Source organism: Cinclus cinclus, chromosome 10 (genome assembly GCF_963662255.1).
Source record: "Cinclus cinclus chromosome 10, bCinCin1.1, whole genome shotgun sequence".
Taxonomy (NCBI): domain Eukaryota; kingdom Metazoa; phylum Chordata; class Aves; order Passeriformes; family Cinclidae; genus Cinclus; species Cinclus cinclus.
Window position 1 is genome coordinate 7,009,272 of NC_085055.1, and position 143,317 is coordinate 7,152,588.

General features: G+C 40.1%; 5 protein-coding genes across 5 annotated transcripts; 3 read left to right on the plus strand and 2 right to left on the minus strand.

Moving 5' to 3' along the window:
- The first annotated feature begins 2,194 nt into the window (after positions 1-2,194).
- Positions 2,195-11,501, plus strand: ACTL6A (actin like 6A). Its single transcript, XM_062499038.1, has 14 exons — positions 2,195-2,219; positions 2,983-3,059; positions 3,254-3,428; positions 3,783-3,883; positions 5,148-5,245; positions 5,902-5,996; positions 6,215-6,321; positions 6,407-6,496; positions 6,682-6,743; positions 7,047-7,161; positions 7,507-7,587; positions 8,531-8,626; positions 9,637-9,723; positions 10,347-11,501. The coding sequence occupies exons 1-14, from the start codon at positions 2,195-2,197 to the stop codon at positions 10,425-10,427; spliced, it is 1,290 nt and encodes a 429-aa protein (XP_062355022.1). The 3' UTR covers positions 10,428-11,501.
- A 1,271-nt stretch (positions 11,502-12,772) lies between these two features.
- MRPL47 (mitochondrial ribosomal protein L47) lies at positions 12,773-16,940 on the minus strand. The gene is made up of 7 exons (XM_062499240.1): positions 16,836-16,940; positions 15,927-16,072; positions 15,318-15,378; positions 14,578-14,674; positions 13,864-13,994; positions 13,494-13,589; positions 12,773-13,070 (listed from the first exon to the last, which is right to left on the minus strand). Exons 1-7 carry the CDS (start codon positions 16,919-16,921, stop codon positions 12,953-12,955), a joined length of 735 nt encoding a protein of 244 aa, XP_062355224.1. The 5' UTR covers positions 16,922-16,940; the 3' UTR covers positions 12,773-12,952.
- Positions 16,941-17,202: 262 nt separating this feature from the next.
- On the plus strand, positions 17,203-21,415 carry NDUFB5 (NADH:ubiquinone oxidoreductase subunit B5). The gene is made up of 6 exons (XM_062499123.1): positions 17,203-17,326; positions 17,797-17,885; positions 18,755-18,821; positions 19,521-19,582; positions 20,527-20,633; positions 21,179-21,415. Exons 1-6 carry the CDS (start codon positions 17,203-17,205, stop codon positions 21,297-21,299), a joined length of 570 nt encoding a protein of 189 aa, XP_062355107.1. The 3' UTR covers positions 21,300-21,415.
- Positions 21,416-23,865: 2,450 nt separating this feature from the next.
- USP13 (ubiquitin specific peptidase 13) lies at positions 23,866-69,561 on the plus strand. Its single transcript, XM_062499099.1, has 21 exons — positions 23,866-24,018; positions 33,484-33,609; positions 37,640-37,700; positions 46,556-46,677; positions 47,096-47,238; positions 47,447-47,631; positions 52,098-52,192; positions 53,815-54,002; positions 55,505-55,576; positions 55,840-55,933; positions 59,093-59,218; positions 60,487-60,640; positions 61,918-62,092; positions 62,475-62,563; positions 62,917-63,039; positions 64,483-64,509; positions 65,223-65,366; positions 66,341-66,507; positions 67,012-67,174; positions 68,758-68,842; positions 69,468-69,561. Exons 1-21 carry the CDS (start codon positions 23,866-23,868, stop codon positions 69,559-69,561), a joined length of 2,586 nt encoding a protein of 861 aa, XP_062355083.1.
- Positions 69,562-81,663: 12,102 nt separating this feature from the next.
- Positions 81,664-117,812, minus strand: PEX5L (peroxisomal biogenesis factor 5 like). Its single transcript, XM_062498889.1, has 14 exons — positions 117,750-117,812; positions 115,842-115,946; positions 103,868-103,979; positions 101,827-102,036; positions 100,631-100,757; positions 100,028-100,124; positions 93,895-93,990; positions 87,367-87,483; positions 86,305-86,448; positions 85,409-85,479; positions 84,447-84,644; positions 83,014-83,179; positions 82,488-82,645; positions 81,664-81,868 (listed from the first exon to the last, which is right to left on the minus strand). Exons 2-14 carry the CDS (start codon positions 115,908-115,910, stop codon positions 81,664-81,666), a joined length of 1,770 nt encoding a protein of 589 aa, XP_062354873.1. The 5' UTR covers positions 115,911-115,946; positions 117,750-117,812.
- Between the last annotated feature and the right edge of the window lie 25,505 nt (positions 117,813-143,317).

Below are 143,317 nucleotides of genomic sequence, written 5' to 3' on the forward strand. Positions count from 1 at the left end.
CAAATACACACATCTAGGCTGCTTTTCCTCTTCACCAGCATGAAATTTGCTGAGATTTGTAGTGATTCATTTGATTTTCAACAGTTTTACCAAGCTTATTTATTCAGCTTCCAGAACAAAACTACTGGGTACACCAAATGTCAGTTTTATCTCTTTTCTTGCCTCCCTGATTAAATTAGTGTAAGTAGGGAGGTATAACTTGAAACTTAAGTCACAAGTTAGGAAGAAACTTCAAAGTTTTGTAGGAAGTTCTGATATCCCTATTCAAGTAAGACAAAGTGAGCTCACACCATTCATTTTTGTTTTATGGTGAAAATACAAGAAACACTTCTTTTTATCACTTATAGTCCAGTAATCAGGTGCTATTAAGATGGCTCATTATGCTACCAAAAACTTTATAGTCAAATGTAAATATAAGAAAATAATCCATTAAGCTGGCTAAATCTAATCACTTGAAGACCCTTGCTACAGTATTACAAAAATAAGCTACATATCTTACCTAAACTTTAAAGGAACACACAGCTGCCTATCCACTAAAAAAATTCACTATCCACTCACCTAAAAATTCAAAAAGGTGGACACCGGGAACACTTGCCTTTTAAGCCAAATTCCCCTGTTTTCCAGTTAAAATTTTAGTCTTCTCTAATGCTAAATGCTGGATAGGCCTGAGGTCTTTCTTTCGTTTTCTTTAGTTCCGACAGCTTTATAGTTACCCATCTCTGGCTGTTCTGGCTGAACACCAGGTTTGGCTGAGTGCTCCAACACCAAACAAGGCGATGTGAAATCCTAACTAGAAGTTCAGCCGTAAAAGTGGCAGCTGAACTGCCCAGCTCTGCAGACACACCAGCCTCTGGGACCACGGGCTCTGCCCCAAGCAAGAAACGAACCACACAAGATGGGGCTATCAAAACAGGCTTCAAAATCTTTTTATTCTCAGTGACAGAGCCCAACAGAGCAGTGACAGCAGCAGGGGAATCACAGTTAGGTTGGAAAAGATCTCTGAGATCACCGAGTCTGACCTGTGCCTTGTCCTGTTGCTGTTTGCCCAGAAGAGCCTGATCCCACCTGGTCACAGCCTCCTGTCAGGTACAACTTGGGGAGGGCCTAGGAGCAGCAGCTCCTTTCCACTGTCCTGACGCTCTGGAGTAATCCCACTCCTCATGTGGCAGCAAGTTAATCCTGGAGCCCTCAGTATTCACAAGCCCCTACTTGAATTCCTCAGGATTCACCTCTCCCCACTCCAGCAAACGCAGCAACCTTCCCCATGTCCACCTCTGGGCTCCTCAACACAAGAGGACACGGAGCTCCTGGGGCTGGTCAGTGAACGACAACGAGGATGACTAAGGGACTGGAGTGTTTAATGAGGAAAAGCTGAGGGAGCAGAGCCTCTTCAGCCTCGAGGAGAGGTGACCTCAACCACGTCTGCAAGGAGGTGTCAGAGGATGGATCAGGCCCTTCTCGGTGGTGCTGAGCAATAGAACAAGAGACAACTGGCAGAAACTGATGTACAGGAAGTTCCCGTTTCAATAAGGAAGAACTTTCCTGTGCGATGACCGCTCACTAGAACGGATTGCTCATAGAAGATGTGGAGTCGCCCTTGCTGGAGATACCCCACAACTCTCCGGACGCAATCCTGTGCCACGTGCTCTTGGACGACCTGCTGGCGTTGGGAAGTCCGACCAGAGGATCCACTGTGGTCCCTTCCCGCCTGAACCATTCTACGATTCCTCTCACGATCCCCACCTCACCTGCCCCGCTCCTCTCACGCCCCGCATCCTCTGCCTCCACCCCGGCCCGCCCCGTCCAGTTCCGCCGCCGTTCCCCTCACAACGCCCCCCCCCCCCCCCCCCCCCACCGCCCTGCACTCCCAGGCGCAGGAGGCCCGCCCGCCCTCCGCGGGATTGGCTGTCCGCGACAAGGCCCCGCCTCCCGCCGGTCGCGATTGGTCGGCTCTGCCCGCGCGGCGCTGCCATTGGCGGGCGGGCGACGGCGCTTCGGGTCGGGCCGCGCCGCGGGCGGGGAGCGTGGCCGAGGCGCTTTTGTTGCTGGGTCGTCAGCGGCGGCGGCGGCGGGAGGAGCGGGTGGGGAACGCGGGGCCCGCAGACACCGGGGCCGGCGGGGAGCGGGGCCGGGCGGCGCGGCGCGGGCGCGGCGGACGGCGGGCCCAGGCCCAGGCCCGGGCCCAGCGGCAGCCATGAGCGGCGGCGTGTACGGGGGAGGTGAGTCCGGCGCCGCCCTCCCCTCCCCCGCCCCGCGAGGCGGCGCGTGCGGCCCCGGCGGGCGCTTCCCGCCTCCCTCAGTCCGGCCCGGCGTTGCCGCGGCCCCTCCGCGTCCCACGCGTGAGGGGGAACTGGCGCCGGGCCTTGTTTATGTCCTTCGCGGCCCCGAGGTGCCCCCGCCGCGGACCGCTCGCACTGAGGCCTTGGGCAGGATCCGCGGTGCCGAGGTCCGGAGAAAGTCCCCGCACTTTGGGAGCCGGGTGTGGTTCTCCCGATCCCCTTTGCACACTCATCGTTACCACCGACAGGTTTCCTTTAGGACGTGCATCGGGCCAGTGGGGATGGGCGCTTCGTGCTTTGGCCTCTTCCCTTACACAGTCGATGTTTTCAGTCCCACCTTCCTCCTCCTCACCACCCACGGGGGCTCTGGGCTCCCCTGCCTTCGTGTGACTGTTTAATTAGAACTTTTTCAAAGCTTTATCTTGCGATCCGTTTAGCTGCTACTACGTTTTCCCTCTTCGGCTGAAATTCTTTCTTGGACCAAACGGAGGGATTGCAATGCCCCAGCTAAAGCCTGTCTGCAGTTTTCCAATAGCTCTCTGGTACCAGGAGTTCTGAGTAGAGAAGTTTGTCCTTGCTTCGTAAAAAAAAATCCCTTGATTTGCTTGTCTTCCTTTGCCAGTAAAGCAGGCAGTGGGTAGAGAAAGGTAAGGGTTGCAGAAGAGCTTAATAACCAACCGTTCTTTATTAACTCTTTTTTCAGATGAAGTCGGGGCTCTGGTTTTTGACATTGGCTCATACACAGTGAGAGCAGGCTATGCAGGCGAGGACTGCCCAAAGGTAAGAGATTCTGTGCCTCATGGAAATGGAACATGAATTTATGCCTTAGGTCTTCTTTGAGAGTTACAACCCTTCTGAATACATTGGGGTTTGTTCTGACTGTATTGTATAAATAAATTTCTGAATTTATGAGAAAAACACCAACTTCCAAAACATTACTAATCCATATGTACTGCTTGCCTCTTGCATTGCAGGTTGATTTTCCAACAGCTATTGGTGTGGTGCTAGAAAGGGACAATGGCAGCACTCTGATGGAGATAGATGGTGACAAAGGCAAACAAGGGGGCCCGACTTACTACATAGACACTAATGCCCTGAGAGTTCCAAGGGAGAATATGGAAGCCATTTCACCTTTAAAAAATGGAATGAGTATGGTGCTCTGTCTTTTTCTACCTGATTTTAAATAGCATTGCCAGGGTGCAGGAAGTCATAGTTGTGTTGACAGATGCTACAACAGTGGGCTGTAAGAACAGATTCTTGGTTTACAGGTTACATGGAGATGTGGTTGGTTTTCACTGTTAGTGGACTTATAGCATAATTGTTGAATTCATGGTGGTTGTGGAGGAAGACAATTCTGCAGAGCTGTTAGAGGAGGTGTGTGTCTGCTGAGGACAGCTTTTGACTGAAGAGTTCTATGCAAAAAATAAATTGGAAAGCGTTTATGTGTTTATGAAATGAAACAAAACTTAGAAGTAATTAATGTCTGTCTCACTGTTGTTGCAGTTGAAGATTGGGATAGTTTCCAGGCAATTCTGGATCACACTTACAAGATGCATATTAAATCTGAAGCAAGTTTGCATCCTGTCCTTATGTCTGAAGCACCAGTGAGTAAAAGCAGCTGTGCATTTTGATAAGTCTTCTTGCTGACTCTGCAAACATTAGTCCTGGATAAGTCTGACAATGGCTTGTAGGTGGCAAGTGCTAAAACTTAGCTACAGAAATGAGGACTTTAAAATACTTGGACAGGTTCTGGAAAACGTTTAAAACAACCCCTCAATTTGAAATAGTTGTGTGAGTTTTAACAATAAAGTATTTACAATATGCTGTTGTTTTTAAACTACTGAAAATAAGCCAGAAATTAAAAAAAGAAAATTTTCTGCTTAGAATAAAAAGAAAATGATGTTTGGATGTCTTGCATATTAAGTTACACTAAATAAAATTTCATCAAAAATCTTCCTTCATTCAGCCTTACAAGTAATATTATGTGACACAAAATAATATTTGTATTGGAGAAGTTTTAATTTTTCTGTCTTTGTTTCTCTAAGAGGTCCTGTAAGGCAGCTGAAGTGGTTGTATACAAATTTCTGGGAAAATCTAGAAAAGGTTTCTGTAATTTTAAAATACTCAGCATTTGAAGGGCAGATCTTGAAGTCAGAGTAGAAAAGGCAGACATGCCATACACAAGTACCTGTCTTTTAATAAAACCTTATGAAAAGGATTTCCTTGAATTTCATTATTCCCTTGTGTTGAATCACACCTTGTGGAGTGTGGATGAATTTGCAATGGCTGTTTGATGTTTGATGGCTCAGTGGGTGTCTCAATAGAGACTTTCCCATTGACATTCTCCTTACAAACTTCATCCTACTTCGTTGTATTGGCTTGGAAAAAAACTTCACATTTCCAGTAATGTGTTGAATATTTGAGATATATCCTGGCTTAATCACAACTACATTTGAACTGTAGAAAGATACTTTGGGAACTGGAAAGTCTGGATTTATTTTTCTTCCCACTGGGCAAGTTCCTTCATGTATCTTTCCCCTTGTAAAAGGCAGGGTGCTTGCTTTAGGAAGTTTTTTGGGAACCTGACACTGGAAGAGCTTTAGGAGGGTAAAGAAATCTGTTGTTACACAAAAGGTGTGTAGCACTTTTGTGTGACAGATAAGCATTGATGTACTGTAGTATAAATGGAATGAAAAGTGTTCTAAAGAAGTAAATTACTAGAAATCCATTTCTGTAGAATTTTGATATGATTTGAAACTCTGGGTGTAATTTTTCTAATCACTTCTTTATTGTGTTAGCAATCTGTTAGTGTGCAGACACAGATTCCTTTTGGTCACTTACTTGTGGTTTGGATTTATTATTTTTTAGTGGAATACCAGGGCAAAGCGTGAAAAACTGACGGAACTGATGTTTGAGCACTACAACATCCCAGCTTTTTTCTTGTGTAAAACTGCTGTTCTGACAGCGTATCCTTCAAAATGTTTCACTGCTGGTTTTATTTTCCTCCACTCCAGGAAATTATGGTGAACTTTTTCCAGGCAATTCCAAGTATAACAGCATACCTAATTTTCTTCAAATTGATTCTTACCATAGATATCCAGGGAGAAAGTAAACAAATTCAGTTTCTGAACTTTAAGGCATTAGAGCTCATTTTTTAAGTTCTCCCAGTCTGACTCTGTCCTTGGGGTCCAAGACTTTTTTTAATTTTTTTTTTCATTGTATATTATGGATAAGAATATTACAGGCCTGAAATGGCAGTGTCCACACTACGAAGTATGGTAATTAGAACCTGAAGTTTCCATAGCCTTAAGAAGAATATTTGTAATTACTTTAATAATATGTTTCCAGCTTCAAGTCTAAATGAGTTGGATGTACATAGTGGCACGAAGTCTCACCCTTGTATATGTAAAGCTTGAGTTAATTCACAGATGGAAGTTAAATGTTGCTCTTTCTACAATGTTGCACACTCCACAGAAGGATGATACACACTGGAAAATGACAAATCCCTTTGTAGAGGAATAACATGTTGGAGTCCTCATTCCTAGTCATGATCTAATTGTATGGCAGCACATTTTTTTTCTAAAATGAAAATTACGACGTTTTCCTTAATCATTTTGACTAGTTTTGCCAACGGGAGATCTACAGGTCTCATCTTGGATAGTGGAGCAACACACACCACTGCTATTCCAGTGCATGATGGATATGTACTTCAGCAAGGTATAAATTTTCATGCATGACAGCACTGCAGTATCAAGGTCGAGTTAGTGTGATTCCTGCTTGTACAGTGCTGTTACTGCTTTTACATCTGTGTGCCCCCTTAAAAAGAAAAAAAACCCTAATAGTGTTCACTGACAAATAGTTGGGAGAGTCTGTTCATGATTTGGATACTTTAGTTTGCTGTGGTATTTATTTTGGATCCCCTCTTTGCCTTCTAGGTATTGTAAAATCACCACTTGCAGGAGACTTTATCACTATGCAGTGCCGGGAACTGTTTCAGGAAATGAACATAGAGATAATTCCTCCATATATGATTGCTTCAAAGGTAGGAAAGTAACTTTGTTTAGTAAGTGTTGTCTTGAGGAGCGGCTTAAATGTTTACCTGATGACTTTGTACCCTACAATCTCAGGAGGCAGTTCGTGAGGGGTCGCCAGCAAATTGGAAGAGAAAAGAGAAGTTGCCCCAGGTTACCAGGTCTTGGCACAACTACATGTGTAATGTAAGTAGGTTGTTCCTCCTGCTCTCACCTCTCCAAGTGTTCCATAAATAAGTTTTGTTTGCAAGTATGCTGGCGTTTCCTCTTAAGGAACAAGAAAATCTTTGAAAAGTTAGTACCAATTCTACAAATCTTATAAAATTTAAGACTAAAATTCATACAAATTCATGTTATTTTTAACTCCACAGTGTGTCATTCAGGACTTCCAGGCTTCTGTCCTTCAAGTATCAGATTCAACCTATGATGAACAGTATGTTACTTTCTTCTTTCTTGTAAAATCAATTACTAGTTGTGCATGTGGTGCTCAGCCTGTTCATTGCTGTTGACTGGTTTTGTTATGGAAGAAGGATGATTTATGAAAGTAGGAGTACTGCACATACCCAATGATAGGTTTTTGTTCAATATTCCAAGATGAGATCATAATAAAATTGAAAGTGTAAGTCTTACGAATCACAGTATTCCCATTGGAACTGTAGTTTATAACACTGCTTAGATGACTTGACATCCTGTTTAGGGAGCACTTCAATGTGTTGCTTTCTGTCTGATGCTCCAGGGTGGCAGCACAGATGCCAACAGTTCATTATGAGTTCCCCAATGGCTACAACTGTGACTTCGGAGCTGAGCGTCTGAAAATTCCTGAGGGACTGTTTGACCCTTCCAATGTAAAGGTAAAACCACTATGATAGCTGTGATTGGAAGGACTCTGCATGACTAGGCTGTCACTAGGCTTTCTTTTGTATAACACCTTTAATTTTGTGATTTGGATGTATTTGTACTGGGGGGTTCTCCTGGGGGTAAAAATTTGCCTGTCTTGAATTAAGGCTGGGGAAGGGAAGGATGAAATGTTCAAATTGGGTGGTGATGAGCTGACTGGAAAAATAGGGCTATTTTTATTCCTTCCTTAACAAAATACTCTATCTCCAGTAATACTTGTAAAATTCAACTCATTCAGGGCTTTTCTATGCCTTTCTCTCTTGCATCAATGATAGGCAGATTTCTGATTTTCCCTGCAGGGTTTATCTGGTAACACGATGTTGGGTGTGAGCCACGTTGTCACAACAAGTGTTGGAATGTGTGATATAGATATCAGGCCGGTAAGTGTTAGTCATCCAGGCAGTATTTTAAGGCAAAGATATTTTTGTGCTGATACATGTTTTTGGGACTAGAAGAGCAACAGTGAAGAAATTTCCTAGGATTTCCTAGGATAATGATAAACATGTTAGAATAATTCTGTAAGTATTATGTATTTGTATATAGTGACATGTATCATCAGTTTTTAGTCTTGCAAAATGCTAAATCGGGACCTTTTACTTAGTGTTTCTACCTGTGTTTAAAGATCTGATATACAGATTTTGTGGGTGGTACTGCATAATTTGGATTGGACTGGCTTCAGATAAGCATTTATGTTTGTAACTTTGACTGTTACCTTCAGATTTGTAGGCATTGTTATGTTAGACCATACATGGAATTCATAAAGAGTAGAAGGAAGAGAACAAGTTCTACAGGAAAACATTATTTTAGAAATTAATATGCTGTCTTTTTCAGGTGTCAATTTGATGCAGATTGCATGAGAGTTCTTTCAAAAATTTTTTCTGTTAACCGATGTGTGAGGAGGCCCTGGCTGTGTGTTCACCAACTGCAGCAGCAGTGGGTTAGAAAACTGCTGCAGTGCTGTGGGGTTTTCTTTTGAGGTTGCATTCAGCTGTAAAAACCCAGCAATCTGGATAGAGGGGAGATCTGCAGCTTGAGGGTTCTCCATAGCAGAAATTGTTTGTGGAATCATATAGAACATATGGCTTCTGCCTTCCTTTTATAGTTTAATATCAAGCTGCCTTGCAATGTTTTTAAGTGATTAAATAATTAATTTAATTGGGAGAGGTAATACTGTTGGCATCAAGTGATGTATTATTATTGCTGTTGACTATGCATAGTCATGCCACCCTTCTACATTGTGAGAAAGCTGTTTTCAAAATGATTTCTGAGGTAAAGCTCCAGGTTTTGTTTTGTTTTGTTTGTTTGTTTGTTTTCTCTTTTTAGGGTCTCTATGGCAGTGTGATTGTAGCAGGAGGGAACACTCTAATACAGAGTTTCACAGACAGATTGAACAGGGAACTGTCCCAGAAAACCCCACCGGTAAAACAACTCTTTCTATTACTGCATTGAGTACTAAACATTTTACTTTTCTGCTCTATAAGTGCAGAAGGATATTGGGTGTACTGTGCTTTCACTTTTGTAGTAACCTGACAGCTGAATAGATTTCTGCAGGGTTAAGAAGCCTCCCTCTCTAATGAAAAGAAAGAATTCTTGAAGAGTTTTATACAGAATAAATTCCAATATTCCTTGAGTATTTTCCTGCTCTCCACTCTTGCTTTCAGACTGTGATCCTAAATTCTTTAATTGTTCCCATGCAACAGCAAGTATTTCTCTTGATGGTCTCTCTTTTGAAGTATTGATGACTAACTTGAGGCCCATTCAGTCATTCTGCCTGAGGTTACTTTAAATTGTGGAAATTGTTTTTCCTTGATTCTGCAGACAACCTAAAACACCAGGTTTTGTCTATGAGTAACATATTTACGTATTTTTTAATCACTTGATGTCAAAGAAAGTACAATACCTTGCATCTGAGAGTAGATATAGATTATAATAATTCTTGAATTTTAGTATTCAAGCAAAAATGTTCTGCTTGTAACAACTCTGAAATGATGAATGTTAGGAGAAACTGAAAAATGTATTCACTTGTAATAGCTGAGGAGGAGCCCATTGAAATTCAAACATTTTATTGCTATAAGGCATTTTGAATGCAAAAAGAGTGAGTGGGTCCACAAAAGACTAGAGGACTGGAGTCTAGCAACATAAGTAATTTTAGTCCCACTGCAGTGTTGGAGATAACACACTGTGATAATATTGCTCTCCACCTGCCCCATTCCTTGCCTTAACCATTTGCTGTTGGGAGACAAAACCACATTTCCTGCTCCGGTGGTTGAATTGTAAATGCAGGGCAGATGAGCAGTATTGCAGGTGTACTAATGGACCTTTTTCAGCTGCATATTGGTATAGACACCAGGTGCCTTGTGCTGCTTGTCTCTAAAGGTCACCAGCTTACAGTTTGTGTGACGTTTGGCTTTGGCTCCTTTTCTGTGCAGAGCATGCGCCTGAAGTTGATAGCTAACAACACCACTGTGGAGCGGAGGTTCAGCTCGTGGATCGGGGGCTCCATTTTGGCTTCTTTGGTTAGTAAATCTGTGTTGCTGTGCTGAACAGCACTGCCACCCAGAAATCTGATTACCCAGAAGTGTGCATTGCAGAGTCTGTGCTACACAATCATAATCTTGGCTATCCTCATGGTAAGGGGAAGAGAATTTGTTTTTTTAAAAAGAGGTGTGAGCATTTCCAGTGACAAAGTACCCTGCCGTGTTCTCCTATTTTAATGACGAGGTGTAACTTTGAAATACATGCACTTTCTCTAGACAGTATCTAGTAGACCATGAAAGTAGCAAACCTGTTTCTGCATCATCTTCCTGAGGTAAATTATGCAAGTTATATATTATATATTTATATATTATTTTTATGTAATTATACTGAGAACTGAAATGGTTTGTGGGGGTTAATTCATCATCGTGGGACAGGGAGACTGGAATCAGCATTTGGTGCTGCACTTCCCGTCTTGAGTTTAATCCCTTAGCAATAAAATTCAAGGAAGAGACAATTAAGCAGGTCAAGTCCTAATATTTCATTAAATGCAAGGACTTGCTTGTCTTCCCTCCTAGGAAAAGCTAATCATGTTTCAATTAACCATCATTTGTATTCTGATATTTTTTCATTGTGTGTTGCTTTTGTTCCTTTATTTTTGTAGGGTACTTTCCAGCAGATGTGGATTTCTAAACAAGAATATGAAGAAGGAGGGAAACAGTGTGTAGAAAGAAAATGTCCTTAGACCTCTTTACTGTGAAAACTGCTGCCTGCTCGGTGCTCCTTCTGTTTTATAGCTTTAGCATACTCAGGAATGGGATGGACTCTTTTTGTAGAAAGTTTATATTGGGTTTTTTGCATAATTCAAGCTCCATTTTAACAAACCTTAGAAATTTTGAGAGACCTAATTGGTACTATAATAGAAAAAGGATGTTTATGTCCCTTGTAAAGCAATAATTCATGTAACAAGCATTTTATAATTTTGTATAAATGTCTATTTTCTCTAGTATCTTTTCCTGGGAACAGCTTTACAGGTTAGCTAATAGATAGAGGCACAACCTTGCAAATGTCTGTGCTTATTTATTAATTATTTCTTGTCTATTTTCACATACTAGTCTTCCTTGCTGGTACTTTGGCCTTAAATTTCTCTTATTTTTCTCTTAAAAAAATAAAATTTGGTGTTTTGTATTTGAGCAAGCTTGTGAGTACTTCTAGAGAAAGTTGAAAGTCTGTATTCAGTGATCTATTTTAGTGTAAACTTTTACTGTCTCACAGAAGTGTTACATTCCATGGAGTGAATGTTATATTAGGCACTGGTTTGTTAATTTTTTTATTATGGAGCAGTTTCATTTCAGTAAGCAAGCAATGCTTTCCACCTGATATCTAAGAATGTATTTAATGCCTTTGTGATATTGGTGAGAAGCAAAACCTGTTGGAGACAGGGAAATTGAGACAAAGAATTGCCTTTCCAAGACTGGGAGCAGAGTCAGAAGCTTTCAGTGTGTGTGGCTCTACCCTGCTGCAGGGAGCTGTAAGTGCTGTGTGCTCATGGCTGGTGTGGCTCCCCCTGTGCCTCCCAGCAGGGTCTGTAAGTGCCTGTGTTTGCAGGGGGAAGGTGCACTCAGGGTCACGGGGATGGGGATGACTTATTTTTTCAGCAGGAATTGGCTGTCAAGATGCAGCTTGATGTTGCTTTTAAGCTTAATTTACAATGGTGTGATGGTTCAGTTTTGGGACACAATGAAGTTTTGCTCCTTATCTCAAAAGCTGTGGAAAACCAAATAGCATTTAGCTGATCTAAAAAAAAAACTAAACAGTACTGCTACATTTTTGTATCCTAAAAGATCTTGTGGGTAAATAATGATGAGGCCTCTATTTGAAAAGTTTCACATTACCTCCAATTAATAAAGTAATTTATCAAACCAATCTGCTTTTGTCTTATCGTGAGAATCCTGAGTTGCTCTTTTGGCAAAGTTGCTTCATCAGATTTTCAAAGCTATTGACAAACTGTATTTCTCTTGCAAAATTAGGAAAACTGCAAAGCTGTACCAAGTGCTCCAAGGCAGCAGCTCTTGTCATTGTCCAGTTTCCACTCAAGGGGAACACAGAACATAACTGAACTGCTACCTCTGTGCACTGCAGTGAGTGGTGTTTTTTTTTTTTCCTTCTGTTACATGCTTAGATTTCATTATGCCAAATCAGTTTTTATCTTCTTTTTCTCAAAAGAATTGCAATATAGTAGTAATACCTGTTAATATCCCAGCAGCACAGGGAGAGCAAAACACTACTGGAGGTTTTCTCACCACTGTAAGATTGTGAACAGTGGCAATTCTGTGTGATACAGAGTAAGTAAAGGTCCAAATAATGGAGATAGATACAGGAAATAGTACTGGTTCCCTTGCAGTGTTTTACCGGATCATACTGCTGAGCAAATTTGCTTCCTGAAAGACTGGTATTGTGACTTTAATCTAGATTTCTTGACTACCACCTATGGAGGTTAAAAGCTTTCATGAAGTGAAAGGTGAAGGTGTTTCCATCAGCTGAGAGCAACAGCAGTATACCTACTTGAATTTCACAGAAAACTTTCAGTCTTCTTTCAAACATTTTGCACTCTGCAAAAAACCATTGTTCAAGTGTTTGAATTTGTCATAGAAATCAAGGCAGGACAACTGTATTATAAGTTCCTAGGCTGAGTATTTCATACTTTCTAAGAAGCCAGACTTAAAGCAGTGGAAAAAAATCGCTCATAGAAGACCAAAAAGTCCATTTTCCTGTGCACTGATGGAGAAAGCAAATACACCTTGCATAGCTTATCTGTAACTTAGGGAAAATTTCAGAAAAATATATCAGAAAAATATATCAGAAAAACAGCAGGAAATACATGATCAGGAAAAAGGCTCACGTGTGAGCTTTAGCTGGTTTTAATGCATATTTGCAAAACTAAACCAGATAAATATTACCCCTACACTTGTTAGTATCAGCTGGCATTCTGTGGCTGCTTTTCACTGTTCCTAATCCATGTATCACTCTTGTAACAGCTAGCCAGCACAACATTTATTCCTGGAAACATGAGAAATTATGTCATTTGAGTTAGGCACCCAAGCTGCTTTTTAATTCCAGATCACAAGTTTAATTAAAGTCAAATGTGGTATTAAAAACAAACAAAAAAGGATGGAGACTCTCTGGAATGCTCAGTGGAGTTTGTGGTTCTGGAACATGATTCATGTTCCACAGACACTCAACCTTGCAGTGTTCTTCCAGTGCCTGCAGTTACTGGCTCTGAGATTTCAGAGCAATGTTGGGAAACTTCCTTTCCAAGACCTTCTGTCTTGTCCTCTCCAGGCTTTGCTGCCTTGCCCTTTTCCTCAAGGATTTTTCAAGTCTGAGTCTGAAACAGAGAAGGTGGTGTTCATTTCCAGCCAGCCTGTGACCACTCTGATGAGCTTGCCCCCCCAACCAGATAGAGGCCCTCAGTGATTAACAACTTCAGTATTCATTTACTTTTGGTATGTAAAAAAAGCCTGAAAAGTAGTATTTTTACTCTGCTTCTGAATTCTACAGAAGTGCAGCCTCTGGAAGGATTTTTGATAGCCTGCATTTGAAATTACTTTTACAGTGCCACTGCATAACCATGTGCCTTAGTAACTAGGGTAGGAACAGAAAAAAAGAAACGGAGCAAGCTGTAATTTTAAAAAGCCCAATTTTCAGTCTAGTAGCTGAAAAACAAAAGATTACAGCTATTTTTTTCCTTTTAAAGTGGAATAAGGACACAAACAGATCAGAAGATAACTTTCAATGTCAATCTTTTTACCTGATGAAGTGATTCACATGAGGTAGGTAATAGAATCTCTTCTTTTTGTGTTTTTTGTTCAAATGCCAGGGTATTGGCCATTCCTTGTAACTGTACCTGTTGGAGACAGGTAAAAATGATTACAGAATGTACACAATGTCTTTAATTCTAGGATTATACCAGTTTCTCTTGGTTTCAAGTACAACAATAAAGTGGTCTGGGAGATGGCAGAATTTATATGTGGGTATTTATTTCCAGCTCTTGCTGGCTTGGTTTGTATCTCCTGTGTTCTGTACGGTCGATGCATCATTCCTACATTAGGTAAGGATTTTCTGGGACAGAGACACACCACAAGGAAAATGCACACATTAAAAAAGAAGGTTTTCCATACCAGAAGGTGCGTCCCAGGAAGTCGTGTCTCCACTCACCGGGGACTGGCTTTTCATGGCCTGTTTGTAAAATCCTCAAAGCAATTTCTCTTTCTCTGACAACCAAGTCTATATTTTTCATAGACTTTTCTACCTGGAAATGGTAAAAAGTTTCAGGATGCACCAACAAAAAACAATGCTGAAAATTTAAAAGATCTCAAAGACTTAGGACAAAATTTAAAGGGAAAACAAAGGTAAAACATGCTGGAGTTTGATCATGAGTTCTCTCAGCAGGCCTTATGTACTAGAACAGTAAGGAATGGGTGCTTCAAAAACCTAATTTGAGAGCAGGACAGGTATGAACTGACAGTTTGATATCTAATTGAAGACCAGCTGGGTAATGCATAAAGCCAGATTAAATGCTGATGCTGAAATACAGGAAGCTCTGAGGCAGGGGTCAGAAGGAAGCTGGAGAAGCAAACAGAAACCATTTGCTTATGGTTTGTAGTGGCTGTTGGTTGTTTTAGTTTTCACTGGAGTTTGGTCATAGCCCCAGTAATGCCCACTGGGTAATGAGAAAGCTGCCTTGACCAAATTATGACTTGAGCAGTTATTGCATACTCTGAAATCAGGGAAATATTTTTTTAAAAAAAAGGTCTTTAACAAGTTTAAGAACACTTGATCTTTCAGCAAACTTACTGAAGAGTTTTAATTTTCATGTAGTATGAAAATGTTACCTTTTCTAAGCGTTCTGGACTTGGCATAGGCTTGCGCTGTCGTTTGGATTCTTGTTCTAAAGTTAAGAGCATGTTCTTTTCTTTCAGCAAGACATACCTAGAGCAGAAAGCACAGCAATTCAAAAATAACTTTGGGATAGCTAAGCAGTTATTCACTTACTACCTGCTGGTTTCATATAAAGAAACAGGAGAATGAGTGAGACAGGTTTACTTAGTCTGGAATAAAGAAGGCTTAGGAGGGAAGGGTTTAACACTTTCTTCCACTACCTGAACAGAGCCAGATTCTTCTTATGTGTACACAGAAAAAGCACAAGACAAAGCAAGGAAAAAGCTGTTCACAGTAATGGTTAAGTTCAGCCTGAAGTGGCAATGCAACCTCCAGTATCAGAAACTTCCAAAGTAAGAATAAATGCAGACCTGAGCACCCTGATGGATTAAGTGCCCACCCCACCAGAAGGCACTGACAACCAAGTCTGTCCAACTCAAACAGTCCCCAGAGTGTTTGTACCAAACCTGAGCCCTCTGAACAAGATATAAGTGTCCAACAGCCATCTGCAGTGCAGCTTCTGTGTTCTGAGCAGGGCCAGGACCGGGGCTGTTCCAAGCCCAAAGCTGGCTGGAGCCTGTAGAGCTCTGTGCCAGACTAAAGTTACTGGATCATAAGTCCATCAGCCACATTTTATTAAAAAGTGCAGAGATGCTCTGAAAGAAGAGAAGCTTCTTCACTAAAACTTACTTACCAAAGTTTGTGCAAGTCTTCACTACTCTTGCCCCTTAGCTGCTTTATATTCCATGAATCCCCTGTAAAAGAAAGAAACCCTACCATTAATTTAATGGAAAAAAGCTCTCTCATTCTGGAAAAAAACAAAGTGCTTCTACTAGGATTAGCTAACAAAACAGCATAAAGACCACTTTTAAAGCACTACTGCTTGACAGCCATCCTTCAAGATACTCAACTTCACTTTTAAAACACCATACAGAAAAGCAATTACACATTGTGTTTGTAAAAGATTGGGAATACAGAAAGCTGTCAGGTGAATCTTTACACTGAACTACTTTTATTCCATAGTACTTAAATTTCATCAAAGCACATCTCTTCTGTGATACCCTCTCACTTCAGAGCAAAGCAGAGGATTTACAGCAAAACATTTGCAAAACAACTATTTGCTTGCATAAACACTGAATATACACAGCAAAAATTAACAGGCATAAAGATGCACAAGTGGATGTGTGTACATATACATAGAAAAGTAAGTTTTATGTAACTATGAATGCTTCCTGTGATGCAAAAAAACCCAGGTCAGATTTCTGCTCAAAGATCCGTATAAGAAATGCTAAATAAAACTCACCAGACTTTACACTTTTTTCCCCCCAGTTTCCTGGATCATCAAAAAACTCCTCCAGGCCTCTCTGAGACAAAGTTGTGTGCAGGAACTTCACCTGATGGACGGTCTCAAATTTTGGTAGGTTCTTGTGGTACAGATTCAGTGCCATCCTGCATAAAGGTTAGAAGGAAAGTTACGTATGGTAAGAAAAAAATAATCTGAGAATATTTGTTTCATTTGCAAAGGCACAGGTCTGACAGATGGACCATGGCCTGAGGGGAAAAAGCAGGGGTTTGGTTAGTCACAAAAATGTCACCTTGGTGTTTTAAATGTCATCTTGGTGTTTTCTCCTCCCCCTCATCTAATTATCAGTATTTTATTAAATTTATATTATTAGATATTATTAAACATTAATACATTTATTATATTCTATTAAATTTATCTTAAAGATAAATAACAATAAAAAATTAAGGAATAAATTTGAGCTATGCTGTACAGGAGTACAGAATCACAGAACTTTTAGCATTGGAAAGGACCTCTGGAGATCACCCCTGCCAAAGCAGGGTCACCTGTAGAAGGTGCCATAGGAACGCATCCAGGTGGGTTTGGGGCGTCTCCAGAGGGAGAATCCACGGCCTCCCCCGTGGCCTGAGGGCAAAAGCTGAGGGCACACGGGAAAGCACAAAACCCACCCGTGCTGGAAGCACCAGCACAATGACTGCAAGATTCTGCAGGCACAGGGAATCGCCCCGTGCTGCCCTTACACGATGCCTGCAGCCACGCACCACCCTGCAGCCCTCCGGCTGACGGAGCCGGGACACACGGACAGCGGGACACACGGACACGCGCCTCCCGCCATACGCTCTCCTGCCTCTCGGGAACCGCGCCCGCCCCTCCGTGCCTGAGCCCGAGTGCCCCCGGCGCAGTGCGTACCCGGGCAGTCCCGGCCGAGCCCGGGGCAGCCGGAGCGCGGCCTTGAGGCTCCGGCCGAGCGCGGCCATGGCCCCGGCCGCCGCCATCGCCCCGCGCCCTCCCACAGCGCCGGGGGCACGGGGCGGGAGCTGCCCTTTTCCAAGATGGCGCCCGCCCGCCCGGCCTCACCCCGGGCTCTCTGCTCTACATGGAGCACAGGGAATGCTCTGCCCTTTTCCAAAATGGCGTCCGCGTGACTTCACCTCCACGCCCTCCCTTTTCGCCGGGGACACTGGGAAGGCTTTGCCCTTTCCCAACATGGCGGCCGCCAGCTTCACCCCACGGCGGGAAGGGGCGCCGTCGGCTCCGCCTCGTGCCAGTCCCAGCCATGGCGGCCATGAGCCGGGTGCTGCGGACGGCCGCGGCCTGGGCGGCGCGGCGGGCGGGCGGCACCGGCACCACCGGGATCACCGGGATCACCGGCATCGCCCCCCGCCTCCCCGGCATCCTCGGTATGGCCCCGGCGGGGGAGCGGCGGGGCGGGGGCGGTGGGGGCGCGGTGACCTTGCGGAGCGGGGCAGAGGTGCCCTCCCGGAGGCCGCGGGAGGGCCGGGGGCTCAGCAGGAGCAGCGTTGTGTTCCCGTTCCTATGAAAAACTTCGGGATCTGGGTAAAAAGTGGATCGAAACGGGCGAGAGACCGACCCTCCTGGCATTCTAATTGTCCGTTTGCTTGGCCCCGTATGGTGACACTTAATGATTCACGTGTTGGTGCTTACAGGTAGACACAGAAGTCTGTCTGTAGTTAGAAGAAAAACAGGTTCATGCTAACAAAATACGAAATAACTTCAGGCCAACTGCAGAAGACTCAGCCACTGTTGCATGCTCTTCTTTTTTTTTTTTTCTGCCCCACCTATGTTTGACCTTGTCCTGGCATAGGCACCAATGAGGTACAAAACCATAATACTCTGGTTCAATTTTCAGTTCCTGTACGACACAGTGGTGACCATGGGAAGAGAATGTTTATCATCAAGGCAACAAGTTTTTATGATTCTCGATTTCTGAGCTTGTTGGTGAGTTAAAAATCAAATATATTGCATTCAGCATTACACATCACTTGCAAATGGTGTAAGAGTGTCTAAAATACAATTTACTCTCTTTATGCAATAGCATCTAAAACGTGGCTGGCACTATTTACATAAGCAAGAATTTCTGTTTCTCTCTAAGAATATTTTGGTCGTACGCTGTGAAATCAGGGCCAGGTGAAATTCAAAGACTGGCTATATAGCAAAGGTTGTAATAGGTGCTTAAATTACATTTCTATGTTCATATATGCATGACCCACAAATGCTTTCTACTCCATCCTTTTTGAAACATACTAGTTACTCTTCTGCAGGGTTTACCTTCACTTACCTACACCACTAACAACAGAGGTAAGATTTAGGATGCCTGACCTGAGTTTGACCCCTCCAGAGTCAGGTTTTGGATAAATCCTATTATAAGCAGCAACAGCTAATTTGATACAATCCCTTCATGTGATCAGGACTGCTTTATCTGCCTTCAGCAGCTACAGAGCCCACAGTGGTTGCACTGGTGTTGGATTATTGCTTTGCTGTCAGTGCCTCATTGCAGCTGAGTGCTGGAGCCAGATGCCGAGGCAGATTTCAGGGAGATGTTTACTGCTGAGCAGACTGACCTCACTGGGAGATGGGAGCTGACCTCAACGGGCTCATGGGCTGACACAGCATCACTTTTGTGTGTTCTGATTCATTAATTAACTCATTGCAATCAGTAGTGTTTACATACAACATCCCTTTCCAACCTAGGAATGCAAATCTAAGAGTTATTGGCTGTTCCACTATTTTCAGATATTTTCAGATTTCATGTAAATTTTGTCAGGGTTCTGAATTTCTCACACTGACTGTTTTTATCCCCTCTACAGAGATTCTATATACTCCTGACGGGAATACCAGTGGCCGTGGTCCTAACATATATCAACATCTTCATTGGTGAGTGGTCTGTCAGGGCTAAGCAATGTACAGTCAAAGTTATTAAATGGGAATTAAGCATGCTGGATAGAGAAAAAGGACTCTTCTAAGGCTCTCTCTTTGAAGACCATGGAATAGGCCTAACATATACAGTGATATTGTATAATTACATAGAAAATGTTCCCAGTATATTTGCTTTAGTTGTTGCTTTTAAAAAAAAAGTTTCTCACATTGAAAAAAAAACAACAAAACATTCCCTCTTTTGGCAGTTTTTCAAACATAGTGAAGTTTAGTAGCTTGCTTTAACAAGACTGCAACTCTGGCTTTTTATCTAGCAAAGATGCCAAAATTCTGCTTGGTAATATATGTATTAAATCTACTGCTGTGATGATATGTAAGTAACTCAGTAGAGAAATCAGTAAAAGTCCTTACTTTCAGCTCCCTTTAAAGGGCATTTCTGCGGACTTGATCTAAGTTTCTTCTGTATAGCTGCTAATTTTAGCCTTTTGGTGTGTAACTTAAAATCTGTGAGTCGATACTTACAGCCTGATGTGTTTGCAAAAACTGCAAGTTCAATTTTTCTGAACAGAGCTCACACTGAGGGGTTTAGTACTGTCTGTGTGGAATAATGGTCTTTTCCTTACCTGAAAGGCAGAATATAAGGTAACTTTGGAAAATAATCACAGAGTTAAAATATTCCTCCCCTTCTTTCCTTGTCAGGTGAAGCTGAACTTGCAGAGATTCCTGAAGGTTATGTTCCGGAGCACTGGGAATACTACAAAGTGAGTATAACATGTAAAAGGGTGGGCGTGCTATGAACAGCCTTTCTCTTGATACTTTCAGGAGTAAAATGCATGAAGTATGATGATGTCTGTCAAACAGTGCCGTTCTGATTTTGGTAAACTTTTTTGTGGCTTTATGGAACATGTAAAAGGCTGTAGGAAATTTGTTTATTAACATGAGCAGATGCAAATGCTCTGTATGCAGTGAACTGCTGAATTCTTGCTGTATGCCAAGAATGTTTCTATAATGTTCACAAATAGTAAGAAAAGTCCTCTGCATTCATAGCATGCAGGTTTTGTCTTTATTTTTTTCTACAATGTCTTAAGAAACTGGGGTTTAAAGTTGTGTTGCTTTTTTTGTGTGGTTTGCCAGTATTGTTTTATATCACACACTTTTGGACCTAGAAAAACTCAGGGTTGTATTGTTTCAATTTAATTGTATTTTCTTAAAATTAGTCACTGGCTTCTTGCTGCAACCACTGTTTTGTTTCTGATAGGAAGTAACTTAACTCAGCAATATTATTGTGACTGTTTCAACTCATTTAGACTTTTGTTCCTAGTGAAATGCCCTCTAGGTGGAAGCAAAATTTTGAAATATTGCTGAGTAAGGTTTGGAGTCCACTTCTGTGATTACTGTGGCAGTTTAAGGAACTGAACTTTAACATGAAGAAAATAAATTATAACTTCTGTTAAATTTTAATTTTTCTACAGGACAGTCATCTGCAGATTATCTTGGCATTAAGAATTGCAAAAGAAATATGACTTTTTAGGGTTCTGATCTCACATGTAGTTGTGCATATTTGTAACTTTACTGTTAATGATCTGAATGGCAGCACTCATGGTGTCTATGACATATTTTCAGGACTGTGGATATACAAAGTGATTCAGTTATGATGACAATTCTACTTGGAAATAGCACAAATAATCTCTGCTATGTTTTTCAGCACCCCATAAGCCGCTGGATAGCTCGTTACATACTTGACCCCCCTGAGAAGAACTATGAGAAGGACATGGCCCTGCTTGATAGGGAAGCCAGGAAATGTGAACTGAGGTATGTTCTGTAGTTGCGAGTTAAAATCCTGATCCATACTGTAGCTGACTCTTTGATTTTGCATGATATACCGAGCTGGATGGTGATATAAAGTGATTTCATGTATCCCCTGAGTGCTGCCTGCACTGGCTGCTGCCAGAGTGGGACTCACAGTATCTATTGTCGCTGCCCTCTCAGGATTCAGGTTACCAGAACAATCCAAGGGCAGGGGATCTTCAAAACACTTGGTATTTATAGAGGTGTAGCTCTGTCTTCCTGAGTCAGCAAGTGGAGCTCTTTTTGCCCCTGCTAATGCTCACAGCTTAGAGAAGAACGTGTGATAAAACTGCCAGTATTTTTATTACTCCTCTGTGAAATGACTTGCTGAAAAAAATAAAAACAAAATAAAGATTTAATTGCTCATGTCTTAGTTAAGCCCTTCATATTTTGATCCTATCTATGTTCCACCAGTATTTATAAACCATTGATGCTAAAGTAATTGCTTTGTCAGTAATGCTTAACATCAACAAACTTCATGTTGAATGTGTCTGTTGCCTTTTCTTTAGGTTGCTGGAGTTGGAGGCACGCAGGCTGATGAGACACCGGGGAGATGGACCTTGGTACCATTATGAAACACCAGACAAAAATCTTGTTGACAATTCTATGAAATCCACACCTGACAATTGAACAATTTTAGGACAGTGTGCAAGGTCTTAAATGCATACTGACAAATTGTGACTGTGCTGTGCAACAGACATCCTGCTGTTTGCTGATGGAAATGAATAAACAGTGTTTGTGTTGATTCCAGTATCTTGAAAGAAACTGTGTGGCAGTTAAGCTCATGCAGCTATTAAAGATGTTAATCAGTGAAAATGCTTTATGTCAATTGCCAACAATCTCTCATTTCTCTCAGAACATACGTACATGAAATAAGTTGGTAATAATAGTTTTCATTCTGTGATTTCTAGCATTTATAGTTTTAAGTGAAATGTACAAGAGGCTAAGGGATTTTTCTTTCTCAGTGCTTTGTGTCAGGTAATTGGTGGGAGATGAACTAAGTAAGAAAAGTATCTTCACACATACCTGCTATGCATTTTCAGAAGTGTACAGCTGTTCTTCTACACCACTTGGCAACTCTTTAGGGAACACGAAGAGTTCTCTCATCACCTGGCAAGTTTTTGCCGCTAGAGGGATGTGTTTCCTCAGGTGCTGCAGGCCTGATACTCTCAGTTTTAAATTTCTGGAGTGATGGAAAGTGCCTCTTACAGTTTGTGACTCTAAATTATCTGTCCATATTCAAAATCCTTGCTTTTTAAAGGAAATAAACCCAAACCCTTTACTAAACCCATATTATTTAGTGATTTGAAACTTAAATGCTTTTTTTTTTTTTTTTTTTTACATTAGACAACACTGCATGGATTATTTTAAGCAAAATCTGCCTTACTTGCTGTTTCCTGGCCACTACCAAACAACAGAAAGACATTGATTTTCTATCAGTGCTTTGCTTGTCCTTTTTCTTAGAATCAATCTTTCAAGTTAGATGGCTTATATGTCTTACTATGGCTCTCATTGTTTATAAATGCTGAGTTGTTCATAAGAGAAGCTATTAAAAAAGCACAAAGTCTCCTCAGGTAAAATAAATCTGTCTGACCCTGTATTAGTGTTTTATCCAGCATCCAATGATGTTCACAAGTCTGATGTAATGTCTGTTTCCCAGTAAGTCTAAAACCACTCCATGGACAACACATTCTGCCCTCGGTGTTTCGCATTGTTCCCAACACTTGATTTTTCAGTAGTAAAAAATGTTGAGAACAGACTGTGCTACTCTGCTCACCTTCACAGCCTGCTTGCAGCTGGGTACAAACATTTTTCAATTCTGCTTTTGAGATTTTCCTAGGACTACCTTTTGCAACTTTTAATTTTGAGGTAAAAGGTGGTTCTAGCAAAGGTCACATCACCTCCTTGGGAGTGGTCAGTGAATCCTTAGATGTATTGTGGACGATGGGTAGAAGGCAATTTATTTTCTCTATGCATCTTCCTTTTACATGGACTGGTCATTTCTTTAATGCTGTTGCTGCCAGGCATAGGTAGTAATTATTAGATACTGCTTGAAAACAATAGCAGTATTTTTTTTCCCACAAAGTTCACTCTTATTTCTCCTTCCTCTGATATTATTGTTTCAAAGTGAAGAGCAGAGAGAAACACAGCAAAGGCCAAAAAAGGGCATTTTAAAGTCAAGAAGACATGAAATTGGGGGTAGGCTCCTGGCACTGCCACAGTCTTCTCGGGCATTCGAGGCTGGGCATTCCTGCCCTGTATCCACCCACACCGACCTGCTCCTCTTGAGAGGTGGGGACATCCCACCTGTCAGTGACAGAGCCACCTGAGACACCTGTACTGTGGTACTGGCAATGAGGGGCTGAGACTGAAAATCTCTGAAAAGAGATATTTTTTTACTGTATTTTATACAAACATATATACATACAAAGATACATACATATATATTTATACTTAAATATATATACACTGTGGTGGTTTTTAAAGGTTTTTCTGAAATTTTATGTGTGTGTATATATACACACGCATATACATATATATTTACACACGCATATACATACATAATTACTTACGTATACATATACATATACATTATACATATATACATAGACATTATACATTATACACATATCCATATCCATATACCCACACAAACATATACATATACATATATACATATACATATACATATACATATACACATACACATATACACATACACATACACATACACATATACATATACATATACATATACATATACATATACACATATACTCTTTAAAAGCTTGAAAATGTCTAACAGAGCGTATGAAAGAGTATTACCGGTCAGAGGGAAACCTGCCCCGGGCTACCGGGGGACACCAGGAGCGGAGTGTCCGTTCTCCCCCGCTGGGCACGGAGGTTTTCGGGTGAAACGCGGGGCCCCGGCGGGAGCCCTGCCCGGCCGCCCTGCCCCAGGCCCGTCCCCGCCGGGACCCCCGAGTGCCGCCGCCGCAGCTGGTGCCGCTGCCGCTGCCATTGGATTAAAAATAGCATCTTCCCTCCCCCTGCCCTCCCTCGGGCCCGGCTCCCGCCGCCGCCCTGCCCCGGGCCCGGCTGCCCGCCGCCTCCATCGCCCGCGCAGAGCGGCTCGGCAGGGAGAGAGGGAAGGAGGGAAGGGAAGGAAGGAGGGAAGGGAGGGAAGGGAAGGAGGATGCAGCGGGCCGCGCTCTTCCGCGGCGGCGATGCGCAGATGGCCGCCGGGGACCTGGGCGAGCTGCTCGTCCCCTACATGCCCACGATCCGGGTGCCCAAGTCAGGGGACCGGGTCTACAAGACGGAGTGTGCCTTCTCCTACGACTCTCCCGTGAGTGCAGCGAACCATCCCCGGCTGCCTCCGCGCCCCCGCCCGCCGCGGCCCCTTCCCCTCCCCGCCGCAGCCCCTCGCACCCTCCCCGGGCCGCTGGCTCCCCCTCAGCCTTCAGAACCCCCGAGCCCTTCCCGCAGCTGCCGCTGCCCCCCGGCCCTGCCGATCTCCCCACGCCGGCTCCGGCTGCGCTCCCCTCACACCGCTCCGCTCCTTCCTGCGCTCTCTTGTTTATTTTCCTCCTTCGAGGCGCTCTGAAGTGGTTGCTTGGACGCGGGGATTTTGTGGTTTTGGGGAAACTCTCCTGCTTGCTCTGGTGGTCGGGGTCTGCCTGCTCCACCCGGAGCCCTGCTTTTGCCTTCACACCGAGGTAGTAAAAAAAGCAGATTAATGGCCTTCTCGTCGGTATATTTTGGCGAGCAGATGTCAATTATTTTGCTTTCCGACTGCCTCGTGCTCATTCTATTCAAAACCTTCAGAGGAGGCTTCCGAAGTAAAGGCTTATCCTGAAAATCAGCGTGAAAGTTGTCCTGGAACAATTTCTCCCCCAGGGTTACATCACTGAACTTCGATGAACTTGTAGTGTTTCCCCACGAGTTTGGTTCTTTTGCTGTTAGATGAATGTTTCATGTGCAGTAAACTTTCTGTGGTGCTATTTCCATGGTGTCTTACAAAACATCCATCAGCTCCACAGATTGCACGTGTTCCATGGCAGATTTGGGGCCTGACTGAATTTTTAACTTCACTGCTAATACTGGAAACCTTTGTAAATGGGCAGTGCTTAGTAAGAAACAGGTGCTTAGAAATTAGACTTTTTCAAAAGAGGTTGAAAATTTTATTAAAAGTTACTTCTCCGCAGGAAACGGAGGTTTCCCAAAGGTGACTGAGCACTATATGCTGATGTTAATGTCAGTGGCAGCAATCAGAAGGAAGCTCATTACATTACAGAATACTCATTGAAAGATACATTTCCGACACATTTTTGGAATCCTTTATCCCCTTCTACTTGATAATTCCCCCTCTCTTTGATAATTCCTTTTAATACAGAAAATCAGACTTTGGTTTTAAAGGTGACTCAGCTGTCTGGGTTTGTCATGTTGAACAGAGGTTATTTTTACCCACCCTCTTCAGATCTCAAGTGTCACCCAGCAGCCCTGACTGTACTGGGAGCTGGGCTGATTAGAACTGCCAAATCGGACTCCACAGCAGGGGCGATAATTGCATTATATACTTAAGAAGGTTTTGGCGGGGGAAAATCAATATACCACATTCTTTCCTTCAGATTTCTGCTTTAGTGAACACATGGTTGATGTTTTTAGTAACACTTTCAGGCTTCGTTGATATTATGGTTTATAAAAAGTTTCTGTTAACAAGTAGGAAGGAATATAAAATACTGCCACAGATTAAAAAACAATCACCACCCCCTGCAACAAGCCTCAACTGAGCACAGCAAAAGCTGTGTTTAGCTAAACAATATGTTTGAACAAAACATAAAACATTTGAGCCAAACTTAACAGAAACTATGGATAAAAGTAGCAAAAGGAGTGGGAAGCAGCATGTATGATGCTGATTTTTTTAGCTAAATTTTTTTTTCATCCTTTTGACATTATCGGGAAGAGATTTCAGATTTAGGAAAGTGTTGCCCTCCAATGTAAAAACTTCTTGTTTCAATTGTGTTACGGGCATTCACCGGGCAAATGGCTTGGCTGAACCTATGCAGTACCAGTGAAAATAAAAGCAGTCTCAGTTTCTATTGTTCCTCACAGCTTTTCAGCCCATACTGCTCCTCTGCTTAGCTGAGTGAAAGATTTGACTCAGATTTTATTTTAAATTCCCATATAATCTAGTAGATCCTTGGATGTTGTTTGTAGGATGGAGATTCTAAGGGGCGTATGTAATGTGTGCTTTCTAGGGTAAAACACTGTCATTTACAAATGGAAAATGGCAAAGCTGTGTTTTTGCAGTTTTTCATTCAGAAGGAAAGTGAAAGGATACAGACAGGTTGTTTCTTGGCTAAAGGGAGATGTTTATGTTTTGTAGTAAGTTGATATTGTGGCTTATTTTCTTAGGCTATAGATGTATTACCTAAGTGAGCCTTTTCCTCTTGAGGAACCCGCCTCTTTTTGAAAGAAGATACATTCTTGGCCCTGTTATAATGTTCAAGAATTTAAAAAACCCACACTCTTGGTTTTGTTAGCCATGCTAAAATTCCAGATTGCTTTTTTTGCTGGAGGAAGTTTTTTCCTTTGTAAGAAAATTTCTCAGTATTTCCTCACTTCTTCTCATTTTACCATTTTAAAATATGCTCCTTGCTACGGTTTAGCTTCAGCATGTCATGTCATACCTGGTCATGCAGCAGCTCCACAGTCAAGTGTCTTCAGCTGTATTCATTGTGTCTTAATCCTTTTCCTGTAAGGATTTGTTGTGGTCTTTAAAATACACTGATAACCATCAGACCTGCGAGCGCTGAGGGACAGAGTAATGTTAGCATTGTAGAGAAAGATGTGATGCTGCAGCAAATTTGCAAGGACCAAGCCGAGTGGAATTGTCAAAATCAGAGTTTTTCCTGTCAGGGGGTGCCAAAGAAAGTGGGGTACTGGGAGTGAGTAGTTCCCTCTTCTACTTCCAGCTGTGCAAGGCTTAACGTGGCAGTGAGACGTGGCTTTTGCAGCCCTGTTTGTCACTCTGTCAGTTGTGTCATCTTGTCTGGGTTTGAGTAGTGCATGTTCCAGTGGATATAGGCAGTTTCACTGATTGTTCTCAAAACTGGTTGTTTTGAGATTTAAAACTTCCTTGGATGAAGATCTGAGAACAATGTCACCTTTGTGCTACAGTGAGAGTCATTAGCTGAGACTCCAGAAGTGAGAGCTAGAAGTACAATTGGCTGTTTAGTGTATTTTTTCTACCTGGATTAACTGTATCATGGTGATCTTGTCAGAAAGGTGGGATTGTTAGAAAGATAAACAGATGAGAAATTAGTATCCATAGATTTGGCGAACTTCCAACAGAACATACTAGGGTTGGTCCCTGGAAAGTTGGCAAGAACAGGAGGCAAATTTCTTTGCACTTAAGAGACCTAGTGACACTTTTTGGTTTGCTAGGCTCATAGGATGAGAAAATATGCTGTCTATTATTTACATTTTGATTGCTTTTCTGAGATTTTTTTATGTCCTCTAGGAAAACTTGTGTTTCTCTGATGAGGGCTCCTGCTCCAGCTAGCCATTCCTTTGTACAGGAATTGAGGAGGGAAGGCAGGCTGCTTACAAAACACAAGCCTGGCCTAGTGTTGAGTATTTCTTCCTCCAGGATGTGACCCAGCAGCTATGGGAGCCAACCACTTCCCTGCAAGTTGGCTGACAAAGTCCTGCACCTCTCATTATCCAGACCTGAGGTGCAGTCATGCCTCCTGGTGACTTTTTCCACATCTCCAACACTGTGCTGTAGGTTTCTTCTCTCCTATTTTGTACACTGTGACTTCTCTTCCTCTTTTGGTGGATGAGCCTGACTTTGTGGTCAGTAGAAAGCAGAAGATAGGAAGGTTGTATTAAATAATATTTTGTTGTACTACTATTTTTTTAGAAGGATAATACTCAGCTTTGGAAATTCCACCTTTTAATGTGATCCTGGTCTCAAAAACCTCTGATCATTTATTACAGAATTGCAGATTTGTAGAATGTGCTGAGTTGGAAGAGGCCCATATGGATCACTGAGACCAACTCCTGGCCCTGCATAGGACACCCGAAAAATCCCACCAGGTGCCTGAGAGTGTTGTCCACACACTTGATCTCTGTCAAATTTGGGGCTCTGACCAGTTGCCTGGGGAGCCTGTTCAAGTGTGCAACCACCCTCTGGGTGAAAAACCTTTCTCTAATATCTAACCTAAAGGTCTCATGACACAGCTCCATGCCATTCCCTCAGGTCCTGTCACTGGTCATGAGACTGACACATCTGGGGCAGAGACAACAGCTGGAAAGGAGATACAAACTGAAGTATAAAAAGGGCTTATATGTGAGCTATGGATGCTGCACATGGATGTGTTCTGAAACCTCCTCCATGAAGGGCATTGGTGACAACCCCAGCACAACTCATGAGCCTGACATGGTGAGAAGGACCAGGCAGGCTGGCTCTGTGGAGTGTAGGACTGTGTTTGTTTGAGCAGCTGAAAGTTTGGCTTTGCTCTGCTGGAAAACCTTGCTGCTGACAACAGCTTCCTTTGAGAATCTTGCTGACCTCATTTTTGTGGCTCGGGAACTCTGTAATGGTTATGTTGGGAGAATTCCCAATCTCTGAGCTGAGCTGATGCTCTGTTGTTGTGCAGTTGAGACTGAAATCCTTGAGAGTCTGGAGTGTGTAATGGATATTGGTGATCATGTTGCATATAACATTCTAGATATAAACACCTCCTGTCTGGTGGTTCCTTTGGTCAATATTCCTTGAGGAAAATCAGAAAGTCACAGAGGCCCATGTCTGTGAGGGGTAGGCTTGGATCTTGCTTCTCTTGATGGAATGAGAGCAGGAGAGAAGAAACAAGAGGACTGAACACACCAAGACAAAGGGAATACTCAAGATGAGGATTTTGGCCTAGCTGCAAAATGACCTCCAATTACTGAGGCAGTAAATTTCTTGGTGGTGGGTGGTCACCTGAAAAGTCAGAGCAGCGTAGTACTGTTGCTTGACAGAGACATGCCAAAGCTGTCGCATGAGCAGGTGTTTTGCTGGCTGGAAGTGCACCAGGACACTGAACAGGTTCACATCAGTTAACTCACAGGTCTTCTGAAGTTGGAGAATGGTAGCATCAGCAGAAGTTGTGCCTGCAGTGCTTGACACACGAGAAGTAAGTTTGGGAGATCAACCAGCGCGCATGTGCACTGTGCTTTTCCTTGGGGTTGATTTAAATTTGGATCTTATTAGGCTTTTCCTCTTTATGTGTCACTGACCATCCTGTTAGCCAGAGTGGTGGTGGACTGGAGTATTTTGAGTAGCAGAGAGATCTGAATTCTGAGGTACCCAGAGTGTCAGAGGATAAATACAGAGATGCAGATAAATGGACAATGCTGGAGCTCCCTCTCAGCTCTTCTCCCCAGCTTTTCTGTTCTGGAAGCTCAGCACTGTTTTTGTGACCAACAGAGCTGTAGAGCCTGGGCTCTCTGCACAAAGCAAACTCCCCATGTCTCAGGTGCTGTGGAAGCAGTGCAGGTGGCACTGCTGGGGCTGCAGTATTGGGCTGGAGCTTGACTGGAGCCCTGGTGGAGCCAGAGGCTTACACAGTCTGCACCTGGATAAACTGACCCCAAACAGTGGTGATGGGTGGGTGGAAGTTCTCTATTCCTGGTTGCATGTTAGAAGGACTCCTGACCCAGCATTAGTTTTGCCATTGTGTTTGCTCACTAACTGTGAAGCCTTGATCCTGCCTGTGTGTGTGACTTGTCCAAGACTCTGCTTTGGAATTCATTTGTGCTGCTCTGGAGTCCACCTGTGATTTAGAGGTGGTAGTGCGCAGTCAATCCACCTCTTGGAGTGGAGGTTTGGTTTTGGTAAATTTAGTGGATGACTGGCCCACACATCTTCCTTCTTCTCAGGAAATGTTTGAAGTGCTGTGCTGGATTGGCCTTGTCCATGTGCCCATTTAGGAGCTACAACAGAGCTTCCAGGAATCTTTGTTAAATAATTGTGAATTAATTTGCTTGTAGGGAAATATCCAGTGCTATGCAGTGCTTTTGTACAGTGCTTTTGTAAAGGAAAAGCAGGGGAAAAAATTCTTTTGCACTTCAAGTTAACAGTGCAGTTACTGGAAGCCCTGTAATTTATTTCCTATTTCCACGTCCTTTGTCCTTTCTTCCTCTGCCCAACCCAGCTCTTTTTTTTCCCCCATCTCTCTTCTTTCAACACTTCCAGTAGTACATGGCTCCTCTTCACTGCTTGTATGTATTTTGACATCAATGTTTGTATATGTCAGTGTCTTTCTATTCCTTATTCTGATTCTGTTGCTTCTCCCCCTGATCCCTTTTTTTACCTGATGCCCAATTTTACCCTCTTATTATTAATTTTCTGCTTTCCTTTAGTCACCATTACTTTTTTGTCACCTTTGGGTGACAAAGGGCAGTTGTCTAAAAGGCAGACTTACACCACTGTTCATAGCCCATGATTCTATTGAATATGACTATTGAATATTCTTGGTCTTAGCACAGATTTTTCATGTTGGTTCCCCCACCCCACCCCAGAAGTAACTACATTTACTGCAGTGAAAACTTAAAAATGAACTTTTTGTTTGCTGGAGCTCTCTCTATGTCCTGTTGTTCAGCTGATTGTCTGTGGTTTGCTGCGGTTTTTTTTCTTCTTGTTTCAGTGTAGGCAGTACTGGTACCTGACAGGAAGACAGGCTTTCTTTTTGTTCCTCATTGTTAATTATTATGTGTTGCTGAGATGAATATTAAGTGCCAAAACATCTGTTGTTCTTTTTAGGCCTGTCCTGAAATAAAATATGTGTCATTTAGTTAGACTGTTGTTGGATTTAGTGCAATGTGTGTATCTTAGGGATGGTCCTGTAGCTTTTCCAAATATATTGAAGATTGGATTGCAGTTATGCAGCAAGACTCTTGTGACCACAGCCAGATTAATTAATGGTGATTCCTGATGAACAGACACCCTGAGCAGAGCCTGCAGCTATTCTATGTGGGCATGAACTTTGTAGGGAAACGCTCTCGTGACAGAATGCACAATGACCCTGTGTGTCACAACATTTTACTTTATATATGACAGGATGGACGAGCTTTTCATTCTTCATGTCTGGGTGTGGACACTCAAGGTGCCATTTTATTCTCTTGTGATACTGTCTTAGAAAATTTTGTTGTCATTCCAGAGGATCTAAAGCAAACACCTGTGCATGAGACACTGTCCCTGGGTCTGCGAGTTAGGAATCACCACAGCTCTTGTGTTTGTACAAAGTCACTGTTGTCTGAGCCACCTCAGGAGCTGAGATTGCTGAACCCTGAATTTCCCTGAGGGATCTAAATGGTCTGTGAGGGTTGGTAATGGGATGGAGGTCATTAGTTCAGATGCTGATCAGGTTAGTGGTGTTTGAAAGCAGTTGGTGTCTGGTGCCACGAGCAGTGTGGAATGATGGGGTGATCTCTTTCTCTCTGTCCTTGTAGCCTGGTGCTTGTGTTTGTCAGTCCTCTCACCCACCAGCTTCCTTGCTCTGCTTTTGAGTCTGAGAGGGAGCAACTGTGCATTTTACCTCTCTTTCCCTGTGGATTTTCTGCCTCTTTCCTTCCTCCAAATGTGAATTGGTGACTAAATGAGTAAGAGAAGCTTTTATTTTATTTTTTTAAATACTCTTCTTGGTATGGACTATGTTTCCCTCTCTGAATTAAGCACCTGGCATATAATTACCACCTAAGCAGCAAAGAACAGGTAGAAATACAGTGAGGAGCAATCCCTTTTCCTTCTGCTCAGAAGGTGAGAAGACTAATCTATTCTTGGGTGGCCTTCTGGGCAGTGATGGAGCCTGAGCACGTACAAGCTTCTGCCTCAACGATGTCTTTAGATTGGAGTGATAAGGGAAGACAATGTTCATGCATTACTTTATCCTAAACTTCACACTACAGGTCTGCTGCATCCTCAAGCAAGTGGGTGGGAGGAGGGGGGGGCAAGTACCCAGCTAAAGGCTAAAGTTCCTGGTTTTGTCTGTCAGGACAAGTTATACACTTCTAGTGTAAGATAAGCTGCCTTCCTCCAGCATAAACTTTCATACATATTTAAAATGAATGTCAAATACAAAGATTCACATTCTTCCAAAACTGTTTGTCTGCTCAGTGGGGTTAAATTAACCAGCACAAAGTTTGTCTTAGATCACAGTCAAGTGTTTTTTGAGCACCACACAGGGGTCTAATCCTTTACTCAGCCATCTCCAAAGGTGTCTTTTTCACACTCTGTTTTACTGTGACCTTTTTGGCTTTTGAACAGTCTGTCCACTTCTTCCCAAGCTGTGGGAGAGAACACTCTGCCTGTGGTCTCTTGGAGAAACAACTGTTTTGCTAGTAACCACAACCAACTTACTCAGACTCTACATTTAGCTCCTATAAAGAAAGTGTCAGGTTGTTGTCATAGGCTGCCTCAGAAATGGTTCAGTGGTCTCTTGGATTTCCTCCAGAAAAAGAGAGAATGATCTCCAAGAAAACAAAACTTTAAACAAAGTTCCTGAGACCCTAGAGTTACAACACTGTGTATTTTTATTTAGACTGGGTACCTCTAGGATCCTCTTGTAGAGGACACATCCATGACTTTCTCACAGAAAGAGGTAACACAGAAGGATTTGCAATGCAGGATAGAGGAGCAGGCAGCATGTATGTGGCTAATATGACTTGTTTCTGGAGATAGTGATCCTTGCTTTCATAGACATATTTATAATTTTCTTCTGAGGTGCCTGTGAATGTGTGTAGTTCATGCTGTTCTTTGGGGTATTGAACACAAGATGTTCTGTGCTATCCAATAGCACAAATATGCTCACAATAGAAGGAAGGTCACAGAGCTTCTGAAAGGCTCAATCTTTGTCATGCACCACCTACTCAAAACAATACATGTTAGAAGGCTTGGAAAAATTGATCCAACACCAATGAGCAGATGACTGAAAGTCCTCCTGGCAGCTTGATGTAGGAGAGATCTTAGAGTGGTGTTAAAATTCAAGAAGACCCTGGTAACAGCCAGCATCATTACCCAATTTTAGGGAGAGAAAAATGTGATGCCAGGTTATGTTACTGAAGTATCAGCATTTGTGATCAGGACCAGGAGTATATATCTTTATATTCCCCTTGTAATGCCCTTGTCTCCAAGTTCTGTAGTTGCATGAATGGAGAGGGTCCCTGATAGGTACTGAAGAATGCACACAAAGCATTTGCCAAGTTTTTGTCAGCCAGTTTTAAGGGCTGTGAGGTCACTTGAGATCTTTTTTTTCCCAGACAAGATTGTGATCAATTGTAGAAGTTGTGGCAGAGTCCCTGGACCATCACCACTGCTGTGCTTCTGGTTTGGAATGATGTTTTTGCAATCAAATGCCCACAAGAAATTCTGCTATTTCAAATAAACGCTCATGCTTATTTCTATGCTTTACAAATTTTTGTGCCTATGAACCTCTGTGGGTTGGGCACTCAAGTGGAATTTTTCAAGACTAACTTCTAGACTTCCAGTCTGGACACTCACTAATCTGTGATTGCAAGGTAACGTGTTTCAAAGAGTTTCTGTAGGCTGTGGGATGATGTGTTATTATATGTGATATGATGGGGAGGTTTCTTAGAGGACTGATAGTGTAAACACCATAATATGCTATGAAAGCTGTATTTTAAGTATGTTCCTGATAGCAGAAAGGGTCTGCAATTCTTTTTGAAGGGTTTTTTTTATTGTGTGCTGGGTCCTTCCTGTCCTGTTCAGTTCCTTCCCTGCTGTAACTATTTGTGTCATTGCTTGTAGGATTCAGAAGGAGGTCTCTATGTGTGCATGAACACGTTTCTGGGATTTGGAAGGGAGCACATCGAGAGGCATTACCGGAAAACAGGACAGTGTGTCTATCTGCACCTGAAACGACACGTGATAGAGGTGAGACTTGTGGCTTCCCAAACAACTGCCCCATCAGTTCTGTGTCAGTTGTGCTCATTTGGGTAATGCATTTCAGACACAAACCCAGTCCTGAGTGGCTGAAATGCACATGTTCAGATTTGGGGCTGGCTATCAAATCCAAGTGCTTGGATCCCAACCAATCCTATAGCTTCAGTTCTGAGATGAATCAAAAGCCCTGAAGAGTCAGACCTTAAAGGCAGCTTCTTCCTGACTTTCACTGATGTTATTCACTTCCTATTTTTGTGTATCCCATACATATTGTCTGCCTGTTATGTACACACTGTATATTGCTAAATACTTTTCTGAAACCTGCCTTTCAAGTGTACAGTTACTGAGTTTAGCTCAGATTTGGCTGGAAGCTGCTGAGATCTGTTTTTCATATGAGGTTTCATCTCAGGGTGACAGGACTCCTTTTCATCCTGAGATTCCTGTACAGTTAAACTCTCACTTGGCCTGGGATCTTAAGCTTAGCTTAAATTGATGCTGGATTCCAGTGACACACACTGCCCCTCATTTAGCCTTTTCCCACACATGGGTGTGCACATGCAGCCTCATGTTCACTGCTCTTCCATACCATCACTGCAATCAGCAGTCACTTAAAACCTGTGCTTTCTAACCTCTGTTTGTGGTTTGTCTGGCATCTTTGAAAGAGTCTTAATTACTTGTGACCTGAGCTATATGGAGGACCCTGGGTTTGCTTATAGCTCACTGTCCCACAAGCTCTGTCTCTACTGACAAGTTGGAGGGCTTAAAAAAGCTGCTTGGAGTGGGTTAGAGTCCTTGTATCTCATTCTGTAGCAATGCTTCCCCTGGGTCATGAAGGCCTTGAGTTATGTAAAGTGCCCTGACCACTTACCTTATTTCCAGTAGAAGATTGTTCATATTTTACCAGAATTACAGTAAGGTGGATTGCATGTCTTCCAGGGTGAGATGGTAAATGATGTTTGTTATACGTTATAATTGTCTTTCCTTCTAAAGGCAATGCCAACATTTTCCTTCACTGTGTTAACTGAGGTTTTGCAGAACTTACTCTGGTTTAGCAATGGTTCCTCTGACTGAATTTAACACCTGAAAGATGCTATCTAGAGACAGGTGGGCAGAAATCCTGTCAGCTTTCCTTGTATATAACTTTATTCCATTAAGTTAAGGTAAACTGGGGGTTAAATGAGGCCTCAGAAATTCCTTTTTTGATAAAGATTAAGCTGAAGAACTCCAAAATGGAGAAACAAATATTCCAACTGTTGTTTGGTGTTGCAAACCCCTTTGATTGAAGAAGTTCAGTGGTTCCTGTTTTTCTCTGGTTGACTCATGATGTAGCAGAGAGGCTGGCTCTGTGCTGGAAGGTGGCAGCGCTCTGGTTCTCTGGGTCATGTGGCAGGAAACAGGGTTTGACTACACCGTGCAGGTGAATATTGCATCATCTACTAGGGCTCATAGCCAGGATTCCTCATATATTAGCTGTGGATTTCTTTTTTGTGCCATGACTATTTACTTCTGAAGTGCTATCCATGTTTTCCTTTGAGCAATGTGAAACATCAAGTGTTTTATGAAGTGTCTGGCACATGCTCCATTGTGGTTTTGGTTTTGGAAGCCAAGCTTTTAATGGTGTATGATGCAGTAAAGCCAAAGGCATTGGATATGCTATCTTAAGATTCTTATAGTGAGGCTGCTATTCCTGCCCGTGGTTCCCTTGGCATCATCCTTGCAGAATGCACTGCATTGCTGCAGAAATCCCAGGTTGCTTCCTAAGATGTTTGGAATAAATGTCAGTTGTGTATCTTGTCACAATTCAATTAGAAAATAAGGGTCACATCTTCAGCCTGCTGGCTCAAGTGGAGCTGGAGCACTTACCCGAGGCAGCTCAGCACCAGAGGCATCTGCTGAATCACCAGAGGTGGGCACAAGTGCAAGTTATGGAGCACCCTCTGGTAAAATTCTCTGGTAAAATAAAGGATATTTATCTTTATTTTTCTTTTCCCACAGATTTGCATTCTTCAGAATTTTTAAATCAGCGTCTTTCCTGTACTGTATGACTTTTATACAATTGCCTGAGTGCTGTTCACTTCCAGGCAGAGCTTTAGCTGGGTGCTGTAGTGATACCCCTCAGCCCTGTTGAAAACACTGCGCAGAGAAGCACGAAGAATTCCTACAGGGATAGGTTTCTGGATGTTATCCAGGGATGATGGTGTTATAAAAAGTGGGAGACAGCAGAACAGGCTGCACTGTCTCCTTGTCCAAGGAGCATCACAAATGGAATTTAATGTCACTGCTGATGCCTTGTGTCACTCCCATTTGTTTGGGTGTGTCATGTCTGTTAGGAACAAAAATGTTTCTAACATTTGTGAATGTGAGAATGTTTTCAGTGATTTCTCACAAGGTAAAAAAAGACTCTCAGGTTGTGGGTGTTTCAGAAACATTGAGCATCTTCAATTCTGATGTATTTGTATTTGGAAAAATCAAACTGAAATCATTGCCAGCCTGAGTTAAATATAAACACTTCATGTGAATCCTTTCTCTTTGAAATCTCCAGTCTTAATGATTTTCACAGTATCACACTTGGTGACATCAGAATTCTATTGGAACTTCCTAGTATTGGAAAAAAAACATTTTTTTTCATTCTGGAAATACAGTCCTTGGAGAATATGTAATTTATTCATAATGTATTTGCAACTGGGTTATGTTGTTTCTTGCTACTGCTTTTTAAAAAAGATTTAAAATACATTAAAAATAGATTCCTGGCTACTTCCTTCTCACTTGTTAAATTCCAGTAACATTAAAGAAAGAAATGTTCTGCATGTTATTTTCAGTTCATTGAGGAATTTTTTTATTTTAAGTGCTGGAGTTGCAACCTTGACTTTTCCCTAGGGCTTTTCTATGTGGATAATGGATTCTGTTCTTAAATGCAGCCAAGAGCTGTTTGTCAGCATCTGCTCTTTCTAAGAATGGAAAATTTTCCTATGATGTATAAGACCTCACTGATGACTGAAGCAGTTTGCTTAGGCCAAAGCTTTATTTACATGGTGAAGGGAACCACCCAAAATATGTGGCCCTTTTGCCTGTGAGGGGGCAGAGGGGAATATGAACTTTCCCTGTAGGCTGACAGGTTCTTGGCTGGTTTCTCTCCACCTGTTGTATCCCAATATTATTATTTAAAAAAAAAAAAAGTTGCCTAACAACCTTGCCAGTTACACTAACATTACACACTACATCATGCATCATGTTGGCACCAAATAGCCACAGAGGCTTTTTTGATTTAATTTGATTTAATGGTGCCATTTAATAAACAGCCTAAGGATTAAGTGCATTGACTTTGACATTTCCTCAGTTGTGTTTTCCCTTGCAGTCTGAGGTATTCTGGACTGGAAAAGTAGTGAAACTTAATCTCATTTGGAAGTTGCTGTTTTCTGTATGGTACTTAAATTAAAAAATACAGTAAAATCCCCCACTAAACAATTGCTTGGGTGTTGTCAAGTTTCCTCCATAGTTTCTAATATTTAGAAAACATGGTGTTAATTTGGATTAATGGATGCAGGTATAGATCCTGATGGAAAGGACATTTTTTTCTGGATAAAGGAAAATGCACCGAACTAACAGATCAAAGCAAAGTGGCCCTACTGGAATTAGTTATGAAGAGTTGAATCCTTTATGCAGATAATAGCCTTTTCTTCTCTTTAATTCAGGTTTTAGTCATTAAGAAAAATCTGTTGGGGATCTAGTGGAGAGAGGTTTGAGCGGTGCTGGGTGTCTCAGTCTGGGTGACAGAACAGCTGTCACCCATGGTGGCTGTGAGACACCCTCTGATCAGTTGCTAGCAAGCCAAGAGGGAAGGACTCAGGTGGAGGCTCCCTGTCTCCTTGGGGGTGGGCAGTGATGAGCCCCAGTGTTAGAGGTGAGCAAAAAGCATGTACATTCTTGCTCATCAAGGACTGTGATTTGATAGGAGGGGTTAATGCAGATTTACTGTTGTCTCACTTGATGGATTTTTAATTGTTTTTTTCTCTCTTTCCAGAAGGTACCAGGAGCATCTGGTGGAGCTTTACCAAAAAGGAGGAATGCCAAGCTATATTTAGGTATTGTGAGCAGCTGCTTTCACACAGTCCTTTTCTGACTCTGTCTGCATATGGACTTGGGTTCTGCCCACCATTGTGTCTGGCATTGGGGCTCCTTTTGGGTTGTCTCTTCCTGCTGTTTGTTTTGGTTTTCTTATAACTTTTGGTTCTGAATTTTAAAGTTTTCCCAGGCAAATAAGTAGTTCTTAACCATTTTTGAGCATATTGGGAGAAGTGTGTATATACATGAAACATTTTAATGTAAAATAGATTCTCGACTACTCTGAAACAGCCTAGGCTTTGAATGGTACTTTTTTTACTGTTTCTGTCCATTCTCTCTCTGTAATTTCCACAAAGCACTCTTTTATCAGAATGTTGATCCATACTAAATATTTAGATATATTAGGGCCTCAGTGTGGCTCTGTTCTGCTCAGTAGCTGGTCATAGGAAGGGTTGTTACCTTTTAAAAGTTATTACACAGGTAAATGTTCTTCAGTGATGTTGTGGTCTCTCCTGTAATGAATGCAACTGCACATACATCGTGAGCATCTGTAATTCTGTTATGTCCGCAGTTCTATTCCCTTGCTTCATGGAAAGCAGTTTTCTTACTATGCCCATATAATCCAAAATCCATTTATTCAGATTACCCAGAAAACCTGAGGGACTCATAAATATGGATGAGGAGAAGGTGATGAAAAGCCTGTAATCTCTCTTCTCCCAAGATTGTGGTATTTCTCCAATTCATCTATTATGTATTGTCTCTGTATTAATAGTGAATAGTGAATTTTTCTCCAGGTAAAGAGAAGGTGAAATGTTTTCTTTACAATTTCCAGCTCTTAAGGCTAAAGAGAAACAGTAGAATGACCTTCTGTTGGAATTGCTTTGATCTACGGAATGTGTCCCTAGCATTGCAGGTTGTGATTGATTAAATTGTTCTTGTTAATGTAAGTGAGTCTTGCAAGGAGGACTGAGAAAGAAAAAAGACTAAAAAGTCAGTTAAACTTGTAGGAAGAGACTGTTACATCACAGATGCTGTTGTAAGTGCCATTTACTGCCAGTTTACGTTGAAAATCATGATTATCACTGGATGCTTATAAAATAGTTGGTTCAGAAACAAAGCTGGCTGCAGTGCAGCTGTGTTTGTGCAGCATTAGCAATGTGAGTGCAAATACAAAGTACAAAAACACTTTCTAATTTTTTTCTTGCTGGTCTTCTGCATGCACCTGAAAGCTCCTGTCACTGAGGTGTGCCAGCATGCAGAGTGCTGGCAGAGTGTCTCTGATGTGCCACATGGAAATCCTCAAATTCCACCCTTGTGCATGAGCATTTTGTTCCCTCTGAGTAGGTCTTGAGCATCAGTTCCAAGGGAACTCCTGAGGGCAGTGCAGTTTCACTGGGGTGGGTTTAGGACATGGATCTATCACCATTTAATCCAGCACTTCTGGAATCTAATGCTCTTTTGAAAATGTATCTCATCTGGTCTATTGTTCTACTGCAGTCTTCATTGCAGCCCCTGCTTGCTGGGACTAAACTAGTATCAAGTCTGCTCTGTTCCTGGGGTTAGTACTTCCATGCTTCCAAATGCTCTGTGTCCACTTCTTTGGATCAGCAGATATTACTGGTTTTGGTCATGCTTGAAGGAAAGAACAAAGAATTATCCCTGTCCTTGTTCATAGCTGAGGTAATGAAAGCACAGAGAGGTAGCTGATTTGGTCATTTTGCATGTGACAGCAGCAAAGGTGGTTAGCAAAATTTCATGTCTTATCTCTTAATCCAGCATATTTTTCATTGGTTCAGAACTGCTGATCTCATCTAAACAGGTTGTTTTAATTTTGTCTTTCTTGTTGTGACCTTGGGAACCTATCACAGGATGGTTGATGATCTGGAGATCATCAAGTCCAGTCCCCTGCTGGACCAGGTTCATGTAGAACAGGCTGCACATGATCCTATCCAGGCATATTTTTCATATCTCCAGAGAAGGACACTCCATGAGCTTTCCTGACATCCTGTTCCAGTGCTCTGTCACCCTCAAAGTAAGGAAGCTTTTCCTGATATTTAGATGTAATTTTCTGTGTTTCAATTTGTGCCTGTTGTGCCTTTTTCTGTCACTGGGCACTGCTGGAGAGAATCTGGCCCCATCCTCTTGACACCTGCCCTTAAGATATTTGTGTGCACTTATAAGATCCCCTCTCAGTCTGTTTTCCAGGCTGAACAGGCCCAGCTCAGTCCCCTAATTATCTTTGTACCCTCCAGTGGACCGTCCCCATCAGTTCCTTGTCTTTCTTGGACTGGGGAGCCCAGGACTGGAGGCAGTACTCCAGGTGCAGCCCCACCAGGGCAGAGTAGAGGAGGAGGATGATCTCCCTTGATCTGCTGGCTGCACTGCTCTTAATGCCCCTAGGATACCACTTGCAGTTCTTAGAGGACACAAAGACACATTGCTGGCTCATGGTTAATTTATCCTGGCTGTTACAGCCCAGGTATGTGACCTGCCAGGTAGGGCTTGCCCTGGAAGACAAAACCAGACAAGGATCAGTGGCTAACTCCAGCATCCCTGTGTTTCTACATGTCCATCAATAATTCCCTGAAGGCTCAGAGATTTAAACTTTGTGTACAAAGTCAATCCAGTTTGGGCATTTGTTGCGTCGCTTGTTATAATCCTCTTTGATTTAAAACTATTAAAGATACTAAACCCTTTTCAATCTCCTTAGTATTAGGAAAACATCATTTGGGTGCACAGTGATTTACTTTCTAGCACTGCTGCTGTCTAGTAAATGCAATAGAAACACAGGCTGCTTGGGCCAGTCAACTGCAGTATTTGTGTTTCACTAAACATGGAAAGATTCTCAGCAAAGTGTGTGTGCACGTGCATCAGGTTCTGGGCACGTTTTGGTTTGGTTTTCTTTGGAGAAGGATGAAGGGTGTTGCCAGACAATGTGAACATGACAACTTCAGCTCAGACTGTGCAATGTTTCAGGGAATTTATTTAAAGTAGCCTGTCTGTCTTACTCAGTGTCTTATGTGTGAATAAGAAAAACTTGGTTAGTGGGGTGTACTATGATCATCCTTATGAACTTCTGGTCAAAAGGCGTAGCAGAATTAGTGGGAAGAGTTTTGTGCTGAAGGGATTGGAATTCCAGTTTTTACCATAGTTACCAGCAGAGTCCCCCTGAGCATGTTATCTCAGGAGTTACCAGCAGAGTCTTTCAGAATGTTCTAATTATGAAGAATTAATGCAATGTAAGTGGTCTGAAAAGAGATTGAAAACTGAAGAAATTGATTTAAAATTGCCTAAGTGATTAAATCTAAAAGTGATTTTTAGGTGTTACTGAGTAACTAAACAACAGATCAAGTAGCTGAAAGATGCAAAGAACACAAGAGAGGTGCTTGGGCTGTGTGTGCACAGGGATGTGGTCCAAGTTACCTGTTGCTGCTCGGAGAGGTGGTTCTTAGAGAGAGATGGGGTGAATGGTTCTCTGAAATGTCAGCTCAGTTGTCAGCAGCAGTCGGAGATTTAAGTGGAACACCGGTAAAGCAACACTTTATATTTTGTTCTGTGTCGTTTTGCTTTATAATTTGGAAGTTAACCTCTCTTTTGAATAGCGAAACTGTATCTAGACATGGTATGTCCCCATATTTCTTTCTCCAAAACTGACTAGCAAACACCATTCCCCCTCACCCCCAGCAAACAGAGCACCTCAGGTAGATATTTGAACTCTGCGTTGAGGGAGAAATCACCCCATTTTTACCTGGTTCTGGTGCCCTCTTCCTGAGCATCTGTTGATCCATGCCAGAGCTTGGACTCTTGGCTATACGGAGTTGTCAGAGTGAGTGTCGTAGAACTTGTCCCTAGGCAGATGTTCTGTCTCACACTGGTTGCCAGAGCATCATCTGCCAGTGCAGCAAGCTGTGGCAGCTCTGTTTTGAGCAAAGTCAGGGCTAACTCAGACCATCAGTTAAAAGTGTTTTGAAGTCCTCAGATGAACAGCTCTGTCAGCAGGTCTGTGGTTGCTGCTGAGAAGAGTATCTGTGACACACGGCGAGTCTCAAGAGACCTTGGAAAGGAAAACTTCCACTTGGAGAGTCTGGGAGAACTTGTAAACTTGCTGAGCTTTTCCTGGATGTCACCTCCCTGCTGACGGCAGTGGATGGATTCATGGCTACTGTTTCCAAGTGTAAAGACCACTCCTAAGAGTGGCTGTATTGGATTTGACCACAGCTTCACTTTGTTCTCCCAGGTCTCATAGGCAGGAGCAGAACACTATCTGCAGTAAGAATGTTTTTGTTTGGAGAGCTTCTGAAGAGGGTTTTTCCCATGAGTGGTTAAAGTTTATATTTATGTGAGTAAACAGAAACAGAGTATTTGTATCTATGAATGAAAAGTTGTGATGTAGGAGAATTTAACCACTTCCTGACAATATTTTTGCAATTTAGTCCAGTGAAATAGTGCATATTCCCCAGCAGCAGCAGTAGAACTGATTAGCTGTTGCTTTTTAGCTTTGCCATGTATGCTTGACTTGAGTATAGGATGAGCAGATACCTTACACTGTTAGAGTCTTAATAGTTTGCTGTTTTGGGTAGAACTGTGAAAATTAGACTAAGTTATCACAGGCTAATGCTGCTGTCAAAACAGTTCTGAATTTGAATTTTCGTGGTTTAGTTTTTGTTGCTTAACATGTGACTGTGCCAGAAATGCAAGAGATGAGGTCTTACCTAGCGATAGGAACAACATAAAAATGCTTTGGAGATGTAGCAAGAAATTAGAATATTCTTTTACAAGTAGTGAATCAGCCAAATTATCCTTGTAGGAAGTTTTGCTTTTCATTTTTCTGCAAAGGAAAACATTATGACTGGAAAGTAATGAAAAAAACTGTTTTATAATTAATCTGATGAAGTTAATATTTTGTATGTGCCTGAAAACAAATTAACTGAGTAGCTTATAGTTTGCAAAGTGCTGCTGCTGCAATTCACTGTTATTTAGAGGCTTCAGGAACAAATAATTTGATCTAAAGACCCAGGTCTCCACTTCCAAGTCAATACAAATTTGTCTGTTGCTTTCAGCAAGAGCAGGATCAAGCCCAGATTCCTAAGATGTCTTTCTAGGGTTTCAAAGTTAGTTGTAGACTTGCTAGTCAACATCCTCATTCAATTTTCATGTTTGTATTCCCTTTCCCACACACACAGACATGTGCATATGCACAGGAAATCCTGTTTGGGGGTCCTGTCTGCAGTCTATTATGCCCCTATTATTAGTGCAGTCAGTTGGTAACTTGTCTAAATCTGATCTGGACACATCCTTCTCTTCCCCTCTGCTGGGCTGGTTTCATTACAGTAGTGTCTCTCCCAGCTGCCGTTTTCAGTCAGTCCAGCAGCAGTGCATTCTCACCCTCACTCAGTGGTGCCTTGTGAGGTGCAGTAAATTTACTCTACTGACCACTCTCCCAAAATAACAGTGTCAGTTGAGCCTCTGCTTTGAGGAGTCTTCTGCTTTGCTCTGCCCAGCCTCCCAACACAACACTTACAACCTGTGGATTCTTTGTTTTGGTGGCCAAGAGCTGAGGCTCTCAGGAGGCACCAGGAAGGTGTTTTTAATTCCACTGGAAGGGAAACAATGTCCTGTGGAGGTTGACCATCAAGCTGACACTCCTTGAAAGGATTACAGACTGGCTGGTTGTCTTGTAGCTCAGTCTCAGAACTGAATAAAGCCTTATTTTTTTTTTTACCTTCTACTCACAGTGCATCTTGGAAGAACATCCTTGGTCAAGAAACAGCTTTGGATGAAGTATAGTGCTTGAAAGTTCATACTTTTCAGTGTATTCAGTGGTAATTTTTAATCAGACATGCTCCTTTGCATGTAGATTTCAACCTTCTCCTTTTTCATGTGGTTACTTTTAGTCCTCCGCAAAATTCTGCACTAGAAACTACCTGCAGACTGCACATGATGCCCAGTGTCTTCAAGGTCAAATTCTGGCCACATTTACTGTGGGCTTCATTGCCTTCTAATGTCAAAACAGTCTAAAAACAGTCATCTGTTTTTATTATTTCTGCCCTCATGCTTTTTCAGCCTTGCTGGCCCTTGCACAGGCACAGAAAATAAAGTGCAGGTACAATTTCTTACTAAACTTAACAGCTATGTCTCTCAGCACACACAAGCCAAGATTTAAAAACATGATTGGTGATCTGGGTGTTTTCAAGTGACATCATTAAGGGTTCCCTCTGAGTATCCCTAAAAGGAATTAGTTTATATGGTCACCTGGGATTTCAGTCTGTGACCTTAGAAGTCCATTCCACTCTTATGTACTGGATCTGGACCCTGAGAGACTGTCTTCAGAGTGATAAGGCAGTGCATTTTAATTCCTAGCCAGAGGGAGTAGGTATTGGGTGGAAGTGTACCAATTTTAGGTGGTCATCTTCAAAAGGGGAATTTTAAATCCTCGTGGTGTTTCCTAGGACTGTTATGAAGCTTTGTGCATCCTTCTTTAAAATACCAAGTGGGATGCTGCCATATTGGTGTGTCAGGCAGAAAGAATCCCATGCTGATGGGACACTCCTTTCTGCTTTTCTGCTGATAGGAGTTGCATGAAGCCCGAGGAGGTAAAAAGGAAATTCCCTTCCCTGCCCATTGCACACAGGAGCTGGTGCTGCTAAGCATGTGAGGTCCTTAAATGCCAGCAGATGATTGCTAATAGGATACTCTGTCTTTCATCCCTGGATCACTGGTTCAGATGCAGGTCAGGCTAGCAGCACTAAAGTCTGTATGTTTGGCTGCTGTCTGGCTTGGGAGATGAGCTGGCAGTGTGTGTCTGAATTTCGAACACAGGAAACAGTATCACTGCTGTTTCTCTAAGGGGGTTGCAGGCGTTTAAATTCATGTCCATAGCACGGGGCAGTGAAGATCAGCGGGTCTCACACGTCCCCAGATCCTGGTGGCTGCTGTGACCTAGTGCCAGGTTCCCTCTGGTGGCTGAGCCACTGTGTGACCACAGCCCTGCAAGAGCTTTCACTGCCTCCAAACCTGGCTGAGCACACACTGAGCTTTTATCCTCTCTGAGGAACCTCTCTCCTGTTTAGGAGGTGGTCAGTGCTTCTGGTTTTGTTTTTCTGGCCACCATCAAATTTCTGGCATTAAGTGAAAATTCCCTGTCATGTGTTGCCATATGCACCATCAGCTTGGAGATATTTGGTTTCCTTGTTCTCTAGAGCAGAAGAACTGTTAAAAAACTTCATCTGTGGAGATTCACTCCTGTGTCAAACACAGGACTGTAATACAAACTGAGAAAGAAGCCTAGAGTAAAGTGAGGGATCATTATGAAAATGATGTGATTTGGGGAATTAGTACATTCTCTAAGAATGTCATGCTTTCAGTATGAGAAAATGTTCTTGCTTTTGTGTCTGTGTTGAGCTGATGAAAAAGGGTGTTTTTTGGTTGCCAGTGAGAGACAGTTCATGTTGCTGGAAGTCACTGACAGTGGGTGCTGTCACCTCTGGGCTGCCTGGTGCAGCAGGTGTGCCAAGAGCTGATGTTCCTCTCAAGAGCTGTTCTCTCCAGGTCAAGTTAAAATGTATTTTGATACTTGTTTTATCATTTGGGTTGCTCAGTCTGTTACTGCTCACTGGGTAAATAGAGAGCTCAGTTTTCTGAATCTGGCTTCTGTCATCCTCACCTCTTTCCCAAACGTACATTTGAGATTTTAGGCATTCCCAGGGTGCAGTGGTTGCTGCCAATGCTCTTTTAGGATTGAGTGACTCTTTAAGCATCTGCTTGTACTAGGGGGGAATTTAAGAGCCAACTTTGGCTCTCGTTTTTTGGTTGAAGCTTATTCTGTCAGTGACTGGTACATCAGAATACAGTGGATCCTACAGGTCCAGATGGGAGAAGGATACAGAAAATCCCATTGTTGCCTGGGCAATTCTTGCAGTTGAATCTTGTAAAATTTCTGACATGTGCATGTTTGGTCTTAACTTTTTCATTTGTCATAGGAAGAGCAGAACAAGATTTTAACTCAGTGTTGTCACTATGTGATAATTAATTAAGAATTATATTTTTTCATGGAGCTAGAGACACAAACACTAGCCATTTAATTCCAAGTATACCCTCCTGCTTCTCTCTGGGTCCACATATTTCTGGGCAGACATTTTAGCTGAAGTTGCTTGGTCAAGGCTCATATTTAAAAAAATAAGTCGTTCTTACACTGGAAGAAAAATGTACAGAAACACTGTGGAAGGCTTGACCTTCAAAGGAAAGCTTTAGTAGCTAATGAGTTCTTTTTAAACATATAGTTACCCTGGTTAAAGAGTGGAGTTAGCAAGAGAGGGATATTGTTGATGTTGCTGTACTTGCTGTAGCTATTTGAGACTATGGATGAGACACAGGAATACTTCCAGCCATGGACATCTTTATGGGAGGAAAGGCCACAGTTTCAAGATGGATGGGAGCCACAGCAAGTTTCAGCTAGATCTGTGATCTGGAAAATATGGGGTACTCTTTTTATTTGTCCTCTGCAATTTGAGCATGTGCTGGTCTCCATGCCTTATAGCTGGGTAAAAGGCACAGCAGTATTGCATCCTGATTTTGTCCAAAAGGAGCAGAATTTTGTTTGCTGCTTTGCAGAATGCGATCTCTGCAACAGTGCACTGTTTGCAGAGAGGCCAAGCCAACTGTATCTGTGATTGGGGATGGCATTAAGTGGAGATTTTGGTCCTCAGAACATTCTCTTGCAGGATGGTGAGATTTCAGTTTAGATCAGGATTTCACAAATATTTCCAGCCAGCACTGGATGATGCCGGGCAAGCAATGTTTACAGTGGTACCCCTGTCACAGTTTTGGAACCTTGCTCATGGGACAATGTCCTAACATTCCCCATCTTGTTTTCCAGATCTGGAGATAAGCAGTGATCTCAACAGTGATGACTTTGAGTATGAGGATGAAGCAAAACTTGTTATCTTTCCTGATCACTATGAAATCTCACTACCCAACATAGAAGAGCTACCAGCACTGGTCAGTGAGTTTATGGAAGTGGTCATAGGAGCTGTCTCCTGTTTCTGTTTTTATCAAGATGGTACCTTGTTTTCTTATGTGAAGTGCTTGTTTGGACATAAAGATCTTTCTTTGCCAGCTAAATAGAGTGTCAGATTTTTAAAAATTATCTTTATCTTTGTTTCTTGGATTTCCTTCTATCTCCTGTATTCCTTCCCTTATTATGGTGCCAGCTTGTCCTAGGAAAGCTCACATAGTACACATGCTTACTCTCCTGCTAAAATAATGACGACAGTCTAAAAGATTAGATGCATATTTGAGTATATAAATAGTCCTACTGATAAGCAGTTCTGTATGTGGTTAGCAATAGGCTGAATGCCAGGTTCTGACCAGTCACTGAGTCCTGTAAGGCTTTGACCGACATCCATTTTTCTTGCAGGTGACGATAGCTTGTGATGCACTCCTCAGTGCAAAATCACCCTACAGGAAGCAGGAACCTGACTCCTGGGAAGAAGAGCTGCAGGCATCTAAACATGCTAAAACACTTGTACAATTAGACAATGGTGTTAGAATTCCTCCCAGGTGAGGGCAATAAAGTGTGCTCACTGTAGTCTCTAATTCAGTGCAGGGTAACTGAACTAAGGGCAGGAACTCGGCCCACAATTCCCTTGAGTGACTCTGGGCTGGGCCTGTGGGTTGGTTTGACCTGCCAGAATGGGAAATACAGAATACAGAAACACTGGCTCCTGCCTTACACATTCCTGCTGTGTCTCCCTGCTTTGTCTCGCAGTGGGTGGAAGTGCTCCAAGTGTGACCTGCGGGAGAACCTGTGGCTGAACCTGACTGATGGTTCTGTGCTCTGTGGGAAGTGGTTCTTCGATGGCAGTGGGGGCAATGGACATGCCATGGAGCACTACAAGGAGACAGGTTATCCCCTGGCAGTGAAGCTGGGAACCATCACTCCTGATGGAGCAGGTCAGCCACGTGGCATGTTCTGAGATGAGGTACCTTCTTTGCGTGAGACTGACTGTGCCTGTCTATTACCAAATGGGTTTGTGCATCTAGTGCAAGTGTTGGAGAGTGTGAAAGGAAACTGTGAGTCTGTGAATGTTGATCAGGGTTGAGGGGAATGATATACACTCCATTCTGAGAAAGCCCATACCTGTTTTATTTTATATTTTCTATAAATATTTTTGGAGTGTTTGCATAATACTAGGTTTATAACGTAAGAATGGTGTTAGTCTGAAACAACAGAATCTGGAGGAACAGTATTTTTTAGTTCTGCTACATTTTCTAGAGTAAATGGTTCAACTTTCTGTAACAAAGAAACAACAACAGGATAACGAGCTTTTTTAATTTAAAAGTCTATTTGTAACAGCATGTATGGGTTTTTTAATCATAGCGGAAACTCCTCTTTTTCCTTGTTGAACAAAATGTTGCTGAAACAGTCTAATGAACACTCATCTTCATGGGGCTGCTCTGATGCTCATTTGTAAAATGTGTGATGATCTTGAGAGGGGAAAAAAAGCTGTAGCAGTATCCTTGTTTGCATATTCTCCAAGTGTGATGTTCTGTGGTGTTGTTGCAGAGGGGATTGTGTGAAGATTAGATGGAATAAAAACATGAGGAGCTGAAAAAGTCATAAGTAAAGAGATCTTTTTGTTGCAGCTGCATGGAGAAGTAAAAATGGAAGAACACACAGCATGATTATATTTTGGCTTTAGTGCTTATATCTAAGAAATGAAAAATTGCTGTTTACAGCAGCTCCTTTTTTTTAACAAGCATCAGTTGAGAGCTTTTCTAAGTCCTGTTCAGTCTTGAGGAAAGGTGATTGTAGTCAGATTCAACCAGCTGTGCCACAGAAGCACTAAGCAAAAACCATTTTTTTATTTACCAGATGGAATGTTATTTCCTTGCATAAACCTGGTCTTGGATGATTTCTATCCAAATCTCTGTTATTGAAGGTGTTTAGGATTTGTCCAGCTGTAGGTTTCAACTGCATCTACAAAACAAACAGGATATTCTGTAGTGGCTTTTTTTCAGAATTTTTTATTTTCTTTCCCATCTTTAGCAGCAATACTTGCTTCCTTATGGCTTCTGTCCTAGTGCCTCCCACTGATCAGCTGCTTCCTCTCTTATGTGGCCTTTGGGATAACAAAGCACAGGCTGTCATCCTTCCCTCTGAATGAGAGGCACCAGCTGTTCTCCACAGACCTTTGTTCTTCTGGATGATGTTTACTTGGTTTCCCTATAGAAAAGTCTTCCCTCCCCCAACCTTCCCTATTCCTTTTCAGTAATTATTATCTATATTTCTGCAGTACTCATAACCCCTCGATGGGGCTGGGTGATAGATGAGCTTCAGGAAAGAGGCTCTGTGGCTGATGGTGACACAAAATCTGTATGTTTTCTGCTTCCCTGGGTTAAAGGTGAAGAGGTGATGGTACAGGAGTAATAATTTATTCCTTTTTTCACACCAGGAAGAAGGAGAAGGAGGTGGTGTTAGTATTCCACTGACACTTGCCCTATGTGTGCACAGAGGAGAGCTCTTTGTCTTGCTCTGAGAAAACTGTGCTGTGTGCACTCTGGAAGGTTTCTGAGGCATTAGCCCCATTTTGTAGCATTCTGTCAGCTGACACATCTGGGGCCAAGGCAGAAATTGAACCAGGCTTCTCTTCCACTTTGTACCTTGGACAGGGTGCAACAGAGAGTCAGAAAAGTTGTTTGTCTCAGTAGGCTGAGCACTGGGCAGACTGTGCTACCTGCTACCTCTCTTGACAGTGCCACTAGATTTTATTTCCAGTCACTGTGAGGTTGCTTGTTTGGAATAGATTGAAGCATGGAACTGGGCACTGACAGTGGGAAACTCCTGGTGATGGGTGCTTGAAGGAGTTGCTTTTTGGGTGCTAATCTTAGAAGTTGTCAGATATTTTTGAGGGGATCCTGAGCCACTTCTTTCTTTAGGGACAGTGTTACCTGTTACCCTCTAAGCAGGAAGGAGAGATGTCTACACACCCAGAACAGGTGTATATCTTGAGCTGTGGAAGAAAATGAAGTCAAGTAGCACCAACATTTTTATTTTCTTAAAATAATATGAATCATAATGACTATTATCAAGAAAAAGTTTTACACCCAGGGGAAGGTTGGCCACTGGAAAAATATCCCCAAGGAAGTGGTCACAGCACCAAGTACCAAAATGTATTTGGGCAACACTCTCAGGCTCATGGTAGAATTCTTTCTGTGTCCTTCACAGGGCCAGGAGTTGGACTGGATGATACTGATGGGTCCCTTGATTTTTTTTTCTCTGTTTAATAATATTCTGTATTGCCTGTCTCAGGTTTATCTTGGTGGGTTTTTCCCCCTTCTCCACTCCTCCCTTTTCCTCCTTTCTCACTCTAATGACACCAGGTCCTTGCGTGTCACCTTTTCTGACTTGTCTACATCCCTTGTCTGCTGCTGTATGACAGTACTGCAGATTTGTTCTGTCTCTGGCACAGGTTCTGTCTTTGATTTTTTGAAACAAGTGAATTCTGTCTTTCTCCCATGAACTTAAGAGCTTCACAGCTGGAAGTACTGATATATGGCACAAGCTGGGCTTGAGGAGAACATCAGTCTTGTGTTCCATTTCTGCTTCTCTGGGCCAGTAGTCCCAGACGATTTGCTCTCTGCAGTTGTCAGAGCAGAGGGAAAACAGCATCAAAAGCTTCCACGCTGAAAGCAGTCACCCAAGCTCATTTGCTGTGTAATCTCACTCCATCAGGTATTTGAACTTTTTGGGATCTTCTGGCTGTGCTGTGACCTCACCAGAATACTATGGGAATGCTGTGATGCCATGTGTGTGGATGAGCAGTCATGTCTTCTGTGTGCATTTGCTACCACACAGGAGAATTCCAGCAGATGGGCAGCTACAGCCACACACATGCCAGAAAGGTCACGGGCACCAATGTTCATGGGGCGTCTGATGGCAGATCAGCAGCTGGCAGCACAGCTCAAAGCACAGCTCCCTGCTCAGAAAGGTTTTCCACAGGGCTGGTCAATGTTAAAAGTTAGTGTTTGAATTCTTGGCTAACCTTCAATCTATCATTTCAGTGTGGGTTTGGTGCTAGCAGACTTCAGGGAGAATGCCTTTTGTTAAGGCTGAGTCAGAGCCAGGGTCTGCAGCTGCCAGGACGGGCTGGGGTAAGGACCCAGAAGTGATATCTGTGCTGTGAACAGCCTTTATCTGTGCTCCTGCTACCTCCTCCTGAGGTTGTTTCTCTTCCTTTCTCCTGGCTAAGCTTTCTCTGTCAGCCTGGGTCTGGTCTTATGGAGCAAGGTCACTCTAAGAAACTGCCGGGCATGAAGGAAACTTGCCTGAGGGAAATACAGGGAGACTGGCACAGGTGTTCTGAGTTTTGGTATGGGGAGACACCAAAGCAGTCATTGATTACAGAGTTGGAGACCTGATCAGAGAAAAGATGGAAGGCCTGTTCAGGTGTTACAAGTGCATGTCTTATCACTTTTAGCCTTGTATGATGCCTGCAGCTTTTTACTGTTATTTGTTCAAGTAGGTGAAACCTGCTCTGAACTCTGTGTCATGATAGGACTTGCTAGGTAAACTCTAAAAAGAGTGGTTTTACTCTCAATTTTTTTTGTTCTTATGAATTTATTAAATTGGTTTCGAATTTGAAAGTGTCATCATTAGACATACTGCTTCCCTTCACAGTCTGAACTTTGCCCTGCCAGAATGCTTATGGGCTTTTACTTAATTCTATAAAGGCCTATCATAGAGAACTGAAATCTAAATCTCCCATACAATAAAGCAAGACACCTCACTCAGAAAATCAGCCTTTCTCCCTAACCAAAAGGATAGATTAATCTTGGAAGTTCAATCTAGTGGTGTGTAATTTAAAAAAACCTTCTTTATTCTAATAAAGAATTTCTCTGTTCTTCCTGCATCTCTGTGTGAAAAGGGCAAAAGTGGATTTCTTCTACTGTACTAAAAATTAAAATGCTATTGTCAATAGTGAGTTGGTGTGATACACTCACAGCTTTAATGGGTCTGTCTGTAACTAGTAGCTCTACAAAAATTCATAACCTCTTGTCATGTTCAAAATGTGGGCTGACTACATATCTGAGAACTTTGCATGCCATGTTCCTTGCTCTCCCTACAAATTTCTTACTTTGGGGAGAGGAAATACTATGATCTCTATAAATGTTTTTAGGTTTTAATACTGTGGAGGCATATAATTTCTTTTGAGGAGAGTGCTTGAGGTGATTGTGTTAAGATATTTACTGAGTTTTGTGGGTGTCTGTGCACTTCTCTGATGGCCAGAACCAAACCTGGAGAATATGAACAGAGCATTTTGTATAGGCAGCCCTGTGCTGGGAATGCAATGTTGGTAAACAAAGAGAAGGGATAACATTTGATACTGGGGCTCACTGGTTTCTCTCTGCTTTTGCAGATGTCTATTCCTTTGATGAAGAGGAGCCGGTTTTAGATCCACATATAGCAAAACATTTGGCACACTTTGGAATTGATATGCTGCAGATGCAAGTGGTAGGAAATCCATCTTTTATTTAGCTTCTTGTTCACTTGTTTGTTCACTTGGGGTGGGAGAACAACACGTCCTGAATTGTTTGTGATTCCTTCAGACTGTTATGATAGTATTCAGTTTTGTAAAGTTCAGCCAACTACTTTGGGGATGACTGTGTGAGTTCTGAGAAAATCATTGCTCTCAAATCCAGAAGTTTCCTTCTGAAAGAGGTACCTTGTGGTCTTTACATTTTTTGCTTTCCCTGTATAGTGGAACATTTGTCTTCAAGATGAAGTACCTCATTCAATTAGAGAAGAACATTTGGAATATTAAATTACAGCCAGTGAAGGAAAGCCTATTGCATGTGTAAACAGATAACAATTCATAAGTAAAAAGAAGCTAAGCAATGGATAAGTTAAAAAGTGGCTGAAAGTTCTTTATGTAAATGTCAGTTTAGGTTTTGTCAATAAATACATTAGAAAATGAAAAAAATAAATTCTCTCAAGTCTAGAAAACAGCATAGTCAAAGGTGTGACATACTAGAAAGGGACTGGGGAAAAAAGGATTCTCTGTGTGTGTCTGTATTAGTAAAGTACTTTTAATAACTTGTGTCTTAGTGATGCTGATTGCAGTTCTCTTTAAATGATGTAAGAAATTAGAATAAGATATCCTTATAAAGGCAGGTGTGGTTTTTGTGGTTGTGTTGTTTTTTTGTGTGGTTTGGGTTTTTTTGGTTTTATTTTTTTAACCCAAGCATATAACCACCTATCACTACTTGGATAACATGAAAGTGTTAAAAAGGAATAAACCTGCTACTAATTAAGTGTATTTCTTTGTCCAAGTGGTGAGAAAATTATAATAATTGAAATGATAGAGAAGAGTTAAACTGTGTTTTCAAAAGTCTTCATTATACTAATAATATTTTTGGTATACTAATGTCCTTGCCAGGATCATGAATGAAGAGTTTCTTTTATCCAAATCATTCTGGAAAGCCTGTTTTACTCAGAAGCCTTGAAAACCTAGTCTTAACTGTTGCAAAGGTTTCAACTCTGGTCTTTGGTCTGTACAATTCTTTGAGAAGTGACAGAGTAGTGCCAGCAGTACATGACACTGTAGTGACCTGCACCTACAGGCTGAAGGCTGAGTGTAAAGGGGAGAAACTTCAGTGTCACAAATTATTGGCTTTTACCACTTGAAAGAAGGGAAGAGTTCTTGGATCTGCAGCTTTTCATGTGGTTTGTTTGTTATGAGAAGCTTCTACAGCAGCAGCTATTCCTGGCCATTACAAATGGAATAGAAAACCTGACAAAAATGCAGTGTTTGATGCTGAGGCTTGAGGTCACAGGCCTGAGAGAAGTGAAGCTCCTACCTGGGACTAAGGTCACATCTGGGAGCACTCGAAGAGCCAGTGGCTGTGCTGAAGGGCTAAGGGTGTGTTGGAGGAGCAAACTGCTGCCTTTCTGACCCTCATCTTCCCCTCCATGCAGGATATACCTCCCCTTGCCCATTGATCTGGCCCATCATTTCTTGGAGTATAGCTCACAAAGTTGGTGGTGATGAGGGCAACAACATAATTCCGGCAGAAGTTAAAGAGACTGTTGCCTTCATCCACAAGAGACTAAGATAAAAATCTTGTTGCTTTCAGACAGAGAATGGGCTAAGAGATAACGACATAAAGCCAAGAGTCTCAGAATGGGAAGTGATTCAGGAAGCTGGCGTGAAGCTTAAGCCCATGTATGGCCCAGGATACACTGGCATGAAGAACCTGGGAAATAGCTGCTACCTCAATGCTGTCATGCAAGCCATTTTCAGCATCCCAGAGTTCCAGCGAGCGTACGTAGCTCCAAACTACTTCTTGTCACTAGCTGCTGCATTCATCAGTTCGTGGTTTTTCTAAGAAAAATGTTATTTTAATTTTTGTCTCACTGCAAACAGGTCTCTTTCGGTCAGTTCAGTGGCTGCTTGGAGGATTTAGTGATTGCTTTGGTCTGTTCAGGAAAAGACTGGAGCACAAAATCCAGTCTGTCTTTGAAATAAAAGCTTAATGTCTCAATTCTCAGTGCTGGGAAATCATATGCCACCTTGTAAATTTGATGTCTCAGTCTCTGCTTTTTATGTACAGATGCACATATCCCTGTGCATCTGGGTATTATCAGTATCCCAATAGGGAGTTTGTAGGGGCCCATGCCAGTATCACTGCAGGAGTCATTCTGTGCTCCAGTGTCATTTGTGCCAAAAGCTGGCACAAACATGTTGATATTGATCCGTGCTAGTGAAAAACACTGCACTTGTTGCATGTGAATCTGGCTAAGGGGGGGAGATACCAGAGGCACATTTTAATTAAAATTTTTAAAAGATAATGACAAAAATAGTGTAAATGTAATCTTCCACCGAATAATTAAGAGTATAAAAGGACAGAAGCACAACAGGAAAATAGTAAATACTCCCGACTGATCAAAACTGAACACATCACTCCAAGGAGAGAAGCCTTCTTATAAAGGACAGTCTATAGTTTGAAATAAAATTTAGAGTGCTCTTTCCTTCCAAAGCAGCAAGAGTGTATGTGCTGGAAGTGAAGCTTTTAGATTTTGGAAAGCCTCCCAGGTTTTCACGTTAGAAATTACATTCTGGAGAAGAAAAGGGAGAAAACTTGTGTTTATTTTCTTTGTTAGCCATATGGAGTACAGTCTGTAGATTCATTAAATGCCAGCTCTTCTACCTCCACTGTTGAGAAATATAAAAATGAACTTTATTAAGGAAGATAATTTTCCACAGCATGGTCCTGGAAGTTACCTGGAGGAATTAGCATCATCAAAATAGTGGAGAGCTTTGATGAGAGAGGGACCAGCATCATGGCCATACCTACCCAGCCTGTTTTTTCCTGTGCTCAAGGGCAACAATGCTTAAAGAGTGCTGCTGAGTGCTTCATTTTCTTACAGGCTGGCTGGAACAATGTTTCCCTCAGTGTTACCAGAATTGAGTCTCCTGTAAAACCTCAGTAGAAATGTTCTTTTTACGTATTTTATTCCTGACACAAATCTGAATTTACTTGGTAACGTTGGTTGGGAGTAGAAAGTACACTGGTTCTCAACTCAACTCTGAGGTTTTGACCAACAGCATCCTGCAGCTTTTACAAGATTAAGGAATAGAATGTAAATTCCAGATGAACAACACAGCCATATTCTTTATGCTAGAATCTTCCAAGTAAAACCTCAATGGTCCATTTCTTAATTTCTTTTTTTCTATTATTTTTGCATGACAGAAGCACTCATTGGGGTAGATTGAATCATTAAGCTACAATATTTAAATGTTTCTGCTTTGTTCCTGCTGCCCAGGTATGTGGGAAACCTTCCACGAATATTTGACTACTCCCCTCTTGATCCAACACAAGATTTCAACACTCAGATGTAAGTGACATTTCTCAGTTATTTACTTGGTTAGGTTAAATAGAATCTAAACGATTTAGTGACAGAGCAAAAGACCACCTTTTCATGAGCTCAGAAGTGAGATATGGCACGGGGAGAATGAGAAGATTTGCCCACTTAGTTGCAGGTAATGAGGGTTCATCAAGGAGTCAAAGCAGTAAACATCATTTTTTTTTTGCTTGAAATGTCTTCTTTTCTGTTTTTCTCATGTCTTTGTATCTACCCCACCACTTTCTTCCTTACAGGGCTAAACTGGGACATGGCCTCCTTTCAGGCCAATATTCTAAGCCACCCATGAAATCTGAGCTTATTGAGCAGGTGATGAAAGAAGAACACAAGGTATTTGCCTGAGTTTGTACAGCCTGGTAACTAGGTAAAAGTTATATCCTGAGAAAAGGGAACAGGTGCTGGGCATTGAGGAGCATGTGTGGATCCAGCATGGATGGGATGCTTAGCAAGGTGGAATGTGCAGATTACTAAGTCAGGGATAAATTAGTCAGGCACTATTTGTGCAGTGCATCAAAGCAAGCACTGGTTCTGCTGATAAAGTGCTCTGCTGCTCCAGTGATGAGGGCAAATGTTCACTTGCAACCAATGTTTATCTTCTCTGAGGAACAACAACAACAAAAATGTTATGCAGAGAGTCCTGGAAGCAGACTTCTAAACCCTCTTTAAATTTCTGAAATATGTGTAAAGAGCTGAAGAATTGTTTCCAGGAAGTGTCTGACAATACTCCACTTGATTTCAGGAGATGTCTAGGTAATGCAAGATTAGGTGGTGCTGGAGGCTTTCATGGAGATGGAGGGGCCATGCAGAGCCACAGGAGCAATAATGCATGCTTCTGCCACAGAAGGATGCTGGTGGTTGCCATAGAAATAGATATTTTTTTCTACCTTCATCTCTCAACTATTGACAGCAATTCCTCCTGAAATCAGAATGCCAGTAAGATTTTGGACAGATAGGGCATCTGGTACAGAGTAGTTTGCATGATCTGGAAGTTGTGTGTCTCCCAGGTAATTGCTTTGCACAGTGGCAATTCACTGTTTTGGAACAGCAAATGGATCCTGCTTGTTCCTATTAAATAAAGTTCAAGACTAATCAGCACTCCACTGGGACAAAGGAATAGTGGGACAGATTTTAGCAAACTCCATACACTGAATTTTGTGTACTGACTGACCTGCTTTCCTGAACACATACAGGATGTGGCTGGAAAGTACTGTACTGGAATTTCAGGGATCAGAATCCTTGGAGTAAAGCTACATCTCCATGTTTAGCTCAGCAGCCACTATTAGATGAGATATTGAGAATGCTTTAATGACAGATGGTATAAAACTCTGTCTGTTGGAGTAGGTATCTGCTGACATTTAACAGTACTTGTGTTCATTAGTTCAATTTAATGAAGCTGAAGTTACATGCATGAAGTTACTTATCAGGCAATTCATAGCATATATAAGCATTTCAAACAGCTTTTACAGCTTTTGTTGCTTGTTGTATTGATGATTTATTTACAGAAAAAAGTCAGGTATAGATATTTTCTCTTTTTCTTCACTCTTAGAATACAAATCTATGATTTTTTCAGTTGAGGATGCTTTTTTGTTATTGTTGTTTGTATAGCATTTTAGGCCTTAAATGTTTTAAAGTGCTTCTTCTTTGTGTCTATAATATCAATTATTCATTTTACTTTTGTTCCTTTATTTTTTTCCCCCCTTCTACATGCAAAGAAGTTCTCAATCTTTCTGAGCCTTTGGAATTCATCCAAAGTTTTGGGCAGTTGTTGTCTGTAAAAGCATTCATATGAGATCTGCAGTGGTCCAGAACAGTCTATATTTAGCTAAACTGTTTTGCAACTGTTGATGGGGAAAGTATGCCAGGTATTCTGTAAATATTCGTGGTGCTGTGGGGTTGAAATTTTTCACCACAGAAGTTTAGCCTGGAAATGGCAGCATTTTTCTCGGACTTGCTTTAGGATTAAAAAGAGGTTGAATGCCTAAAGGGTCAAGAGCCAGGGCTTGATTTTCTGCTTAGAGCTTTAGCATTTCTTCTGATTTGTTGTTCCCCCCCCCCCCCCTTTTTATTCTGCTTGAGGTGACATTGCAAGAGTCAATCCTTTTTTTTTGCAGACTGTCACACATGGCTTGTTTCTCTTCTTCCTGCTCAAGTGGCTGAGTACAAAGTTTATAGGTGGAAACAAGGCTTGATTCCAAACTCACTGCATTATATAGCAGGGCAAGTGTGCCACATTCTTGCTTGTGGCATAGGAAGAAGCCTGGGATGTTGTGAGCTGCTTTATGCACTTCTCTCCCCAGTCATAGTTTTGATGAAAGGCAGTTGAGGACACTGATGGACACATAACCCAGGATGCAGAAATCCCTAGAACTTCTCTCTATCCAGGCAATACTGAAATTCTGTCTCTTGATGGGAGCCTGTAAGGATCATCTTGGCCTGATGTGGTTGGTAGTGTACTACCAAAAATTGAGAAAGCGTTTAAAAGTGAGAATCTGCTTCTGATTTCAGTGGGTCAAGGAATACTGCACCCTGTTAAAACACAGAAAAATAGTTACTCTTCTAGTGTGTATTTTATATGGCCTCCATTTCATGCTGCTTTTCCTATTTTTGTATTCATATGACAGTGCAAGTGTAGTGAGGAATGAGATTGGCTGAGTTTTTAATAGCCTCTGAGAGCTCCTAAAGATTATTATACTTTTGCTTGGAATTTCCAGAAAATTATTTGGTTTCATGGATGGTGAGGGCAAATCTGAGAAATAGATTCTGACCCCTTCAAAAATGTTATTTAAAAGGCATAGTAGCTAGTGTTGTCTTGAGGATCTGGGACGGTTGGAGAGGTTCTTAAAGTGGTATAAAGGATTAGAAAGTCAAAACCAGGACTGTCTTGGAAGGCAGAGATTTTCTAACTTAGGGCAGTTTCTTCCTGATATAACTGAATGGCCAAAGGCAGTAAGTTATGGTTTTTCAACATGACCAGCACCTGCAAATTGCAAATTCATGTCTGCTCTTAACAACCCACCTGGGAATGCATGCTGCACACATTAGTTGTTCTCTGCTTGGTTCTGCACAGCTCTGGAGAAGGTTTTGTCCTGAGGAAAGCTGCCAGCTGATACACCAAAGTGCTTCAGTGCTCTGGCACAGGGTTCTGAAAGCAATAGCAAATGTTGTTATATAACAATGTAGGCTCTCAGCCTTTCTGAAAACCACTAACCTTTAAAAACCTCCAGTAATCTCTTTAAAATGGCAATTGCCAAAGGAGAGGTAGAGTGAGTGCTGTAGGAACTAAGCCATGAAACATATTCTAAACCCACCAAATCTTGTTTCAGGACCCTTCCCATTTTTGTTAAAATGGAAAAATAGGTGAAATGAAAACTATCATTCTTTTAGTGCCAGAAATGGACCATAGATAGATTTAGTGGAGTAACTTTGAGTTATTTGTTCCATGGTTGAATAAAAATCACTTTTTAAAAGGTTTTTCTCTCTTTTATTTAGCCTCAACACAATGGAATATCTCCTCGAATGTTCAAGGCTTTTATAAGTAAAGGCCACCCAGAATTTTCCTCTAATAGACAACAAGATGCACAGGAATTTTTCCTACATCTTATAAATCTAGTAGAGGTGAGAAAATCTGAATTGCTGCTTCTTTTTCTGGTTATATTAGACAATGAAGGCAAACCTGTTACATGAGGGGCTCATTTTTTAGTTATATTATTTTTAGCTTTAGATATGTAGAAGGTGGGACTAAATAAAATGTATTTTGTTTTAGAAACATTTGCTTCCTTAATTCTTCCTCTTGTTTACTTCAGACTCTTGCATGACCATGAACAGGGCCAGTGATGTTGCTAAAAACTACAGAGAGGTCAAGCATCATTGTACAGGCAATAAGATTCATAAACTTATGTGACCTTTTAAATTTCTGTTCCTGTTTACCATATTGAAGTGTGTAATGGAATATTAATGAATCGGGTATTGTGATTATTATTGTTATTGTTCCAAATTCATATAATTGTTGGGAGCAAATTAATTACCCTGTCCAGCTGTTCTACAAATCCCATCTGTATGTTATTGAATCATGGGAGGAAGGATTCCCCTGCTGAAAGCAGAGTGGTTGTTTGTCAGTTGAATATTTCTGTATAAAGCTTTAGTTCCACCAGGCTCCAGCTCAGTGCTGTGTGTAAAGGAATCATACTGTGAATTTTAATGCTGTCTTTCTGAAAAGGAATTTACAAATACATGCAATTTTGATGTAAAGCATTTATTGTTTACCCTTCCTCCCCCGTTTTCCCATTTTCCCCAAGAATTGAGGCTATTTATTCATGTGTTCAGTCTCTAGATGAAGTTACTCACATTTGTATGCACAATGTTCCACATCCCTAAATGCATGTACTGATTACAGGGTGGTTATAAGAGACTTTTCTGTTTCCTGCCTGATAACAGACATTAACATGTGCAACAAAGAGGAGGTATATTATTTGCATGACATTCCCATCTGGATAATGAGCTACAAGTTGCTTGTTCTGTTTCAGTGCATATTCAGAGTGGTAGGAGCAGTTCTATTTGCTAAGACAATGCTCCCTGTTATTTATCTGAGCCTTCTGTCTTTACTGTAACTTGCCAGCTTCTTACCTTCTGTTCACCTTGACTCAGTCAGGTTCCTGGGGTGGATACCCTGCAACTTCCCGTGTGTAGAAAGATGCCACAGTGGGTGCAGAAATTATGGGCTTCAGTGGTTTTCTGTGTAGGTGCCAGAGCTCTGCACACAGTCATGTGAGCTGAGCTGCTAGATCAGTGTCTTTGTGCTTGCCTTAAAACAACCAGCAGCTTTTGGGTTTTCTGGTAATTTTAATGATGGCCACAGAAGTGATTTGGTGTAATATTCCTTTCAGAGGAACCCTGTGGGTTCAGAAAACCCCAGTGATGTTTTCCGGTTCCTGGTGGAGGAGCGCACGCAGTGCTGCCAGTCCAGGAAGGTGCGCTACACGGAGAGGGTGGACTACATCATGCAGTTACCTGTGGCCATGGAGGCAGCAACAAACAAAGGTAAAGGAGAAAACTGCTCTGCTTGACACAGGGATGTGCCACTTTGTGCCCAGAGATCCCCACCAGCACTGAATCTCCTTTGTCCTGGACCGTGAAACAGTTTGTGAAAACTTCTTCATTATAAAAAAGGAACTGAACATACTAATGAATATCTTTTAAAAACACACACTCGCAGAATAAACCCCAAACCAAAATAACCAAAAACCCAAATCTGCTTTCTCTTCTTTAGCAGCAGATTATAAGATCTAATATGGCAGTGGAGAATAGGGGTGGGTATAAGGTCATTTGTCTTCTATAAATCTAAAATACACAAGTTGGATGTTCTGGGCTTTAGGCAAGGAGGGAAGGAGGATGAAGTGTTGGACGTTGATTTAATAAGCAGGAGTGTTTTTTCTTGTGCCTGTGAAAAACACCCTTGTTTTTAAGGGAGAAGATGGCCAAGGGGGCTTCAAGACGTGGGAGCAGGAGGGAGGCACTGACAAGTTGTGGTTGTGTCTGCAGTCAGTGGTGAAGAGCCTTGCAGAGTAAAATAATAAATGTATGCTTGAGGTAGAAGTGAAGGGGACATCACAGGAATATGAAGGGAGATGTGCCTCTGATTTCCTACATAATCCCAATTTTAAAAATACTTTAAATCCAGAGGGTTCTATTTTGATTGTTTGCTGAGATCCACAAGGCAGGGAATTTTACCTACTTTTTGCCCAGCCTGCAATTCCTTGCACTGGACAAGAAGTTTAGGAGAACTTTGCGTTCTTTGTTCATCAGTTTCAGTGATGACTCCATTGCTTATAAAAGAACATGTTATTTCCAGGTAATGACTCAGGAGACAGATTAGTTTGTGAATTTACCATATGGCACTGCTCAGCTTGGCAGTGTCGAGACTTTTTCTAGATCATGCATAATCCTGGCCTGTCTCAAAAATCAGATGACACAGATAGACAGCAATAACTTTCCAACTCAGATTGAGTTCTGATAAAGTGGGTGCGTGGCATTACTGTTCACACAGGATTTTGTCTGTCATGGCAAAGTTTCCATTGCCTGTGTCCTGGTATTTTCAGTTCCGTGTTTTCACCATGAGCAGAAACTTAGAGATGTGGCTGTAAGTGTAGCTCCTGACCTCAGTGCAGACAAAAAGATCTGACGTCTAGTTAAAAGCATGTAAAACTTGTATTGCTAAGTAGGTTTTTGCATTTCTAAAACTTGCAAAAATAAGCCTGATAAGGAACACATAGCCATGACAATATTCATTAGCTTCTAGTGTTGTGTGTATTTCTCAGATGAATTAATTGCCTATGAATTGAAGAGGCGAGAAGCAGAAGCTGCAAGGAGACCTCTGCCAGAGCTGGTCCGTGCCAAGATCCCATTTAGAGCATGTCTGCAGGCCTTTTCTGAACCAAGCAATGTAGAGGATTTCTGGAGCAGTGCCCTTCAAGCAAAATCTGCAGGAGTTAAGTAAGTGTGTGTCTGTCCTGCCTGTTAAAAACTGTGCTCTGTGCTTACCTTGCTACCTGAACACAGTCCAGAGAGAAACACACAAAAGCACAGTGACCTCTGGCATCACATTAGTGTTGGGGCTCATCAATGTGATGTGCAGATCAAGCCTTGGAAGAGTTGTAATGATGAACTTAGCAGGAAATTAATTGTTCTCAGTGGTCAGACTCCAAGAAGTGATGCAGTCTGGTTGTTGAGAGCTTGAACTTTTAAATGCTTGTAGGGTTGGATCCTTTGTATCAACCAGTGATAGCTCATCTCCATGTGCATGAGGAACTGAGATCTGTGCTGCTGGGGATTCTGTTGTCTGATTTCAATGATTTGTGTTTCTTGTCCTTCCCAGGACTTCCCGTTTTGCTTCCTTTCCTGAGTACTTAGTGGTGCAGATAAAGAAATTCACCTTTGGCCTTGACTGGATACCCAAAAAGCTTGGTATGTGCTTCTTTTATTTACCTTTCTATCCAAGATAATTAATAAGATGTGCTTACTATAATGAGGACCTGACTCAAGTCCTAAGTTTGTACTGTGAAGATCCTAATTGAATCTTCTTCTCTTCTAAAACAAACTTAACCAATCCATCAGGTCCATGGAGTTAAAGCACAATTTCATGTAATCTGAGCTAAAATGTGCTTTGAAGTTGCAAATTTTCCCAAGAACTCTTCAGAAGGAGAATCCTGGCTGTTTCTGTACCTTGAATATCAGAGTCCCCTCTCTGAAGGGGTAGGTTGCACCATAAGGTCGTTTTTCTGGCTGCAGAAGCTTAGCCCATTTCTCTGCTTTTGTAGATGTTTCTATAGACATGCCTGATTTCCTGGATATCAGTCACCTTCGGGCCAGGGGGCTCCAGCCAGGAGAAGAGGAGCTCCCAGACATTGCTCCTCCCATTGTCATTCCTGATGACCCAAAAGGTATTTACTGACTTATTCTCCCCTGTATTTCCCTTTCCTTCTAGCACACAGGGATTCTCTTTAATCTTCACTGTTTGGAACTACGAACAAAAACCCAGCTCGGTACTTCTGTGATTGAACGCTGGTACTACACCCCTCAGCCTTTTTTCTTCCCTACTGGACAACCCTAGTTCTTCCAGCTTTTCTGTTTTGGGGATTTATTATAGAATCACAGAGTGTTTTGGGTTGGAAGGGGTCTTAAAGTTAGTCTAGTTCCAACCCCCTTGCCATGGGTAGGGAGACCTTTCCCTAGAAGGTTTGATAATTGATGTTGCTGTCCTTGACTCTCTCCAGAGAACCTTCAATGCCTGTCCATGACTCCCTTGGAGTAAAGTTACTGTGCACTTCCCAGGTCCAGCACAGTACAACAATACTTAATACACAAAGGACTACAATTTAAGAGAAACAGCTTTCCAGACATAGACTAAGACTAAATTTTATTCATTTTAAAAATACAAGAATTGTTAGGCCCTAGAAGCTGTGTCTGCATGCACAGTCTTCTTCTCTGGATATACATGGGCTGCACAGCTCACTAAATAAAGCTGTGTCTCAAGGAGAAGATGGCAAACAGCTGACTATAATGTTTGTGGAGCAGAAAGAAAGAGGAGTGATTAAAATGATGTGCTGGGTTTTTTTTGTTTCTGTTTTTCTTAAATACTGTTTCTTTCATTCTAAAGTTCGGAAACAAGAACATTAAATATCCCCCTCCTTTATTCCCTGGGTTTCCCTGGAGAATAAAATAGTTTATAGCAAGTAAAATCTTGTTTTTATGGTGTCACCTTAGACCTAGGTGGTTGCACTTTCCCCCAGATGACTGAAATGTGAATGCCTCGGTATTTAACATGAACCTAGTAATGCAACTGCTCTCATGACATGAGTGCCCCTCTTTGCTTGGATATTTATAATAATATTTATAATACCATGCTGTACATATGTGAAAGAAAGCTAGTATTGTGTGCAGAGCCAAGGATATGACCAACTTGAGTTCTCTAAAGGTTTTAATTGGATCCCTTATCTAAGTTCCTGTAAAGAAGTCCTGTACCTTCTAAGTTCTTGTAAAGACCTGTACCTTCTTAACCTCTTGCTGAATGGACTGACCTAGTCTTAGTGTAAATGCATGGGTATGGTACTTTATTTTTAAAATTCTTGCTTAGGCCAGCCATCAGCTTTATTTCCTACTGGTTTATAGTATCAGTGACACTTTTCTCTGAGCTGAGTTAGAGAAATATCGCTGCTCTAATTCATTGCAAAAACATCAGGGAAATAAGGATGAAACTTCCCTGTCTCCATGAGGTCAAATGTTTCTCTAAGTTTAAAAATATGGAATTGTTTTACCCATATGGATCTCCTTAGCCTTCATGTAAGTCCTTTTCCCTGTTTCTTCTCCCCACTGTTGATTTTCAGATCACATGGCGAACCATTTTGTGGAGTGTACGTATCTCATTTTTCTACTGCTTAAAAAACTGTTATGCTTTTGTTCAGCTAATGGCTTCTCTCTCCTCACAAAGATGCATGAAGCCTTGCCCTGCATGCTTCCAAATAAAAACTGATTTCTGTGCTTGTTCAGTGTTTACTTCCATGTGTGTAGGACTCTCTTTGAGAGTCAGTATTGCCAGAATATGACCTGCTCCTCTGCCTGCTGCTCCTCAGGAGGCTCTTGCAGTTCTGGGGGTCACAGCCACTTGATCCTGGCTCCCTCTGCACTCTGATCCCACATAAAGCTGTCTGACCTTGTCATCCAGAGACTCCTAGATCTGGCAGCTGTTATTTCTTTAACCTGCAAGGTCCTGCCTTTGAGAGGTGCTTGGTTTTGGCTGCCATCTCTAGCTGAGCTCAGCATCTGACTTCCTCACCCCTTGAAATCCAGTGCTGAGATATTTTAAAATAAATGAAGTCCTGTGGGAATTCATCAAGATGTAATGATCTATGTCCCTTCTGAGACTAAAGATTATCAGTAAGTTCATAACAACTACTGTAATGCTTTATGCCAAGGATGTTTTCTGCTGACTGTGGGTTTATTGAAGTACTAAACCAGATCCAAGCAATATGTACTATGATATATGGCACCGTGAGTAACAATAAGAAATATTATGCAATGGATGATGAAATTAGGCTTTTATATTTTAGAAGGTCCTTTCTTGTAGCCCTAGATATTGATGAATCTTCAGTTATGCAGCTGGCAGAGATGGGCTTTCCTTTGGAAGCATGTCGGAAAGCTGTGTACTATACAGGCAACCTGGGTGCTGAAGTTGCTTTCAACTGGATCATTGCACACATGGAAGAACCAGGTCAGTGACTGGAGGGTGCAAGTTAAACTCAGCTCCTGGTTATGGATTTTGACAGTCAGTAGAAATTTTATAATGTGTGACAGAGAAACAATGGCCCCCCCTTCCCCACCTGGGAAACCTGGAGGTGTGAGTGAATTTTCCTAAGCTGCTCCTGGGATGTGCAGATCTTGACCATTATGTGGTATCCTCTGCCTAGAAGAAGACAACAAACTAAGCTACACCAGAAGTCCTGTCCTCACCAATGGTGTGGGCCAGCTCTGTTTCCACCCTTTGGCTAGGTCCGTGCTGCTAAGGGGGAAGCTGACTTGTGACCAAGTGTAAGTACAAAGAATCCTGTGGTCTGGATGCTTTTCTTCCATATCAACCTTCTCTAGCTCAGGCTGGAGCATTCATGCCATACTTGGGCTGTCTAGTGGTGGATAGGGCTGCTAGATGTTCTCCACTTCCTGTGTTTCATCCATGCAAAGTTTGGACTCATGATTCAGCACTGAGTGCATCTCAGTATTTCCCTTGCCCGGAAACTCCAGATTTGGTTGAGTTCACGCTTCACCATGAGCTTTTGTGTTGCTTGTATAAATGGGGAATGAGTTTCACTTGGGCTTAGCAGGCATTTTCAGATATAGAATCAATTCATTTTACATCTATGCACTGGGTTGTCTATTATCCCAATGCCATCATTGCTTCCATACCAATCTTTGCTGCTTTCCTGCAGTTGTTTCACTTCTGCAATGTGCCAAGTTATTCCAGTCTGCTCAGTATGAGCATGTGCACCTAGATATTTTGTAATGTGCACATTCACTTTGTTGTTTTTAAGGCTTTCCACACGTCTAAGTCTGAATTTAGATGCCTGTGAAATGAACTTATATTGATTTCAGGACTGCTTCTGAGGTCCTGTGTGTTATTTGTTTGTGTTTATTGTTGACTTTCCAGTTAAAGAACAAAAGAAGGAACTGATGAATATTTGTTTGTTCTAGACTTCGCTGAGCCATTGGTCACACCTGCATTTGGAGAAGTTGCTTCCAGTGGGGCAGCTGCTTTAGGAGCTGTAGGGCTAGATAACCAGCCTCCTGAAGAGATGGTTGCAATTATCATTTCCATGGGATTCCAAAGGAATCTAGCGATTCAGGCGCTGAAGGCGACAGTGAGTTCATGGGTTATTTGTGGGGTTATTCATGGGGTTTGGTTTCATGTTCATTGTGTAGGTGTGTTCTCAGATGCCTTTGAAATGTGTACAAAAATCCAATTAGTGGATGATGAGCCTGGAACTATCCTGGCAAAGTGTGGGATGCCTGACTTCTCTGGAGGACTTCTCTGGGGAAGGTGCTTCGTGTGTTTTGCTGGAATGGTAAAGTGTGGAAGGCAGTGAGGAAAACTTAACTGTTTTAAAAATAACCTGGATGCCTGGAGACTGCGTGTCTGCAAGATAAGAACCTGGGGCAGTGGGTCTTAGTTGTGGGATTATTTCTTTGACATATGTCAAGCTTTTACAGAGTGCTTGCTGAATACTATTTTCCAAGGAGGTAGAGGTATCTTACAATTTTTAAGTGCTGTAAACATGATCCTTACTCTGTTCAAAGGTTGATGAGTGGAAGTGTGATGTTGGAAAATGTATTAAAGGCTTCTCTTTTGATTGTTTGACTGGCAGAACAATAACTTGGAGCGTGCACTGGAGTGGATCTTCAGCCACCCTGACCCTGAGGAAGAAAGCGACCCTGCCTTGGACACGATGGATATGGAGAACCATGCTAATGCCAATATCCTTGCAGACACAGGGTCTGAGGGACCCAGGATCAAAGATGGCCCTGGAAGTAAGTTCTGCTTCAGCTTAGACCTGGCTGTCATTTTGTTGTGTCACACCCACCCTGTTCATAGAGCTCCTTCCTGTTTTGAAAGTTGTTATTGTGGGAGTTTTTGGACACGATCCCGACAATTTACTTCCAGTCTTGTTTCTGGGGCTGAATCCAGCTCAGTGGGCTGCTGAGTTCTGTGGGCTATGTTTGCTCAGAAAACTCTCTCCTTGAGCTCACTGAAAAACCTGAGCCCAAAGTTTCTTGCTACCAGAGGTTGCAAGTCTCTCCTGGCCTAGGCTTACTTTTTTTTCCGTTGCTATAAGATAAAAAGGCAAAGAAAAGCTAGAATGTTAAAATCTTCAGAAGTTGAGCATCCTAAAGACAACACTGCTGTTACAGACCACCAGAGTTTCTGTCCTCCTGTGGTCTGCTGGGCGATTTGATAATCCTTTCAACCAAGTTCCTTATTCACAATACCACAGGTGTAGTTGGTGTCCTGCATGTTTTATTGTCTTTTGGTTGAGATTCTCTGTCATACTGCTGCTAAATAAACCACAAGATGGGGCTAATGTACAGCAGGCAAAGTTGAGAAGAACCTCCTGGAGATGTCACAGCACTGGAGTACGAAAGTTCAGTGGCAGTGCTAAGGATGTCACAGAAAGTTTTTAAAGGGTCTTTAGTGACCAGTTCTAATAACTGTAGTATGTTCTAAACTGCTACCTCCGATCTTGAATGTAAAGGTCTTAGGAAAAAAAAAATACCAGACAACTTGATTTTTGTGTCTGTTGTTGCTACTGTTATACTAACTTTATAAATATCAACCTTAAGTCTTTTGGAGACTTGGGAAACATTGATTATCACTAGGTTAAAAAAACCCTCCAAACTTGGAATAATTATTTTTTGTGGTATTTAGTCTTTATAGACTGAGACCCTTTACTGAGTGCCTGAAATCCTGATAACCAACATGATTCTGTAAAATGGCTCCAGAAAGCCCTCTCCAAAAAAATCTAGCCCATGTCCTTATGCAATATCCTGAAAGAAGACACCCTTTTACTTTTAGTGGTAATTCAGGTGAATAGTATGAATGGGTGGGGATCAAGAACCAATGCTGAGTTCTCCAGAGACTTTAAGCATAACAATTGTCCTTTTTTTCAGAGGAAGAGCTTTCTTTCCTGTCCTCTCTTCTATGGGCTGCTGAAATACAAGCTTCTGTGTTTTTGGATTTATAGGAGATCGGTGATCGCACGTATAGACAGCTAATTTGTGTGCAGAATGCCCTGTTTGGCACTTTATATGGTGCTCTGTCAACTATGGATCTGCTGTTTTCTTTCCTAAAAGGGGCTGTGATCATAGCCCTGCTGTATGTGCACAGGTCTCTGTGGGTTTGATTTGGATTGGTTTGATGTTTGACAGTGAATCTAAGCCACTAGTTAAAGTTGGGAACATGCTGCAGTGTTAACAGAAACTGAACTTGGGGATACAAAGTCTGAGTTGGGACTGCTTGGCTGTTTCTCCAGTATTAGAAAGAGCATTTCCCTTGGAACTATATTGCAGTGGTAGCAGTAAAAGACTTAGGGTGCCATTTATATTTCTTTAAACAGGGTATGAGCTGTTCGGGTTCATCAGCCACATGGGAACATCCACAATGAGTGGCCACTACGTTTGTCACCTCAGAAAGGAAGGAAGGTGAGTGCAGGTGGGAGAGACACATGGGATGATCAAGTGTTTGATTTGAAGCATCTGTACAGAGCAGGGTGTGCTCATGGCAGACAGCATGGGCTGTTACCATCTGTAGGTTTCCCACCAAAAAAAATGAAAATTGTCACAGAGTCAGTTCTGATCCCACTGAAGTCTGTGGTGAAATGTACCATTGGCTCTCCTGTGCTTTCTATTCCAAATCTCTGTTCAGTCTGGGGCATTGGTTCTGTGTCTGGCTTAGTTTATCTGAGCTCTCCCCAACTTCCTTTTATTGCCCATCAGTAGAAACCCATGGAACTGTGGGCTGATACTGGTGTTGCTGGTACTGTGGTGCTGATCTTGGCTGTGATTTTGATATGGTCCCGTTATTTGACATTGGGAATCCCCAATTTCCCTTCATTTGAGCTGTAACTATACATGCCTCTGCACATCCCTCCTCCTTTTCAATTCTTGACTCTTCCAGCTGGTTCTGCTGTTTCTTTGATCCTTTGTTCTTGTTGCAATGCCTAATTTTTGATTTTAAACTCTTTGAGGTTTGGGTCTGAGAAGCTCCTGATAAAGCTGTGGTGACTTTTATACTCATGGAATGTAATCAATCTTGTTTTCCTTTCAGATGGGTGATCTACAACGACCTTAGAGTCTGTGCCTCAGAGCGACCTCCCAAAGATCTGGGCTACATTTATTTTTACCACAGGATACCAAGTTAGGCCTCAAATCTATCACCTGGCCTTAAGAAGCCATAAGCCTTTTTAACCTGCCCAAAAAAAGCATACAATAAAAATCTAAAACCAACAAAAGACCCTTTAACCCCTGGACTGCCAAAAAGCAAAGGAAAACTTGGGATGTTTATAGTGTATTTAAAAACAATCATTTGATGCCGCCTTAAGTGTTAGACGGAAGATTTCTATTAGGTGCTGTATAGAACATTGTTTTAAATTTATACACCTTACAGGCCAATGTGCACTTCTGGTGGAGTTTGCAGCTAGTGTGTGGAGAATATGGAAGCTTCAGTGTTGAGCAAAAACAGTTCAGCCCAGCTCCTTCCTGCCCTGTCCATGCATCCTTTGAAGACCACAAACAAATATTTGTGTCTTTGGTGACTGGGAGCCTGTGTTTTCATCCACAGTCCAGATCATGTAGAGAAATCATTTGAAGGGAGGAGGTTTGTGGCTGTTCTTCAGTGCAGAATATCTTGTTTCTTAGATTATTTTCAGTGTAGTGAGAAAAGTCAGTGAAGTTATATCTGTTGGAATTCAGTGGTACAGTATCTTGATTTGACTATTCCAGCCTAAGAGACTAATGGAGACAGGAGCAATCTGCTGTCAGTGCCCTCTACATTTTTTGCCAAAGAGAAATTTTATTTTTGCAGACATAGGTTTGTTCATCTTCACTTGAATGTTCATTTTGTAAGTTCTAGCAACAGTTTCAGGATTACAGATGGTTAAAGCAGCAGACTTTCTGACTATGAAATTAAATGCACACCCTCAGGAAAGGCAAGGCTGTTATTTAAATTTTATTTTCTTATGGAGGAGCTAAAGAAGAGTCTAATGTCCCATTCTATTTATGTAAGGGAAATTCCTATGTAGACCATTCATATTCCATCTGAAATCAACCCATTGACAAAGAACTCAAGGTACAGTCCTGCTTTCTGGTAGACTGCTTAAATATTGACTTTCATATCTGAGTGGGAGAAATTGCATAGTAGGTTTGCTGATTTATTGATTTACCCCTCTCTTCCTCCCTTAAAAAACCAAACCAAAACAGCAACAACCAACAAGAACAAAAACCAAACCATAAACCTCCCCCCTTGAATTGATATTTTTGCTTTCTTTAAGCTTGCAAATGCACAAATAATCTGATCTCTTCAAGAGGCACCTTCTAAAAGGAGTTTGATATCTCTGGCAGTGATGGTGGGGTGGGTAGGCAGGGGCTAGCCTTTCCTGTCTTTTTTTTTTTCTTTGTGTGTGTGTTATTTAAATGTTTTTCACAGGTGAGTATACATATTGGGGTTTTAAAATTATATTTGAAAACACTCATTTTAGAAAAATTACAATGGTGAGTGCAAAACCTTTCAAGATTACAAAAAAAAAGAAGAAACCCAAAGGTTCACAGTGTTGGACACTGCTTAGAGGCTGTTGCTGGAGTTGCCTTGGACAGTGTTACCAAGCCCTCAAAATAAATTGCAGCAGTCAAATTTTTTTTTTTTTTTTTTGCAGAGTGCAAGAAAGCCAGAGAAGTGTTATTACATTTTCTCTGCAGTTAGTGCCTGTAGGTTTTAATAGCAAAATTCAGGCAGCTACACATTGCAAAAGAGAACCCAAATTAAACAACTGGTTATGAGAAGGGCATTTTAGTTTTTGCAGTGTCTGGGGAAAAATAATTCTCCCCATGGTCATAAAGCCTCACACAGAGCCAAAAGACACTGTTGGTATTTTAATCAGGTTTTGATCTTAAAAGATTGTGAGAAAAATTCCAGTGCAATAATAGTGTAGAGTGTAAAGGTGTCTAATTGCTGGGAAAGCTCCCTGCACTTAGAGCTCTTATGGCCACATTAGTGCAGTGTTCTGGCACACTAATGAGTGGGCCCTGTGAGATTCAGCTGCCTTGTGCTTATTGAGCCACCAGTTCTGGATGAAATAAAAGCTGCCTGTAATTTCTTTCCTTCTTCCAGATTTTGGATATTTGAGGACTTTACCAGAAAGTGACAGGTTTGAAAATGGGATCAGCAAATTATGCAGTGATACATCTTCTATTTAAAGTGAAAGAGCAAAACTTCTGTGTATCTGTGTGTTTTTTCATTCTGGCAGTAGAAAAAGGAGAAAAGGCCTTTTTATCCCCCTTCCTTTATGTGTTGTTTTTTTTTTTTTTAATTCCCATGTATATTCCAAGGAAGTTCAACACAACAGCTTCCCTCTTGCCTCATGAACTTAAAGGGCTATTTAGAAACTACCAAGATCTGGTGGCTGCTGCCTTTTTATTTAGAAATGTTGCGTAAATAAAAAGGGAGGGCCCTTGGATGGCTGTGGGAAGTGAATTGGAGCAGCTCAGATCCTGGCATTCTTTTCAGTTCTTCACTTTCATGGTTTGCCTGCCCAAACCAAAGTTAGTAAGGAGTGCAGGGAGCAGTTTAGAGTAAAGGATTTAATGTTTTCTAAAATGTAACAGTTCAAAATATCTTAGAAGTTCTTCAGTCAGGTGCTTGAGGAATTACTGTATTCTCTCCCAAAACAGTGGCCTCCCTTCTTTTTCCAAGTGGCTGGTTCAGTTGTCTCCCTTTTGTGATGGGTTTTGTGTGAAGAACATAGTGAACCTGGAGGAGCAGGATGTAAATTCCTGAGTCCTCAACCTCAGAGGAGGAGAGGAGCTTTGGTGGGTTTGGCATTTTTTTAAACTCCAGCATCGCAGAAGCCCCACTCACACAGGTGTACTGAAGAGATGACTGATCTTCCAGGCTGTGCCTGCTGCAGTCTGAATGTGCTAAATCAGGGGCACAGCCTGGGCACACTCCTTGTCTGGGTGCTGGAGGAGTGAGCTGGGAGCTTCTCGACAAAAAGAATGAAGGAAAAAAAATCACTGTGAGCTGTTTGAGACAATCTAACCCGAGAATCATGGCAAGCCAGGATCTGGCAGTAAATAATGCTCTTATTTCTCAGACTTATTTTTACTTTTTTGTATGATACATTTAGGTTAGAAGATGGGAAGGAAATAAAACTCAGTAACTTTTCCTTGATTTCTTTTCCTCTTATTCCTAGCAGCATGCTGGATCCAGTAGACTCCTCATTCTGAGTCACAATCTCCAGTCTCCAAAACACATACAGACACAAACTCCTATTTAATCTTCCTAGCTAAAATATAATTAGGGTAAAAATTAATTTACTCAGAGCTGTGGTTTTAAAACAAGTGTAGATGTTTCTGAACTCCAATCACTTGTAACTCTCCTGGGTTCAGTGCCATTACCTCTGACTGACTTTGGTGTAAGTGAAACCAACATCAGCCCAGGTCCTTGATTCAGGCAGCCTCCACCGGGTCCCAGCACACATTCAGAATGTGGATGCATCCAGAGCTCATTTGATTTCTTTAGAAACCTCTCCAACTGATTTCCTTTTGTTCTCCATCCTGCAGCAGCCATTTTTACCCTCTTTGCTGTTTTCATGCATTGGAAGTCTATGCAAAATATGTAACTGGACATTTTATTGTTTTCCCTGTCGCCCTTCCTACCTTAATGGCTGACATTGGTGTCTGATTTCTATTCACTCTTCAGTGGATTTACTGTTGTATCCTGAATTGTCTGTCCTGGTTTACTTTGCACCATTCAGAGTTGTTTGCTTGAAGCACTGTTAACTTTCTGGAGAGTATTTGTCTGAGATGAGAAAGGCTGTGAATGACATTGTTGCAACTGTTTTAAATTAAAAAGAAATATTCTCACATCTGGTGACTGTGTGGATTCTTGCTTCTTTATTCCTGTCTGAACTGAAGAGTAACAGACAAAATGTGTTTTGATGCTGCCTCTCTCCTTGTGGTCACATTTGGTGTTTTACTTAAAACCTGTGCATAGGGAACAGAGAGGTTTGTGAGATCTTGATTTCTTGTGACTCCTGGCATTTCTGTGAATTTAAAGATTAAAAAAGGTAAAATCCCCAAGCCCTGAGTGGATATACAACATGGCAAAAAATAGAAAACAGGTTTTAAGTTATATTGGGGGATTTTTTTGTTTTTAACTTTTAGGCCTGTTGATATTCTTTGACTTGGCAATGTTTGTGTGGAACAGTGCTGTCATTTTACCTGAAATTTTTGCTTCATCATGGTCTGCAGTTTCTCATACTCAGGAATCTCTTCTGCTGCTCAGTAAAGGAGAAGTCTCTTTTCCTCACGTGTAAGGATTTTACATGGAAATGTGACTTTTGGGACTCAGGTAGATGCAATAGGCTGAAAAAGAAAACTGAGGGGTGACAACTTTTTATAGGATCACGGGACCAGCAGAAGGAGGAGAAGTAAGAGGTAAATTTGCTGGGCTCACTGACACTTCTTGACATAGAGGTATGTCAACATGTGACATGTTGAGTGGTAAGAAATGGTTCAGCTTCTGAATTCTAAACCTAATGATCTGTTTTGGTGTCTCTTCTATCACAGATGTCCTTTGTGACTGTGGCAACTCAAGCCATGCTGTTCACACCACTTGTGACAACTGGAAGAGGTGGGAGAGTGGCTCCCTGACCAAGCTTAAGATCTCTGTTCAGAATTTCCAGGAATTTCCTGTGTAGGATTTGTGCCTGATAGCTTTTGCAGACTGTTGGTGGGAGGCAGGATTGGATAAGTGACAAGTTACCACCCTCTGCTCCCCCTCACCGAAGTGGGGAGCAGCACCTTTGTGTCCCTCAGGTGTTCTACAACCTTAACCCAAATAAGGGCAGCGCTAACAGCCCTGGTGGGACAAATGCTATAAAATTATTGAAAACAGTTACTGTGTGTGACTGGCAGCTGTTTGGAGTGGGTGATTATGTTTTCAGATCTCTTTACCAGTGATTTTTGAGCAGCATTCTGTGTGGATTTGGTACTGATGCTTTTCTCCTACTGTGTTCCTGTGTCAGTGCTGTGTTCCTGATCCGAGTTCCCTATGGAGCACATAACCAAAGGAATTTTCTGCTGCTGCTTTTTCAGTGCATTTGAGCAAAAAGAACTAAACTAGCCTTAACATCTCCCAGCAAAACACACCAGTGTCAAGAGCCCACACTTAATTTCTTCCTAACCGAAGGGTTAGTGTGGTTTTTGTGTCTGTTCCCTTTTGTTTCTTGCTGGAAGGTTCTGGTTAAAGCCATAGGTTTTAGCCAGTTGTTTTTTCTGACAGAGCTTTCCTTCTGCAGGCTGTGTCTTCTGTTTGTTTTTCTGGAGCAGCCCACATGTCCATGGAGAGAGTCCTGCTTTTTCCAGAGCCCTGTGCTGTCACTGCCACAGCCCCTTGTTGGCTGTCAGCTTTTCTGTCCACAGCAGCTCACAGGAATTTTTATCCCTCATGTCTGTGCTTATGTTGGTGTCTCACAGCAAAAACACAGAGTAGGAATGACATCATCCTTGTCAGCAGTTTCACCTCATCCTATGAAAGGCAGAACTGAAAAATGCTGAGAGCCAGTTCTTGTGGTAGTGTGTGGGAAATTGCTTGAGTAGTGATTTCAGTCACTGCATGTTGGCTTTGCTTTTCATAAAGGTTGGTTTGTGATATTGTTACCTCTGTTTTAATTTTTGCATGGTCTTCAGGGAAAATTATTACCTACTTTTTTCCCAGTTCCTCATATGGGCTGTATGTGCAGAACCCTTTGGGGCAGGCCTCAACTGGTATAAATTCCAGTTGTAAGTATAATTGATCAACATGTCGAAATAAAAATCAATTCTAAAAATAACTCTGCCTCAGAGAAACAATGAATTTAGGAAAAAATGAGAACAAAAGCATCCTCTGGCCTTAATTTTTAAGCAGAGAAACATATTCACTTGGTAAACAATAGGATAGAAGACCTCACTGAAAAAATCCTTTCAGTTGGAGACTTAGATCCTTCCTTTCAGTTTAAGTAATTGAAGTCAAGACCCTTTTCAAGTTGAAAAGAGATTTTGAAATATTTGAAGCCACAGACAAAGTTTATTTTTAAAACATATTTAAAAATTGCACAGTTATAAATACAGATAAATAAATACAATTTAATATGTGGAAAAGAACCCAAGGAAGGCATGCTTCCATTACAGTACAAAAATACTACATTAAGTGTGGTGCTCTGCAGATTGTCATCTATGACCTTAATAAATTTAACACATCCAGTATGCACATCATTCTTTTTTGAGGAAATAGATTATTTTAAACAGCAGTGCAGGGAAACACCAAATTAAAGCATCAGTAAACTATAGGTCTGTGTTTAATATTACACACAGCTGATAATGCACTAAGCATACAGAGGCAGAGTCACCTGGAGTAAGAAACTGACCTTTTACCCCGTATGTTCTTACATTCAGATTCTGAATCTGGGTCAGTATGAGCCTTTGTAAGGGAATGTAAACATTCAGGTGTCGGGCTGGGCTTCCACCTTGCCAAGCCCTGCCCCTGCACTTCCCCACGGACACCAGGAGTTCAGGGAGCACTGGAAGGGTGTGCAGCAGCAGGGCTCTTCACATGGCCCAGGTGAAAGGATCTGACAACCCTGTAATCACTTCTTTCCTCTATGTTGGCTTAAAAATAAAGCCAAAAGAACTGATGCAAGATTGCAAAGGTTTTCAAACAGTTTACAGCATATAGAAGAAGCCACACAGAATGCCTCTCAAAACTATATAGTTCTATTTTACTCTAGATATGTTATACTCTGATATATAAAATATATTTATAAATTTTTTTATTTTTTCTAAATTTACAATAGCTTACTGATATTAAAAAGGCTGTTTAAATTAAAGGTTTAGCCAATGTCAATGGCATTCTGTAAATGTAGAAGGGGAAAAGAGATCAAAGCACATCAAATCTCGACCATGCAAGCTTGCTCAATGGGCTGTCACATATTGCAAGCATTTGTAAAGTTACAGCATATTTTAGGAAAATTTAGATTCCTTCTGTCTCTTTACTTTGCCTAATACCTGTTACTTTGTGGGCTGAGGCTCTGAAACTTCCCATGGATTCTCTGACATGCCTGGTTTTCATTTTGCCTATGTTTGTTCAAAGTGTCAGTGATCTCTTCATGCATGGCACTCCTCTGATTTATTTCACCAGTCCAAAAATCAGTAGAACCATAATGAAGGAATCTGATTCTAGCCTAGGTAAGGTTTGAATAGTAGATAATACTGTATTGCATATCCACCGTTTTTTTTTTTTCACAACGTGCAGTGCATTTGGTCTTATCATTTTTGTGAATACTTGGTATATTATTAATATTTATTACATAAATTCACTGTACAGACTGCTAAGCTGACAACACTGGTGACCAGAAATCACATTTTTTCAACTGTGCAGGTAATTCATGCGAAAATAACAACTATGTCTTGTTTTGCAGATGCATGTTTGGGCAAAAGAGATCTACAACCAATTTATGCTTTGCTCCATTTCTCACTGGGTCCAACAGACAATGATTTAGGCCTCGGGCTTTGGCTGTGCCAGTAAGGACAGCAGTTGTTATTTCTGCCATGGAGTCCTGTGCTCTGGGATACAGCTCTGGCTGTTCTGTGATTGAAAGTAGAGATGAAAATGTGAAAATCCAAACAACCCAGCTTCACTGTGAAAGCTGTGCAGATTTAGCTTTTAATTTCTTGAGAGGGTCCTAAAACATGTCTGCAAAAGCTGTTATACAGATGTCTGTTATTAATCAAGCACTTGGAGCAAACATGAAACCCACAGCACAAGATGAATTCTAAGGATGGGATTTTAAAAGGGCTCTGCATTTGGTCTAGCCTGTTCCAGATAATATGAACAACTCAGATTTGAGTCTGGCAGATGCAAAGGAGTAGTAAAATGTTCCACAGATGATACGGATCAATAGTTTAAGAATACCCTACATGTGAGCCTTTTGCATGCATTCTCTAAACACATGCTCAGGTAGCACTGCTGCATGCTCAGGGTTAATATTGCATGGTGCTTACTGGTTAATGTAGTTGCATGCAATTTTGTCATATGAGGTTTTGTGTCAATTGAACCATCCCATCAATATTTTTACAAGTGCTGTGATTTATCAGATCATAAGAAAATGCCACTAAATACAGATACGTTTATGTGCATGCCTAAAAGTCATATCAGTTCTTCAAGCTGACATAAACCAGTCTGTGGCCACAAGGCTCCTGTGGTCATTCCAGTTTAAAGAGGTCAGCCAGAAATGAGCCTTTTGCCTTCATGGCAAAGCCTCACTCCCTAAACAATCCCTGTGATTCCAGTGCCTGTTCAGCACGTGCAGTGATACCAGAGCCTCTCCTGGTAATACCTGCATGTGAACTGATCATGCAAAGTGCTGAGCACTCTTGTGCAGACTCCAGGATTATAGGGTTCAGCAGCTTGATGGATCAGGCTTCTAGGTCATAACTATTCCTAAAGCTTTGCAGAGGACAAGGACAGTTCCAAGCTGCGGTGAGGAAAGCTTTTTATTAATTGCATGAATTATAAAATAATAAAAAAAAACACTCAAAAACTTGGAATCAGTTACCTGGCAGTGATAAATCACCTCTAGAAAAAGAGAGGAGTAACAAGAAAGGGAAACAGAGGTGGGAATGGTGATACACCATTGCAGCACTCTAATTGGGCCTCACCTTAATAGACGCTCTACAGCATTCTGGAACTTCTGAGTCTGTCCTCTGCTGAAATCAGGAGTCTGTATGTGAAACTGCTTCCCTGGACCTGAGCAGCCTTGTGTTTGTGTTACCTTCCTACCCAGGGGAGACGTGACCTCGCCCTGCAGCGTGAGACAGTGATACTCCCCTGCTCCCAGGTAGTGCAAGGAATGCTGCATCCCATCTTCCTTGCACATCTGGGCAAGTCAGGGATGGCAGGAGTCTTTGATTTGGTTGAACTCCCAGGGAGTGCTGAGAACAGGACCTAGATTTGCAGTCTCTCACTCTCAGGCTCAATCTGCTTCTGTTCAGCACCTGCCTTATTTATCCCACCTCATGCTTGGTTAGAAGCACAAGTAGATGAATTTTCTGTTCAGGTTGTTAATATGCTGCAGCCTCCTCACATGTTTCCTCTTGCTGTTTCAGGCAAATATACAAACTTGTCCTGAATATTTAAGGAACACCAAGAGGAGGTCAGCTCAAAGCTGTATCTAATCCCATCTGCTGCACTGACAGTGCTTGGGAGAGGGGGCTAAAGGAGGATGATAAAGCCCAGGATCCTAAGGAAGTGCCCAGAACTCCCAAGAATTGCTGGCCCTGACCTGTTAGAGTGAGGTGAGCTCAGTGTCCAGCCACTCCCCCACACTCACCAGTCCAGAGCTGTATGAGATGTGCCACTGTCCCCTGTCACCTGCCCTGCTTTAGCCTTTCCCTGTGCCTCGATCAGTGGAACGTGGCTGACTGGCCATGGGCTACCTACAGGAGAGAGCAGCTGGGATAATCTCCAAGGCTGTGCACCTCTTTGGACAGGCTGTGGAGCCCATGTGCTGTACAGCAGAGCTGAGATGGGCCGGAGGCTGAGCCTCCCCTGGGGAAGCAGAGCTCAGCCCTGGTGAGCTGTCTCAAGGTTACACACACAGCTCCTGCCAGTCCCATGGGTGTGGACATAAATCAGCAGATAAATGTAGTTTAGAGCAGTGCATCCCAAATGAAATCTACTTACTTAGTCTGTTCTTTTTGGAGAGGTTTGGACTTTTCCTAAGGTTTTCCTTATGATTTCTGTGTTACTCATCCACAGGCTGGAGGAGATGTTTAGTGAACTTGATGAGAATCAAAAACCCCTTGTCATTCCGACTCTGAGAAGTACTGAAGTAATTTTTTTTTGTAGTTGTTAATTTCAAAGATAAAAAGTTCCTGAACAGCTAATTCCTCTAGGTAAGCACTGGTTATCCTGCACCACAGCACAAAGGATATTCTAGAAGAACTTGTGTGATGGCAGGGCATCAAGCAAAATCTAAGCACATATGCCTTTGCTTTACAGCCTCTTCTCAAAGCTGCCTCCCTTCTCTCTTATCACTTCCCAGATTCAATTGCACTGCACCTTCTGCTCTGCCTTATCAATAAAGAGCTGTCATCACACATCCCTGTCAAAGCAAAAGAGCAAACTGTTGTCAGCAGATATGCATACAGCAGCCCACTTAGCTAAAGTGACATTCCCAGGCAATCCCATCCTTAGAGAAAGCTGCAGGAATCAGTTATGAAACACCTGATAGATAAACAGGAATATATGTGTAAACAATGAATTAATGAAGCACTCTTCAAAAATTTTAGTAGCTGTTTTGGCATCTGTATTCATTGGGAGAGAGTGAGGGGTAAGTCTTTTATTTTTCTAATGACAATTATTTTTATTTAACAACCTATATATGATGATTAGATTCAGTGATTACGTTATCTTACATGGAATTTTCCTTTAAGTGGTGGCTCAAAATAACAGACAGCTGCAAGAAATTTTAGGTTTGTACTGGAGGAACTGTCCAACTCCCACAGAGCATCTTTCTCTGTGATCTATGCAGTTGGATTTCTTTTTTTATCCCTCTGAGCTGGATTTTTCTTCTAATGTTGTTTATAGGAAATGTGCTATTTGTCCCACTTTAACATATTCCAGTAGCTGCTCTGCACATTGAATTCCTGACCACAGATCAACACATCTAATTAACACTTCTTATCTTTCACTATTCAGGAAAAAGATTTAAAATATCAACAACTGAAAATCACCTCCTAAAAATTTCTCTTCCTTCTTTGATTGATGCATTCACGCTGAGCTGTGTTTGATTGTAGCTGAATCAATCCATTCATCAGGGATTGGTTCTGCCCCAAACCTGCTCCCCATTCATCCAGCCAGGGAAAATGAAGATAGTGTGTTTATATACGTATTTGTAAGCAGCCACACATACTGCTGTTATCTGAGGATTTTCTCTGGTATCATGGAGGTTGTGGAGACTTTTGCTGCTGTTTGCCATAAAAGCAGGATCAAGCCTTGGTCTCAATCCTACAAGCATTATATAGACCAGTTTCTTTAGGGAAAGTTTTCCCTTGAGTATGGTCTGCAGGCAGTAACTCCTATGAATATTTTCCTTCATTTGCAATGAAGAACTGTGGCTTGTTATGTTCTGAAATGACATCATTTGCATACAACATGTATGTGCATGCACATGCATGGGTAGGTATAGTACTTGATGGATGCATATAATAATCTTTCTAGTTGATAATGCAGTTTATACTGTATTTGCATTTTTAAACATAAGAATATTGAAAACCCTCTTATTACATTTCAGGAAATTACATTTGGTCCTCTCTGCCAACAAGGCCATCCTGTACATTCCATTGTTGGTGACTAAAAGTATAGCAGTATTTTACAAAAAGAAAGATTAAAGTGCATAAGTACACAGAAAGTGCAGACCCTGCCACGAGCTCCTTCAGACTGTCCCAGAACAAGGACAGCTGGTTTGAACAGTAACAATTCCAGTGCAAATTGCCTCTTCAGCTGGCAATACTTGGCTTCCCCAAATGTACCTGGCCTCATCCCTTTGCCCTCTGTGGACTGTGTTCCTCTTGACATTGCACATGGCTTATGAGCCTGCACAACTGGGCCCAAATTAATCCAGGTACATTTGGAAGTAAAAAAAATTGATTGCCAGCTAATAAATATACTCAAAACAAAACACATCCTTTTTATATGCATCTATTTTCAGAGCTGTGTTAAAAATGGACCTTGAGAAGATTTTTCATCAAAGAAACCAAAGGATAAGGAATCCCCACTGTGGGGCAAAATGGTGTCAGCATAGTGCAATGAGCTACTAAGCAGGTTCCTTGGATGCACTGCTTGCCATTCTAATGTGCAATAACTTGCAACAACCATTATTTAGGTCTCTTCTTAAGATATTTTTCTTTTTACAGCTGTATGTATATAGAGAGATATAGCTTGCATGGGATGAAAATTCTTCAGAAATTGCTTTTTCATTTAGTTCAGGACTTTGTCTGATTAGCCACAGCTCATTTCAACCCTTTGAGTTTGAATTTATTCACACTATTTTTGTGCTTTTGAACTTTTCCTTTATGAATAATGTCTGAAGGAATTCCCCTATTGATCTACAGTCATGATATTTTGGAAAATGTGGTCATTTGGGGATGAGTAATAAAAAAGTTCTCTGTTTCCTATTACACTTTAATCAAAATTTGAATCCTTTTTATTACGGCTCTAGATTAAAAGCTCTTAAGAGAATGTCTAGATCACCCACGTTGGCAGCTTGAAATAGTTCTGGCTGGTCCATCATAGACAGAGCAATCCGAAGTGCTGCCCAAATATTGCCTGATAGAGCAGGGTGGGGAACCTGCTGTTGATTTCTGCTTTTTCTTTGCAAACTGAGAGCAGTGAGGAAATTGCTGACAGCCTCTCTGTAGGGAAGAAGGAAAAAAAAAAAGAAACAAGCAATATAATTTGCTGAACAGCTACAGGCAAACTTTCTAAAGTTCCACGCCAGGCTTAAATAGATTATTTTACAGTTTAGTTCATCAGTCCCTTTGTGTTATTCTTGCCAGATTTTCATCAAGCAAGAGGGTGTGGCTTAGGGCAACACAAAACTCAGTCTACCCAAACATTTGGGGGTACTGTCTTCCTTGCAGCAAAGCTCCCCTTTATCTTCCCTGACAGCTGGGACCCTGGAATATCACCTTCATTCCTGAAGGATGTTTCTGATGGCATGAACTACTTTAAGCAGTTTAACTCAAGTCTTTTTAAAGACAGGCTCTTACATTTTCTTTTACAAAAGCTCTTAAAAGCAGGACTATTTTAAGTGCAAGAACAATCCCACTGATCATAAGAGTACTTGCACTTAAAGCTACAAAAATGCTTTTCAGTCCTTTGTGAGCACAAACTTATGAGCACATTTCACAGCAGCTGAGATTATGTAGCTATATTCTGATTATTTTTTTCTTAGATACCTCCAGCTTGAAAATGAATCTCCACTTGGCATTGTGATGCCTGACTTTTTGTTTACACATTTTTCATACCCACCTGTATGCCCCTAGGTTGATGCAGCTTATCCCCAAGTTGTATCTGGACCTGATGAAGCCAGGTTGTATTTCCAAAGCTCGTGTGTAAGCCTCCACAGCTTCTTCACTGCGATCCCCGTTGGCCAAGGTTGCCCCAAGGCGGTTCCATAATGTATAGTCCTGGTAAGAAAAGGAGTTTTCTGCTGTAGGTGTCAAAAACCAGACATAATATCTCATCTTTGCTTGCAATGGAAGGAGAACCGCTGAAAATAATAGTATTGTATCTTAATTGACAAGGAATGTGAGGTTCTGACTCGTGACCAAAGGCAACTTTATATAACTAATACCATTAATCAGCACACAGGTAGGAATTGGACATGCAAAGATCTGCTTCTAAACAGGGCTGTCTTGTAATTAAAGCTTCTATTTCGGGACTTAAAATTTTAATGGCAGAAGTGGCATGTCATTAATAATAGTCTGATCCAGATAGGGAAAAGGAATTGGCCTGTAAAGCTAAATTTTTAAAAACGTAAAAGTATAAAATGTACCTCTGGTCGAACAGTTAAAGCAGCACTAAATGCATCTATTGCTCTGTTAAATTCTCCATTCAGGTGAAAAAGAACCCCAAGTCCTGTCTGCAGGTCAGGGTCTATCATATCACCATTCTGGTGAGCAGCCTCCAGGTACAAATCCTTTACTTCTTCAAGTAATGAGCTAGACGAGGGAGAAAAATAACTTAAGGATCCATCATACAGTTATTTACAAATATTTCAATGTTGATTGCATAGCCTGAAATTAAAGTCCTTGCAGTAGATTTATAAGAAGTGTTATACTCCTCAATTTTGCAAATGAGCTTCTTCATCGTGGCAAAGGTTTACTTCAGGGGGCTGTTGTAAACTCACATCTGAAATAAAAAAATTAATCTATGAAATGAGATTGAAGTACAGCCATGAACCCAAGTGGAATGACTTGAAGCTTTATTAAAACTATTCAAATTAGATGAGTTTCTCGGACACAAAACTGTTCTTTACTGGCAAAAATAGTGGTATTTTTAAGAGGAATAGGTAAGGGACCTGCCAAAACTCTTGAAGAAAGATGCCAAAACATAAGACTTCTGCGCCCACTGTAGCTTCTTAAAACCTTTGCACTAACATCACCAGATGTCAGTGGGATGAAGCCAAAGTAGAATAACACACTTAGCAATTAAGCAGAAGTTGCATATTTTATTTTTGCTCATACAAAATTATCTTGTCAACCCAGGACTTTTAAGTGATGAGGGTAAAACATAAGGCCTGTCTTCAAAATGACAAGCAGTGAGATAGCTTGAGTGGTTTGGTTCTCTAAATCATGTTTATGCCTTTAATGACTTTATTGTGCATCTCACAGTCCAGAGGTACTTGTTTATTTTCCACATGAAATCATGATGAAGGGCTGCCAAATAATGAATTTTATGTTATTTAAGATGGCTGAAGATAAATCAAATGGCTGTGTTGTCTCTTGGTTAGAACTAGAACAGCTTTTAAACAAGCAAGTGCCACCTCTCATTATTCTCAGTGGACTCATGTTGCACTGCAAAACAGCTCTGGATTCTACTGGGTTGGGATATGGGAAAACCACGGGAACAGCGAAAAGCAGGGAAAACACACACATGTGGAGCTGGATAAAGGCTTAGTATGGATGTGGAAGCAGCTGAAGGATGAGGGTGCAGGATGTGGGAATGCAAAGGCAGGAGACAGGGATGGAGGAAAATGATGGGAGTTGAGGAGAAGCATCCTTTTTAAGCTGTTTTTTTTTTTTAAGATAAAGCCTTCAGTCATTAAACCAAATGTTCTCTGTTGGTTTCCTTCTCCTGCTATTAGAGTCATGTTCTTCCATCATAGGGAACAGGCTGGACTTCTGCAGAACAAGGGGACATAGCAGGCACCATCAGTTCTAGGGATATCATTATTATTTCCACCATGAGGATTTCCACTGCATTTACCTCTCATCTGCTGCCTTAGACATCCTCCTGGTAAGTGCTGGGGACCCTTTTTTGCTTCTCACTATATACTTGTATTTTGGATTTTGCTTTATCCAGTTTCTCAGGGATTGATAGGCTTCTTGTTGATGGCCAGTGTTGGTATAACTCACAGCCAGGGCCATCAGAGCTTTCAGGTTGTTTGGCTGCAGTTCCAAGCACCTAGGCAGAAAACAAAAAATATACTGAGATATTTCTGCAGCCAAGCACAATGCTTGAATTTTGTCCAAAGTAATCCATGTGAAGAAAATCACAATCCTCACTGTTGCTCTTTTGAAAACTGGGGATGAGCAAGCTCCTACATTAGCCCCTTGGATTTCTATCCAGGTAAGCTAATAAGGGACTTATTTATATAAGTTTTTTTTAATCCTTAGGTGAAATAACTTCATGGTTATCAGTGCTGATGCAATTTAATATTGCTTCAAATGGAAACATAAAAATCCATTACAGAAAGATAATAATGCTGACATCTTGGAGCTCACATTTTATGTACAAGAATTCTGTGATCTTCCCATCTCCATCAACCTAAAAATGCTGGCAGTTTAGCATTCAGCATCTGAAGGGAGCTCACTCCAATTAAGAAAATCTCTTCATTAAAGGACAGACTACAGCAAATATGCCAAGTGGCTGGGATGTAAAAAAGGCACTTCATTTGCATCATGCCTAACTCATATTTATTAGGCCATGTAACTTTTTCTTTTGTGCATGTACTTAAATTGTACTAAATGTACTCCATGAAATATTGCACTTATTTAATAAAACAGAAATATTAATCACTAGTCATCCCTCTGAAGTCACTGGGAGTTTCTATATCTGTGTCAATGCTCTAGTCTTCACAGTCCAAGATAGGAATGACATTAAATATCCCCAGGTCTCCATTGCCCAACACTCAACAGACCCCAGATTTTGTTCTGATCTCCCTCTACCTTTGGAGGGCCACAATGGCTGCCTGCTCATTTTCATTTTCTGCCTGTGTTATACCCAGGAACTGCCAGGCCTGCAAAAAGAATAATCATTTAGTTTGTTAAATATATCCAACTGCAGAGTTACAACCAACATCACTGTTGAGCACAGGAGGGAGGAAAAGCAGCAGATATATCCAGCACTAACTGCAGATTTCTCTACAGTGTGCACACCAACAGTCCCAATCAATGCACTTCTGAATATCTTTGGGTCTAGTAAACATTTATAGTCAATGAATGCATGGGTATTCTGTCAGTGTATAATCACACGCTGATTTCTTACATTTGAGTTACTGTACAATTTTAAATTTTGCTACAATTTAATGGAAAATAGAGAAGAAGAATTATTTAGTTGTGTATTATATTTGTTAAGGGGGTTCTAGGGAGCTTGGGATTCTCTGCTTTTTTGAAGTATGCTGTTTTGGCTTAATGTAGCAGTAGAGTCAAAGAGTCCTAGATACAGTATAAATATTTTTAACATTTCACATAAAACAGACTTTAAATATAAACTAGTTGAAAACAGCAACATTGAAGAAATTTATATAACTTTTAAAATTTTTTCAACAGTCTTGTTAAATCAAAAATATTCATCTTTTTGATAGCAGTGTTTACAAGATAGTTTGAAAGCATCGTGATATGAAGGGGCTGTTTGAAATATTTCAAACAAAAAAACCCAGATTCTCATCCTATGAAGAAATCATTATTATTTCCTTAAAGGCACACACTAATTAATAATCCTTAGAATCCAATGTGTCAATCAGTCATGACTGGCAAAGGTTTGAGCCCAGAAATCATTCCATCATTCCATGCTGAAGGAAGCTCCCTTTTCCTTTGCCAGGAAAAGGCACAGCAGTGAATACCTCAGCATCGTTGGGCTCTTGGAGAATTGCAGCTTCCAGGTATAAGATTGTAACAGGCAGGTCACCTTCTTTCATTTTCTTCAGTCCTTCCTCAAAAGCACCAGGCCAGTCTTTGAAGGGATTGTCAGTGTGGAAATAATAACCCTGGAGAAGAGAGATAATGGACCCGTGATGAATGACAACTTGCAGGGAATAACAAGTCTAAAAAAATGCAATGACTCACTGTTTTCCAATTGGGTGTAAACAACCTTTGTTCTGTGGAAATGGCACAAGCTCCCCCATGGAATTTCAATGACAAGAAGTGTAAAAAGTCACATCACCCGGCATTTATGTTTCTGCTCTCTTTATTTTTACTTTAGCTCTGAAGTTATATTTACAGCTACTTATGCTGGGCTCTCCATCAAATACAATGTCAACAACTCGAAGTGCCTGAGTAGGAGCAGAACTGAACTTCTGGGCCCAGACCATCCAAGGTGATGGTAAAGAACACACACCAAGCAGCTGAACTCCCTGCAGTGCTCATAACATCCTGGCTGCTCAGTTAAAATCCTGAAATCTTCAATTAACCTTCTTATGCACTGCTGCAAGCACCTGAGCTTATTTTAGTATTCCTTTAAGTTTTGCCTTTTTCTCTTGTCACTGCAGTGCAAAGGGTAATATCAGCTACGTAATAGAAATCAAATTAAAATGTGGAGTGGAAGGAATGAAGAAAAGAGATGGAATGTCCATAATTTCTATGTTCAACAGTGTTTGAATGTGCTGGCCCAGGTATTTTTATTTGGTGCTTGTCCTTAAGTGCCTGTCTTCAAAAATGCCCATAAATCCAGCAGTTGCTTTGTGATCCTTGCAGCTGAATTTAGGCTGTATGCAAGTCTAAACATATTCTCATTGTGGAAAGGTTCTTGCAAATCTGCCCCACCCAGAGACAATTGAAGAGGATGAGCTCTTTGGGGTAAAATTAGCTTCCAGGTCCAAAGAGTTCCCTTGGGTTCCCTGGAAGAGCTGAAGCTCATCTCAAATTTGCACAGGGGGGATGTACTGCAGTAAAAAACTTGGTGTTACCTTCTCAATGGTTGAGATGGTAACTTGCCCTGGTGCTTCCTGGTTCTCTGAAATCCAGTTTCTGCGAGCCATTTCTTCCCATTCTGCTTGCATTTTATCCCAAAACTCTGTGTCAGACTAGGAGAAAAGGAGGAAATGAGAAAATGAACAACAGAACTTTAAAATAAAGGTTTGTTGCTATTTTTAAAACTTTTGATTTTCTTTCTACCAGTGTTCTGAGTGTCAATTCTGCTGAGCAGTATTAGTTCTATGAATAATCACATAGACTGAAATTCTACAGCTCCTGTTTGGAGTTCCATATAATTAAATTTCATCTCTTATATTGGAATGCATTCTGTCAACAGAAAACTATCTCAGAGGCAGCATATGTCCTGTTTGAAGCAGGATTTGCAGCAGCTTACACTGCATCTTATTGATGCTAACAGCAAATTCTTACAGAAAATTTGAAGGCAATTAATGCTGCAAGTCCCTGGACAAAGAAAATAAAGAAAAAAAAAAGAAAAATCAACTAAGTGTATATGCAAAAGAATAACAATAGATAAAACAGTTTGAAAGAGAACAAGCATTGCTTACTTGGGTACATTCAGCATAATTTTCAGCTATGAGAAAGAGGAATGCCAAAGCTTAGGCAGAGGGTGTTTGCATAAGGGATGTAATACAAATTGGGCTTTTTGACATAGTGGAGAAATCTTAATACTGCATTGTATATTCTGCTGGTGAGAGGAATCTACAAGAGATTATAAATTCATACAGTAAGATTAATATTCAGCTCAAAGACGAGGGAAAAATGCACATACAAGGGAAAGAGAAATTATGAAAAACAGATGAGATCTAGGACCATGAATGAGATTAGCAATGACCAGAAGGAGGGAACAACTGTGGCTACTAGAAAATGATGCCAAGAAATAGAAACAGAATTAGAGAAGGGGAGAATCCAAATTAGGGTGCTACTTTCTCAGCCTCCACACACTAGTCATGGGACTCCAAAAAGGAGATCAATAGCAGAATATTTGCAGCGCACTAAAACCTTTCCAAAATTCTCCAGTTCCTATAAGGACATGGCCAGTGTTTCAGTGAATTGACAGCACTGGGGGCACAGTTTCTCAGCTTATTCACATCAAAGACAGCAGCACTAATAAATCTATTGAGATTTGGACAGAACCATTTGAGAGCGAGGTGCTAATCAAAATTAGTTGAAGGTTTTATGAACTGGTCTGGATAGTTTTGTGTGAATCTTTGTTACAAGGCTGACAACTTTGGTACAGCTGCACAGCCAGGCATGATGGGAAAAACAGAGCTTAGACTGTGATTGTATGGCTTCACAACTCTCCTTAGATGCTGGGGAAAAGGAAAGCACTCTGTCTTCCATTCAGGAAGAAATTCAGGATTGCCCAAATTCAGTCTTCAATAGAGGATTGTCTGAATCATGCAATTATTGGATCTGTGAAGGAATCTGCTATGCTCCTCTATGGAAAAGGAAATAAATTGGGAATCATTCACTCTTGGAGAGGAGGTTTGACTCCAGGTAAGAGAAGTGAACTGCCCCTGACCACTCTGTTACACCGCTTCAGAATTCGCTCTCATTCCGGACTTGATGAAAATACATTCATATAAAGAGTTGTGAGATTGTACTGAAATGTCCATTTAGGATTTGAAAAGGCTGGGATAATGAATCAGATCACTCCCCCTTAAATCTTATCAACCAAGACCAGAGGCAATTGAATCCCTAAAGAGATTCTGTTCATCAGATTTCTCCATCAACTGCTTCTCATTCAGCACAAATCTGCAATGCCCTGAAATAAAAATTATGCGACGATGTTTTAAATAGCAGTAATTTTGAGATTCAGCATGAGGTAAAAAAATGGAAACTTCCCTTTCCTTCAGATTAAAATTAATAAAAGTACTGACAACTAATTATTAATGGCCTTATTTAGCCAGATTAATTTATAGAAATAATTATATATATATGTGTATGATATTTATCTTAGAATTTTTGCTTGCATTTTCCTCACAAAAATTCCTTATGAATCAATGGTATGGAAACATCAAATCACACTTCTGCAGATAGTAAGCAAACATATTTAGGTCATATTCAGGATATAGGTCTTAAATTCAAATTCTGGTGTTTAATTATACATTTCTAACTCTCACAGAAGTTCTCTGTGTTTACACTCCATGTAAAAAGCCATTGACTTACTGTGCACTCAAGTAGCCACCCTGATTTCCATCTACAAAAAGTCAAAGGAGGAGGGAAAATGCAATGAGGAGAAGACCAGCTTTGCTTCAACCTCTCTCAGCTTGTCCTACACTGCTTGGACACAGGACCAGCAGTCATTTTGCAATGATAAGGAAAGATTGGAAAGATTTTCTGGTTTGGGCCAGGCTACAGAATTCTGAGGATATTCAGCATGAGGGGTTCTGAAACTGCTACAGCAAAGCTGCCCTGAGCACCCGGACCAGGCACTGACCCAATGCCTGGTGCCAATGTCAACAGCAGAGCTGCTCAATGTCCTTGAGGAAGAAAATTGTAAATATCACACACATTTAAATATTGTAAATATTACAGTCTTTGCTGAAGGCCTATATCTATTTCAGCTGCCATTACCAGCAATTTTTTCATTGACTTCAGTGACAGAAGAGTTAAATTAATATTGAGCCTTTCTGAAACCTGGCTTTGGATCAAGGCTCCTAGATCTAATTTTAGCTCTATTTGCTACACCACCAGTGCCAATTAACCTCATTTCAATGTTTTTGCCACCTTAAGGCTGGTGAAATACTTTGCACCAACCAAAAGTTTTCAGACCAGTTGAACACATTTAACACATTTTCTGATCATCTGCAGTTAAGAGGAATGACAACCAGAAAAATGTTCATACCATCTGACTGCTTCCAAGCAGAAAATTCTGCATTTTGTCAAAGAGGCTATTTTTACTCTTAGTATTTAAATATATGCTGAAGAAGTTAAATAAATGGGAGGCAAAATATTTCCAGGCTCTTTATTTCCCATGATCCAATGAAAGGGGCAGGGGGATGTATTTATAAATTTACCTATTTTCACAACTTTTAGAATTTTGCCTGTCCTGTACTGCCAAAAATTATTTTGCAATATTCCTAATTGACCAATGCATAAGTAAGGTTCAGTCCTTATTGTCTGAATTAATGCATTATCATACTCTTTGTGGTGAAAGACACAGTAAGTTTAATTTGTGTGCTTAACTAGGTAAGATTTCCTTAGCTGATATCTTTTTGAAACAAAATCTGCAAATTTTACTAAGGTTTAGACATAGAAAATGAAGGCAAAGGTTTCCACTGTGTTTTGAGAGTATCAAATAAAATACATTTGAATGACTCAAGTTCCTAGTTCCTAATTTAAAATATGGTTTGGCCAGTTTTAGGCCCATCCAAAGAAATGTCTAAATAGTGAGACAGGAATATTGTAGGTACAGAAGGGATTCCAGTCAGTACTCATGGGAACCACAAAGTGATGGTCCTGGAATATGTTTTCCTGGGCTAGAATAAATTAATCCCATCTTTTTCCTCCTATAGTCACATAATTTAGCTGTAATGTGCTCTGATGCTTCAAAGCAGTACATTATATAGCAGATGGTTCATGTGACACTGTGTTGTAAATAAAATGCTGCTGGGAAGGACAGCTCAAAATTTCTTATGCATAAGCTCACAAAACAGTGTGGCATCTGCAGTCTAATCAGAGAAATGTGGAATAAGAAAATAACAAAACAGCTTTTTTTTCCCCATCTCTGAGTTGGAAGTTTTTGCACCTTCTTGCTTTTATTTTTATTTGTTCTAACTCATCACCAGTAGGATGGTGGTTGATAAAATAATTGTTTTAATGGAATATAAGTACAGGATAGAGCTGATTCCCCATCCTGTCATTTTTTTAAAATTCAGAAGTATCAATATTTGGTGAGACAAAGCTAATTATTAGCAAGATTGTGCTAAATGTTGGCTCTTATGGCACTTGGAAATTACTGAGACAAAAATCAAATCCAATTTTGAGAATAACATAAAAGGTAGCGAGGTCTGCAAGCACCCACACACTGCAAGGGAATCTGGACCCTCTCTACTAAAAAAGCTATTTTATTCAACACTTTATTCTTAAGATTCCCCAATGGCATAGACATCTTTAAATCTTCTTAAGAAAGAATTACCTCTCAAATCTTCATTAATCTCAAAGTTTAACATCTTAAAACCATTCCCAAAGCTCTGAAGTGACTACTGGGTGGAGGATAAAGTTTGGTGTCTTCATTTACTGAATTGTTAATTAATTCCTTTAGAATTAGGCCACAAAGAACCTGAGATTTACTTCCTTTTCTTGATCAGTTTTCTGGCTAATCTTTCCACTTGGAGCTTTCCCAATCGAAGAATGCTACAGAAACATCCAAAGCCTGAAAAATGAATTTTTGACCTGTATCTATTCTCTGCTTAAGCAAGCACTAATCTTTCTGAGATGGGCTCCAATTTATTTCAATCACTCCAGCTTTCTTACCACTTCATTTTAACTAGGATGAAAATTCAGCTCTTTTCATATGCAAATGAAAATAACTGCTCTATAACGTCTTGAAGAATCCTTTCCTTTACATTTTAACTACCTGGCCCAAGGTTCTATTTTAAGCAGAAAGAATAACTTAAGGCTGCCAGCTACAGTTGGGGAAACATTTAATTTGATTCTTTTCAAAAGCCATTTTTAAGACTACTTTAAAGTATTTTAACAACCTGTCTCTGTTTCTTCAGAATGACCTCTTAGTCTGCAGGGTTGTTTTTTTTGGTGGTTTTTTTTTTTTGGTTTTTTTTTGTTTTTTTTTTTTTTTAACTATACATTCTCCTCCTTACTTTACTCTGCAAAGTAATTCAATGTCTTGTAATCTGTTGTTGGACTCAACTAATTTTTCTTCCTGCTGAGTGTCTGGAAACTCCCCATCACACAAGTTTCTGGCAATTGCAGGAGTACTGACATCATTTTCTTAACCACTAGCACCAAGATGTTCAGTACCAGATTCTCTGTGCTGCCTTCACAGGTCCCAGCACAGCACATCCCACCCTGAGGATCAGCGTGCAGGGCTAACAGGAACATCTAAAGCATTTCAAGCAGTGGCAATTTGAAAGCAAGTTCCCTCCTTGCCTGCCAGGGGCAAATGGGTATGATTTGTGACATCAAAAACCTCTCCTGTGCCTCACCAGCAGTTGTTTATGAAGAATTTATTTAATCTGGAAAGAAAAAATGCCTTCTGTGATTAGTTTATGAAAGAGCTGATTTACTGATTGTGTCCATTTCAGCCTTGTATGCTGAGACCAGATTTTTGGTGTGTGCAATAAAATCCCAAGATACCATGGTAGAAACCCTGCATCTTACCATAGCATATTGTGATTAAACCTACAAATCATCTTAATTACTTCAACATTCTCTTTACAGCTAGAAGCCAGTATCAGATTTAGGTACTGCTTTGTCTCTCATCAGCCAATATTAATTTAGAATAGTTCAATTGTCAACACTGGAATTAGAATGGTATAAAATTGAGTTAGAAGAGTATTAAAATACACGATTAAAATTTAAACTCAAACATCCCTAAAGTGTTCTAGATGGTTTGGAGACTAATGAGCCTGCAGTCCATGCTAAAAATAACCAGTTTTGAGGAACTGGTTTCACAGCTTCATCCTCTGCACTCTAAGAACTCATTTCACAGGCTGTTACATAATTCAGCCTGAAATTCTGTCCTTGCTGGAATGGAGCTGTCTTGGCTCTTTGCAGCAATGGGATTTTGAAGGGAAAAAGCCCTGAGAAGATAATGATGCTCCAGGTCAATGTTTATATCTAACTTTTTGTTGAGTTCTGCTAAAAAACCTGTATTCTGCTTTGTGTATAAGCAGGATCAGTTTGGTCTAGTGGTATAGGACAGCACTCAAGAAGTGTTTTAGATGTTGGAAATGTAGAAGTTAGTGGGAAAAAGCCCAGAAGTGCAACTATCCAAATACCTTTATCTTTTCAAATCCAATAGATTCACCAGGAAACAAGAATACTCCTGTGCCTAGCATTCTGCTATTAGTTGTAAAATGTGAAAATGGTGCATGGTTGCTGCTTATGTACAGCTTTACACCAGCTAATTGTGCTGTTCATCAATGATTCTGAGCTCTGGTTTCACAGTGGACACTTCCTTTGTGTCTGGGCTTCAAGAACTAATGGCACACAGCTGCTGGGGAGAAATGTTTCCCTCCCTTTACTTGTGGTTTGGAATTAGCTACATTCATGGGCTATTTACCCATTTGCTCTAGCAATAAAAAGTCCAGCTTAAAAACTTGGTTCTCTCTAATGTCTTTTTTATAGCTGAGGGATTTGGATTTCCTTTTTTTAAAAAGAGACAAAGTGCTATTTTAAATTAATAGCTCCATGAATTGCATCTTTTCTCTGCTTTAACTAATCCAATTCCAACTTTCTCCTCTGCTTGTGCTGCAAGATGAAAAAGAAATCTGTAGAACATCAGCTGAAAATTAAAACAGTAAATGAAATCATACCTCAACAGCTGCCTTTGCTCTTTCAAATTCCTCCTCCAAGGAGTGATTTCTGGAGAGAAGAGGCGTTCCCCAACGTTGCTCCTTACTTGACCGTGCCTAAAAAATAAAATAATAAATCAGAAAGGGATGATAGACCCTCTGTCACCCTTCTGAGTTATTTCCTTAATTGACTAGAGCCCCAAGTGGCCTTTTTCTTGGGGAAAACTACTTGTTTCCCTGCATGAATTCCTCTGAATTCTCTTACACTGTAGCAGAGACTGCTTCTTATAGGAAGGAGAGTAATTTATCTTTTCCAGATTTTTCTTTTCACTCAAGATGTGTGAAAGATAAAGAGACATCCAAGAAAAGGCAATGCAAGGGTTGGACTACAAAAGGAGAGAACTGACTATTTTGTATAAGACTTTTACCTTCCTTGATCCTTCTGCATTATGCCTGGGAACGAGTATGACCCAGGAAAAAAAAAACAATATTTTTCCCTGCACATTTTGAGGTTTTCTGACAGATTTTTTTGGGATTGCATTGGAGAGCCAGGTTTGACCCGGATTCCACTAGAATGGCAAATCCTTTTTACAATCAGCACCACTCTTATGTACCATACAATTGGAAGCACATAATAACTTTTTCCTTGTTCTTTTTCTAAAAACAATGTGTTTTGGTTTTTTTTGTTTTGTTTTTGGTTTTGTTTGTTTGTTTGTTTGTTTTTTTTTACAAAAAGCACTGTACTAAACCAAACCACATTTAAGGATGGCAGAAAAAGCACAAAGTGGCCTAATCTTGCTAAACAAAGCTCTGACTGCTAATCCGTTCCCTAGTGTTTGTCAAGAGGTTAAACTCATTAGCCACTTGTGTGCCTGTGCTTCCAATTGCATTAATTTTCCTGATTATATTTCTGATGACTGTACTTGTAATATTCAATTTCTGTGAACCACACTGTTAAAAGGCTAATTTTGATCACATCAGACTTATTGGGCTGTCTCTGCAAATGCTGGAATGGGCACTGCTGGGATGGAACATCTGACAGGTTTCTGAGCACTCATACATGTCAGGTGTAATGTATGGTCAAACACATTTCTCTGGTTGTACGCACACGGCTTTTTTCCTACAGAGGTGGCATTCATTTGTCAAATGAGCCCTAGGTTTTCTGGTTTGTTCCTGAGGCTTTGGTCTCCCAGTTAGAGAGTGATGAGTGAAATGCACGTTGAGTGGATGAAACACGTAAGGTAAGCAAACAACGACACAACACAGTTTCTGTGAGCAGCACGTGGTGGTGGGCACTGTGTGTGTTCTCCTGTGCTGGCCTCTGGACTTTGACAGGAGACTCAGAGTGTGAGGGAATGTCTACCCTGGGGATCTATTGCTTCTGCTTTCACATCTTCTGCCTCTAACCCATGTTTGGAAAATATTGTTTTCCTTTGGTGAGGCCAAGAAGAGATTCAGGTTGTCATTGGAAACAAACCAAAACCCAGTCCCATACATAAAGTAGTTATTTTACTGATTAATAAAATTTAGGGCAGAAGAGATAACTGGTTCAGATCCTTCATTTGTCCATGTATCACATGATGGCATTTGTCACTCAACACCCATGGAACCAAAATGACATTCTTCAGAGAATAAACTAAGGTTGTCTGGAATGAATGTCTTCGAGGAAGCTGCTTGGGTTTAATTTAACGTTACCAAGAGACCTTAATGTCATCACTTTCTTTGCAATTTGTTTAACTGTCCTTGTTTCTCTTATTAATTTTATTTTCAGTTTCCCTCTACTACTTCTTATTTTTTTCCCATGCTTTTTAATACTCCTTTTTCTGTAGAAAGATACTGATGATTTCAATCAGGCTTTAGTGATATAAAGTCATTTAATAACATAAAAGCATCGCAGTATTAAATATTCTCAATATGATACACTCAGTTTTTAACTTTTTGTGACACTTTTACTCTCCCTCTTAATTTTTTATAGCCATACAAACAAGCAAAGTGCACCCTTTATCCCAGCACCCATCCTGCTGCTTGTCTATGCAGAAATCAGATGATCTCCCATCTCCCACTAATTATATTTGTTTCTACACACTCCTTTTCCCCCAGTACTGCACAGGGAACACTCCTGTTGTTTCAAACTGCCTTCCAGCATATTGTTGTAAGTAGAGCCTGCATTCTTTCTCTGAAATGTGAGATTTTCCAAGGCACTGTATTGCAATACATATTTATATGATGCCTTGATCACCAGCTCCTTTTAACATATCCCTTATTTTCTTTTTTTTTTTTTTTTATTCCACTGTTGCATCATATGGAAATTTTCTGAGGAATTGGCTCACGTGTTTATTTTCAGATCAATAAAACTGAAGAACATTGTTTCTGTTTGGAATCCCAGAACAATCTCTACATGATTACAGTTCCTAGTAAATAACTACTGCTCCTAAGACCTCGGGCTGGCCAGTTTTAATCTGTTTAACAACCACTTTATTCACACTGTGTGGTGCCAATTTTACAATCAGAATATGACATATTAAATCAAAACTCTTGTAGAATATCACACATCAACATTTATCAACTTGACCTGTAATCTGATCCAAGAATTAAATTTGTTTTTCTTGACACAGGACTCTGTTGATAGGCTCTAATTATGTTCCTGGTCTTTTCATTATTTATGAGTTGGCTCCTGCAAACTGTTTGATTACTTCTGCTTTTTACCCATTTGTTTCCGGTGACTGCTGTTCCTTAGGTCAAGGACAATCCTGTAAATGAGGATGTTCAGACCGAGCTGTGTTGCAGAAGGTCAGAGTGAGCTTCTAGGGGCAGCACAGAGACGAGGGGGAAAAGGACAAGAAGCACAGATGTCCCCTTCCCTGCCACATGACACTTTGTCCCCACATCATCCCCACAGAAATAGAATTTCACCTCCATTAAATGAACAGCAGGAGGGGAAAAAAGGTCATTAACGAAAGCCACATAAGCTGCAATTGCAATAGACAATGCAGAGTAGTACTGTGGTTTGTGACACACAGAAATGAAAAGCCCCAAACTTGCTGCTTTTTGCTAGTCCAGAGAGAGAGGGGATGGGAGTGGAGTGCCAGCACTGCAGCAGTGCCAGCAGAGCTGCAGCAGGTGATGGGGTGGGAGCCTGCAGCTGCCTCCCCAAGGTGGCTCAGGCTGTGCCCAAGGCTGGACACTGCACACTGTGGTGAGAATATATTTGATATTCTCACCTCTCTACAATGGAGGTGCTGTAGCTGATCGTGGATTCTGTGTTCAGGGACAAAACCTCCCATTCCAATGCATTTGCACACACTTTCCTGCACTTGTGTTCTCCTTATGTGCTGCTGGACCTTAACATGGTGGGAGGCCTAAATGACAGTCTTAACTTTGGAGCAAGTCTTCAAACAATGAGCTAAATCTGTCCCTTGCAACTCTTCATTTCCTTAGAGTAAGTGGCACATCCAAGGAAAGTCAGGACCATTAGTCTTTCTGCAGCTATTTGGGAGAAGAGGGGAATTAATTTCACATTGTAAATACTGTTGCCTCAAACAGGACATTTCTAAGATTTGTACTAGATTTGTACTATTTCTTTCTCTAAGATCATTGACATATTAGAATTAGGTACACATTTTTAGCACGTCAGGGATTTTGTGTACTCTGTGTGAGCAATGAAATATTTAAAATGCCCAGGAGAATATTTAAAGAGTTAAAATATGAGCAGATTCTATGCATAGACAATGGAACATATTATCTCTCTCTGCAGTTTGTAATTTTAAGATTAAAAATAAACCTTCAAAATCCCTCCCCACCTCCCCCAAACACTGTAGGATATCTTAGTACCAATGAAAGCATAACAAGGAACTTTTCAGAATGGCGGATAAAAGAAAGAACAAGGGTAGTTTGGGCCAATGCAATTTAAGAGTTAATAATATGTAAAATATGATGTGAGAAAATGCTGAGAAGCAAGACAGCCACATCCAGTGTCAGCCACCAGTGAACACTGCCCATACAGCCTTCAAACACATTTCTCCCTTCGTAGTTCAAAGCTTGTCTTTTGGATTTTGTATTGGCACAAGTGCTGGTAAACAAAGGATTTTGTTAAGAAGAATGCACAATTTTAATGAAAATATGACCTAGTTACTTAACATTTCACTTCGAGGAGCTACATCTAATGTGTCAAAGATGAGTGATGAGGTGATTGGGAAACTGCTGATGGAAAACTGCAGCAAATTTGACAAGATGAAATCTTTAGGGTATGGCAGAATGTGTTGCATTTGCAAAGGTTACCCTTAAATGAGATAGACAAGACCTATAGAGGACAAAGTATGGAAAACATATGCTTTGATAAAAGCCCTAACGTGATTTCTTTTGCAAGCAGATTAAGAACTCGGTCAAGACAGATGAGCCTGTGTGTTGGGAGCTGACAACTCTGACAGTCCAAGTACAAGCAGGATGAAGCAGGCAGTGAACAAAACCACATTTCCAAGTAACCTACCTAGAATAAGAACACATTCACACTTCATTTTCTCTGTATTAATAATTACCAGTTTAACATTTTGTTGCTCAAATGTACACGAGTTTGAAACAAGCAGGTTACAACAAACTGAAAAAACACATGAAATGTACCAAGACAACAGATAAGAAATTTAGTCTCTGCTTTTTTCCTCAAGTTGGCTTATTCAACTTTGTGGCTTTTTATTTTGAAGTATCAGTCATTTTACAAAAACATTATGGAGCCTCAACTGACTGAACTTAAACTGAGTGAAAAATGGGGATTTTTGCTTCTGCAGTGGAAGCTAAAAAGGGAATAGATCATATAAAGTAGAAAAACACTGCATTTGTAATTGCTTTTACAGAAAGCCAAGGCGTTTGAATCCTGTGACTGTCTACTTGACTTACACACATCTTGGCTGAGCACAAATGTCCTGGAATTTAGAGCTATTGGGCTGAGGAACAGCTTCCTAAAAGAGGGTATGAGGTGCTTTGATATGAGCTGGACAAAGCACATGAGAACACACCATCCATTTCAAGAGGATGTAAAAAATCGGTGCAATACATCTTTTCCATTGCTAATATGTACAAATCTATTGTAGAGAAAGGAAAGATATCATGCATTACAACTAGTGTGAGGCTTTCCAGGGGGAAAACCCCCCTGTTTGTAATGTAGAGATGGCAGGGAAATAAAGGACACTTTTTTCCTAAGAAAAAGCCAAAAATGGATATGATAACTGGGTTCTATTTCTACTTTCTGCAAATAAAAAGAAAAAGTTGTATCTCAGGATACACATTTGACAAGTAGTGTCTCAACATTTTTCCATATTCAAATGAGGCTATTATTTTTCATTAATTTCCAGATTTTCTATCTGACAGAAAGTTTTTTAAGTCCAGGCCTAAAAATAGCTGTGGAAGGTGAGAAAATTATTTTCAACTAAAAGCTAATCCACCAGAAAACTCTCTCTTCCCCATTCCAGTAGCAATGGCTGAAATCTTTCAATTAAAAAGTAAGAAGCAGCAAAGAAGGTGTGTGAACAGCCTGCTCTACTGGAATGCATTTACGAATATTTGTACCTGTATGTGCACACATACATGCAACCCTCTGTAATCATTTCCAACAAGACCTGTCCAAGACACAATACAACAGTGGAATTGGGCAAGTCTACAAACCTTAAGCCCAGAGCCCTCCGTATTAGAGTTCCTTTTCCAGCAGGAAAAAGTCCTGTGACCACACTGCTCCCCCACCTGTGGAGATAAACTGCTAATGAACATTGGTGTAATTATTGCTTCCTGCCTTCCTTAGTAATTGCTCAATTCTCAGATTCCTGCCAGACCAAGAGACCAAAGGATAGATATTTAACATGGGTAGGGAACCACAGAAATCTGAATTTCAGAACTGGAGGATGGGAAACAAGATGGGGCTGTAAACTGTAGTTTGAAGTTTTCCCTCTGTACTGGAAAGTCACAGTTCACTGCGGTATTAAACTCCAAATGTTCCAGATGCTGAGAGTTAATTTCAGAACTCGTTCATTTTAGAGGTGCGTGAAGATATTTTCCCTGATGATCCTGAAAATATCCCTTAAATAATTCTCCCAGAATGTCAGTGGCCAGCCAGTGGGAAGTTCCTCCTTGCCTTTTTATTGTTAATGAATCTACCAAATCCTCTTACCTGTATTGCAGGTGCAAGCTCTAATTCTGATGCTGAATCAGAGTCCAAGGCACTCTTGACATTTGTGAGCTCAGACTGTGATCTGTTTTCTGTGGACCTAGAAATAATGCATTTACACACTCAGCACCAGGACACTCTGCCCTATGTCTTTCATGTTCAAAAACACACAATGATTAATTAGGTTATTTCTTTCAAATGAATTGTTTAACTTGCAGTTATCAAAAGTGCCTGGATCCTTCTTCATGTTCTCACTCTTGTATTTCATAGACAGGGCAACTGAGGCCAGATGAAGACACAAGACTATGCCTCAGTAGGAAACTAAAAATCAATCACCACAATAAAGGATTTCACTGCATGTCTCTGTAGAATTCTCACCTCCATTTATTAAGTAATTGTGCATGCTACTTTCCACAACATTATGAATTGCTGGCAAAATGGCATTTTATAGTAAACTTGCTTATGATACATTGTCCAAAATAAGTGCTTGAACACATTTAATGTCATAACATGTTTAATAATACGATTGTTATCAAGCAAGCATTTCTGTGAATTAGAGAAAGTTGGGCTGGAAATATTTTTTGTAAGGAAAGCAAAAGGTTGTACCATAAAATCTCTTTTGATGGAGCTCTGGATGATGATGATGTTCTCTCTGCAGAAGGGTGAGCCTTGCTACTCCTGTCTCCATGAAAACTGACATCATCCCATTTCTCTATCTGTGTCTGAATATCAACTGAAAAATAAAGAATAGAAAAATATTAATCTTTTAAAGAAACGACTCCTGACAATTTTGTCTCCTCCGTTAAATCTGTGTTATAGAGAAAATAATGCCACCAAAGCCTATATTTTAATAAAGGTCTAACATACAGACCAAGATTGTGCACCTTTCTAGTTGATATGATGTGAAGGTATTTGGAAATTCACAACATTTTTCTAAATCTGTTAGCATTCATGGTCAGAATATCAGTGTAACTCTTGACATAAAATCAGTGATTTGTATGTAATTTAGACAAATTGTAAAAATGAAGCTTCTTTTAGAGACTAACATGTAAAATGACTGTGTAGGCAACTGATATTATTCAGTTGTGTCAGACTCACTTTGCAAAGAGCAGATGTTCAGCTCCTGTTTGAAGATAAAGGTCTCTAAAAGAATTTCTGTGCTGATGAATGGAAAATTTGCTGCCTTGGTATAAATTACATTTACCTTGCAAATTTCTCAGTTGCACTGCAAGTAATTTAGTTTGGATGGAACTAAATCAAATTCACCTTTTCCAAAGCTTGTCAATTGATCAGGCTTGGCAGGATATTGAGTTGTTTTGGGGATGTTTTTTTTCAGTCTGTATAAATATATCTCTCTTGTCAAGAATGGATTTTTTTCTCTGGTATGCAGAGATAAAGCAGTATTTACAAATATAAATGGACATTTCTGACACCTGCAGCTCTGAAAAGGACATCAGTATGGGCTGCTTCTCATTTGGGTCCTTTACCAATTTCTCATCACACCCCTACAGATTTTTCTACCATTTTACACACCCTGACTAAAATCCTTTTTCCAAAGAAATTTCAAAACTTTATTAGCACACTTAGTGACAACTTAATAGGTGTAATAGCAAAGGCAAAATCTAAAATGTATTCACAGTGTTTAAAGTGCTTCAAGTAATTAATAATGGGGAACAGATGTTACACTCCTGAAATGTGGTGAAGCAAAAATTCTGGTGTTGCTCATTATTTTGTGATATTAGCCAGGAGAAAGTTGTGCTGAGCAGGGCTATGGAGCACTGATAAAACAGCTACACTCTTACCTAAATCTAGAGAAGACTTGTCTGCAACTCTGACAGCCTGGACTTTCTGCTCAGAATCCACACTGATCAGGTCAGGATTCTCTGTCTTCTTTCTGTGGGTTGAAGCTTTTAAGCCTTCACTTCTTGAAGGATTCTCTGATTTCTTTGCTTTATTTTGGGTTTGTAAGACAGGTTCACTAAGATCCAAGAGATCCAGACCTGCTGATAATACTTAGAGACAAAATGTTAAAGTTCAATGTTTTAATTCAAATAGATCACTTTTAAAGATCTGTTTCAATTGGGGGAAAAAAATTATGTGTTTGCATTTGGCTAGAGTAGGTGTGTATTTCCTGGCTAAAGATGCTGACCAGTATATTAAAATATGGATGGGGATTTCAAGTGCTTAACTGAATGCAGTTTAGTGGATTTTCAAAAAAAAGGCTTTTCCTCTGAAAACCTTAAAAGTGTGTGATGTCTTGTGGCTGGGCCCTTCCCAGATTTTCCTCTCTTGTGAGGGTTCCCTATTCAGTTGAGCTTTTAGATAAGATTTGTTTTAATCTTTTGATTTGTTAAGTCCTGGTAACAGCAGCTTAGGGCAGTGCTGTTGTGCCACAATCCATTTGGGAATAGCTGGAGCAGACAGCTCCCAGGGTGGAGCTGGGTCATAAAGGAATGAAGATGTTTATTAATGTTTTCTACTCTTGTTGGTGTTTGTCCTTTGGGCCATAAATACTGAATATAAAGTCTAATGCCATTTCTATTAAGGACTGTATCAGTATGAAAAGAATGTTCAATTTCAGCTCTTTTAAAATTTGCCTGAAGAGTAACATTCACAATTCTTTAGCATGTAAAAGGTAGAAAAATTCCTTTATCATCATGTTACAGGGCAGGTGTTTTTGACAAATCAATTTGCATTATCTCTTGCAGTGCTTTATCTGTATTCTTGGAAATCACTGAATTTCATCAATCTTCATAGAATAATTTTTGTTTTATTATTAAATAACAAAATCTAATTAACACCCCCACCCCAATCTGATAGACAGTATAAAATTTACAGGTAAATTTAAAAACAAACACAATTCTTAAATAATCTGAAATAGTTCTATTAATCCCTGTAATATCTTCAGCTGTATTTTCTAAAAGGAAAAAAATATTACTTACAATTGTTATCTAATTCAGTATTGCAGCTTTTGTTATTAGAACTTGCATGCTGCTTTAGACCCATGTTAATTAGATGTCAGGATAATCACTCAGTTGTCAATTATTCATTTAATAATTTGCATGTATATAAATTTTAACCAAATGGCTTCTAACAAGACAAGTCCTTTTATGAGACAGCAAGAGACCACAGTAGTGCTGGGCTGATTCTATTGTCTCTCAGCTGATCTGCTCAACAGCATCGATTACCTTTGCACTGATACCGAGTAGGAGGGGGCTAATTTCTAAAAATACTTCCAAAGGACAATTTACTTCAAATAGAATTCAGTATAATTCAAAAGGTTTTTGGGATTTAATCCCAGTTTTTATTGCCTTCTCTACTGCTTCAGTGCAACACAAAGGAGGTAAGAAATAGATTAGATCCTTTCATTTACGAAGTGTCTGAACTCAGCCTGGGTGAAGTGCTTTGATACCACCCCCCTTTTTCTCTCTACCAAATCATCCAAGATTTCATAAAAAAAAAATCTTTCTAGAGTAAGGAATGCATTTCATTAAAACCAGACTAAGTGAGGGTTTTCCCATAGATTAAAATTTTGCAAAACCAAATACAGAGAATTGATCCAAACTCATATGTATACCCTGTGAGACTTAAACAAACTACATTAATTTCAGCCCCAAAGATCTGCTAGAACTGATGAGATTTGAATCACATCAGATTTCCCCTAAAATGTAATAAATAAAGTTTTTTTCTCTTAACAGGTCAGGCAATTACAATTTAATGCCACCTTGTGATTTTGTGCACACAGTAACACAAAAGGAAAATCACTTGACAAAACTGTGCCATAATTAAGCTGAAGCTAAAACTATTTTTCTCTAATGAGGGATAATAAAGAATGTTGTTTACCTGCTGTATTCGATGTTACAGGCCTTGCAACAGCTTCTGGCTTAGTTTCACAGAGAAAGTCATCAATGGAGGGGCTCAGGAGGGGTCTGCTCTCCTGTTGCTCATTCACCAGCTAGCAACAAAGAACCCCAGGTCACAGAGTGTTCTTGGGATGCAGAATTTACAGAAATAAAACATATTCTCACAATATCATGTGCTTTATTTTTAATTGTGAGAGTAAGATATAGCAATAAGAGTATGCACAAATAGCATTGGGATTAGAATGATAAAAAGGTTTAGTTACTCTTTTGGGGCGAAATGATATTCCAGTTTAACAAATCACACACACAAAAAAAAAGCAGCAAGATGATTTTTCCTTAGCAGTTATTGCATACTATTGCTTATAGGGCTAAAATTACAGGGCCTGATGCAGCTCCCTTCAGATCCATGGTGAAGTTGCCCTTCTCTATCACCAGGAGGCTAAGCAGGGCTTTTTTTTTTTTTTTTTTTTTTTTTGGAAGTGGCCTTTTTTTCCCCACAAGTAACATGCTTCCCCACAAAACTTCCACAATATTGCAAATAAGCATTAGCCCATTAAACAATAACCTGCAGAGACAGGAAACACTTGTCTGTCATACAACAACATGTGAATAACAGTGGATGGAGCCTGGTGAGTGTATGAACTTTCTGCATGAGTTCTGACTGTGGGAAGGCTCATAAAACATTTTTTTATTTGTGAGCAGTTTTCCATTTTTAACTGGATGAATTCACTGGTGTTCTGCTACCTGACAGAAATCTCTGTATTATGGGCTATTTAATGTATTAGGAATTTAAAAGATAAAACGGTACAAGTCTCAGAAATAAGTCTCCCTTTTGCCATCTACCTCTGATTAGAGATCATGACCTAACCTGAGCTGGAGGGATGTCTGATGGTGTGCCCTGCACTTAGTTTATATTATTATCTTAATGTCTTTATCTGAAAACATGTTTTCCCACTGTTGCTTTTGTCTGGAGCTCTTTCAGCTTTATATTATCCTTTCCAGCTTCTTCTCAACCTTCTGTTCTAGCTCTATTTCATTGTTGAATTTTCAAAAATTTCTCGCACATAAGTTTGAATTTTTAAATTTAGGATGCTAACATGGACTAAAACTGGCCAAAAAGGGTATTTACTCATCCTCACATTTGTTAAATACTGGCCTTGAGCTGCTCCAGCAGAAGGATTATCTCTAAAGTTATTACAGCAAACCAGATTAGATTCTCTGCTGTCCAGTACTTGATTTCTTTATTGCAAAACTGCAGCAAAATACTGGAGCTATTGAAATACCAAGCCCACTATTTGGATAGATAAAAGTTTTAAGCTGATATCTAACACTGACTTGCTGTGTGTGTGCACAAGTGCATGTGCCTCAGAGACTGGCACCGAACACCAGTTTGCAGGAGCACCATGGAACACAGATGAGCGATTGCCTGCCCAGCTGAGTGCAGCCCAGTGTGCAAATGTGGGATCTGAATTTAGAAATCTGGCAGTGATGCTGTCCCAAAGTCCAGATGTGCTACGTGTGCTAAAGCCAGACTGCAGATGCACCCCACCAGGGAATTAATCATGGGGGGCTTAGTTCTGGTTTGCCTGTCCAGGTTGCTGTCTTATTCAATGCACAGAAGGCCCCTGCTTAATTTGGTAAATCTCAACACTTGATTGGAAATTGAGTTTATATCCACTGCACATCTTTGTTTTCCATTATCCCCAGGTCTACAGATTTACCTAATGATGATCTTTAGGACCTAAGCAGACATAATTTTCTTTTTATGATTTGGTGACACTCATGACTATTTTGAAAAACATGTGGATGCCTTAAGTTAAGAGTTGAGTCTTTTCCAAACTACCTTTAGTATTTTAAAATTTTATCTCTATATCAGCAGAAGTTGCTTGTATATATTTGTCTTTTTGCATTTACACAGCATAGAGAAAAGTCCTAGACCATTTGGAGAGGGACAGGAGGGAAGAAAGAAGAGGCTCTGTAGGAATCAGTGTAAATATAAAAACTTCATAGGAAATACTGTTTCTGTATTTATAAGACTGTCAGTAGGGTACATTATCACATAAAATTCAAATGCTTATGGAGTTTCCCATTACATTTCATGTAAATTTTCTTTAATTGTAAAGAATGGGGAAAGGATGAAATGAAGAAAGATTGTGAGAACCAAAGTGAAGAATAGAACATCTCAAGAACTACTGGAAAGGCAGTTTATTGCCCAAACCTTCTGCAGAGGTCGGAGGATAAACTCTGGGAAGAGCAGAAATAATGTTAAGAATCAGAGTCATGGAGGGGGAGGAGACAAGACTTAATAAAGATCTGAATTTTATCAAGGTCTGACTGAAGTATGAGGTCAGATAATGTTTTTTTTCCTTTTCAAAGATGGTTATCATGTCCTTAGGATTTTCTTTATTATGTTCATTAGATTTAATACATTTTAAAGGAAGACTAAAAGAGTTTGCCTTGCTTCAGCTATGAAGATGAAGATTGAGTAGGAATGTAGTTATTCTTCATGCATACTCTCCCTTTGGAGAGTGGTCAGATGACACTGGAGGAGCAAAGTTAATTCAGCTATAGAGAAATGTTGGCCGGATAACAGAACTCTAAACTGGGCATGAGAACATCTGGTGTGGGAATTAAAAGAACTCAAATATCACAGCAGTGAACTGCATTAACAGTACTTTTTTCTTACTATAGTGAGACAAAATGCCCACCTATTTAAAATGGCCTTTGCCAAGCCTTCTGCATCTCTGTTCATGATGTGACTGAGACCCAGAGGATCCCTCCTAGTCCTGCATCCTATGCTCCAATGGCTGAGGACTAGAAGCTGTAAGAATGTCTTATTCAAAGGTTTGCTCCTGTGAAAAATAGTCTGCTTTCAACTCAAATATTTTTGTCAAAACAAATTGCAAAAACATGACCACAACTACTAATTCTCAATAAACACAAACTATGTATGTATAGCAATAGAAAATATTAGAAAAATACTCTTTAGACATGAAGCAGACATTTAATGATGAATTAAGACTTAACAAGTTAAGAGTGCCATGAGATGATATTTTTTCTGTAGAGAAGTAGGCAGTGGGGTAGGTTTCTGACATTACTCTGTAAGAAATGCCACTTTTTAAGCCCTTGGTCTCACACTTGGAATTTCATTTTGCTGCCTCATATACTGTACCAAATTTATCCCTCACTTAATACTGCTCAAGTTATTAGAGTTATATCAGGCATGAATTTGGAGTAGTACATAAAAGATTTATGAGATGAAAACTACGATCTATATTAAACCAATAATTTATGGTTTTCAAGCACCTTTCAGGTTGAAAATCACAGAATGCTTTAAATGAATCAAGGCTGGCACCACCGCAGAGCTGAGGAGTATTATCTCTGTGTTGCAGGTGAAGGAAGCAAAGTGAAATCAGGGAAGTCACCCAGCATCCCTGGGTGCTGGAGAAGCAGCGCTGGGGCCAGGAGCCAGGTGGCTTGTCCTGCATGGCATTTATGTGCCCAGTATCTGTACACACGCCAAGTGGTGCAGACTCAGCCTGGGAAACTGGGGAGATCTCAGTACTAATTTAGTCAGTGGGTGCCATAAATTCTCATAATGTCTCTAGGAACTTAAATTCTCTCTATAAGATTCACTTTAATTAAAGAAGAACCCCACGCACTCCTTTAATTGCGGGATACGCGAAATCTGTGGAGGCTGATATCCCCTACTACCAACTCATCTGAAGACACTCATCCATAGTATAAGATACTCCCAAATTCAAATGAGTCTCCTGGGAGCAGCACAGCAGAAAAAGGTGGTTTTCTTACCCCAGTACTGCTACTGCAGTTTTTCATTCCAAAAAGCATGTAAGTGGGGCTTTTGGGTGCTTTGGGAGAGACACTGGGAGAGTCAAAAGTGTCTGATATCAGCTGCACTGCTTCAAAATATGCGAAGCAAGGATCATTTACCAGCAACTAAGGTATCCTTCCATCCCATTTTATATCCTCTCTTACTGCATTCCTGATCTTCATCTGTTTGCAGTGCACAAAACATGCTGGTTTGTTTCTTTTTAAAAAACTTTACTAGGGCATAACATAATGCTGGTCTTTAAGATAAATTATTTAGACTCTAAATTGGGTGGGTTTCCACTCAGGCATGGGCAGCTAATTAGCACCTATGTTTTGAGCACAGAGTGAACTAGTTCTCTTAAATTAAGTGCCGAAATTCCCTCCATGTTCAATAGGGAGAGATAAATGCCTAGAAAAGCAACTCCAGAGGGAGATTGTGCCTGCCCAATTTAGGCTGTCCCTCAGGAGGCTCTCAAAGGCACCTAGCTTTCCCCCTGACTATATATGGGATTAATTTTAGAAGGACTGGCTCAAAAGGCATCTAAAATTTAGATGTAATTTGCTACTGAAGTGAGTTGGATTGAATTTTGGATTGTATCCATTTTGTTGCCTGAGCCTGACTGAATTACTCATGGTGCTAATTTAGGAAACCCCAAATTACTACTGGGTAGTCCCCTGTATAGCTCAGCAGCCAAAGCTGCTCCTGGGCACTGAGACTTTTTCCTGTGCTGCCCACTCAATGTGGTGAGAGGATGGTTGGGCTGCACCAGTGACACGAGCTGCTCCAGAAGGCTCAGAGAGTGGAAATGGACATGTGCTCATGAGCATGGGAGAAGGCAGGAAACGTCTAACTCAGATTTTCTACTGGAAAAAGATTGTATTTAAATTTTGCCCTGAGAAACTCGTCTGCTCTTTGGGTAACTCTGGAACAACAGGCAAAAGTGTCAGATCAATTTCAGCAGCTTGTGTTATGCTTAGGCAGCGACACCAGCTAATTTCAATCACTAATTATTTTTACATATATATATTTACAGATATACAGCAATGCTTTCCTGACAGGTTCTCTGCACACACCTGGCACCTCATGACCTTTGGTGGCATGCACTCGGATAAGAGGAAAAAAGTAAATTTCTACTACCTGGCTCTTTCTGAAAACTAATAAATGGAACTCCAACTAAGAATGTAGGTTTTTGGTTTCTAGAGCATAATTGGAAATCTTGGCCTGGCAGTTGTGTCTGTGGATCATTATTGTGCCAGGATAAGAACTGGAAGACCTCCTTTCCTGGTTGCAGTGGGGTGTTTGGAGAGGGAACTCCTGACAAAATCAGTAGTCCTGTGATGGAAGTTAAATCGCATGAGTTTTGGTTTTCTTATTTTCTCACTTTCCTAGTATGTTTATAAAGATTTCACAATCAAAATTACTGCTTCACACTCTATTTACTCTCGTGTAATAAGTGTGATTACTTCTTGGCTTTTTGCCCCATCCTTGTGCCAGAGTGATACATTATTTTTCTCTGGCACTCTACTATGAATATATGTCCCAATGAAGCTGACATGAGAGTCAAATGTCTGGTTTTCACCAGAAGAGAGAATTGATTCACATGGCACATGTATAACTGACTTCTGCTTCACGTGAACTGTGGGAAGCTCTAAAACTGGGATGAGTTCACTGCACCCTCTTGCAAAGAGCACTCTGGTGTTGCTGCAGCATTCTGTTGCTGCCCCTCTGAAGAGCAGCCCTGCTCACCAGTGATAACCAATGCTCGGCTGCTGGCAAGTGGGAACTGTGTGGTGTGGCCTGAGAATCAGAGGTGACAATTCCTTCCCTGTAATCACACAAGCTAACTCACCCCTCAGGGCTTCACACAAACAGCTGGCAGGGTCTGTGTGAAGTCAGGCTGTGGGAGGATTGCTGTAGACACCGTGCTGGACATTTGAATTCATGTGTCAGCTGTGTTGTTGAAAACCTTTGCTTATGTTACATCTCCGTAAGGAGCAGTTGCATTGCTGGGTGACTGCTCTTGTTGTGTCACACCAACACCCTGCTTGTGTTTCTATTGCTGACCTGGACAACTTATGGTGTGTTGTTGCAAGGTAAAATTAAACATCTCAGAGCGCAGTATCTCCTTCCCTCCGTTCAACCTTGTCTGGCAAAAGGAGGTTAAACATGGGAGTTGTGTCTGGCTCCTGCATTTTGGCCTGGCTCCAGCTAAGCACTTAAACATGCTCTGCAAAACTCAAGGTTAAGCACGTGCTTAACTGTCCTGCTGGACCAGAGCCATGGCGGGAGAGGAGGAAAGTTGCTCTTGTCATATTTTAACTGTGACTGACAGTTTGGCCTTTAGCCATACAGAAATGTGATTTATTGTAAATCTGCCTGTTGCATTCAAGCCTGCATGCTCCATGCACTTCTTTAAGTCAAATGAAGCTGTTATCAAAAATGGAGTGCCTCTCCCTCATGGGTGTTAGAAGATTTTATTTATTATTTGGCCATGAGTTTTTTTTGTGGTGTTACCTTACCTGGTAATTTCTGTTTTAGCCTCTTCCCTGCCACTTATCATTATCAGAAGATCTACAGCAGTGATGAAAGACAACATTTTGTCATCGCCATGGATAATTTGAGATCCCTGCTATGTTTTTACATATGGGCTGTAATTCCTTGAAAACCACATGGATATTTTCTTGTCCTCTCTGTGGATTTTTCTTCTCAAACAAAGTTCTGCAGCATATCTAGTGGTAGGCTGTGGGTTTGGATGTGTTACTGTGTCTGGTCATAGGAACCAAATCATAAGTTCTTGTTACGTGGGCTTTCCCTGTCATGGCATGTCTGGTTGCTTTGGGATGTTTTCAGCAGTTTGGAGAGCTTCAAACTCATCAGGTGTTTGTGAACTGCAATTCAGTAGAACAGTTTCATTGAAAAAACAGCAAGTTCAGTGGTCTGGAACTGTAGCACATGGTGTGCAACTCTTTAACAGGACAGTATATTCATACATGGAGTATTAATGAATGAAGAGCCAAGAAGTTCCTGAAAAGTAACTACTATTAATTAATATAAAAACCAGAGCTAAACTTACGTATTATATTATTCACAAAAAAAAGTTTGTCCAATCTTTCTGTCCTTAAGGAATAGTAAGGAATTTTATAGTGTATGAAACAGTATGGTTAATTTTTTTACTTTATTAAACAATATCTCACTATCAATTCTCATGGTAATTTTAAATTAAAATTGTAATTTTGTGAAAAATGTATTTAATTTATGTGACAGAGAGGTCTATATAACTTTAGGAAAGCAGCCAATTTATGACTTTTAAGCATATTGTCAAGGCAATTTTGTTGTACTCATGAGAATATTTCTGCTGAAATTATGCATATGGCCCTAAAAGCAGTAAATGTTGAGCAATATTTAACTTAGAGGTAAAGAATCAATTAATATTTGTACTGCTAAACATGTATTTATTCATTTTTGTATTTCTTTTTTGCTCTTCTGGTATTTACCCTCTCCTAGTAATAGATGAAAAAGAGTTATCAGCAGGGCTTAGGATATGTCCCCTGATAAGCCTCTCATAGCTTTTATAATAAATCAGATTTGAGATATATAGAACATACTGCTAATGAATTTATCATGAATCCTTTAAAAAGAATAAATAAAAAAAATAGGATCTCAAGCCTAGCTATCCCCAGACCAGTGAGGAAATTGTCCCTGTTCTCAGAAGGCAGCTGGGAATGTACAATGAATTCTTGCACTCCAGACTTTGATAATGACAATAACTAAAACTGGCATGATTTTTGCCTTTTTTACCTGAAGGTATTTCATTCAGTTAAAATGGAGTAAATGCTGGTTTAGGTTGGTGCAAAAGAGAAGGGAAGCTAATTACACCCACTGGAACATCCTTCCATTCTGTTATAATCTTATTGAGAAAACGTTTATGGAGTGGGCTGAAGTCAGTGCAAGCCTAATGCTAAGGAGCTTAGAATGAACATGATTGATTCAAATGAGACTGTTAAGTTTATATGGAAAACTGTGATTATGCAATCAAATTCATGTAGTGAGCCCTTGATAGACACATCAGAAAATCTACTAACAGCATTGGGAGATGAATATTAGCTATCTTTAATCTGCTTTCTCTATAAAATTGAATGGAAGCATTCAGAAATCTCCTGTTAAAGATTAAAATACCCCAAACAACCCACCAAAACCCACAAAAAAAACCCCAGAACAAAATAAATATTAAAAAAATCCTAACACAGCAAGCAAGAAAAGAAAACTAAACCTAAGCAAAAACATACCACCACCAAAATAAGTAAATAAATACATACATATACACACACAAACATACACGAAAGCAAATGAAAACAAAACACCAAAACAATGGAATTTAGGCGGTGGAAATGTTTGAGTGTTTTATTCACAAGCCCTTAAGCAAATTTAAATGTGCTTAGATCAACTAAGTATTGGCATGCAAATGAAGTTCACTTAAAAAATAATAGTTCCTACTCTGAATACTAACGAGTACTTTATATACCATTAAAAAAGCCTTAAGTATCCGGTGGAGTTAATTGGGGTGTAGTAGTGAAACATCTCTCTTTTTCTGACATGTGCTGTAGCCTGCCTCTTTCACAGGGGAAGATGAATTTCAGCATGGTTCTTATAATTCCAGCTTTTAAAATTTCTTATTTCCAATTCAAAACCTAAACCCTAAAGTGTTCTGTGGGTTAACTTTTTAAATTATAAGTGCTTGAGACCAAAACTGTGCTCTGAGCAATGTCTGTGTGGGTCCCATAAATTCTAAGTTGGCAGCTCCTATATTTTTCTGTTACAAGCAGAAGTGGGGAATAGCTTTCAAGATATACGTTGCATTTATTTTTTCTATTGGTGAAGTTTTCATGGACTCCCATTCCTGTTCTGTAGAATTCCAGAGTATATTGGCTACAGGACTGTCATGGATGTGGATCCCCTCCTGCAGGTCTTTTCTTTCCATTGTCTTTTTAGGGATCCTACCATAAATAGCTTTCCAACCTGTGTACCCTGATAAGGAATCTATATTAGGTGTGATGGATCTGGGACAAATAACTCCTGTGACACTGTGGGATTTCTTTAGTTTTTGCTGGCAAAGCATTTAAGCATGAACATTTTACTGCTCAATAAAGCAGTTAATCATATTTCAAAGTATAAGTATGGGTCAAAGTATATGATTGAATCAGATCTTTTGAAGTTCACTGACCTGTAGCCAATTGGGAATTTCATAGCTGACTGCACAATTCAACTTTGACTTCAGGGCATATTTAGGTTTAAATTTCTCATTAGAAAGTAATTCTGAAGCAGGATTTTTTTCTCCTGACAAATGCAAAGAAGCTGTGAAGAGGTTAAAGAAGAATTTTATTTTGCAATTAAAACCAAATTTATGCATGATTTTTCTCATTTATTTCTCTGCTTCTCGTAGAAGTAATTGGTTCATAGCTTAATATCCAGGTAACCTTTGAGTCTTCAGCAAGCTTTCTTACACGTTTTCTAGGTTCTATTCATGTGAAAAAAATGCCTCTTTTTCATTTGTCCCAGTCTATTATGAATAATCTTTTAAAAGATAAAGGGAGACAGCAACATGGATAGAGTTATATTCTATAAAATCCCATTAGAACTGAAAGATCACTCTCTTGATGCCTAAAGTATTAAATTTGGCAACTACTGAATCCTTTTTCACACCAGTAAGTGTGAAGAAAGTGACTTTTATGGAAGGTAATTGAGACAGGAAGACAGGATTACAAAAAATAGATACTGAAAGGTCCATTCAATTATCAGGAATACCCCTCTGCTCACTGTAGTACACCCATTACTGCTGGAATGTGATTGAGATTCCCAGTTGCCACATACTGCCACAACCCCACAGGAGTCTGTAGTACTTTTCTGGTTCATGTTATTTTCTGGTTCATGTTTTCACCAGTTTTGATGATATAAAACCATATCTGATGGTATAAAATAATCTGAGAATTGGAAACATAATTTAAATTTAATTTGCTGGATTTATTCAAAAAATAGGTGTCATATTTTTAAAGCTGGCCTTTGCTAGGAGCATTACAATAGAATGGGACTCTTAATCTGTCTTGTTCTGTGCTGGGTATGTTTTTACCATTTGCCAGAGGAAGACAGCAAAGAGGCATATTTTAATTTACAAATTCAGGGGCCTATGTATATTATCACTACCAAAAGCAGATTCAGAGACTCTTCTTTATGTATCAGATTCCAATTATGCTTCCTGTGGAGTCTATCTCCACAGTCAGACATAATTAATCCTCCATTCATCAAAGATTTTGGAAATGGGGAATTTTACCTTTTTTTTCTCTCTTAGAAAAGCCAGTGCTCCTCTGTCTGGGCTTGATCCCTGCATTTCAGTTGCAGGTTTTTTGCTTAGGCATCTGTAAGGTTGGAGCAGCACAGCTATTTAATGCATTAAATTACTCCCTACTGGGTTTGGTGAGAGCTTTGGAAAGACTAGGCTTTATTCTCCTGACCCATGTGGCTCGGGAAGCTTGCAGTCAATTTGGAACTTGTTCCACCCCGTGAGCAGCAACCACATCCATCTGTTTCATCATGTAAAGAGCAGAGACAGACACTGGGATGGGGATGGTTGACACAGCAGAGCGTTTTCCTGCGTGGATGGTGGGGATGAGGGGTTCACACGGACACAGTGCAGCGACAGCATCTCAAACCAACACTTCAGCCAGACAGTTAGGGGACAAATGATGTATGCAATGTGGTCGCACAACTGCACATCACACATACATGATGCAGAGATGGCTATGGAAAATACTCACTTTTTCACTTGATTCTGCTTCCTTTTGGCTTCTGCACCCCTTTGGTGCATAGCAGGGAAGTAGGTATTTGTGTTTAGTGGAAGAAATTACACTGACTAACAGACACAAGCATTTTACTCATAAATTTATCATAGACTATTGCTGAGGAGACTGACAGACAGCCACTACAAATGGTGTGTTAAACATTTAATGAACCCAGGCTGAACTCCTGGCCCTGTTGAAGCCAATAGAAGTTTTGCATGTCATTTTTTTTTTTTTTGGGTGCAGTTAAGGTTTAGAGGGGGCAGCATTTTATGTAGGTTTCCAATTGTTTGTTAATCACTTGGTGGAAATTAGAAATGATGCCTTAAACAGAGCATCCTTTTCCTTGGTGCAATCTCTTCATAGACATTGGAATTCACCACGAACAAAACCTGGTGTTCAACAGGGGCTAAGAAGGAGGTGCCAGACCTGGTTTCCCAATTAGTAGATGGTATTTCTAGAATGTGTATTAGTGCAGGACATCTGTGACGCTCTGCTAAAAAGTGCTGGTGTGTGTGCATCTTAGAACTTTCTAAAATACAGTAACTGTTATCCTAAATCGTGAGAGGAATAAAACAGGATTTCATTAAAGGTTCTCACGTAAAAACAGCTTCCAGCAATTTCTATTCCTGATGAAGTATTTGTGTGCAGTAAGTATCGGCAGTAAACTAAATGCCCTTGCCTGAGGAACAAATTCATGTACATGAGCAACATAAAGTGAATAAAATTCACTCTCGTACAAGAGTGCTGTGATTTACAGTAGTGTTCAGTCACTGTCTTTAAGAAACTAATGGAACCACCAAATGCTTGGTGGCTACTCCAAGGTATGTGTAAAGTTTAGTGTAGGGACATAACGTCCCTCCCTTGACTGAAGGTGTAGAAATGGAAGAAATGAGATGTGCAAACTCATATATTCTGGTCAGGCCAGGAGCGGAACCCCAGTTAGATCTTAGGAACGGGATCTGAGATATTGGAAATGACACTACTGTGAACAGGTTGTTTCTTATTTTACATATGCACTGAATGGAAATATTTTATGCATGAATTGCAAATGAGTATTTGTGGTATGACAATCGATAGCATGAATTAGAACCGGGATTTTAAACTAGATTTAAACAATTTTCTGATAACTGAACTGGGGGGGAAAAAAATGCATTTTTGTTTAAATTTTCATGTCAAAACATATAAACCCCCAATATTCACCCCGGGCTATTTTCCCCCCTCAGTGAAGCAGCGGGGCCGGGGACTCGCGCAGCGCCCGCGGCCCCCTCAGAGCCCCGCGCTCTGCCCACCTGGGATGCCACAGTGAGGAGGGGCTTTTCTTCTGCAGACTCCTCCCTCGGAATCTCCTTCATCACCATGGCCACAGCCTTATCGGCCGCCCTAGCGCCTTTGCCCTACAACAGCGAAACCAACAATGGCGCCAAGTCAGCAGCGGGCTCCGACCGCCCCCGCGCACGCGCTCCCGACCCAGCCCGGCGGACGCCGGCCGCGCCTGCGCCTGGAAGCGAAGCTCGGTTGGAAGCAGAACACACACGCGCTGTTCAAAAATCGTAATAATAGTAATTATGTCACAAATGGTCCATCAACCCAACGGTTAAGGAGGCTCTTGGGGCCTAGCCGTGGTCTGGTGGCTCGTTAGAGTTGCCCCAATGAAGTCAACAGGAATCCGGCACTTTCCTGCTGGGCCGAGGCCTTCTGGGAGTTCCCCCGTGCCAACCCTCTGTGGGATAGGATCCCCGGAGCACGAAGGGTTGGAGGATCAACCCGTTGATTTAATTTTAGTTATCAAAAAGTTTCTACCCAAAATACCTCTTTGTGGGCTTTTTGTTGTTTTTGCTTTTCGTAAAAATAACGTCAAGTGGAGTTTTCAAATAAAGCACAGCTCCTTGTTGTTCACTGAGGCAAACTCTCCCTGAAATTTGAATGTGTAACCTGGACCCACAGCATTTATAGCTCTAGTAACGTTTTCGAAAGCAATTTACATCATATAAACAGTCTGGGTTTTTGCTAACAGAACACACGGAGCCAAATTCTGCCATCGTAAGCATTGCTACAGCTCTCTCCAAAATTATCATTGCTATAGAACTTACTGTAAAGTTTTTTGTTTTAACTTCATTTTTCTTAAAATTCTCTTAATACATTCTAAATTTTCTAGAAAAAGTGAAGATATTTTGACATTATTTAATATATATTAGCCAAACAAAAAGTGTACCAACATTATGTGCCATGCTGTTTGATGCCATTCTTTTTATTAAATGAGTGAGGGTCTTTATAATCTTGAATTCATGTGGGTTTCTGTATCTTGATCTTTGGTTTTATTTTGAACTCTGCCTCTTGCAAGTGACAGAGAAGGTTGGAGCTTACACATAAAGCATCACAGCAGAGCTGTATTATGCCAGTGATCCTGGGCAGGTCCTTATTATTATACTTTAAAAGCTCCCATTGATTTCCATGGAAGTTTTAGCTGTGCAAAGACTGCAGAATCTGGCTCCATAAAAGAAGTATTTTACACTGGACTTAAATATATTTAAATCCTTAAAAGTCTATTAACAGAAGGGGTTCTTTGCTAAGATATCATATACAAGAATTATCTTCACTAGCAGTGTATTTTGTGTCAAGTAAACCCCCACTATTGCTTATACAGAACTACAGATTGTTTCAGGAACATTTCAACAATTGCAGGTAAAATCATTACATACTATTGCAGGTTCTAAACAGATTTTATTAGTGGTCAGGTCAATATTAAATTAGCTTGCTTGTGCAACACATCACAGGTACCCTACAGAGAGTTCTTTGCATGCTGTAAGAAAATCTCAGAGCAGAAGTGTCATAAATGATAAGCATGCTGGATTTGTGATGCCTTTGATATCCAAAGAATTGCAAAGTCACTGTAAAATTAAATATATTAAATTCAATAAGAATTGCCTTGGCAAGCAATTCATTTAATTGGTAAGCATATCAAAGGTTCTGGGCCAATTACGTATTTGTTCATGATTCATATGACATATTCCAGGTCTATAAAGCTTGTTTCCAGTATGACACATGAGATATCATTAGCTAGCACTAATAGCATGCTCTTGGTCTTTATAAAATGTAGTCCTTTTGTGCTGAGTGCTAGAACAAAATCGTTTATCGGCTAGGAAGGATGCATTGGAAAGCATGCAGTGCTTTTTATTTCTTGCAGAGTAAAAACCCACCAAAGCAAAGGTCAGGTCACTTTTTTGAAGACAGAGCCACTTTTTCTTCAAGGTTTCACCTACTGCCTGAAAAGAGTCATGATACTCGTATTAGTGCCTGCTGTTCGTCCTCCACACACGTAGCTGCAAAGCCCTGGGAGTGGCTGACACCAAATATAAAATCTGTCTCACCAGTTTAAAGTGGCCATGCTACAATGGAGAAAAGCAACGCAATGGATACTTCTGTGCTATTTTTAATGAACAGACTCTGTTTATTTGCTGAGCAAAGCAAGTGGTTTGATGCTAACTTTTTAAAAACGTTAGATCTTTAACTTTCCTAAAAGAAAAACACACTTTCCAGTGTGTAAGTCAGACTGATATTTCTGGTTCCTCAGCCTGTGGTATGTGAAACATTTTGAAACTAGAAGCTGGTAGCAATTCCTGGATACCAAAGAGAAAGCCAATGCAGTGGAATAGCTTAAATCGTCTGATTCTGCTGGGGACATACACAGGGGAGAAATTCACTGGAAAATGCAGCTTTTTATTCTGTTGACTAGAAATTAATATTGTTGTCCCATGTAAGGAAGGTAACCTTGAAAATGTTGGTTTCCCTTCCCTGTAGTGACCACTATGTAACCAATTCTTGCCTATGAAGAATTGATTAGGCCAAAGAATTGGAGAGAAATAAAACCATTTTTCTTAAGTCAGGATAACCTTGTTACTGTTGCCAACTGCAGCTGAAATTAAAATCTCCAGCACATTTATTACAATAACTGTTGAAGAATTATTATTTTTCAAGGTGCTGTTTGCACAGCCTCCTTTGGTACTAAGTGTTGTTTCTTAGCAAGCCAGATTGCTATATAAATTTTCTTGGTACAGCAGTTTATTGCTTAAACCCTGTAATTCTCTAACAGCTAATTTTAAGCATGCCAGGACTTCAAAACAAACAGTTTTTTTGGTGGTGGAGGTTTGCAAGGTAAGTTATTTTCTCCTGTAAACCACAGTTTAACAATTTAGTATATAAATGGAAACAATTGTGATGTAGAACATGACAAGCCACGCGCAAATCATGACAAATGTGGATTGATGAAGGAAAAAATATATTATTTGGTTTAGTGGAACATACTGCTTAAGAGAAAATGAGAAACATGTCAGTATTTCATTACTTGATACCTTAAAAAAGTGCAACAGATCCTTTAGGTAATATCTTCAAAGCAAAATAAGGAGTAGAGTTAGAGTATTCCCCTGATGCTACATATTTATAACAGCATTGGGTTCAGAACTCAGTAACACTTTCCCTAAGTTTATCCTTTGGGATCAAATAATGGGTAGTAATAGACATTTCCATAGGAGTATGCTGATTTAGCAGGATTTTGCAAGGAAATACTTTTTTTCTGCTGCTGTTTCTGAATACTTCCAAATTCAATTTTGTACAAGTCACACTCTTTAGATGTGGTACTTAGTAATGAGTATTTAATTAAATTACTGTAAGAGCATATTAATGTAAATTTCTAGTGCAGCATAAAGTTGATTTAAAAAAAATAATAAGTGATGCATATAGCTTTGTAACCATGCTCAGCTATGATAAAGCCTTAACTGCTTGGGACCAATTGATCACCTTCAGGTCCTGGTGGGTGGATCAGAATGAACACATGGTCACACTTGAAACATTACTATTTAGTGCAACACTCTATAATTCTGTAATTATTTTCTTCATTAATGTGATGTGCAAATTTGTTCTTGCATATGAAAAGCCAACAGCCAGTGCTTTGTAAGTGTTTAACATTTTAACAACAGTATTTAAACTATAATGATTAATTGCAGAAATTCTTTGTTGTCATCTATGCAATAAAATGATTTTATATAAGACCATTCCATAATTAAAGTTTGCTTTTGACAAATATTTAAGGCACGTGAGTCCCAAGTTCACTTTTCAGGAGTATTTATAGCACCTATTCTTGTGAGAAAGTGAGCAGAAAGAAATGGAGTGATCAGATTTTTTTTTTAATATGATTACATGAAGAAAGCATTCCTTTTTTACACAAACCTTTGCTGTTCCATTTATTTTCCAAAGATCCTACCAAGCTGTTTCAGCTTTAATTGACACACTACAATGAATCCCTGTTCCCAGAAATCATCTCAACACCGGCATGTTTAAATTCAAACTGCTGTAAAATAGAAGTTTTAGGACAGTTTTCCATATAGAGAAATTTGATAGATTAAAAAATTATCTTGCAGACAGTGCACATACAGGTATGACAGGTTTCATGGGCAACTCCTTCTCCAGCTGAGGAGAAACAGAATAACACCTCACTGCATTTATAAATGTAATGCCAAAAAAATATGTCCAGATGTCCTGACCTTTACCACTGGGCTATTGAAGTGTTTGAAAACAAAATCAAAACAAAACCCACCAGCTCAGGACATCTTGTACTGGTCTTCACTTTAAATATCTTTAATGTGTTGGGAGGGCCTTTGTAAAGCAAACTTTATGAAAGATGCATTAGTGAGAACTTTAAGTTTTAGGAGCTCTTGTCCTCCTGTGCTGGGAGAAAGAGCAGAGAGAGCTGCTGAACATGTTGAATTTGGGAGGCTTGGCTGCTCTCCAGATCCCCCAGCAGCTGATGTATTAGAGTACCAGTTAAGCAGCCTATTCTAAATGGCTTTATGCTCCACAAAGCTTCCTGTTTGTGCAACGCAAAAATAAAAATGAAAGGAAAAACTTGGCTTTATTTTTTAAAATTATGCAGCGCTATGATTTTTTACCTCTCAAAGTGAACACACGCATCTCTGCAATGGTACTATGGGAGTTCCAGTGTCCACAATACAATTGTGAGCTCTTGATTTACATAGGATCTGTTTATGATTTCAAATTTTTCCCTTCTCAGGCTCTTATGTTCCTGTTTCTGCATATGTATTTCTTATCTATACTTTTCTACTTTTTTCTAGTAGTGGTATATCTTGCATTTTAGATATAATTAAAAATAATGAGGAAACATATAGTGAGGCAGTTTTATGGATCAATATGAGATCGGTATTTAAACAGTAATTTCTGTTTCATCAAAGCTAGTGGTAGTTTTTTTATTACAAGCCTAATAAAGTCAGATATATATCTAAGATAAATGGGAACACAATTCCTTTAGGCAGTACCTGGCTGACCGTGGTGAGGAAAGCTGAACAGGCTCTCAGGCCTGAACTGGAAGCAGCATTGTCAGGGTAGACCATCTTTCAGAACCTGAGCTACTATTTTGATACTGTATTTCAATAATTTGGAACCTCTTATCAAGCTCTCTGTTAGAGATTATCCAAACTCTTTTGACTCACGACCTTCATTATTTCATTTTTACAAGATTATGATGAGTTGGCTACAGCAAGGAAGCAGCTATAGGAAGGTTTGCTCAAGAAGTAATTTACAGTAAAGCAGCTAAATTCATATTGGCTGAGTTCACAGTGTTCTACTTCTCTTTCATCCCTTTCCCTGTCTTTTCATTCTTATGTTGACTGAATAACAGATTTCAGATATTTACTGTATTCAAGAAAAATGGCAAAGAAAGGGACAAAAGCTGATAAAAGACAATCAGCATAAATATTCACATTACCCTCACTGGGTTGTGTCTTATATCCATTTAAATGTCGATAGGGTGGTTAAATTGCATTCCACTTTGAGAAGCATTTGCATTGAAATAGCACTGTAAGGTTTTCTGTTTATTGACTCTCAGTAAATGTTGCATCACTTGTGCTCCCTTGAGAAGCTGTCTCAGTCTGAAGCCTATAGATTAATTCCCAAAGCCAAGGGACATCTTCCAAAGCATCTCTGCTGGAATCTCTGCAAGACCCATTTTCCTCTCAATAACTTGTGCAAAGTTACTGTACTTAACACATCTGAGCACAAATCATTACTGGAAATTAATAAACAATTCTGTCAATCTAACTCATTCTCTATAAGGTAGTATGATTCCTGCAGGCTAAGAGGAGGTGAAATAAGGCTTTTTTCTCTCTAAAGTCAGAGTTTTATTAGGAGTATAATAGGGAGTGCATGGTTTGAGATAAAAATGAGATAACAACAAGAAAACAACATTGTAATGTTGGAACAATAATGATGATTTAACTGAAAATAGTCAATCCAGCTGGGAATATAGAGCAGGGCTGGTAAGAAGGAGATCGGGGACAGAACTAACTGTTTAGAGGTTGTTTAAGGTTCTGATCCTTTTATGAATGAATTATATAATATATCTTCTTGTGATAGAAGGCTTGGATGAGACATTTTGCAGTCTTTTCTTTCTTTGCAATTGTCATATTTTAATATAACCATTGTGAATATGTAGAAACTATTTTTTAGCACTTATTTGATTGACTTCTTAATAGTTTGGAATTGCATTATCAAAGGGATGAGTCCTTTGACTGCACAATGGTATATGACTTCAAAAATCTTATGGAATTGCTGCAGGATTTCTTTCATCTCTGCTTAGTCTGTGTCAAGGAACTTTGTGAAATATTTTGGTTTAGCATCTGGAAATTTAAAGTTGTTTGGTAGTCTTCAGCAGAGAATTAATACTGAAGTATTTTCTCTCCCATAATTTGCTTTCCTTTTATGTTGACTTGAGTATCATGGTCCCCAATCATAACATACACATAACAACAGAATTACTTGCTATTATTTGCTATATTGCCCTGATGATGAATGTGCTGAACTAGAATAAGAGATTTCTCTGGTACCAGTTCAAGTGAAATTCTAGGAGATCAGATCACTTTCAAAATTAACAATTGTGACTAAAGTGCTGTCTGTTCTGACTTAAATGGAACAGTCAAGCTGTTACAAGGCAGCTGTTTCTGAGCCTATCTTTTAGAAAGTCTTTTATAGGTGTAGCAATAGGGTAACCCTCAGTGGAATTAACAGCTGTTCTGATTTAACCTCAGATAATGGTTGGAGCTACAAAGCTCATGACGAGCATTTAGCTTCTTGCATGCTTGTCACAAATGTTTATTGATCTTTGGAATCTTGCTTTTGACAGTTTTGCTTGGATCTGCTTTTGTAGTATCTTTGCCTTTATCAATGTGAGAGAGGTTTCTGTACTCCCATTTATGCTGTCCTAAGAGTCAAAGCACTAATTTATTGATGCTAATAAGGCAGTGTTGACCAGAGCAACATATGGAGTGAGTAATGGCATAGCTTAAAAGTCCTGTTGCTTTAAAGAAAAAAAAAAAAAACAAACAAAAAAACCCACAGACAAATTCAGCTCTTTCCAGAAGCTGTTGTGCCTTAACTGTAGTATCTTGATATCACTGAAGTTTCTCACTAATAAAATGCACATGAATGTGGCAACACAGAAGTATTTTGGCCTCATGTAAAAGGTGATATTCAAGTATCTTGAAGCAGTCTGCTCTCAATTTCAGAGAAAAAAAGTGAAAAACTCATCTCTGGGATGAGTTCAGTCTGTGGGCTGGTTCTCTCTTTTGTTCCATCTTCACTTGGGACACATGAAAAGTGTATGATGATACTTTATGTGTAAAAGACAACTGGAAGTATAACTGTGTCTGGAATATGATGCAAAATACTTTAAAAATAAAGTTATGCGGGTTTTGATGTTAAAATAATATAATCTGTGGTCTGCCAGCCTGGAACATAGAAGAAATATGCAATTTTTCTGGTGCTTGCAGACTTTGTTATTCTTGTATCATATATCAGTATTAAATCCTGTACTTCACAGTTGTACATCACTGTAGCCAAAAAAGGAATTAGATCCCATTAACACCATATTTTTGTTAGTGTAGATTTTTTCTAGATTGGGCAGATATTCTTCAGACATTTAGAATGAGAAAATGACAACAAAGGAATAAACACAATTTAAAAGATAAAGAAATATCTGACAGAGCTAGAAAAAAGATCTGAATACATAATAATCTGATCACATCCTACAGATACATTTCTGTGAGGGTTTTAAGATCATTTTCAAGTCCTGAAACTGATTTTTTGCACAGAAGGGAACGGGTATTCCTCTAAGGAATGTAACAGAAATGTTTGTCAAAACCGTTGGAGGGGCATAGCAGTTGCCTGTTGTTTCCTCTTGTTTTACATTACCAGATCGAGTCCAAATTACTTATTTTCATAGTCAAGGTTTTACTCTTTTTTTGAAGTCCTTAAGGAAGGTATTGTTTAGCAAAGGTGGAATAATGTTGAATGAGGATGACTGTTCAGAATACCTATTATTTTGGAATCACATAAAATTCTGCATACTGTTTTGAAAAATGAAATATCCATTTAAATAAATGAATTGGTGTATATCTCTTACTAGGCACCCAATCTCGGAACCGTTTAAAAATGGTAGGAGTACTTAAATTACTTATTTTGATTGTTGTGGTTTTGTTTATGAAGGCTGACAGCTTGTGCACTGAAGATGGTTTGCAATGCATTGTCACCACTATTAACTCTTATTGAAGATTAGGATTAAAATCTCAGGATTTGAGTTCTATAAATATGGGTAAACATTATGTGATCAAAATTCATGTCCTCAGTTTAATGTTTGCATACAGATTCCTTCATGGTTTGTGAATAACCATACAAGATTTAATTCTGTTTAGGATTTTTGTTTTTCTTTAGTTTGCTTGTTAAACATCTTGCTCAAAGGTTATTAAAAACAATGAGAGTTTTTATAAACATGAAATGCTAAAATATATTTAATCCAAATGTAACAATATATGTAATTCTATCATATAAAAGGATAGAAAGATGATGAGGCAGAGAATTAATGGAACAAAAAAGTAACAAAGGGTAGCTGAAAGTTTGTGATTTGCTTTTTTTTGAAGCAGACTGATGTTACTTTCTCATCATCTGTGATTAGACCTGTACATATTAAATAAGAAAGACATATTATAATGGATAGCAGGTTTGAAAACAACAGATCAGGATCATTTATGATTGAAAAATACTTTTAAGACTTATTTTCTTGACCTATATGAGTTCTCTCCATCCATGGTTCGATATGCTGCCAGGACAAATTTAGCCCTTCCTGTAATACAAACATTTAATTCCCACCATGATATAAACTCTTGATACTCTTGAATTTATTATGTTTTTTTTTTTTTTGCAGCTACCTTAAGATTTGAGTCCTTTCTACAGTGAATGGTGTCAAAGTAGAATTCTTTTAGCACTTTGGTCATAAAGGGTCTTTATGCTGTATCCTTGACCCAAAATTCATTCTGAGTCTCTTGTGCTGCATGTTCTTTGCAACAAAGGGTTCAGAATCTGAGTGTACTTTCCTCCAGAATAAAACTCTATTTTTAACCTATGTAGTAGAGTATATTTGCCCTCTTATTTTTATTCCCTAAAAAGAGTAAACTGTCACTTATCAGACAATGGCAACAGTAGATGAGGAATTGGAATAACAGTGTGGCTGCAAAATAACTTCATGTCCCTGACCTAGACACGGCCTCTGCCTGCACTTTCAGCTTTGGAATGATCCCATCTGAAGTATCAAAGTATGTTAATGCTGCAAAAGCAGCATTAACAGCATCATATAAAAGTAGCATTAGAAGCATCATATAAACCCATTTAGAGAGGATTATGCTACTGTCCCTTCATTTAGACTGTGGAAACCTGCAGGGAGAAATTCTTAAAATTGAGGTATTATGACTGTGCTCTTAAAAGATGTTCCTAATTCTCTGATGTGTACTGTTAGTGTGGAGAATGGACTTTTCTACTCTTATATTGCAAATAAATTTTAATTGCAAACATGAAAATGAAAAATAAGTAGGTGCATTAGTAGATAATTACTTCAAGACCTAATCATAAGTTCAGCTGCCTTGGACAATTAAAAGTTCTTTCTAAGCAAAGAATCATAGAATGATTTGAGTTAGAAGGGATCTTGAGACCATTTAGTTCCAATTCCCTGCCATGGGCAGGGACACCTTCTACTAGATCAGGTTGCTCAGAGTCCCATCTGGCCTGGCCATCTAGCTTTACTGTTTAAGATAATTTTTTTAGCATAGTGGTCCACATTTGTTACATTTGTATAAATCCACTCTTTTGTGTATATTTGCAAGTATTCTATACTCTTTTTTTGCTTTGGTGGATTTAATGCAATTTTCATATCAATGACAGTAATTAGCACCTGGCCTGTTCCACAAGGAGCTGAAAGAAACATCTCTATTTCTGATGGCCAGCACATCTGATATCAGATATTCTCTGTACTGTTCTGCTTGAATAGGCATCCACCCTCTCCTATAGATTTTTTAAACCCATTTTATTTATTTTTTGCATACTTATACAGTAAAAAGTATCTATTAAAGAAAAAAAGAAGAAAATTATGTATTTATTCACTTACTGTATGCACACTTTTTAAATGTGTTCTTTAACAGTATATAATATTTATAAAGCTCAGTGTTTTGCGGTCCACTTGTGCTTAGGTTGGCAGGTTCCTCATTAGGGAAGCAAGTTCTCTGTTTTTTTTTCTGTAATTCAACAGTATCACAAAATTCAGTTGTTGACTATCAGTTTGAGGATGTCTGCAGTGTAATTAAAAAGGTGGTGAGTCCACACTTTTTACAGCAGCTTAGTTTGGCTGGTAGTGTAGCAGTTTTTTCAAATAAAAACTCTGTGGGTACCTACAACGTGATTTCTGTGATCAAGTAGTAAAAGCAGCTGGTAACAGCAAATGGCTCTTATGGAGAAATTCTTAATTCTCAAAACAACTTAATTAAGATTTCATATGCAAAAAAATTACTAAATCATCAGTTATATTCATCAGTTATATTTTCCAAGAAGCTTCTAGTGCGGTTACTTTCTTGGGATGTAAACGATACTACTTGTGTTTCAAAAATGGCTTCTGGCAGATACAAAACCCCTTGGAGGTACAGTTGCTCCAGTTAATGGATTGTGCCTCTTCAGCTGGGATGTCAAACCTAGCACCAGTCTGTCCTGTGTAGCTAAAGCCAAACTAAATCTCCCCTACACCCCAGGGCACAGTAACCTAACACTGTGGAGGTTAAGCAGCCTGACAATAGCACGACAGCTATCGTCAGAAACATTTCTCCTTAGAGGTTCCATAAAAAAAAAAAAAAAAAAATCTGCCTCAATTGTGCAGTGCAGTCCTATACTCTGCTGGTTTCTCTTTCCTCAAGATCACATTCATTTTACCACAGACTGTTCTTGAACATCAAAATCAATCTTGCTCAAGTGAAAGAGTAGGGATGAGGTAACCATCATCTGATGGCTTGCAGGCAGCCTCAATAAATGTGCTTTTTATCAGAGAATTAGCAGGCTCATAGCCGAGGGAAAAGGGTGCAGCAGATCACTCATGTCTCATTGTACCAAGGACTAGCCAAGGATGTGGCTGACAAACACCTGGAGAGGGGCTGGGTATTTCTGGAACAGCAGGATAGATGGGGTGGGTGCTAGCCTGGGTGTAGAGAATAAATTGTGAAATTTCAAACATATGTATTTGTATCAAATATGTTTATATATGTTTATATATATTTATATATATTCATATAGTTATCTTTATACATATATATATCACTGAGGAAAACAACTGAGCCAGAAAGAAAAGTAGGTTTGTTGTTGTAGTGCTGCAGTAATTCACTATCCTGTCTCTTTTTGCATTTAAGAACAGAGAGTGGCCTTAGATAGCTTCTCTAATGATAGTGCTACAGACTGAAATCAGTCTATCAGTCAGCACACTGGATTTTGTATTCACTGAAACACTCTGCTGCTTCATTTCACTCTGAAAATATTGTAAATAAAGAAGTATCTCAACTTCATTCCCTTCCATTAAGTGTGAGACACTTCACATTAATGAAACCCTAGTGAAATGATACGAAAGATGGAATTGTCAAGTCAGATCGTTGAAAATTTCTTGTATAAATACACAGGCATATGCTTAGACTGGCAAGGACTGGAAGATTTTTTCAGCCCAGATAGCACGAGCATAATTGAGGAATAAAAGAAGCTGCCGCAGATGGTTATAGCTGTGAGAGGCCCAGTGACATGTGCTTCAGCTCCAAGTTTGCTACAGGGGAGTTACTGAGGTAGGATAACACACCAGAGAGACTGCCAGAGTCTCAGGCTCCAAGAAACATGCTTATTAGCTAATTAGAGCTGCATATTCATAAAGAGAGCAAATAAAATCCGTCCTTCCTATGGGGAGGTGTTCATGAGTTGAAAAGAGAAGTGACAAACCCGCGTCTGTCCCAAGAGATCAGTGCCAGAGAGCATCTGGCAAAGATGAGGGAATGAGAACTTCCAAGAGTGAGGCAACCTGTGGTACTGGCACTGTGTAGGCACTGCCTGGTCAGGGGGGAGCAAGAATTACCCATAATTTCTGCCAATTGCCCGGTAGGATTGGAAAATACCAGTGCTTCCCTGGAAGGGAGGGAGGGAGGGTGTCACCTGGGTCACAAGGTGGCCGTGTTTGAAACCCTGCCAAGCTGTGCTTGGTCTAAAAGCTGAACTAAGAGTGTCCACAGCAAGACCAGGACTTTTTTCCCCCCTTCTGTTCACACCTTAACATGAAGTGCTTGTGGGGTCATTGGAACCGAAAAAAATTCAAGCAGCTGATTCCTGGTCAGTGAAGTGGAAAGGATATCTTGGAGCAGTTTTCACATACCCCTTTCTTAATTGCACTGTCCACTCCTCAGCTACACTTGAGTTTTTAACACGTTTTGCCTCATTTCATTAATAAAATAAGGTTTTTTTATTAATAATAAATAAAAATAGCAGTGCCAATGTTGGAGAGAGTTTGGCTACAGTAGACTGAGAACTTTTATCTTAGTACATGAAAGACCATCTCCTTTCAAATGTTACTGTGTTATCCTGAAAGTGTTGGGAAAAAAACCCTGTTTTTCATGCTCCTGTTCCCTGAAAGTTAGAGGAATAACTCCTCATATACCTGCTGAGACTGTTTCTATTTTCTCCAAAGGGTTTTTTTTTGTGTTGGTGGTTTTGCTGAACTTTTATTTCTCTATTGTCTGTGACAATATGGTTGAACTCTGTTTTATTTCCACATAGAGTATTTGTTTTGCACTTGGGAAATATCCTTAAATTACAAAGGTTGTGAGTTTTTAGAAACTCTCTTAAAAATCTCCTTGCAAATGTAAAAATATGCATGTTCCACACACAAAGATAGCTGGAAATCAATTGTTAATTAAAACAAGGCATTGTCTTCTGTGCAAATGTGAGCTCTTTGAAAGTAAATGCAGACAAGAGACAGACAAGATGAATGCCTCAAGTGCTTGCATTTTGTGACTAAATTTGAAATTTCAGTCTGAATTTTCCTGGTTTATTTATGAACCAAAGGCTCTGTGCACAATTGGTTTTCTGTGCACAAGAAAAGGATCAAGAACAAAAAATGGTCTTTTGTTTGTCTTGTAGCTGCCAATTTAGAGCTCCTATTACTGAGCATGACTTGTTTATGACTATATCAAGTTAGCCATTTAACTCTAATGAGGAGTATTACAGATATCACCAGATCAGCAAATTACAGATGACATTTTAAATTGTTACAAATTCCGTGGGAGACACAGGAACGAGGACTTTCTTCCCAAGGTTTTTTTTTTGTACCATTGAGAAAGTGGCTTTAAATTTCTGGGCTGTGTGATACCATGTGATACAGTAATTCTTAGGAATTCCTAGCTTTTGAGGTTATGATATACCTTGTGCCCACCTTAGCTGACCTCATATATAACAGAGAGAAAAAGTCTTTCTTTCTTTTGTACATCACTTGTATCTTGCAGGGAATATCCTCTGAGACATACATATATATAATTTTTGTGTAATTTGTGTTATTCTGCTTGTGAAGTGCTCTAGTGCTGCTCTTAAGTCAGAGAAGCATCTTTGCTCACTCTGACCTTTCAGCTTGGAGAAAACCAAGCTCAGATGAAGAGATTGATTTGCTCCCTCCACCTTCCTCATGAGATACATCCCCAAAAACCATTCTGCTGTTCACATCAACGTGTCAGCACTTCACTTCTCCACTGGGAGTGGATGGTGCTGAATACTCCCACGGGCAGGGATTTCAGCAGCCTGGAGAAAGGATCTCAACTGTTCTGGAGGGGAATGCTTTATTTTGGGAAACTGCTACCTTTCTTCTCTTGGGTTCACACTTCAGGGCAGGTGTGATGATGTGCTGAGAGCATTTCATGAATTTTCAGTTTGCATCTCCCTTCAGTGTCCTTAGGATTCTCTGCTGGACGTCCACTTTTTTTTTATTTTTTGATTGCTACTTTTCTATTCTTAATAGTGCAGCCCAAAAAAGCAGCAGAGCACCTGCTATCACAGTAGTGTTCTATTGAGTGTAGTAGTTGAACTCCAGATAATAATTTGTCGTCTGCTTCAAGTATGATTTCTATAAATCCTCCTAAGAAATAATCTATAAAATAGCAATGAAGGCTAGTTTTTGATCCTTAATTTTACTTTGCAATAAATCTACCAACACTCAAAATCATCCTCTGAGAATTACATGTTCAGTGAGTCAGAAATGCTATTACAGAACTAAAATTAGGTATTTCTGTTTTACTTTGTGATTACCAGGATGTTTGCCCTGATGTGTATTGCCCTCTATTCTGTTTCTTATACACAATGTCACACCGAGAAACAATAGGTACTCTTTGTGTAGGGGGATGGGAAATATTCTCTATTGAAACTGCTTAGTTGGAGTTACACTGTGGACTAATAAATCCCAGCTGTGGCCTTTTAGGGACACATATCCTGTTGCAGTAGCTATTGTACAGTGCTGACATTTCTCCTACCGTGATTTTTATATTGATCAATTATAATTATTTAGAAAAATATATGGGAATGGTCTGGAATAATTATTACCTTACAAGATGCTCTGAATAAAGCAGGTTTGAAACACAGATTTATCAGGAGAACTGCTGGAACTTCTGCTCCTTTGGCACCAGTACCAGTGTAAATGCTGTGACAATACCCTTGTAAATGTTCCTATCCAGACTGCATCTGTCTGTTCTGGCTTTTGAGTCTTTGGCTCATTGTCTGACTGGAAAAATCACAATGAAAAAATTGTTTCTTTGACTCAGAACTAAAGTGACTATCCATGCAATGCGAAATTATGAAAGTAGTTAGCTTTGAATCAAATGGGATGCTTTACTAAGTCCAAGTTATCCTGTTACAGAGGTGACAGAAAAATATATAGCTCAGAAAGAAACCAGTAACTGACCATTTGGAACTGATATCTCACAATATTTTCCATAGAAGACTATCACCAAAAGCTGGAGATATTATAAACCTAATATGTGCTATATTTTTTCCTGAAAAATCTACATACATCAAATGTTTATTAAAATTATATGCAACTCCAAGTCATGCTAAACAAGTCCTCTGAGCAAAAAGAAGTACGGACATTTAAAACCAACTTATATATATTCAACCAAAAGGACTTTCTTGGTTTGTTGGGGTTTTTTTAACAATGCTGCTTCAGTGTTTGCTGCATTAGATGCATCTTTCTTCCTTTGTTTGGCTTGCTGCTCCTATGGATGAATTCCAAACAAAAAACTTGTATCTCCTTTCTCAATTCCTCATTTTGTAAAAACTACCTAATGTTGGCAGCAAGTGGAATAAAACCATCAGGACTAGAGGGATGTAAAGCAATTTCTGAATTTTATGGCAATGTTCAGAGCTCAACGGGAAATCTTTGCAATGCAGTTGTCATCTCTACAGTAGAACTGAACAACTTTTGAGAGCTTGATGTTTTTCTCCCTGGTGTCCTGATGGGGAATGGATGTGAGGAAACACATCTATAAAGGACTATTAACTTCTTGAAAGTTCAGAATTGTGAAGGCCAGAGCCATTACAGCAACATACTGGCTAATAGGATTCCAGTGTGAAAGACAAATTGAAAGAAATCAGGAAATGTGGCACAAAGAGTAATGAATAAGCACAGCTGTCCCTCATCATTTTAAAGCAAAAATACTTTCCTGCAGTCTTTTATTTTTAAAACTAATTTCAGCTATTAATGTCAAATCAAAGATTAGACTGTCCTTTTTGCAGTAACTGTGTCTGTAGTCTTCTACTTTCACATATAAAATGATTGAAATAGGAGTGAAGAAACACAAGTATCATAGAGAGGCTTTGTCTCATCTAGGATGCTGGGAAATTATGATACAAAACAAGCTATAGAAAAAAAAATAGTATTTTTTCTCAGAGAAATCCAGAACTGTAGCTATTGTTCTCTAGCAGTTCAGTTATCAACTAGCAGTTATCAAAATGGCTAGAAGCCAGTTTAAAATACTTCAGATTCTCCTGTTTTGAGGTTTTATACAACTGCCTATCTGCAGCTGGTAGTGCTGTATTACAAGCCCCTGAGAACATGAATATGTTATGTTCTGTAAGTATTTCCTAAGTCTGAGTAATGCAATTACAAAACCAGAAACTATACCCTGGACTGTAGTTGTAGTTACATGTGACAGATAAAAGCTTGTCTAAGGTACAACTGCCTATTTGATGAGTGTAAGGACTAAATCTCATACATTTAAAACCTAAATGTAAGTCACTGTCTGTAGTTAGGGATGGGGCAATGTGGCCTCAGAGCACCAACCTGCAGGTGTTTAGACCATGGTTGTGGCTTGACACTGTAAGACATTAAATGCTCCCAATCCCATTGCCTCCTCCAGCTATAAGGGGTTCTCAGTAAATCCCCTAAGTAGGAATTACATTTAGCAAAATAAAATTAATTTCCTTCTCTTGTTTTAATTGGCTGAGTTCCTAAATTAGTGGAAGCATTCAGAATCCATTAAAAATAAACATCAAAAGGCAGCCTAAAGTTTGTATTCAGTCAGCACAAACCCATTTGTGACTGTAATTTCCAACTTTAGGCTTTGCTTGGTTCCCAGCAGCAAATGAAGCTCATAATTGTATTGTGAATGATGGGGAAGTATGGTAATGAAACATCTGGAATATTTAGGATTGGGAGAGCCTGGAGGTAGCCCCAGTCAGTGTACACAGCTGCAGCAAACCAGAGCTCCTGTGTGGTAAATACTCCTTATCAATTCTTTGTACAGGTTTAAAAAAAAAAGAAAAAAAAAAAAAGGTTGTTGATGAAGTTCACAATCCTATTATCAGTTTCACCACATTTCCCTGTTCCAAATAGCATCAAGGATTGTGTATACTTACAGAGAAGCACTCGTCTCCTGTTTTCAGGAGAACAGAGACAGCTGTTGTGAAAACTGCTGATGCCAGACAGAGGAAGAAAGAACAGAGATAATGGAAAATGTCAGAAAAGAGAAGGAGAAGACTGATGAGATTTTCAGCACTCATGAAGTATGTCATGTCAAAGGTGTTGGACATGATGAAGTGAGATAACAAGTACACACCACGCACTGAAAGTTTCTCTGCTTATATACTTGCATATCTGCAGCACGATTTTGCTATTTCTTAAGCATTTTTCATAGAATGGTTGGGATTGGAAGGGAATTTAAGGACTATCTAATTCCAACCCTTCTGCCATGAGCCAGCATGCCACCCACTAGCTCAGGTTACCCAGGGTCCCATCCAGTCTGGCCTTCAACACTTGCAAGGATGGGGCACCCACAGCTTCTCTGGGCAGCCGGTGTCTCACCACCCTCTGAGCAAAGAATTTCCAGCACTCCCAAGCCCTTCTCTGCAGGGCTGCTCTCAGTGTTTGTGATTAAAGTCTCAGAGGGAAAAAAATCCAGTTTTCCCATGGACTCTGTCAGTCTAAACTTTCCAAAGGATCTGCCACAGAACTTGTAGCATAGAGAGTTTAAAGGCATTGGGAGCAATCTAGAACCTGCAAGTGAAGGTCAGCAAATTTAGCTGTGTTATAAGGAACTCATCACAGCAGTGCAATTTTACTTTTATTTACAGTTACAGGTAATGATTAAAACCTGTGGATTTCAGAAGGCTTCCACTCAAGTTAGGGCAGTCTCACAACAGCTGTGAAATTGGAATACCAGCACAGCACCTCGCTCTAACTCAGCACCTCACACTTGCAACTTATCCTATGTGCTTTCTTTGAGGGAAGGTGAAATAGAGCTGGCTGGCTGTGGACTTGTTCTGCGTGTAGTTGCATCTGCCTCTGTTTCCCTGGTGTGATCTGTTTTGTAAGAATGTATTTTTAATAAATAGTAATTCTATTAAAGAAGACAGGTAATTGACATATGCTTGTGCAATTTCTATTTTGTCTCCTGGTTCACGTATTGTCTTTTTTAGTCTTTCTTATGTTATTTTTAATTGTATTTTTTGTATTTTCAGGTGTGTAAATCTCCTATGTTTGGCAGTCTTATGAGAGATATGCAAGTGTATGGAGTCATGCCCCATGAAGAACTTGTCACAAGGGAGGAGGAATGGTGTTTGTTCACAACCATCCAAGAATTATAATGGTTAAAAGTGCCTTTGTAAGTTCCCCTATCAGTTCATTCTCAATAGAAGCTTTGCTGTGATTTGCTGAAGCTCAACAACATACTGTGTCTAGTCTTTGGCAGTTGCTGGACTACAAATGAACCTGAACTTCCACTTTGAGAAAGTTCAAATTGCTAGTAAACAGTGAAAACTGATTTTCCTAAACTCTAGAGCTATATAGCACAAATATGGCCTGCAGTAATCCTATAGCTCTGCATCTCCATGCACTGCACGTGGTGAGAAAATATTGTCTCCAGCTGCTGCCTGCAAAAGAGTTTCTATTCTGAGGCATAACATTTCTCTGTAGGGATACATTAGCTGAATTTATATATATAGCCTGTCAGAAGTCATAATCTAGAGAATTAAGCTTTTAAACATTTGTGAACTACCTTGTATAATGAACTTCTTATCCTGCTTAAATTATTGAAAAGACTCAGTGAAGTGAGACACTTAATTTTGGTAGAGTGAAATCTTTTTAAAGGACGAGTTGGAGAGAAAATTCAGCATCTGCAGAAACATGAATGTCAGAGTTTCAAAGCTTCTAACTATTGCATGACTGTGTTTCAACAACATGCACACATTTGCAATAAATCACATTATCCATCATGCTTTCCTCAATGTACACAAGGGCATAAATAGGTATGAAAATGTCAACTGGAAAGCTCCATTATTTGCAAAATTTTGCAGGATTTGTGCTTCCATGTTATTTTACCCAAATACCAAATAGAGATAAGTTGCACAGGGCAACCTGTCTTCTCGAGACTAAAGGTCTACCACATAATCAAACATAGTAGTAAAAGTTCCAATAAAAACTGGAATTGAATTATTAACCTCTAGAGCTCTAAATCAGCCTTAAAAGTTGTCTGTGAGGGTTTAGTCTCCACAATCCTCCTCTTACAGTAGATTTCCAGCTCTCAGTGTGCAGTCTGGCAGCAGTAAGTGCACTGTGGCTGTGAGCAGCTGTTCATGATGGCATCCAGCAGCTGAAAAAAAACCCACTGAGAATGCCAAAACCCAAAATTTTAAATCCTACTCTAGAAACGTCCCTTCACTCCCCTTACTTGAAAGGACAATTTAGTCACAAAATTTAAAGTTAATTTTGGATGAAAAAAGCATAAGTTAAAATGTAGAAAGTTTTCTGCTTCTTTTTGGGTTGGTTTCCCCATCTCCTCCCCTTTTCTCTCCTATCTATATCTTTGCACCTTTTGAAACTAATCAGATGCCTTGGCACACCAGACTGTGGGGCTCCTCAGCCTTACATATGTTATAGATTCAGGATCCTCTCTCTGAAAGGCTGGGGTGTGATGGGATGTCTTCTATGAGACTGCCACAACTGGAAGGCGAGGTGCATCCTTCCTCCTAATTCTGCCTTGGCAGTTTTTCAATATGCCTTTCTTGGAGCTGGTAGCTCTCAGGTGTCAGACATTGTCTTTGTCAGGTAAGTGTACTTGTGCTTTTATTGCGGTGCTTTTTAGACCAGTTTGGAGTACTTCTGCGTCCTCCTCTTGGAAAATGTAGGTGGACTTTGACCTGCTTATAGAAGCTAGAATTGTTGATGGATGGGTCGAAGGCAGAGTTTCTCATGGGTGTATGCAGCCCCTGTGCTCACGAGTGACACTGAAAGATAACTGAGTGCTGTCCCCAAGCCACCCTGGCACTGTTACCACTGCCCAGAGTAGATTCTGGGAATGGCTGCAACCTTGTCTTCTCTATCCCTTTCCTGGGAGGTGAGTTGGGAAAACTCCAAGTACTAGTGCAAGCAAGAGGAGCACAAATAATCTGTTTTTTTTTTTTACTGTCCTATGGTCTAAACTCACTTTAAGTAACTCTTACCTGCCTGCTAACACTGTGGTCAGTGTAGGTAAGGGGCACCACAGCATGGGGCCAGAATTGAGTCCTTGGAAGAGCTTCTTATAAAACTATTGGCTTCTCTGACTTCCTCAAGAGCTTTCTCCAAAGGAGTTACTAAATCTGCTTTGCCATAGGGAGCGCTTTGGGGCCCAGATGCACATGAGGAGTTTCATCATTTCCTAAATGTTGTGCTTGGTGTGCATCCACAGAACACACAGCTGAAGAGGTGGCCCAGAGAGCTCTGTCAGGGTGCAGCTTCCCCCTGGGTTCCCTCTGAGAGTGTTCATTACCAATATTGCTGGTGGTGTAATAGCTACAGTTTGTAGGCACAAAAACTTCTTGTGGTTAACTCAAGTGCTGTACTCCAGTCCCAATCTCTCTTGAGTCTGGTTTAATTCATTTTCACTAGCAGTAATTAGATGACCTTTACCAGATCTGTACCTGACTATAACTGGCACTGAATCTTTGCATTTTGCTTATTGCTTTCATAGCATTAAATTAAAAATGTGTCAGGGTACGTTCTTAGCTATTGCAAAATTGTTGCAGTAAATGAGAGATCTATGGATTTTTAAAAATCATCTTGTCCATTTCTTTTTATTTTGACTTGGCTGTATTTCTGTCATAAAAATCTTTTAAATGTTTTTATTTTTGAATAGAGCATTAACGAAATCTGCAGGCAGCATCAGAAAGCCCACTGATCTCTTGTCACTGGGTCCCACAATACTGGCTGATTATAATTTTCTTTTTATGTCACAGAATGTATTTCAGTGGAAGCACTCCAAACTTAAACTAACTTGAGAGTTTCAATTAAATGTCATTTGCATTTGGCTGCTGCTGTCTGTGTGGGGAACAGTGGGATGACACAGCTTCTTGGTTCCTTTAGCTGTGCTGTGGTATTGCTCAGTGAAGCTTCCTTGTTGCCTGCTGTAGGAAGACAAAGTGACATATTTGTTCTTTTATTGTCACTGATCATTCCTGCTGTCACTGGGATACGTGGGACTCTCATCACGTGAGAGGCAGGAAATCAATAATATTTAGGAAGAATATTGTTAATACTTAATCCCAGGAGCCTGAATACATTTCCCAGATAAAGCTTACGATTAGATCAGTCACCAGATATCAAAAAATATAAAGGTTCTCAATAATGCTTTTTTGCACTTCTTGTAAGTTCAAGTAATTTCTATGTCCTGTAAGGGATATTATCATATACTACTCTGTATAAGATTACCTCCTGCAGGTTTATAGATTCTTTGTATGACATAAAATTATACAAATACCTTCTTTGGTGGGGCTAAAGGGCTTGTATTAGGTGATCTCCAGAGGCCTTTCCAAACTAAATTATTCTATGATTCTATTCCCTTGTCTTGAATTTAATCTTTGCTTCCTTTGAAGTGAAGAACTTTCATGTTTTAATGGTAGGCTCAAGGTGAGGGAGCACAGGTACTCATGGTGTGAGTCATTCAGTACCTGGCTGAGAAATGAGGGACAGTGTTTACCAAGTTGCCTGAGGTTCCTGTTCTGCAGATGCCATCTTGCAAATTACTTTCTTACAAATAGTGGGAGTATTTAATCTCCAGTGTGCTGTATAAAGCACCTACAGTGTGATAATCCTGGAGACTCTTGCTGCAGCACACTGCGTCTTCACTCAGGGAAAAGCAGCTGTGAAGGAATGTGAATGAGCTGGGAATTTGAAAACACTCAAACTGATAGAGTGAATAATTACTTATCTGAAAGGGAAGTGTATGAAACCCCATTACTGTTACTGAGCCCGAATGCAAAAACGGAGTCTGTTCAGCTCAGGGAGGTGCCAGTCCCAGCAGAATGTCAGGGTTTCCTCTCTTCTTGCTCTGGTCAGGCCCTTTGAGCCCAGAGCAGGAAGGGGGTCCCCCAGGAACAGCCCTCCAGGAATGCTCTAATTGCAGATGGCAACGGCACCGCTGCACCAGCTCCTCTTCCCGTCTCTGTCACTTTGATTAATTTTTGCAAGGATGCTCTCCAGCCTCAAAGCTGATGATTTAAGATTAGCCTGGGTCAAAGAAATAAACGTCTCTGATACATTTCAAGATTGATGGACAGGAGTGGTCCTCTGGTGCAGAGAATACAGTGGCTCATTAGGGCATTTCCAGAGGAAAGAAATGTTGCATTCTCTGTTTGTTGTACAAGGCAATGATTTTTAAAATTATAAACTGTTTGTTTCAGTATGAAGAGAAAATGACTCTGTTTAATATTTGGTTTCCACTGATAATCTCATTAAAAGAGGGATATCACCCTCTAAAGAGTAAAAAATGTCAGAATAATGAGGAATGTGCTGAACAGACAGTGGGAGCTTTTTGCTGGCAAGGTGTTAACTGGTGAAAATGTAAATGCCTGACCTTTAGATTTCTGTTGGGAGTTCTGAATGTGTGTCTTTGTTTTGAAAAGTGAAATTGTTACATGATCTTTGATGGAACTGATGAACTATAATGGCTGTGGAGATAAAAGTATGAAATCTGTGGGAAAAAAAGGTGAAAATTAGGCCACTGAAGAAATACATTTGGTTTTTATGTTTTGTCACAAGATTATAAACAAGAAATAATCATAAATGGTATTGGTCCCTCTCCAATAATTTCATTTTACTGATCTTTCAAAAGCTATATTAAAGCTTCATTTGCTTTTCACCCATTAGAAACATTTAAAAGTGCAGGTAAACTCTGAATTCTTCCTCTGAAATAACTGAACCCTACAGAATTGCTAACTATATTCAGGCGGATGATTCTACTAAAGAATATTGTCTCCTAGGAGATAATGATCATCTTCATTTTCACGCTTCTAGAAAATTCTCAGTACTTTACAGAATCACTGAACTAAGAAATTAATTTCTGTTGCTTGTATGAGAACAATAATGTCTCCAGACTCACTGTTCTCAAGTAGCCCTTTGGGTACTGATGTCTATATCAATTTGATTTTTTCACATGTAAAATTCTAACAAGAAAGATGGCCACATGCGTTCAGTTCTTGATTCTCATCTCTTCTTGATTTAGACCATAAATTCTTCATGTTGGTACACATCACTTGGTGTAAATTATGACAGAAATCCTCTATCAGATGCATGCTCACCAAATTTTCTTGCTGCTACACCCAGGTCCTGTGTACCTGGAGAAGCCAGGCTCTGTCTCTTCTCCTAAATATCATGTTCTTTCCACTCACACTAACAGTGAAATAGGCACTGGCCCCTATTTGCATCCCAGCTTGAAATCCATGATGAGGCATAACATAAAACTAACCCAATCTCAATGTTAGGCTGCAAATTTTGGATAATCTTCTGACTTAGTAGTGTGTCACTCACATAACCATTGAGGTAAAACAAATCTTCAAATAAAGAAAGCATACCTAAAAGGCTAACAGCTTGGAGTGTAAACCTTTTCCTCCAGAGAGTATTTAATATAAATAATGAATCATAAACTACTTTGTAAAGGGTGGTAGAGATGGGTTGGGTATTCAGTCTGTCCTTCTTGAGAAGTCACGTGTGACCAGCTCTTCATTTTCAATTCCAGACTTTTTATTCAGAATTACTCAGTGAATTCTCACATACACATATTTCAGGCTGCTGAAGAATTACAAATGCGATTTCAATATTCAGCTCCTGTGTGATTTGTTACTTTCGGGATGTGGTGTTGGCCCTCTCTGTTTCGTGGTTGGATGAATGCAGTTCTAGCAACCCCTCAAGAAATATTATCAGAGCTATAAACATTTTTAAAAAGCTGATAGAGGAAGGCTGGCTGAGTAAGGGATCTTTTAATATTCCATTCTGGGTTTCCTGAGCTGAACTTTGCCAGAGGCATTGTTACAAGGAGAAAATATCCTGTATAATATTTAATGTGGTGGAATTCAAAGCATATGTATGCGTATGCATTTCTGTGTCAGGGCTTAAGCCTCAGGCATTGAGGACATTTCTTCAAGCCCTTCTGTTAAATCCATTAAGCATTAGCCTCTGCAGTGCTCTGCTAATCATCACCAAGTTTTGTAAGCTAAAGGTAATAAAACATGAAGGAGGAAAGAGTTTGCCAAGCAAATAAGTTTAATTCTGTGGACATAACTCACATTATCATATCACAGATTTTGGTATTGTTCTGGAATTGTGCTCTCTATGCTCAGACACTTTGGGTACAAATGTTGCTTTATTGTGTCTTGGGACAAAATATAGGGAGTAGGGCAATGATATTTAATAGGATAAGATATGGTTGATGATGTTGCCAAAAGCTGAGAGAAAGAGATTTGCTAGGACGTACTTGGTGAAATTTATAATTTACTGCATATAATTTCTCTTTGCCTGTGTACACTATTAATCTTGCCTTGAATTTATCACCTTAGAAAGTTTATGAAACAATTTGTTTACTGATTTGCTTAATGCAAATTTCTACTGAGCTTTCAAGTTTTTTCTTTCCTAAACTGGCGCAGTACTTAAAAGGTGAATTGGGCTCAGGCTTGGTGCAACTGTTTGCACATGAACACATGGATTTTTTAATTTAAAAAGGGTTTTTTAAATTATTTTTTTCCAAGAATGGGGTTTTTTTCCCCACCTAATTATAACATTTTTGAGCATTTGCCACTATCCAATCTGTAGAAGACCGAAATTTTATTGAAACCGAATATTTTGGGCATATGATCTTTCCTCAAAGATTTTCAGGGCTGTTATTGTACACACAGCCAGCTTATGAAGAAATCTTCTAAAACCAGTTATATAGGAAATCAGATATATATTTTTTGGGGGGGAAGAAACTTACAAGAAAATAATACGTGTTTCTTCAATTCTTCCTTAATTTTCTTACCAAAGGTACTGAACTTTCATAAACTCATTGTGAGGGAATTGCTGTATTAAATACTGAAACTTATCAGACTCTGAAATGTGTTTTAGGTCCTGGATTACATTACAATACAGGTGTTACTACGTGTATTGGCATTCAAACAATTTCTAGAAATTTACTGGAAAACTTCTTCATCTTATTTCTTTGAAAGCTTTAAGTCAGAGAAGGATTTGAGTTGCAGATGCCTTAAAATTTTGAGAATTTTGAGAAAAAATGTGTGAGCGAGTGTTTCTGTTGGTTTAAATACAAGTGTTGATTAACTACCTGCCACCTTTTAGGTGTGTGTGTGTTTCCATTTGCATGTGCAATGTCACAAATATTCATGCTTGGTAGGCAAAATGAGATCCAGGTAACCCCCAAAAACCAGGCTGCACCATCCCCTTCAAGATGACAAAGTTACTTGCAGATGCCTCATGAAGCAATGCATTCTTTATTACCTTCTGCTTTTATAGACCTTTTTATGTTCTTCCTGTTTTTCTGCTGAGAAAATGATGTTATTCCAAGACCTGCCATCTTCCTAAAGACTACTCAGCCAATATTATATGACTTGAAATAATCATATTGAAATATAATAGTCAGGAAACTAATAGTGTTGCCCAAGATGCAGAAACCATTTTCTGAGAAATTTATCAGTGACAGGGCACACTGTATTCAAAGATAAACCTCAGGAAACCTTCACTACGGAAGACTTGTATGGTTCTGCTTCAGAAATGTAGCCACCAAGCAAATGAGCAAATAAGATTGTTACAGAAGGCCTAGACATAAAGCTGCCTAGAAAGTATGATTTATTGCAGTAGTTTGTTTCTCATATTTGAATGATGTTTTTAATTTTGCGTGTTTTATGTAATACCATTCATACATTTTTGTTTGAATAAATCAGGATAAACCCTTGGGAGATTTTTATTGCTTCTAAAGATGTTTTATGAGTGAAGTTATTCTTGTGATCACCTTTCTGTTACTTGTGGTTATCACTGCAGTATGTGAATGCTTCACAAATATTTATCTTTGCATTCCCTTACCAGATCTGTCTGGCCCTGACAAGGACAGCATTACCCCTGCCTGTTTCAGCATATGAATGCTGGCACTGGAAGTCATCCTACCTGGGCATTGGAAATCACACAGACTGAATTTTAATACTCTGGCCTGCACTAACACCTCTGAAATCCAGTGCTGCCTGTTCAAACAGAGATTTCTGAATTCACAGCATAGCCAAGAGGCAAAGACACCCTGCACAAAGACATTGAGATAAATATTTCAGTCTTCAGCAGACTGGAATGACTCAGTGAGTAGTTGCATTTTTGAAGTATCTGAGTTGATCAAAGTTGTCAGAATCTTCAGCATTATTTAGTGCATTGCAAAACATTTTACCTTATATTACTTCTTCCACTTCAATTTAATGTATTTTTATGGGTTTTTTATTATTATTTTTGTGCACTTGGTAGATGTGTGCTTCATCTTGGGCATCTGGGAAACAATCCTTGACTGTTACTACCTGGAATAACTCCACTGACGACATCTTGCAATACATACCCCCTTTTTAGTTTGGAGTTCCTTACTGACAGGTGAATGCAAAAACATAGGGGAGATCTTTGGATTCTTTGGGTATCAACATTTCTGCTGGAGGAGGAAATACAGAGCATCCTAGAATTGGCCATGAAGAACTGTTTAAATGCTGGAGGCTTTGACTGTCTTTGAACTCCTAAATAGTTATGGAAAGCATTTTATTATCATGCTTTAGTATCTAGAAACAGTGAAGAAACAAGTTCCTATAGAAGTGCTTCTTCAATATTTCAAAATGAAATGCTGTGACTGAGCATATCCCAAATAATTTTAAGTTATTGATTGATTTTTGTCTTGCTTCCTGTAGGGTCTTTGGTTTAATAAAGAGTTTGAGCAGTGGAATGCAGAGTGACTGATTTTAGCCCGTGATTAATCGCATATATAACAGTTGAGGGATACTTCTGGCTTTTCCCCCCCCCCATATTTTTTTCCACAAAAACCTTTCATTTATTGATAGGTGTCTCATAAATGATTACACAGATGACTAGATGCTGTTGCTAATACTTCTTCCACAGTGTGGCCAATAAATCCACTGGTAATTACAGGGAGCTTCATTTATGGCTGTTTCTAACATAATTCAATCGATAGCTGTTCCTCCACCTAGTGACACCTACTGACAATAATCCATTTGAAGTGCACACCTTCAGTGCCATCCACAAGGATCTGAAGAGACAGGGCAGTGCATGCCCTGTTCTGCAGGTACAGGCTGAGGAACAGGGGGATTGATTTTCTGAGGGTCAAGTAAGTGCATGGCAAAGCAGGGCTTTGAATATTCTTCTCCAGCTCATGAGCTTGCTTTCTAAACAATGAATTGTTCTCCTGGGTGGGAAGTGTGGGCACAGTTTTAAAATAATTTTCACTTGTTGATGTGTGTTTGGAATTGGAAACTTTGCAGAGGGAATTTAGGCCTAGCAACTGTGACATTGCTTTTGTTAACTGCATTTCTTAGTCTCTCTTAGGTATCA

Excerpts from the sequence above, each read along its gene's own strand:
- ACTL6A (XM_062499038.1), top strand. The coding sequence starts at position 2,195 with ATGAGCGGCGGCGTGTACGGGGGAG. Across the intron at positions 2,220-2,982 it reads CGGCGGCGTGTACGGGGGAG|ATGAAGTCGGGGCTCTGGTT; the intron begins GTGAGTCCGGCG and ends CTCTTTTTTCAG. Across the intron at positions 8,627-9,636 it reads TGTCCCAGAAAACCCCACCG|AGCATGCGCCTGAAGTTGAT; the intron begins GTAAAACAACTC and ends TTTTCTGTGCAG.
- MRPL47 (XM_062499240.1), bottom strand. The coding sequence starts at position 16,921 with ATGGCGGCGGCCGGGGCCATGGCCGCGCTCGGCCGGAGCCTCAAGGCC. Across the intron at positions 13,995-14,577 it reads GTCCAGAACGCTTAGAAAAG|GTAGAAAAGTCTATGAAAAA; the intron begins GTAACATTTTCA and ends TACCATTTCCAG. Across the intron at positions 13,071-13,493 it reads CATGTGAATCACTTCATCAG|ACTCAGACTTGAAAAATCCT; the intron begins GTAAAAAGATTG and ends TCTCTGTTTCAG.
- NDUFB5 (XM_062499123.1), top strand. The coding sequence starts at position 17,203 with ATGGCGGCCATGAGCCGGGTGCTGCGGACGGCCGCGGCCTGGGCGGCG. Across the intron at positions 17,886-18,754 it reads CTCGATTTCTGAGCTTGTTG|AGATTCTATATACTCCTGAC; the intron begins GTGAGTTAAAAA and ends TCCCCTCTACAG. Across the intron at positions 18,822-19,520 it reads ATATATCAACATCTTCATTG|GTGAAGCTGAACTTGCAGAG; the intron begins GTGAGTGGTCTG and ends TTTCCTTGTCAG.
- USP13 (XM_062499099.1), top strand. The coding sequence starts at position 23,866 with ATGCAGCGGGCCGCGCTCTTCCGCGGCGGCGATGCGCAGATGGCCGCC. Across the intron at positions 24,019-33,483 it reads CCTTCTCCTACGACTCTCCC|GATTCAGAAGGAGGTCTCTA; the intron begins GTGAGTGCAGCG and ends CATTGCTTGTAG. Across the intron at positions 55,577-55,839 it reads CAAGATTTCAACACTCAGAT|GGCTAAACTGGGACATGGCC; the intron begins GTAAGTGACATT and ends TCTTCCTTACAG.
- PEX5L (XM_062498889.1), bottom strand. The coding sequence starts at position 115,910 with ATGGTGATGAAGGAGATTCCGAGGGAGGAGTCTGCAGAAGAAAAGCCC. Across the intron at positions 102,037-103,867 it reads TGTAACATCGAATACAGCAG|TATTATCAGCAGGTCTGGAT; the intron begins GTAAACAACATT and ends TTTGTCTCTAAG. Across the intron at positions 83,180-84,446 it reads TCTAAGGCAGCAGATGAGAG|CTCATTACTTGAAGAAGTAA; the intron begins GTAAATGCAGTG and ends TCCCTCGTCTAG.